We start from the raw sequence: 111,114 nt of genomic DNA on the forward strand, positions 1-111,114 counted from the left end.
CACCCCATTTTATTATTGCTGGAGCCCCCATTCCCTGCACCCCATCTCTGCCCCAGCCCTAAGCCCCTCCTGCACCCCAAACCCCTCATCCCTGGGACCAACCCAGGGCCTCACCCCAGAGCCTTCATCATCCCCAGCCAGAGCCCTCACCACCACCCCCTCACCCCAACTCTCTGCCCCAGCCCTGAGCCCCCTCCCACACTCCGAATCCTTCTGCCCCACCCCCACGACACATCACCTCCATATTAGTGCACATAACAAAATTCATTCCGCACATGGACGTAAAACATAAGAGGGAACACTGCTGCACACCTCTTGCGGCAGCATATAAGGTAGGTGTAGCCACATGCCACAATGAAAAACAGGCTGCGTCCACACTGTGGTATGTAGCTACATGTATCAGTGAAAGGCTCTGCGGCGGGTGGCAGTGGGGAGCACTGTATTTCTTTGCTGCCTCTCAGCTGCTGTAGCCTTTGCCCCCAGTGAGGAAAGACTCCAACAGCAGGACACTACACTGCTAAATATAGCAGTGTAGATGGGAAGGTCGTGCTGAGGTGAGTATAGAGAGTACATACCCAGAGTCCAGGAGTGTCTTTACTTGCCTAAGCCATGCCTCATCATGTACACTGCTATTTATACCTATGCTGGGGGTGGGATGCCAAAAGCAGTGTGCAGTGTAGACATACCAAAGTTTAGATAATTAAGAAACCATGTATTTAAAACTTAGGAAGGAAGGATGGTCCGTCCTCAGTGCGTGGCACTGGCCTTCTAGTTATGAAACTAAAAGCCTCTTCTGTAAATGTGACCCTGCTGAAGGGATAGACCACCAGCTGCAGAGCTTAAACTTGTTCCCACGGGTAGTAAACTTTAAACATACCAAAGAAGCACAAATATGAGTCACATTTCAGCTTAAACGAGGACTGGCTTATCGGGGAAAACACTGTTGTTAAAAGCTACCTTGGATGCCCTAGTCAGACTTTATATTTTTGCCAGATAAGGGTTATCCCAGAGCTGAAGTGCACCATTTGACCAGAAACTTAATCAAATTCTAAATTTGACTTGATCGTCAATGCTTGTGTTTTTATTTTTTTGCAGCTAAAAGTTATATGTTCATGTATTCATTCTAATGAATAATCATTTCACGTGGATAGGGGGCCAGTGCTACATAATCATACCTCAGATGATTTACAGTTTTACTCAAAGTAAGAGTGAAAGCCAGGGGGGTTGTGTTATGTGCTCTCCTTCAAAGCATGCTGTAGGGAATGTTTATCACTTCACTGCTATGGCATCTAAATCTTCACTGAGAGAGAGTGAGGAGCTAATAGTTTAAATTAACTATCCAAAACCAAAAAATTATTATTTAAATCTATTTTCACAAAATACCTAGTAAAAACAAAGAATGCAGCATATGTGATTTTAAGTTCTAATTGTACAAAACTTGCAGAATTAGGATTAAAGGCTGTGGTAGGCCTAGTCAAGGCTACAGAAATAGGTCAATGAAAGTTCCCTTGCATCTATCTATTTGTGTGTGTGTTTACACTGAAATTTGTCTCCTGCCAATGTGAGCATCCCATTATGGCAACGTAGTAACACCACTTCCCCAAACAATGTTGAGCCATAGTTGACATACTGTCAGGAGACAGAGGGTGAGTGTAAACACTGTGTAACCTATGGCAACCCAAACGGTCCTCAAGTAGCAATTATACAATGCCTGAGGGTGACCGGTTTGGTCACAAAGGTGAACTCCACTGCCCAGGGGTCATGGAGACTGGAAGCCACCCCTTTTCCTGAGTGCCCAGTTTGGTGAGCACATCTAGCCGCTCTCCCTTGTGGTGTGCAACTGCTCAACTGCTCTAGATGTGCTCCTGCCTGGAGTAGCCAGGAGGTATTGGATCTCCTGGGCCTATGAGGAGAAGAAGCGGTGCAGGCACAGCTACGGCCCAGTCATAGAAATGTGGACATTTATGAAAAGATTGCCGGGGGAAGCAGGCAGGCAAAGGGATCAGCACCAGTGCTGCGTGAAAGTGAAGGAGCTGCAGCAGGCATAACACATGGCCAGAGGGTCCAACAGTCAGTCTGGTGCCAAGCTGCAGATCTGCTTTTACAATGAGCTGCAAGCCACATGTGGCTGAGATCCCACCAGCATCTTGCAGACCACCATGCGTACCTTCGAGGAACCCAAGACACAGATTTCGGCTCTGAATGGCAAGGAGGAGGGACCTGGGGCAGGGAGGGAGGAGGCGGTCCAGCTAATTTTGTGAGCCAGGATTTTTTTGAGCCTCCACCAGAGTCTAGCCAGTCCAGCCAAGCATGGATAAGCTCAATCCCTAGGAGCAAACTTGGGTAAGCATGTGCATGAAGTCTCCCTTACCATGTTTAAATGAAGAGATGGTGCCTGGCCCATCCCCAGGTTAGCAGGGACACCAGTATCTACTTTTCATCATTTTACTCGTACAAACGCTTCTACCTCTGTCTGTTTTTCATTTCTCTGTGGGATTAGGTGGGGGGACCGTGCGGAGCAATTTCCTTATGTACGTAGGGGTGTCCCTTGTATCCTCCTGAGTGAGCTTGATAAAACTTTCATGGAGATACTCTGCAGTGCTCTCCTAGAGGTTTCTAGGGATGGCTGCCTTATTTCTTCCTCTGGTGGAACGCTTTCTGATGCCACTCTGCAATGACTGCAGCAGGCACCATTGCAGTGAACAGGTCAGTGGCATACAGCCTGGGCACCTGTGTGCTTTGTGCCTTTGTGACCCTCAGAAGTGAGATACTCGCTAAAATCACCAACGCCTGTGGAAAATAGTGCCACTGCTCAGTGCCATTGCCCTGTACTCCTGCCCATGGAAACTAGAGGCCTACATTTTGTTTTAATCAAACAATTTCCTTCTCATTTCCCCAGCCCTCACCCGTGACAGGCTATACTCACCCTGCCTGTGGCTGGAGAGCAGTGCTGTGCAGAGCCTGTCTTAACTGTCGTTAACCGTTGTGACTGTAAATACGATGATACATCTGCCTGTTTTATCCGTAGCTGCTGCCATTGCAGCTTTGAGGGGTGCCCTCAAAAAAGCGGACTAGGGAAGACGTGTTCACCAAGGTCCTGCAAGCCAGTGCGGCATCAGATTGTGAACAGAGGGTCTAGAGAGTGAATATAGCAGACAGCCTGGAGAAGGAAAGCACGGACAGGAGAAAGACCCAGCAGGAAAAGCAGAGGAAGATGCACCATAGAATCATAGAATATCAGGGTTGGAAGGGACCTCAGGAGGTCATCTAGTCCAACCCCCTGCTCAAAGCGGGACCAATCCCCAACTAAATCATCCCAGCCAGAGCTCTGTCAAGTCTGACCTTAAAAACCTCTAAGGAAGGAGATTCTACCACCTCCCTAGGTAACGCATTCCAGTGTTTCACCACCCTCCTAGTGAAAAAGTTTTTCCTAATATCCAACCTAAACCTCCCCCACTGCAACTTGAGACCATTACTCCTTGTCCTGTCCTCTTCTACCACTGAGAATAGTTTAGAACCATCCTCTTTGGAACCACCTCTCAGGTAGTTGAAAGCAGCTATCAAATCCCCCCTCATTCTTCTCTTCTGCAGACTAAACAATCCCAGGTCCCAGGACATAATGGGGCTTCTCAGGCAGCAAACACAAATGCTGTAGGCTCTTGTTGACCTGCAGGTACAACAGTCATGTGCTTGCCTCCCTTTAAAATCAATGGAGAACTCCATTTCACCCCCCCCCCGCCACAACATTCCACATGGCATCACAAGCCACATCCCACCCAGGCCACCCCGGGGGATAGCAAAGAAAACCACAGCTTCACATACACGGACCTGTGAGAGCCATGGTTGCTGTATGTTTGGCAGAAAGGGACTGAAATGGCCACAATTCTCCCATTCTATTCTTAAGGCTCTGTTCTATAACTTTTTAAGTTTGCGCTATATTGTTTGTTTTTAATTGCATATTATTATTTTGCACTGTTTTTGCTATACAATAAGTTATTTGGAAATAAATTCATCTTTATTACTGGATAACATAGAGTGCAGATTACCTAGCGCTCCTCAAAGCACTCATTACTTGTAATATAACAAGACCACAGTGTCTCTGTTCAAGGCAAGTTCAACTGTATTTCATGAGAACCGTGCAGGGCTGCGCAGGATCCTTGCGTCTGTCAGAGATGGCAGCCAGTGAAAGGTGCTGCATGAGTTTATGGCTTTTTTTTAAAAAGTGAAAATTATGGTTTAAGAATGGCATTCTAGGACAGAGAAAGTTTTATGATTGGTACTTGGCCCTTTGCTCCTAGATCCTCCCATCCCTTCCCCCGCACGACTTGTGTGTCCTCCAAAATGTAGTGCGAAAATTCCCCAAAAGGCATTGCGCCAGAGGGTGGCATATGGCACACTGGGATACCTACCCATCATGCACCACACTCTGTGTCGACACAAGCAATCCTAGTGAGTGTCTGTGATAACTGAAGGGGGGGAAGGGGTAGCTTCCTTATGGACACCCAGCTAGACAGTTAGCTGAAAAATCCCTTTGGTGTCTGTTCTCTGCTTGCTTTACCTGTAAAGGGTTAACAAGCCCACAGGTAAAAGAAAAGGAGTGGGCACCTGACTAAAAGAGCCAATGAGAAGGTAGAATTTGTTAAAATTGGGAAATAAACTTTCCCTTTGTCTGTTGTTCTCTGGGCTGGAGGGATAGACCAGCAATGCTATAACCAGGAATGCTGTGTAAGGCTTGAACCAGGTATGAAAATTCATCAGATCATACCTAGAATTATTTATTTGAACTCCTCCCCTCTTCCCCCCCCCCATATGTAAGTAATTAGGAATGTTGGGCTCTGAATGGGCTCTGAGTGGTTTCACACATTGTTCTGACGCCATAGATAGCTAAGTAATTGTGACACTTTTCTTGTTCAGGTCTTAGTGATCCTACCATTGTTAAAATATTTGTAGCTTTTAGCACATCAAAACTTGTGCATGAAATTTATTAGGGTCCTCCACACTAAAGAGACCTTTCTACATTTAAATCAGTTCTTCAAATGATTGCTCATAGCTATTCCAATTAGGTGTGTGCATGCTGCATGCAGTCGTCGGAAAGTTTTTCCCTTAGCAGCTCCCGGTGGGTCAGCTGTGGAGCCCCCTGGAGTGGTGCCTTCATGGTGTTGAATATATGCCCCTGCCGACCTGGCGCCTCCTCAGTTCCTTCTTACCACCATTGACGGTTGTTGGAATTACGGTTGCTTGCAAAATAGCAAGTGCTTGCCTTAGCATATCTTCTAGTTTGTAGTTGTAGTTTCCAGTTCATAGTTATAGTTGTATATAGTTGATAGATAAGGTTTGGGAGTGGGGTTTCCCCAATCCCTGACCCCTCCCTTGCGTTCCGGGGCATGCCTCAGTCCCAAGGATTTAAGCCCTGCAGAAACTGCTTCAAGCCTATGACAACAGGCGACCCCCACAACTTGTGCCTGAAGTGTCTGGGGGAGGTGCTCCAGACAGGTACAAAATCTGCACAGCTTTCCACCCCAGGATGAAGAAAGAACATGATTTCCATCTAAAACAACTCTTGATGGACTCTGCTTTTCGCCTCCAGCCTGCTGCGGACCGTCAGGACCCAACACCAAATGCGTCCACGCGGAGAGCCCTGGTCTCCATACGCGACACAGTGCTGAGGAAGGACTCTGATCTAAGAGACCCTCAGCACCGGAGAGCAACAGGACTCAGTGGTCACCATGCCTCAACAGGTACTTGAGTCCCTCCGATGGTGGCTTCACCCTCGGGCAGTGTGCGAGGGAGTCCCCTTCAACAGCCCCCAGCCCTCCTTGTCCCTGGTAATGGACACATCAGCTCTGGGATGAGGAGCACACTTGGGAGGCCTCCAAATGCAGGGCCTGTGGTTGCAGGACAAACTCTCACTCCATATCAATATCAAGGAGCTGAAGGTGATGAAACTAGCATGTCAAACCTTTCAGGCCCCACTACAAGGACGGTGCGTGGCAGTTATGACAGACAACACCGCTGCCATTTTTTTACATCAACAAGCAGGGAAGAGCCCGTTCCTCTCCCCTCTGTCAGGAAGCCCTCCAGATGTGGGAGTTTTGCATAGCCCACTCCATTCATCTGTAGGCATCCTATCTCCTAGAGTGCAGAATGAGCTGGCGGACCACCTCAACAGATCTTTCTGCAATCATGAGTGGTCCATCCACATACCTAGCAAAGTAGAAAAGGTTCATATTCTGGTGTGCTCAGCATCACACACCTCCACGCCAGGCACCCATACCAATGATCCTGGAGTATCTGCTGCACCGTCATCCATCAAAGTACACCTTGCAGCCATTTTGGCCTTCCACCCTGGAGTGGCCAGACATTCAATCTTCGCCAACCCTATGGTTGCCCATTTCCTCAAGGACCTGAAGCAGTTATACCCACTAATTAGACAATCGCTCCCTGCTTGAGACCTCAACTTTGTCCTCTCCAGTCTAATGGGGAGGGCTTTTGAACCACTGGCGACTTGCTTTATTCTCTAACTGTCATGGAAGATTGCCTTTCTGGTTACCATTACCTCATGTGTCGGAATTAAAGGCCCTCACTTCCGACCCCCCACACATGGTTTTCCATAAGGACTAGTCTCACGCTAATGTCCTAGAACAGAGGCTCCATTCCTGGATGTTTGGCGGGCGCTAGCCTTTTACATCGAGCACACAAAGCCATTCAGGAAGTCGAACCAGCTGTTTGTGGCAGTTGTGGACCGGATGAAAGGGCTCCCAGTATCATCTCAGAGGATCTCATCATGGATTACGTCCTGCATTCAGACATGCTACAAGCTAGCCAAGGTTCCATCCCTGGCCCTTATGGCACACTCCACAAGGGCACAGGCTTCTTTGGCGGCATTCCTGGCCCAGGTTCCAATAGAGGAGATCTGGAAGGCAACAACGTGATCCTTGGTGCATACGTTCACCTCTCATTACACCATCATCCAGCATGCCAGAGATGATGCAGCATTCAGCGGAGCGGTGCTCCATTCAGCGATTCCATAACTCCAACCCCACCGCCTAGGTAGGGCTTGGGAGTCATCTAATTGGAATCAATATGAGCAATCACTCGAAGAATTCTAATAACTGTTGTTGTTCGAGATGTATTGCTCATATCCATTCCAATACCCACCCTCTTACCCCTGTCAGAGTAGCCGACAAGAAGGAACTGAGGAGGGGCTGGGTCAGCAGGGACATATATTCAGCACCATGAAGGTGCCACTCCAGGGAGCTCTACAGCTGACCTGATGGGAGCTGCTAAGGGAAAAACTTTCTGACGACCATGCACGTGGGTGCACACACACCTAATTGGAATGGACATGAGCAACACATCTCGAAGAACAACAGCTACGAGAAGGTGAATAACCGGTTTTTTTTCTGTTTAGTCAGAGACTATGCTAGTCTTTTAGCCATTATTTTTCAGTATGTCACAGATTAGCAACAGATTTTCATTTCCAAAATAGGAGGTGTTGCTTTATTTTCAGTGTGTGGAGGTCTGTTTCATGTTTTCTTGTATATATCTGGGCTTCTCTTTATCCTGATATGTTAGTATCTGGAGATGTGAATAAACTTTTAGCGGACACTACCCTAACATAAGTCTCTTTTCTTCTGAGTTTTTCAAATAGAGCCTTTTCTATTCGCATATGAAATGGGTCACTGAAAGACACAACGTCATAGATAATTATGATAGTTAATGCTAACATAAATTTTGGAATTAATATTAAATCTCATGCTTCAGGATTGTGATGGGGTGTACTTCCTACACTGCCCTCAAAGAGTTGAATTAGACCAGGTGGGCCCAATCAGCCAATTAATCATAAAAGGGGGAGATTTAGGCTATGTGGAGGGTACTAATTAGAAGGAAGCTCTTCTGTGAGGAGAAAAGGAGGACTTGTGTCACCTTCAAGACTAACAAATTTATTTGAGCATAAGCTTTCGTGAGCTACAGCTCAGTCGCTAAGGTGCCACAAGTACGCCTTTTCTTTTTGTGGATACAGACTAACACGGCTGCTACTCTGAAATCTGACATCTGTGAGGGGACAGGCAGGGCTTCTATAAAGCCAGGAGGCTGGCAACAGTGGTGGGGGCTGGAGGAAGCCTCCACTCTCCCTTTCTAAGGTAAGGGAGAAGGAGGTGGGATAGGAACCCAGGAGGTTTAGCTTATAGACCTAGGAGAGAGGGGGTTGACTAGGAAGGCTGGTGAAGGAGAAGCTTAACGAAGCTCAGAAGGAAGTACTCCAGGGAAGAGAACAGTGAGACTGGTGAATACTGAGACCTTAACTGCTCCCTGTAGGGCCCTGGACTGGAACTGAGAGTAGAGGGTGGGCTAGGGTTCCCAGGTGTCTGGTTTTCAACTGGAAAGTGTTATTCCTTTCTTATTCAGTGGTTTGCTATTTAATGCTATTTACCTTGGGGTGAGAGGCTCCCACTGGTATGGCCCTGCAGCTCCTAAGCAGCGGAGGGGCTGGGGGCAGGGCAGGGGGGGCTCTGCACCACACACTGCCTGCACCCAAAGACCCCAGCCCCGCAGATCCCATTGGCTGCGGTTCCCAGACACTGGGAGCTGTGGCAGCTGGCACTTGTGCCCCTCCGCCGTGTAGGAGCTACAGGGATGTGGAGCCGGGTAGGGAGCCCCTGCCAGCTCCGCCAACCCCCCCCCCTCAGCACCAGTGGGGGTCCTGGGCCATGTGCTGCGGCCCGGCCCTCTCCCCCCCAGCACCAGTGGGGTCCCGGGCACCTCCCCTAGCACCCCCGGACTGCCCTCCCCCCCCCAAAGAGCACCCATGGCCCCCCACCCAAGTTTTAGTCACAGGTATTTTTAGTAAAAGTCATGGACAGATCACAGGCCGTGAAATTTTGTTTACTGCCCATGACCTGTCCATGACTTTCATTAAAGATTCCCATGACTAAAACGTAGCCTTACTGACAATTGAGCTCTGGGAATGATTTTTCCAACCAGTTATGCACCCACCTTTATAGTAGCTCCATCTAGGTTGTATGTCGCTAGTTTTTCTGAGAAGTTCACGTGAGACCGTATCAAAAGCCTTACTAAAGTCAAGATATACCACAGCCCTCTATCCACAAGGCTTGTTACCCTGCCAAAGAATGCTACAGTAGAACCTCAAAGTTACAGACACCTTGGGAAGGAGGTTGTTCTTAACTCTGAACAAGACATTATGGACTTCAGCCACAGAGGGTTGGGTCTGCAGACGTGGGGGAGGGGAGGGTGTTAAGGCTCTGGGAAGGGGCGTGGGGGGCTTCTGGCCCCTGGGGAACCAGGGCTCTGGGTGGGAGGTTCAGGGCTTCTGCCCTGCGGGAGCACGAGGACTCAGGGCTTTATATCTGGGGGGAGCTCTGGGGCTTGGGGCTTTAGTTACAGGGGGAGCTCTGGCGTTCCCAGTTTCAGTCTCACAGGGGACGCTGGGGCTCAGGGCTTTAGCTACAGGGGGAGCACTGGCGCTGAAACCAATGCTCCCCTCATAACTAAAGCCCTGAGCCTCGGCACCCCCCACAGAGCTGAAGCTGGGAATGGAGCCAGGGGCTGAAGTCCTGAGCCCCAGGACTCCCCCCGGATCTAAAGCCCTGAGCCCTGGTACATACATGGGGCAGAAGCTCTGAGGGCCCCCCTACACACTGTAGCTGAAGCCTTGTGTCCCAGAGCTAAAGCCCCAAGGCAGTACAGTATTTGCTGGGGTTTTTTTTTTATCTCCACTGCTTCCTGATTGATTACTTCCGGTTCCACATGGTGTCCGATTGACCAATAAGTCTGTAACTCTGGTGTTCGTATCTTTGAGGTTCTACTGTATCAGGTTGGTTTAACCAGTTGTTTTGTTTTTTTGACAAATCCATGCTGACTGTTACTTATCACCTTATTATTTTCTAGGTGTTTGCAAATTAATTGCTTAATTATTTATGCCATTACCTTTCCAGGTACAGAAGTTAAGCTGACAGGTCTGTAATTCCCCAGGTTGCCCTTATTTCCCTTTTTATAGATGAGCACTATATTTGCCCTTTTCCAGTCCTCTGGAATCTCTCCCTATGCACATATCTCTCTATGCTCATTTAATCCCCCATTTGGAAGATAGATTCTTACGCTTATCCTTCTGCATAGCTTCAGCACCAGAAGTGTACCACAAAACCATACATATGATCTATGAACATATTAATGGTGTTGGTACCTCTTTGGATGACATCATCCTCTGGGGTTCAAGGAAAGAGGAGCATGATCAGACTTGGGGGCGTCCTGGATGCAACTAGAGCTGCAAATTCAGACTAAATAGGGAGGTATGTGATTTAGGGGTTACAGAACTGACTTCCATTGGGGACTTTTTTTCCAACAAAAGTGTAAAACCTGGTAAGAAAAAGATTTTAGCCATTGAAATGATGCCACATCCCCAGTCAATGGAAGATGTCCAGCCATTCCTGGGAATGGTTAATTATCTTGGAAAATTTATACCTAATCTGTCTACCAAAGCAGCAGCTTTGAGAACTCCTAGAGCAGGGGTGGGCAAACTTTTTGGCCGGAGAGCCACATCTGGGTGGGGAAATTGCATACAGGGCCATGAATGTAGGGCTGGAGCAGGGCGTTGGGGTGTGGGAGGGAGTGCGGGGTGGGGGAGGAGGTGTGATGTGCAGGAAGGGGCTCAGGGCAAGGGTTTGGGGCAGAGGAGGGGTGCGGGGTGCAGCAGAGGGCTCAGGGCAGGAGGTTGTGGTGCAGGAGGGGCACGGGGTACGGCGGGGGCTCAGGGCAGAGGGTTGGAGTGCAGGAGGGATGTGGGATGTGGGAGGGGCTCAGGGCAGGGGGTTGGGGTGCGGGGTGCAGGAGGAGTGCGGGGTGCAGCAGAGGGCTCAGGGCAGGAGGTTGTGGTGCAGGAGGGGCACGGGGTACGGCAGGGGGCTCAGGGCAAGGAGCTGGAGTGCAGGAGGGATGCGGGATGTGGGAGGGACTCAGGACAGGGGGTTGGGGTGCGGGGTGCAGGAGGGGTTCGGGGTGCTGGCTCCAGCCCGGCGCCGCTTACCTGGAGTGGCTCCGGGGTGGCAGCGGTGCACACCGGAGCCGGGGCAGACTCCCTGCCTGCCTGCTCTGGCCCCGCACCACTCCCGGAAGTGGCTGGCACCATGTCCCTTCAGCCCGTGGGGAGGGACGCAGAGGGCTCCATGCATTGCCCTCACCTGTGGGTACCTCCCCCAAAGCTCCCATTGGCCACAGTTCCCCGTTCCCAGCCAGTGCCTACAGGCAAGAGCAGCGTGCAGCACCCTCTGCACCCCCACTCCCTGGGGCCACAGGGATGTGGTGCCAGCTGCTTCTGGGAGCGGCATGCGGCCCATGGTACCATGGGGGTGGCAATCCCACAGGCCAGATCCAAAGCCCTGACGAGCTGGATCCGCCCTGCGGGTCGTAGTTTGCCCAACCCTGTCCTAGAGAATACAAATGAATGGTATTGGGATACAGAACAGGAGGAACCATGGGAAGGTTTAAAACAACAACTCATAAAAGAACCAGTGTTGAAGTTCTGTGCACCAGGAAGGCCTATTAAACTTTCAGCAGATGCTTCACAGTCAGGGCTGGGTGCAGTGATTTTACAGAAGCATGAGGATTGTTGGCAACCACTGGCATATGCATCCAAATCACTGACTGAGGCAGAAACCAGATATGCACAGATTGAGAAGGACCTTTTAGTAATATTGTTTGCCTGTGTGAGATTTAATCAGTATATTTATGGCCAGATTGTGGAAGTTGAAATGGATCCAAAAGCCCCTGAGAGCATTATTTAGCAAACTGCTAAATGACTGTATCTTAAGGATTTAAAGAATGATTATAATGCTGCAAAAGTATGATTTGGTTGTGACCTACATGCCTGGTAAATTCATATTCACTGCAGATGCACTTTCCAGAGCAGCGGCTCCCATGAAACTAGAGAAGACTTTAGAGACAGAGATGCAAGCCTATGTAGATTTGACTATGAAGTCAATTCCCATAGCTAACAGAAAACTGCAACAAATAAGAGAGGAAATGGAGAAAGATGAATTGTTGGGAATCCTTAAAGAAGTGGTCATTAAGGGGTTGAAGAAATAAGCAGTTGCTGTCCAAGAAAAAGACTATTGGGACTGCAGACATGAACCTACTGTAATAGATGGGGTGATTTTCAAGGGCAGTACAGTTGTAATTCCAACAAGCCTCAATAAAGAAATGCTAAGGAAGATCCATGAGAGTCATTTAGGAATTGAGAAGTGCAACCAGAGAGCATGAGAGCTACTGTATTGGCCACCACTCAATCATGACATACTAATGTGGTAAGAAACTGCTTTTCATGCTTGAAATACAAGCCATGCCAACAGGCAGAGCCATCCATGAATTTTGCCAGAAAGCCGGGAATGGGCAGCAAGGGATGGATCACTTGCTGATTACCTGTTCTGTTCTTTCTTTCTGGGACATCTGGCATTAGTCACTGTCGGAAGACAGGATACTGGGCTAGATGGACCGTTGGTCTGACCAAGTATGGCCGTCTTATGTTCTTACTCAGTTCCACAAAGGCCTTATGAGAAGGTAGGCAAAGAGTTATTTACCTGGAAATCAAAGGATTATTTAATAGTCACTGTGACATTCTATACCTTGGGAGAGCCCTGTAACCCCCATCTTACCTCACTCATTTATATATATAATTGTGATCTTACCTTATATGGCATGCTTCATATGCATCAGGGGAAAGTTTATGATCTGATGAAAGTCACTATTCTATCTAAATATGTAAATCATTAATGCATATGAAATTATAAGAATTGTGTTGTATGGCTTTCACTAAAATATGCTGTCGGTTTGGGAAGTGCCCAGATACCAGCTCTACAGAGACCATGACAAGGGAAGAGGTAACCACCCCCCGGATAGGTGCTGAACAGACATCACCAGCCATTGTCCATCAGAGGAGTTACAATTCAATGACTCACTCACAGGAGACACACCACGGTATTGCTTCACCTTGTGACTCAGCAATGCCCACCAGACATGCCTGGACTTGTGTTCTCAGTGCATATGAACTAAGGGTATAAAATACAACATGGGAACCCCATGCCTGGCCCATCTCCTTCCCCCACCTATGCTGCAAGCAACAAAGACACTGAGAAGACTGAAGACTCCCAACAGAGGAGACTGGCCCAGGTTTCAAGGGTGAGACCTGGGTACAATGTACTGCAATATGCAGTGGGGTAAGAAAAACTGCTTAATCTAGATGTTGCCCAGTCTAACAGGGTTGAGAGTTTAGACTGCGTGCTTATATTTTATTTTATTTTGGTAACCACTCTGACTTTTTGCCTATCACTTAAAATCACTTAATCTATCTTTTGTAATAAATAAATTTAACTGTTTATCTTTACCTTTATCAAGATGAGCAGTGCAAAATGGTATATTCCTGAGGTCCGAGGCTGGGGGGATTTGGCTGGTGCCTGTCTCTGTGTGATTCCTGAGTGGCTCTGGGAGCATTCATACATCTAGTCAGGTGTGGGGCTCCACATGCTGTTGTACTGAGTGATAACAGCACCTGGAGGGGTTTGCTGCTTGTCACTAGTAAAACATTGTGAGACAGCCCAGGCTGGAGATTTAAGGGGGCACAGCAGTCCCACAGTCCCAGGCTGCACCCCAGGATCCCATCACAGTCACAGATTATTATTCTCTGTACCCAGAAATGTGCACACTGCACAGTACTAATAGTAAGTCAGTGATAGCCAGCATGAAGGGAAACTTCTCCAGACATGGAATTCCAGATGAAATCTTTAGCGATAATGGGCCACAATTTTCCAGTGCGGATTTTAGGCAATTTGCCATCAATTGGGATTTTCATCACAAAATATCAAGTCCAAATTACCCCCAATCAAATGGACTTGTGGAAAGGTCTATACAGACAGTAAAGAACCTTATGAAAAAGACTTTTGACCGGGGTGTGTGTGTGTGTGATTTGTATAAAGCATTATTGATAGGGTTGCCAGGCGTCTGGTTTTCGACCAGAACGCCCAGTTGAAAAGGGACCCTGGCAGTTCTGGTCAGCACTGTTGACCAGGCCATTAAAAATCCAGTTGGCAGCACAGCAGGGGCCCGGGGCTAAGACAGGCTCCCTACCTGCCTTGGCTCCGCGCTGCTCCTGGAAGCAGTTGCCTGTTCCTGGCAGCCTCTAGGTGCTGGGGCAGCCAGGGACTGGCCTGGCTCCGCGTGCTGCCCCCTGCCCTGAGTGCCGGCTCTGCAGCTCCCATTGGCTGGGAACCATGACCAATAGGAGCTGCAGGGGGGAAAAGCCTGCGGGTACGAAGGCAGCAGGCACCGTACAGAGCTGCCTGACCACCCATGCGCCTAGAGGTCACAGGGACCTGGCAGCTACTTCCTCGGAGTCGCAGTAAACACTGCCAGGACCCCACACCCCCTCCTACACCACAACCCCCTGCCCCAGCCTGGAGTCCCCTCCCATGTCCCTCATCTCCAGCCCCACCCCAGAGCCCATACCGCAGCTAGAGCCCTCCCCCCTGCACTCGGAACACCTTACCCCCAGCCTGGAGCCCCCTCCTGCACCCCAAACCCCTCAGCCCCAGACCGGAGCCCATACCTCCTCCTGCACTCCAACCGCCTGCCCCAGCCCCGTGAACATCAGTGAAGGTGGGGAAGAGCAAGTGATGGAGGGAGGGGGGGGATGGAGTGAGTTGGGATGGGGCCTCAGAGAAGGAGCAGGGAGAAGGGTGTTCAGTTTTGTGTGATTAGAAAGTTGACACCTCTAGTTACTGGTTTGCTGAAGAACACCCCAGGAGAATGGCTTTTTTCCAGCTTACCTGTTAATGGGAAGAAGGATCAGATCTAATTTTCGAATCACTGATAACTTGCTGAAATCTTATAACAATGAAGATGAAAGAAACCAGAGGTGGAAGCAGAAATATTATTCTGACAAAAGGGCCCTTGATCTCCCATCTCTTAACCCAGAGGCTAGAGCGTGCCTGAGGAATCACACCTCTAATACTTGGGGCCAAGAGGGTACCATTAAAGAATTGCTGCATCCAAGGTCTTATGTAGTCCGGACAGACCAGGGGGACCATTTTGTAATCAAAGGGATCCACGACTAATCCAAGAAAGCTCCAACACATTGATAGTAGATGTGGAGTCTGGCATTTCCCATCTAACTGATGCTCTATCATCAGCGCACAAAGGAGAAAGCTGGTTTTATATATGTATATAATCGTTAATTTGTTTTTCTTTAAGAAGGAAGATGTGGAGACACGTTTGTAGGAGATTATAATTTAGAGACACTCCCTCGTAAGGACAGTATTGTGAACATAGGAATTTGGAGATGTGGCCTGGAGGCAGAGATTGGGAACATCGCATGACTGTGTGCAGCAGCTCACTACAGAAGCTCTCCAGCTTGTTTTATTTAAGTTGTATTCCTTTCTCATTGATTAACTGGCTTGTTATTTCATGAACCCTGAGATCATTACAATGACTACTCTCAAAGCCAGTTACCCAGACCATGGAACAGACAGCTTTTAATATTGAAGACATGGGATAGAGTAGACATGTAGGTACAATGACTAGAAATGCTGCAGAGAGCACGTCAGATCTTGTCTCAGTGAAAATGGCTGATTCAAACTAATTTAGGATTCACAGAGAGAGATAGAGAGTGTGCACCTAAATTTTGGATGTTGCTATTTCTCTAATAAGCCGGGCTATGCCATATAAAATTGTGAATTATGATCTGAGACTAAGTGCACTTATAAGGGTCATAGGATTCCTCATTTGGGGCTTGATCCTGCAAGATGCTGAGTACTCTGGCCCTTAGCTAGCAAAGCATTGAAGGATGGGCTTAACGTTAAGTACATAAATAGTCCAACCCTATTGACATGAAAGTTAAGTACGTGCTTAAGTGTTTTGCTGGATCAGAGTCTGGGTGTTCTGCATCCTGCAGGACTGAGGCTTTATTAAGTCATGGGTAGGCAAAAATAGAAAACAATGTTCAGAAAGGTTAATTTTTCTGCACATTTTCCAATTCAGTCTTGTTCTTTTGTCACTGATAAATTAGTCTTTTGGAGCAGAGAGTGGAGAGTGGGAAGCCAAGATATTTAGTGACTAAAGCTGCAAGTGCTGACCAAATTTCCTTCAAATACCAGTAAGTGAAAGAACTATCTGCTGTCCCCTTGTAAGGTTTCAGTGATTTTTCTACCTGGTAGGTGGAGAACAGAATGCACTCCCTCCTCCTGAGATCGCAGGTTCAGTTGAATGACCTAGAGACCATCCTAATTAACTTTTCACAATATCTGCTGATCTGTCTGCAGGGATAGTCAGTATCACCACTATTGAAGACAGACAGATAGCTAGCTAAGAATCTGCTGATTCTGTGAAAATATAGCTTGTGATGGAGGTGGTCCATGCAAAACACCAGTGCCCTGATCACATTAGTTAGAAATGATCTGTAGCTGTAGTAGCCCTCTTCTGGATCTGCTGTTCTGTTAGCAAAGAGCTGTTGCTTGCTCCTGGACAGATTATATTATTATTTATTATATGTTCTCCTTGCTTTTCTCCATAATTACCAGTTGTTCAACCCTAGTCAGATGATCAAGCAGGTTTTCAACATGAGAAAGGGCCAGACTGAGTTTTCCTTTGTTTTCTCAAGTCCTCCCTCCCCTATGCCCAAAAAACAAAACAAGAGCAACCAGACAAAAATCTGCTGAATGAGTGGAATAACCAATTCTCAGAATGCTATTTCAGCACTGATTTCTTAAGTGGCAATCACCCTTGAGTTCACGTAGAGATGTTCCATTATGATTCATTGGCCAAGTAGAAAATAATGCCTCTCCAATTACAACTCATTCAAGGAGGGGTGTTAATGGGCCACTTCACCTTGAATGGTCCCTTGAAATATGTGTTAACTACTTATGCTGAACAATCTGTTCCACTTTGTATTTAGCTGGGATATGGAGTAACATGGAGTTAGTTTCACAGACCTGAAGAAGAGCTCTGTATAAGCTTGAAAGCTTGTCTCTCTCACCAACAGAAGGACCTTGAGTTCATGTAGAGATGTCCCATTATGATTCATTACCCAAGTAGAAAATAATGCCCTCTCCAATTACAACTCATTCAAGGATTGCTATTTTGTTAAGAAAAATCTAGTGTGCCATATAGTACACATTTGGCTTCACTATTTTGAGTGAGAAGTTGCACTGGAAGGGTTTGATTATTCAACGATTCAGTGAGTCTTTCAGAGTAACAGCCATGTTAGTCTGTATTCGCAAAAAGAAAAGGAGTACTTGTGGCACCTTAGAGACTAACCAATTTATTTGAGCATAAGCTTTCGTGAGCTACAGCTCACTTCATTGGATGCATCCGATGAAGTGAGCTGTAGCTCACGAAAGCTTATGCTCAAATAAATTGGTTAGTCTCTAAGGTGCCACAAGTACTCCTTTTCTTTCAGTGAGTCTTGTGATTTTTCACTACCTGTGTGGAAAATATATATTCTATACAGATGAGGGTGTTTAGCCAGTTCTTCTAAATTTTGTAGAGGCAAAATCTATCATTTTGCCAGTGAGCACAGAAATCTTCCTAGCTACAGAAATCTAGATTTTCTGGAAATTCAGTTTTATCTAACCATTCATTGAGCATATTGCAATTTTGATTTCCTCTCCCTGTCTACCTCTTTCTTCCTCTAGGGGGAGTTCAACTCCTTTTAATGTCCATGAGTCATGACTAATCAGTGGTAAGCCTAAGGCTGGAGAATTTGCATAGGCAGAGATACTTCTGTGACTGCTGGCCAGCCCCCATTCCTAGGCTGTCTACTTTCCAGGTAGCCAGGCACTCAGATACCGCAGAATATGCTCCACAGAGAAAGTCTGGGATATACACTCAAAACTGCTTTCACCAAACAAGGACACTCCCCCAGAGAAGTAGTTCCCATTATGGAATGATACCCAAATATCCCAAAAGAACCTGCTTCAATGTAAAAATAAAACCCCTTCGGACCACAAACCCCTAGTTGTCACCTGCCACACTACACTGGAACCCATAAAGGCTCTCATCAAACAACTACAAGCCATTCTTGATGAGGACCTCATATGAAAGAAATCTTTCCTGAACCCCCTCCTCTGCTAATCAAACAACACCCCCCCCCAACTTCACCAAGCTTATCATCAGAAGCAAACTCCCCACAGACCAGGACATACCAACTCAAAGCAGCACCAGAATCTGCCAGAACAACAGAGGTAAAACCTGCGGACAGATCTCCACTGCTACAGTGATCAACACTGCCCCCACAACACACTTTTCAAGATGCATGGGCCCTACACATGCCTCTCACAATATATGATGTACCTCATCCAGTGCACTAAATGCCCCAATAACAACTATGTGGGTGAAACCAGACAATCACTACGCTCTCAAATGGAAAATGATAAAAGACGAAAACACCAGATCACCTGCGAGTGAACACTTTTCACAAAGGGATCACACTATATCTGACCTCTCAGTCCTCATCCTCAAAGGAAACACGTTCAAAAAATGAACCTGGAGTTTAAATTCATAACTTTGCTAGACACTAAAAAACATGGACTGGATAGAGACATTGGATGTATGGCTTATTACAACAATCTGTAACACTGACAACCCTTCCCTCCTCCCCTTGGCTGTCTTCCTTTCCTCCCTATGACTGGAGGGGTGTTAATGGGCCACTTCACCTTGAATGGTCCCTTGAAATATGTGCTAACTACTTATGCTAAACAATCTGTTCCACTTTGTATTTAGCTGGGACATGGAGTAACATGGAGTTAGTTTCACAGACCTGAAGAAGAGCTCTGTATAAGCTTGAAAGCTTGTCTCTCTCACCAACAGAAGTTGGTCCAATAAAAGATATTACCTCACCCATCTTGTCTCTCTACCTTCATGCTGCATGAAGGCTTTCTATGGCCTGGTCTAGCCTACAGACTAAGCAGCCTTACGTCGACCTAACTCTAAGCATCTGTGATGGGGTGGATCACAGAAACTCCCTTGGGAACTGCCAACACTATGTGCTGAGACTACCTCTAAGCCTGTCTTCCCTGCCAGCTTGGGACTCCAGAACCCTGCCTGGTTGTGCCAGAGATACTAGCCTGCTACAAACACAGACCCAGGTCTGAACCACGTCCCCCACAAGCTGCAGGCTTAACTGAAACAGCTTAAGAAGTGCTCCTGTCTCCAACACTCAGGTACCCAGCTCCCAGTGGGGTCCAATCCCCAAATAAATCCATTTTACCCTATATAAAGCTTATATATGGCAAACTCATAAATTGTTCACCCTCTATAACACTGATAGAGAGATATGTTTGCCCCTCCCCCAAGGTATTAATACATACTCTGGGTTAATTAATAAGTAAAAAGTGATTTTATTAAATGCAAAAAGTAGGATTTAAGTGGTTCCAAGTAATAAGAGACAGAACAAAGTGAATTACCAAGCAAAATAAAACAAAACATGCAAGTCTAAACCTAATAAAGTAAGAAAGTGATTACAGATGAAATATCACCCTCAGATGTTCCAGTAAGTTTCTTTTACAGACTAGCCTCCTAGTCTGGGTCGAGCAGTCACTCACACCCCCGTAGTTACTGTCCTTTGTTCCAGTTTCTTTCAGGTATCCTTTCGGGGGGGGGGGGGGAAGAGGCTATCTCTTGAGCCAGCTGAAGACAAAATGGAGGGGTCTCCCAGGGGCTTAAATAGACTTTCTCTTGTGGGTGGAGACCCCCTCCTCTCTCCTGTGCAGAATCCAGCTGCAAGCTGGAGTTTTGGAGTCACGTGGGCAAGTCACATGTCCATGCATGACTCAGACCTTTACAGGTGGCAGCCATTGTTCACATGCTACCTTGAATGTCCCCCGGTAGACTTCTTAGGTGGATTGGAGTCTTCCAAGGTTCCATTGTCCGTTAAGTGTTTCTTTATTGGGCACTTAACTTGCAAATTCCTTTCTCAAGAAGAAAAGGAGTACTTGTGGCACTAAGGTGCCACAAGTACTCCTTTTCTTTTTGCGAATACAGACTAACACGGCTGTTACTCTGAAATGTGGCACCTTAGAGACTAACCAGTTTATTTGAGCATAAGCTTTCATAAAGCTTATGCTCAAATAAATTGGTTAGTCTCTAAGGTGCCACAAGTCCTCCTTTTCTTTTTGCGAATACAGACTAACACGGCTGTTACTCTGAAATTTCTCAAGAAGCTGACCAAATGCCTTACTAAGGCTACTTAAAATCAAACAAGTACACAGCCAATATTCATAACTTCGAGTACAAAAATGATAAATGCATACAAATAGGATGAATATATTCAGTAGATCATAACCTTTACAGAGACATGTTACATAGCATATGTAGCATGAAATATATTCCAGTTATGTCATATATACATTCATAAGCATATTTCCATAAAGCATTATGGGGTGCAATGCCACAGCATCTACACTAAAATGTAGCTCCTGCAGATGTAAGTCACCCACTACACCAACTTAATAACGCCACTTCCACGAGAGGTGTAGCGGTTAGGGCAATGTCGTTAGGTCGACACAGTGTCAGGGTAGACATTGCGTTGCTTACATCAAGTGTTGCTGCCTTTCAGAAGCTGTCCCACAATGCCCCATACTGAGAGTTAAATCGGTGCAAGCGCTCCTGGTAAGGACGCACACCACTGACACAAGGAGCATAGTGTGGACGTGTAAAAGCAATTTAATTACTGCAATGGCTGTATGTCAACATAACTTATGTCAACAATTTGGTAGCGTAGACTTGCCCTAGTCTCCATCCCCTGGGGGCACGTACACACTACCACTTATGTCAGTATAACATATGTCGCTCAGGGGTGTGAATAAGCCATCCTCTTGAGCGATATAAGTTACACTGACCTACGCGCTGGTGTGGACAGCACTATGTTGGCAGGAGAGTTTCTCCCTCCAGCATAGCTACTGCCACTAGCGGGGATGGTTTTATTATGCTCATGGGAGAGCTCTTCACCAGACACACTATAGCAATGTAGCTGCATCAGTGTAGCTAGTCTAGTGTAGACTATCCCTGAGTTCCTTGTTTCCCTTTTGCTCTGCTCCCTTTCCAAACTGCTCCTGTTTCTGTATTTCTGGCCCTTTCCCACTTCTGCTCAGTGCTGTTTTCCTACCACTGTCTGAGTGCCATATCCCCTTATGCTCCATCTGCGCCACCATCCCCACCCCCTGACATCCTTGGTGCTTTGTGGCACACAGTCATTCTGAAGCAAATTGGAAATTAGGTGGCAGCCTGAAACATAGCGAGAAAACACCCTGTCGAGTGGCTTTTAATAGATTCAAAACACAAGCAATTCCGCTTTATAGAATTCAGTTTAAAAATCATTTTCTGTCTATTTTCCCTGTGCCACTTTCCCATAGAATTCTGGGCTACAGAATATATGGCCCCTGAGCTAATTTTGTGTTTATTATCTTCACAACATGAGTCCTGATACTGTAAACATGCAAGTGAATAAATAGGACTATTCCCATGAGTAAAATTAAACACGTGTAAGTGTGCTCAGGATTGGGACGACAGTTGAAGGCCCCCAAATTTGTGTCCAGAGTGCTGGTTGCTACTTTAGTTCAGTGTTTAGTGGGGAAGGAGATTCTTTATTAGAATTATAATAACTGTTTTCTTCAAATCTCACTAATGTTCTGGGTTCAGCTTCAGTAAATATATCTTATGAATGTTTGTTTCTTTAATATTTATTTTTGCAATGCAATGCTTTGCTAGGGTTATATGGAATTATTTATTAAATAATTGTTGTGTATGCATTTTATTTATTTAAGACACATTCTTAGAAAAAAGAACATGGCATCTGAGAGTAGTTCATTGTTAATATACAGTGTTTTGAGGGGTTTTTCTGGTGAGACAAACTATCAAATATCAACTTTGCCAGCAGACTGAAAGTAAACGTATACACTGAATTATTCATTAATCCTGTGGTGAAGCGAATGCAAATTCTGGGAGCCTCCTCGGCAATGCACACAATGATTTAACCAGTTATTCTAAAACAGTGTTTCTTGACCTTTCCAGACAACTATACCCCTTTCAGGAGTCTGATTTGTCTTGTGTACCCCCAAGTTTAATCTCACAAAACCTATTTGCTTGCAAAATCAGACATAAAAATACAAAAGTGTCACAGCACATTATTACTGAAAAATGCCAACTTTCTCTTTTTTACCATATAACTACAAAAAAATCAATTGGAATATAAATATTGTACTTACATTTCAGTGTAATACTTGAGCCTGCTTTTCACTTGTGAACCTTGTCTGAAGCCCAAGCCAGGCGGCAGGGCTGAAGCATGGAACTTAGCTTCACAGGACCCCTGTGACAAGGGGCCCTGGGCAATTGCCTTGCTTGCCAACTCCTAATCCCAGTCCTGCACTTGCAACCCCCCTAAACCCACCCCACAGCCCCCCTGGGGGTCACAACCACCAGGTTAAGGAACACTGATCTAGATGAGTTGAGTATGCCCTGGAAGACCTCTGCATACCCCTATGGGTACATGTACTCCGGTTGAGAACCACAACAGAAAAAAGTAAACACTGAAAATATCTGTTGCTCTGCAGTTCCTAACAGGAAAAAAAACCCTTTGCATTTCATTAGACACTTAACATTCATAGCTAATGACTTGGGTTCAGAACAGAGTTTTTTAGTCTGAAAAAAGTTAAAGGCACAGTAAAGTTTTTCTACAAATAAAGATTCAAACTAAACAAAAGTCCTGGGCTAGAACTGGTTCCCTGGCTCCCAACCCAGCAGGGCTGTAAGCATTGTTCCACTTCTGCAAAGACACATAGATGGTGGCAAAAGATTTTTCTAACTGGATAACACATAAAATAGAGTAGATGGACACACAGATTTCTGTGGAGCCATGCTCCTTTGGAAGCAAAGTCACTGCAATACAGGGCTTTGATGAACGTAGGAAAATGGAAGTGAGAGATCATCATGGACCTGATATATACAAACAAACAAAGAGTAGCATTTCCAGATGTTAGAAAAAGGAAAAATTGTGGCCTGAATTATTTCACCCTTACACTAATCTTGAAATTTTCACCTATCTGCTAACATACAACCTTGGGTCCTGATGCTACAAACAATTGCACACCTAATTGTATAGACACTAGTGGTTTCCTGGAACTTGCTGGGACTACCTGCATGTGTAAAAAGAAAAGGAGGACTTGTGGCACCTTAGAGACCTACCAATTTATTTGAGCATAAGCTTTTGTGAGCTACAGCTCACTTCATCGGATGCAAGTAAACAAGTGTTTGTGGGATTGGAGTCTAGATATGCATCTTCGAAGAAAGCTGGCTTTTATAGCAGCAATAAAAATGCTCTTAATGAAAGGCATAAGCCAACCTTTATAAAAGACATCACAAAAAAGTCACCTGAAGCATTCAAAAAGCAAATGTATTAACTAGAGCTAGTTTTTAAAAAAGCAGTTTCAAATAATGTCACTTTATTGGAATGTACCAGTGTATGGTGGAACTTAATGACAATTCCATTTTTATATTAACTCTGAGAATTATTTGATTTATTTCACTTGCATCTTAACTACATGTTCTTTGCAGCTGGTTTATAAAATAATATAAATGTGGTTGATATGGCTTTAAAAATGAACTTAAAGTGAAACTTAGTTACCCTTCCCCACACACACGATTAAACTAAAGAAAAACAGTTGAGTTTTCATTAAAAAATGACATATTTTAAAGGCTGAAAAGTTAATTAATTGTTCTGTTTAGTTATCTTCTTTCTCCCCATCCCTGTACCACGCACTGTTCTGTTTACTGTATCCTGGTACACTTTGTTTGGCCATAGAACTTCCAAATAATTAGCTTGTAGGGTAGTAAATCCCTACAGAAGCCTAGTGTTGTCTCCTCTCTAGTGAGACCCAAGTCCTGCAATTTGCTGAGGCCCAGATCCACAAAGGTATTTTGGCTCCTAACTTCCACTGAATACCGAAATACCTTTGTGCTTCTGGGCCTGTGTGACCAATGATTTCAGTGGAGCTCTGCAGTGATGCAGGAGTGCATGTGCATGCAGTCAATCACAGGATCAGGTCCTGGGATTGTTACGCTGTGGCTGCCAAATGTATTCAAGAATGTTTGGGTAGTACGGAGGTGGTAGCATTGCCCAAAGTAAATAAAATAATTGCAGCAGAAAAGGGCTTGCTTTTTTGTTCACTGTCTGTGTCATATAAATCTAGAGGTTGCTTAATCAGTAAATGGCAGTGGCAGTAAATGGCAGTGGTAGTCTGTTCATTAATTGGTGTATCTTACCTTGAGCAGGTGACATTAGTGCTCCAGTGTGCACAATGGCTACCTGTTGGCTTCCAGGTGGCATTCAACATGTTGAACTTACCACTGCCAAGTTATAAAGCAACTTCTGGGCTTGTTCTATTTGACAGAGAGAGTGAACAAATAAGCAAGCAGTTTTATGCTGCTAGCATTTTAAAGTCTTAAATATCAACTTTATTATCCATTAAAATTTATAAAAAATATTCACATTCTGCCAAGCCTCATTATGTCCTGTAAAACCATCAGATATTTGGTACATCCTTATCTGAGAAACTGCCTTTCTCCAGATGTGAGCCTGCCATGTTTGAGATGCATAGAGGTGCTAGAGTTGGACTTCCCTTAGCATACCACAGAGGGAGCTGCTGGCAGAGTATTTTCTGTGAGAACCCAGATTTGTTAACTTCTAGGATTTTGCAGAATGCTCATCTATTTGGGTCAGAGTTTAGCGAGTGTTGAGAAGTGGGGGTGTCAGGTGAGGGATTAGGGCTTTGCAGGAGCTGAGGATGGCAGATATTGGCTGTGTGGACCGGCTTCTTTTGTGCAGAGAAAAGTTGTTGGCTTGCTAATGCCATTTCTGCCTTAATTGGAAGGTACTTTAATTCTGTCAGGATGCCTAGAACCTGGGACAGGTTTTCCTTTCATGTTTCTACGTTGAACTAGAAATATAATTTTTTAAAACAAATATATTTTGGTGGGTTTATTTTTCTGCATTAATTTTATGACAGTAAACTTGCCCTTACTAGAGTCATAAATAAAACTTCAATCCTGCAGCTGTTACTCACATCAGTAATCCTTACTCATGCAAGTAGACCTATCAGCTTCAATGAGACTAGCTGTATGAATAAAGACTACTTGTGTGAGTACACATTGCAGGGTCAGGACCTTAGTAAGGATTTATAATCATAGGAATACACATGTAAGCATCAATAAATCAAAACCATTTCAGGGATATAAAGGTGGTAACCCAATACAGCGAGAAGTTTCATTAAGGTACACCACTTTCAAAGGAGACAGGAGAGACATTAAACCAGAATGACTCTGCTTAAAGATTTTTTGCTTGTTTGTTGTTTTACAAGACCTGTGGGCCCTCTAAAGTCTCCTTTCGGAGGGTGTGTTAGCAACTCTGCAAAATAACTTTAAAACTTAAAAAATAACTAAAATTTAATCAAAACATGCTTCTGATTTTCAGAGAACAAAATCAAAGGTCCTGCTTAATAAAAACCATGTGATCAGGAACAAAAAAGCATTGTTTCAGCTTCAATCACCAGGAAATGATGGAACAACCAGAAGAATGTGTATGTTGAGAAGTCCAAAGATAAACTCTGCAAACTGGTGTCGTCAAGACACAATGCATTTTATCATATAACTTCAGTCCTCTAACACAACTTGCATTTCAATAGCTTACTAATTGTGAGTGGCCACTACAGCCAATAAGAAAAAGAAATTAGTCCTAAATGGCATTGTTTAAAGAAACCTTCTCAACTCGGTATCTTGCCTATACTTTGTAGTTCTTATGAAGGGAAACTATTTTTAAAAGGTAAATTGTAGGATTATTTTTATTGTGGGGTAGGGGAAGCCTACAGACAATATCCTTCTCTAGGAAGGAAACTGCCGCAAAGCTCATTTACAGCTTTGCTCTGATGCTCAAACATAAATGGAGCGTTCTTGTGCACATCTTAAATTTTGGTCTTAAATAATGCTTGCTCTCACTGGTAGGGTTTCGTATGGTTCCCTCTTACTGCCATTCCCGATGAATGTTTCTTTGCAGTCACATGGAGAGATGGGGGCTCAATATTGTGTGTTCAGCTCTTGGAGGAACTGAGCATAGTTGCTCAATATTCCACAGAATGCCAAGCAAGACTTAGTACTATACCCAGCTAAACAGGATGGCTCACCATCCCACTAGACTGTGCTGGCAGTTGGAGCTAGAAGTCAGGTACTTAAGTGTGAATGCAGGTAAAGAAATAAGGTACTTTTAGCTGTTATCTCAGCCTAAAAAAGGAATGCCAGGTCCTGACTGTACTAGCTCCCTAGGCAAATACTCAGGAGCAGAATTTAGTCATGGCTGTACAGGACCCGTTCGAGACCTTACCCTTGGAAAACACGTGGAAATCCACCCAGCCACCTATCAGGCCCCTGTTTTATATTGTGATTTGTATCTTTAAAATATGTTGAGAAAGTTACAAAACACCAAATAGAAACTCAGGATTCCCAAGTGCTTTAGAAAGAGGGGGAGGCAGAGAACACATACAAATAGCAAATTTGATTAAATCTATAGATTTTTCTGCTTTGCAGCTCCTGAAAGCCACCCTGGACCATAAAAATGCAAATGATTAATAAGCAATGTGGGAGCATGGAGCCTTCTGTACTCATTCATTGTAAGGTGTATATTGTCTTCATCAAGCCAGAGACAATGGTGAATGTTCTCTACTATCTTCTATTCAAAGTAAAGCACCTTAGGCACAATAGGTTTGCTCTACCTGCAAGAAAAACTTCTTCCTCTTATCTGAAGGGAGGGGGTTTGGGAGCAATGGAAAATTACCAAATAGCACAACAAAAAAGACAGGTGACCCCAGCAGGGGTCTGTAAAGGGATTTACAGAGGGGAACTGGGAGAGAGTGCCATTTTGCACAGATTAAAATGAGGGAGTCTGTTCAAGGGCAGAAGAGCCTGCCTTCCAGAACAGCTGATATCCCAAGGGAAGGATGAGCTAGTGAGGGACATTGTGTTTAGGATGTTTTATTGTGTTGTATGATCTGTATTCTCCTGTGCTTTATCTGTTAAGTAAAGAACATAAAGTTGATAGATTGAACAAAATGTGTGTGTGTGTGTGTGGATGCATTGACTGCTTCACAACTGATGCATGCCCCTGAGAAAGTTGAACTGTGAACCAGAAGCATCATACCTTCTGGGGTGGGGCTTTGGGGAGTCTGAAGGGTCAGCACTGTGCCCAGAGGGGCTAGATAGCTGGGCAGTGGGTTCAATACTCAGAAGGGAGGGGTGCCAGTTAGAAGTTTTGTGCCCTGAGATTGTGCCTAGGAACCACAAGACTGGGGCAGTGGCTGGACTCAGTTCAGGCTCCAGGAGCTTAAAACACACTCAGGGATTCCAGAGCACAGTGTCTTAGATTCCCCTCACAGCTGTTCTAGTGGATGGCCAGGAATGGGCGCATGCTGGGATCTCTCACACATTACACAATAGAAGTGGAAATAGCAGGGAAAACAAAATCCTGCCACCACACAAAACAAGGCCAGGTAGCCCTAACAAATTACATAGCATGTAATGCCTGAGAGATAATATAGCTGTACATGTCCCTCACTTATAAATATAACCTAACTATATTATTTTACTGGGTCAACATCAGGCTGTTTTGTTAAATAGTGCCAGGTAAACAATATCTGTTTGGTGCCTGACAATTGGTGCCTGACAAACTCTGTTCACACACAGTTCTAAGTACATCAACAGCAGTCTCAGATCTGAAAAGCCACTGTAAAAATGCATGGTCCTTTCTGAACACAATTTTCTCCTCATACAAATATTGGTGAAAGTAGTATAGAGATGGAATTGCTGCCTAAAGTTTCTTTCCAATAGTGCAATAATTTTTCTCTTCAGAACTGACACTTTGGCTATAATGTGGCCACTACCTTTTCCAGCTAATCTCATTCTTTGGGGTTGCAGAGAAATTACTCTCAGTTTGAAAGCACTTACATCTGTTTCAGATATGGAAGGGGTTTTGAAAGAAGGGTAGCAGCTCTGAACTTTGCAAATGCCAAACTGCATCCATGCCCACTTAACGCGGTTTTTCATTTAACTTAGGAAATGGATTTGTGCTGTTAGCAAACCCAGAAAGAAATCTTTAATAGGAGCAGAGCCCTAGAAAATTCAATACATCTGAGCCAGTATTGCCTCAATTTTCTTTTTGTCAATCAAAATTCCTGCTTCGCTAATCAATTGGAAAATGTGATCTGGGCACTTGAAATAGCTCACATTTCTTTAGGTTCATTTTCAAATTGCCATTCTTGACCTTATCACAGACCATTTGTAAATGCATCTGTTCCTGTTCAAAAGACTTAGCACGTACCAGGATATCATCGGGTAATGACAAGATGAATGAAGCACGCTATGTAGTACCCTCTAGATGAGTGATTCAGATCATGGCCCCTTTTGGTGGGAAATCTCCAAACACAGACAATGCAGCTCTTTTAATTCAAGAATATTACACTCAAGACAAATTGTTCAATGATTACATAATGTTCTGCTGATAAAAAGAAAGGCCTTTTAACTAAATATTTTATTTTAATTAATCTATCTTAATTTGACTTAAGTAAATTGACGAAAAGTGGCTTATTACATTTACTACAATTGTTTGAATACATATACAGTATTTATTTGTAATACAAATAAACTGTGTAAGTATACAGGACCTTAATTTTTTTTTTTTTTTTTTTGAGGAACTTTTGCAAACCTGCTGCATTAAGAAGTAAATTTTATCAAAAATGTCAAATTTTACTGGGTAGGAAATGTGACTTCTTATGTTTGTATAGAACCTAGCACAAAGTGAGACTGCTGCAAACAAATAATCAAAAATAAGAGAGAAACTATTATAAAAATAAAGCCAAATAATTCAATACAAGTGTCCAGCAACTGCACTTAGTAGAGGACACAAACAAAACATAATTAGGCTTGGAAGGATTAGATTTTTATTGGCAGATGTTGGTAACTGTCAATTTCAGTGACCAACAACTGACAAATCTATTTCCATCAGTAATAATCAACATTTACAGACAGCCAAAGTTAAAAAAAAATGCTGCTTAAGAACTTAGTTTAAGACTATTTACTTTGTATATTTTGATATGTGGTGTTGATAACTTTTAACTGTTATAAACTATAATTTTTTAAATCTCAACATTTACTGTCATTAAATAATTACTCTCTGACTCCCCCCCATTGCTTGACTCATCCATAATTTCCTGCAACCGTGAAAAGTTAAATTGACAAAAAATGCTTAAAACCCATAATTTTGCACAACCGTGAACATTTAAATGCATAAAAATTAAAAATTAACATAGATACTATCCAACAAAATTATAATAAAAAAATAAAAATCACATCCTGCCAAGCCTAACCATAATTTAATCCAGCAATGTCTTTCAAATAAGCAGGTAATTTCTATGTGTGCTAATAACAGGAACAATGTCTATCTATCACTGCTTATTAATTTAAGAGACCATTTTGCAATAATAATAATTGACAAAATATCCATAAAATAATCAGACTCACAATCAGGGCCAGGGACCTAGCCTACCATATTTTTATGGATATTGATTTTAAAGGCCCAAACAATTAAAATTAAACTCTTTCGCTGTCCAACATTAAACAGTGATAGGTAGGTTGCAGGTCATTTAAAACAGAAACCTTGGGGTTTTACTCGGTTACTTGGGAAACACCCAAAAGCACTTGTTCACATTAAAAGTTTATTGAATAAACACCAAAAAAAACCCCAAGAAATTAAAACAGATATTTTTGTTGGGACTGGTGTTGAGTGATTATGCAAAGTAAACTTAGTCAAAACCTTTAAAGCCTTTCTCATTTTGGAAGCAAAATCAGTTTCTTATTTTCAGAATAACCCTTCTTCGATGAAAAGGAAAGGGTTCATTTCACTTTCTCTTCTGATGCATAGAGGGTATTTACTTATCCTGTTCTTAACAAACAGACAGACACAAACTGGAGAGGCAGGACAGAAAAGATGGGTAAAATACAGCTTTTGTGGATGTCTTTGAAATACTGAACCACTGATTAGTTACAAGGGGATGCTTTTTGGTTGGCAAGTCAACCCCAACACCTGCTGCTTGGATTCTGGTTTACGATCTGGTCAGGGAGGTCATCTGACTGGATCTTTTCTTCTCAGACAAGACAAGCTTGGATGAATACAGCATAGTTGACTTCAGGATTTCATGAAAAGCCAAGAGAGTGAGCGATAGGATAGAAGGAAAGAAAATAACACAAGGGAAGGGAAAACAATGCAGGGTCTTACGTGCCTCTGCAGTGCTGACAGTTAGATATCCTCACTGATGGGCTGAGGATTGGATGTCATGATGGTGTGGTGACTTTCAGTACTCACTGATGAAAACAAAATTCCTTGAACAAGACTAAGGCCAGCCAGTCTTCCTCTCAGGAAAAAAAGTCCGTTAGATGAGTTGACATGAATTGCAGTGCTGGGTAGGGGCGGGGGATGGGAATGACTGCGATACAAGGTGGGAGAGTTGATCTGAATTGAACTGATCATGTCTTTTTTCAAAGTCTCTTTTTAGCGAACCCAAAAAGGGGGGAAAGTGGCAGTCATAGTTCATTTCCCTCATTATTTTGTCCTCCAATTAGGCCTAATATCCATCACACCAACCTTGGTCTATTAATCTCTAGTTCCACATTTTCTGTTTTTATACAAACATAATTTTAACAGTCCTTGGATTATATCCAGGGGCACTTTTTGGTTTAGACTAATTCAGCTTCTTTTGTCCAGGTCTTTTGCACTTGTAACAGTATTCAACAGTGGTAAACAACTTGACTGGTTGTCATGGTTATTGTAACATCCTATGAACTTTCAATACTACTTAACATTTGCACTTACGATAGAGATACACCTGGTATGCCCAACAGTCACAACAGGTCCTACTGGACCAACGCAAAATAGGGCAGCTATGGATTCTCTCAGCATGGGGAATCTTTGCCTTTTTTAAAGCCAGAATAGCAAACGTTATCCCAGCTCATACTGCAGTGGGCACATTGGGGCCAGTTGGCAAAGAGAAGCGCAGAGCTCAACTGTGATATACTCTGCCAGTCCCTGGCTACCAATTTTTCTACATGTATAAAAACAATGTTTTGCAAACTTATTTTTTTTAGTTTTTGGTCAACTGAAATATTCTACTTTTTGGTGTAATCAAGTCTAGCATTTTTAAAAATAAAATTGAAATGGCAAATATTTACTCTTGAAAACTGCTTTTGATGCATGTATAGGTGGATCCTTTCAATGAGTCTCATGCTGCTTTTTACTGATCACGCTTAGTGTTGGTTGCAGCAGGTAAAAATACATATTGACTTGAGAAACCATCATGGGATTATCTTTAAAATTAAAAATCAAAAATATATTTTTCCACAATAACTGCTTCCATCAGCCCATTGGATAAAAAATGCCAGTGTATTACCATCCCTTCAAGGCAATCACTTGGCCCTAACTTAATCCACTTGTAGTTAAATTTCCTAAAGTTGAGGAACTGAATATCAATATTAATGGAATTACTTCAGATTTACACCAGTACATGTCCTACATCAAAATCTGGCTCTTTATCCTTAACCTCAACTATTATTACCCATAGAATGAAGTATATGCTGTATTGTAAAGTGCACAGACCCACAGTGCAATATGTAGCCAGTCAGGGTGAAAACCATTTCTCAAGGAGACTTTTTAAACCAAAATTCTATTTCTATGATTTTAGCTCTCAGTAGGACTCCTCAAATAGACATATCCAGTAATACAGCCTAAGATTGCGTAGAACTCAGCATGCTTTGATGACATAAAGTACGACGTTACTCTACTACAGATGACCTACAATAGTAAAAAAAAAATTACATCTGAATATTTTAATGAGAACATCAGCAAATTTAGGTGAGGCTATTGACAAACCAACTGCAGTTCTTTGTCTTCAAAGGAGAATACTGAAGTTTCTCTCATGCTTGCTACAACTTCCAAGCTCAGGAGGATGCTTTTGATTTCCACTGTTGGTCTAACTTAGTTTTAGAGGCATTACTTGACTTCACTATATTTAGTTTGTCTTTGATCTATACAACATACTTCTTGGGCACACAGAACACATAGTTGCTTGTTTGCCTTTGCCCAGGATAAAAAAGTACTGCATGCACAGTTATTATTCACCTTTGATTGTTTTTTAATTTTTTGGAACAACTATCGAGTGTGTGTGTGTGTGCGCATGTTAAGTTTGTCATCTGTGGCCATTATGTGACACAAGATTGTCCGGGCATACAGCACATGCCAATCAGGGAGCAGTGCCCCATCATTGTAGACATGGCACACAAATACAACAAAAAAGATGATCCCTGATACAAAGTGCTAGCCATCTATGTAGAGCTTACATTCTATATCTAGGTTTGTGTAAAGTCACCCATCACTAGTATCTGAGTGCCTTCCAGAAGAAATAATCACAAAAAAATTATTTTTCCAGTCCAGCAAGAACAAACCTAAATGTTTCTTTTAAAATAAAATCTATAAAATGAGTTGTGTCAATGTTCTTTGCTGGCACAAAGGGTGTGTGTTTGTTTTGTGCAGGGGAACTGTCATCTGAAGTTAAAAAAAACCCAGTGTAGTTAAGTGCTGACATACAGGAATTTAAGAGAGTTAAAAATGCACCTTTCAAAAAGCAAAAACTGTGCTCAGTAGCCATTGAGAGCAGAATACACCATATACCAGGATAGGTTTATACTGGAAATACACAGTGCAGAGAGATAAACATGAAGAACAGGTGGCTAAAGCTGATTTTTTAAAAAAGCTGATTTTTAAAAAAATCCCTAAAAAATAAATAAATAGTAGAAGCAATAAGGCCCTCCTCATTACAAAAGAGTGAAAGGACTAAAAGGGAAAAATTAGAGGATGATAAAATAGCAGAGAATGCAATTTTGTAGCAGTGTTTACCATAAATGGTGAGTCTATGTCCAAGGACATTTTTCATGTGAAATCAGAGCATGGTTTTAACGGAAACTGAAGTTATGAAGCGACTTAAACAGTTGAATCACTAGCACCGGATGAAACCCACTAAGGAGATCTAAAGGAAATGTAAAATAGAAAGAATGAGAGATTCTTTAAAAAACAGCAACTGTTTCTAAAGACATCTCTAGTGTGATGGTCATCTTCAGAAAAAGAAACCAGTGGAGATCCTAGGAATTATATCATGGAGTCTCACCTCAGTTGAGGGGAAATGACTGAATGTAATTAAGAATACAGCAGTACAACATTTGGATAGTTATAAGATTATTCTAATAATAGCCAGCATGACTTCAATAATGGAAAATTATGCCTGTTGGACTTTGGAAAAGACTAATAAAGATAAGCCACTGGGGACAGTACCTTTATTAAAAGATTTTTGATTATCTTTCTGTAGGACCATAAGGACAATGGTGAGTAAGGATCCAAGTCCTGTCATGTATTAAAATGTGTTTAAACATTAGGAAACAAACAGCTGTTTTAACCTGGATGATAGTATTGGGACTTCTAAAAACATTTCAATTAATCATTTAGAGAAAAAGTACAGGGACCAGATGAAATTTCACAATGTTAAAATGGAGGGGTTAGCCGTAATTGAGCATTGTGGAAAAATGCCATATGGATTTGGGCATCCCACACAACTAGATGAAATTTAACTGGAAACCATATAAATTGGCAAAAAACCACTACTCAGTAAACTGATGGTCTCTGCATATGAATGATCCTCTTAGGTCTTTTTCTTAAGAGTTATTGAAAATTTCTTAATAAAGCTGTGTGCTCAGTAATAGTGAAAAAATTAAATCTTGAATACATAATGCACAGAAATTTATACAAAAATGACCTTCAGTAAAATAAGTCTACTGTGTAAGTGCTAGGTGGAATTTTTACCAGCTTCAGCTTATAAAACAAAACCAAGATTGAAGTTTTATCTACATGCTATTGCTATTTCAGCTCTGATATATATGTTACACTTGCATAAACTAACCCTTGCTCCCAAGAACAGTTGTTTTAATTGAATCAGACAGTTCCATATGACTATGGGGAGAGAGAGCACTTAATATAATTTCCACCTTCTTTTGTGTCTTTACAAGATTCCCTTGGAGGACCACTAACAAGCACCAAGATCTCTGACCATTACTTGTGAACGTCAGAGACTCTGAAATCTGTTCCAGTCTTCACTGTACTATTTTTGTTTTTTCTACAGTACTTCAGCTATATATGGCACTTTACAAACTAATAAGAAATGGCAGATTCTTGCTTAAGGAGTTGACAATCCAGATTAGGCAGACAGTCCCACAAGGTAAAAAAAAAAATCATATGCTTGTGTTATGCACACGGTTAATATTGTGCATACAAATAGGGTTTTTTAATATAAAAATGTAAAGCTACTATAATGTTCACATATTAGCTAGAAGGAGCAGAGTTGTTCAAGCATGGAGATCAGTGCCCGAAGGTTAGTGGGGGGGGGGGGGGGGTGGGAAGCCATGAAGGGAAGTGAAGGAGGAAAAGTGAGGTTGCCTAACAGAGAATCAGAATATTAGACGTTGAGATGGCTTTAAAAGATTGCGTATAAGCTTATAAAAAGAACAGTAGGGAAGAAAGAGGCAAGATATAGGCAGCAGCAGAACCTCTAGGATGAGAAGTTTGAATTTGATCCAAAGGGAAATCAGGGATTCAAGGTAAAGAACGACAGCTGCAGTGGCAGGCAAGAACAATTGTTGTTGCAGTATATTTAACAGAGGCATCTAGTGGGGACATAATATAGAAACCAGAAGAACAGAAATGGCTGCAGTAGCAGAGACAAGAAAGCCAATATTTTAGCACATGGGATGGCATGGAAGGGCAGAATTTAGCATCAGCCTGACTGAAGGAGTATGGACAGGACAGACAATGAAAAAAGTAGAATTACTAAAAATTATGAAGACTGGAAGAGGAAAGATGTGGAATTCCATTTTAACTATATTCAGCTTCTGTTGACAACTTGATATCCAAGAAGGAATATCAAAGATAGCTACAGACTTGAGACTAAACAGAAGGGAAAAAGTCAGAGGTACAAAGAGATGTATTAATTATGAGGTCATGCAGAAATAAGAATGTAGAGAAGAGAGAGCCCAAGCTGCTGGTTCCCTATTATTCATTCAGCATTGTGAAGGTGGCCTATTCAGTTTTTATCTAGTCCTAATCAGTTACATACAATATCTTACCATAGGTTGATATTAATTTAAACAATATACAAAGCCTACAGTGGTGTTCTATGAAGGCTCATTCCTATAGAATAAAGAGCTTACTTGAAAATATTTTTAATTTTCCCTTCTGAAGAAGTTTGGTCATTTTGATTTTTACCAGTTTAAGAAAGTTATATTGCTATACATGCTGTAGTTTGGCACATTTGCTAAATTAATCATATCTCTCACAAACCATATACAATTTTAGATACACTAAACATTTGTCCACATTGAGGGGTTTTTAGATTTGACATTTTATCAATGTATGCACCACTTTCATTTCCAGTGTATGATCTTTGCATATCTGAGGACTTGCACTACAAGACATGGAAGCATATTTAAGGAGTTAATACTACAAGATAAAAGGGTGTTTTATTAGGACTTTGTTATTTTGTTGTGCAACAGCACCATCAGGCTATAAAACAAAATGGTGAAATATCTTAATATGAAGCACTTTCTAGACATGATTATAATTCTTCCATGTAAAAAGAGACTACAGTGAAGAACTACCTTGAGGCTGTAGTACTACAAATTCAAAACACATTTTTAGAACTTGTTGATACAGTTGAAAGCAGGGGCAAACATGCTATGGCCCTTTATTGCTGTGTTTAAAAAAAAACATCTAATCCATAGCTCTCAACACTATGGCCTACCTCACTTTATTAAAAAAATGGAATGTAAGCTTTGTGATGTAAGGAAAAGGCCAATATCCTTGGCTCACAAAGATAATCACACAATTAGTGGAAGAACTCGAACTGTTGCATACATAAGGTTGTTTCATGTTGATAATTCATTACTCTACTGCATTAAATATGAACACAGCAGCCCCTGGTGAAGAAATACATAATATCACAATTGAAAGTAAACTTATGGAGAACTATTGAAAGGCACAATAATGTAATGTAAAAGCATTTGATCTCTTCAAGGAATTTTCATATAAAAAAAGCTCGGCTGTTTCTTGACAATGACAACGCATTGAGGTGTCCTAGAAATATGATATATTTCTAGAAGTGATGACTGGCTATCTTCTACAAAGCCACTTGTACATATAGTCTCTACATTCAAATCTTACCTGTAGATCCAGTTTTGCCATGACACCTCCAAGAAGCTACAATGGTCCACAATGGATAGTTGATCGATAATTTGGATGTCTACAGTGATCCTTTTATTACCAAAAACAAACTGGCCACTTATGTCCTATCAGTTCCCATTACCCTGTGTCTTCCTTTTGTTTTATGAGCTCCTCAGGGCATTAACAGTGCATTCTTTTCTGTTTGGAAAGCACCTAGCACCCTGGTGTAATACTAGAAACAAATTTATTAGTGGAGTCCCAAAATAGCAAAGTAAACATTTAAACACCGGTTTCCTTGATATTGGAGAGAAAGAGGAAGATACTACTCCTGCCCAAATCACTTTAAAATGTAATATACAGCCCTTGGCCAAAAGAACAGTTTTACACTTGGTGTTTTAATTCAACAAACTACGAAGAATATTTTATTCAGTTTTGAAGAGCTATCTTAGGTCATGTCTCCAGTCATCCAAAAATTACAATTGCCAAGGGTTTCATGTTCAAGGGGGCCATCTGCTCTTAAGTTTGATTTAAAAAAAAAAAAAAAATCAGTTGTCAAGCTTTGTAGGCATGGCAGGACACAAATGGCTAGTGAAGATCCAAACTTTGAGACATGTTGTTGGTTTTTTTAAAAGTCAGGTAGTGGGTATTAAAGGCAACTATGAGAAAGCTGAACTTCACGCAAAAGGCAAGAAGAAATCAGTAATGGCATTGAAAGAAGAGTAAGATGGGAAGCAAGGTTTTGCATTAACTGAAGCAGGGTAGGCAGAAAAGAGATGACGAGATTATCACAATTTAGTGAAAGGGTTTTAAGCTATAGGAATGAAGAAAGTTGTGTGACATAGGTGAGAAAAATAATGCCATGATCTTTAAGGAAAGACTATGTTGACTATAAACTTTAGTAAAACATACAGCAGATGACAGTGAAGAAGCAGTTCAAAACACAAGACTGCACTGACTGGGAGAGGGAAGTGCAGAGTAGTAGTAGCTGAAGCCATAAGAGCAGATACATCTTGCCCAAAGACACAGAGTGGAGGAGCCATGACAAAATGCTAGTGGTCACACTGGAAGATGACTTAACATTGACACTGAAGAAATGGGTGAAGAGCTTAGTGGACCAGGACAACTCACATGACAAAGCCAAGAGGAGCAGTCAACTCTTTCAAAACTGTAGACAAACAGGAAGATTAGTACCAACCCAAGGCCCTTGCCTTATCAGACAGAAAGCTAATGCTAAGTGTGACTAGCAAAGGGAACAGAAACCAGCTCTCTAGTAAACCAAAAGGGGGAGAGGCAGTAAGTATTAAAGCATGTATGCCACATTCACAAGCACACTTGAGGCAAGACAGAAATGGTCCAACAATTAGAGAGGCCACATAGGCTGCCAGAAGTATGTCCTGTATCCTCTTTCCCTTAAATGGGCAGGAGAAAAGTGGAATGAGAGGACAGGAGGAGGTCAAAAGGCTAGAAGGTAGTCAGAATGAAAGTTGGTAACAAGCAGGGAAAAAGAAAAGTTTAGTAAGGGGCAAGGGTACTAAAATGTAGTTGGAGATGGTGATAGACTACATCTGGGAGAATTCTCTGGATAGGGTCAATTTTATCCTAAAAACTATTGTGAACAATGGTGAAGTTTGAGTCAGAGGTGGGGAAGAGATGCAGGAGTAGACTTGTTTAGAAAGGGGGCAGGAGTACCAAGTTAAAAAAAAGCAGCAAGCTTTAGGGCAGAAAGGCTGTAGGGGAGCCTGGATTCCCAGCAGAAATGCTCTTCAAGATAGCAACAGCAAACAACCAAAGCTGTGGATTTGGGATGCCAGGGAGAGAGGAGGAAACAAAGTGCAGCAGAGCATGCAATAACTAGCACTAAAAGGAAAGGCAGCGAGAAAGGTAGTAAGAGCTGCAGAGTAGTCAGTTCAATCACATCCATTAGTTCTCCATCCCCAGTCAGACAAATGCAGGGAAGCCAGCAGCAGCATCCAGGTACATGAAGTGGTGAAAAGGAAATACACAGTAAGAGCAATGCTTAGCAAAGACAAGGCCAAGGGTCACCAACACACTCATAAGGCACAAAAAAATGTGATATATCAGATGGGCACTAACCATGCAAACATGAAGAAAGCCAGGATGAAAAAGAGCTAGGCATCCAACAGAAGAGTAGTGAGAAAAACAGCAGACAATTGCAGGGAGAAACTGGAGACCATGAAGTGTTGCCAGTGTAGTCCATTACATTACAGACAAAAGCAACCATCCGATCAACTGGAACACACATGCAGCATGAGTGGAAGTCAGCCAAGATATTCTTGCTAAGTCCATTGCAACAGGAGCCTTAACGAACAGTTCCACATTGTAGAAGTTACTCCCTCTGGCAGCATGGGACGATGGCTCACACTTTAAAGCCAACACTGGGGATTTTCTTAATGTTGTAAGATAAGGTGGTTGATTAGGCAGCAACATGAACTGCAGCTCTCTGCCTTGTTTAATGCATGACAGGTCCAGTAATCTAGTGTCACTTTCAGAAAAAAAATGTCAAAGGTGCTTTATGTACTATACATGCTCAAATTAAATTTAAAAAAAGTGTGAAGCCATAAAGTACTTATGTTGCTGTTTGAAAGTTCCATAGAGAGGAGGAACTGGCTACACAGTGCTATTAAATGCCCAAAATAAGATTTTAAGATCTTATCTTACATTAATTGTAGGTTAAGCTTTTTCAGTTAACAGGTTTTTGTTAATATCCACTACTATTTACCTGCTGGCGATGGTATAAAAAAGTATGTCATTGAAGGTAAACAGGTAATCAGAAAGCAAGTTATTAAGAGCAATGGAGTTCAACTTTTTCCCCTCACAAGCCTTTCCCTAGACAAGCAGATGGCTACAAATCTGATTAAACTTTTTTTTAAAAAACTAGAAATTAGTTTCCATTGAAATCCATTTATGTATTTTCTTTCTAGTAGTAGCTTGTATTTTTTTTTAAGTTGTAACTTCAGTGATTGCACTGTTGTCAGATGCCTCCAATTAGAGCTGTGATAAGTGTGACTCATGTAAACATTGGTTTTTGTACATAAATATGAAAAATGCAGAATAGGGACCTGCTACTTTAACTATTACACAAAACAGTAGGGTAGTAGTTACCGGTTAAGTTGTACCAAACCAGTCTCAGTAGTTCCTCTTCCTCTGTAATTCTCGCTCTAAGCAGCTGCTCTGTCCCCCACCAGATATGCCTCTATGCCAAAAGCTGTTTTGAAGAAGTTGTCAAATATCAAGGCCAATTATGTGGTACTCAGCATTAAGTGAAAGATTAAGAATTATTTCCATAACTGCCTCAAGGTAATCTTTGTACATGTCTGTAGTGAACCTTTTAGGCACATAGTAATTACTATTTAGTTGCATCATGGTAGCACCTAGAAGCCCTACTCTGACCAGGATCCCATTGTGCTAGGAACTGTACAAACAGAAAAGCTGTCCCTGCCGCACTATGTCCCCTTGCCCCCCAAAGAGCTTTACAATCTAAGGTAATGTTCTTTTTCAGTTGGCAACATCTTATGATAAAATAAACGTAGAGGCAATGTTAAAAATTTTTAATGCCTAGCTGACAGAAATCTTCATATGTACATAACATATAATAGTAAACAATACAGATTGTGCAATCAGTATGGTGTCCCTCCTATTGACTTCAATATATTCTCTCTCTCTCCTGCTGTAGGCATATTTGGTTTCACACCATCTCTTCTCCTTTGTATCATAACAGCATGCTGTAAACAGAAGAAAGCGAGTATGAGAACACACTGATTTCTCAGAAGTCTCTGCCTCTAATTTAGCTCCCAGTGAATGTACTTCTTAGAAGTACTTTATAGCAGAAACTAGGTCCTTAACTTCAGTTAAATGCACTGGTATTAGTTAAGTAACATCAGATAATCCACTTTATCGTTTCAGTAGACAGTGAAAGCAAATACTTTTAAAGAACTACAGTATTCTCCTGGCAATATGTCAGATTAACTGCATAATTGTGCAACCCACCAAAAAAGCTGTTTGCAGACAAGAATTATTTAAAGTCATTAGCTAAAGGATGTTGCTAGTAGAGCACAGGAGTGATTTCTCTGCTGATATTCCCACTGCAGAATGTTTTGTCTGAACAAGAAAAAGCTGGAGTTAGAAAGAAACTTAAGTGGCAGCAGCAGAACACCCCATGAGGAAGCAAAATAAAGTGTAGGAGAACAATGTCAGGGAAGACAAAGTGAATAGAATGGTGAGGGAAGTTAACATAGGAAAGAAAACTCCCTGATTATATTGTTTAAAAATTTTGTTCTAATATATCCATGAGATTTGGGTCAGGATATAGTACCAGTACTAAATTATAAGATTCAGAAGGAGACAGGGGTATTTAACACTGCAAAAAACATTTGAGTAGACCCACTCAGATTTGTAAAAAAGGACAAATATAGCAGTTTAAGACTTGCACCTATGCATTACTTTAACTTCTGAAAATTAGTTAGTATAATCATTGTTCTTAAAATTACACTGTGGCAAAACTAAAATTACTTTTGTTCTAGTATTTTCATTTTAATAGTGCTAAAACAGTAATGAAAGAACTTCAATTCATGTCAGAATATTGACAGGATAAACTGGAATTATCTAGTGCAAAAGGTTTGATTAGTGTTAGGCCTTAGTTACCAGGATAAACTCAAAGGACTGTTTTGTTAAACCAAAATATTCTGTTTGAGAATTTTGCTCAAGACTACTTACCCAAAATTTTCTGCAGTTTTTGTACTTTAAAAAATAAGAGGCACACATATCCTTTCTGTAGTTATTGTCATCCATACATTGTCTAGAAGCATCTGTTTCCTTTAATATGGAAGACAGGTCACACTTAAGAGCTGGTGGGGATAAATATATTTACACGTTTTTAGTGTAATATTTCATTCTAAAAAATCCCCAGAGTATTTTATAAATTAAGATTAAGGGAGGCAGCCAACTTGTCTGAGTGCTACAAACAATAGTTGGGGAAGTAGGAGAAACTTTGCATCAAGGATACTAGGGCAAACTCCTGCTCTTACAAGAATCATAGAATATCTGGGTTGGAGGGGACCTCAGGAGGTCATCTAGTCCAACCCCCTGCTCAAAACAGGGCCAATCTCCAATTTTTGCCCCAGATCCCTAAATGGCCCCCTCAAGGATTGAACTCACAACCCTGGGTTTAGCAGGCCAATGCTCAAGCCACTGGGTTATCCCACCCCCCAAAGAAAGGCCAGGGAATCTGAAAGCAAAGACTTCAATTAGGAGTTGTGGCTGCTCAGCACCTGTGGGGGGAATAAAAAAATCAGGTCATCTGTCCTCAGAATGCAGACAGAAGTTCTGTTTGGTTCTTTCAAAAGGTATCCAATGCAGTAAACAGCAAAATACTTGGGGGGTGGGGTTTTTTTGGGTAATTAAAAAAAGAGGGGAACAAATCCAAGCTACAAGGATTTAAGTCTGTCCTTGAAACCACAATCAGAATTCCAAACCTGATAACTAGAAGCTTACCCCATCCATTCGTGCAAGAGCTATTAGTTTCTGAACTTAATATTTTCAACTTAAAAGGTCCAAATATTACTGATGTTTACACGAACACATACACCCCTTCAGAAGCAATATGAAGCAATATAAATGACTTGCTTTTAGAAGGAACTATCTGGGTAGTTTTCATACCCCTATAATAATGCATCTTCAGACTAAACCATAACCGACCAATCTTACCGCTAGACATGGATTTGTATCGTGGTCTCTAAGTCGCTGCACATTTCTGGACATCCTAAAATGTCTTACTGCAGCTAGAAGCAGGAAAGAAAAGAAGTTCTTTTGTATTTGACCTACAAGTGCCATTAATGTTAACAGTCTCAGTTTGAATTTCCATTTTAAGTGGTTTAACACAGAAACCTCTACCATAGTACATACACGCAAGATCTGGGAGAGATTTTTTTTAAACATATAATTTAGAAAAAAGGAACATAGAAACTTGTTTGGTTTTCTGCATACAAGAGGCCCAGTTTTCTACTATATGAGGATGGTTCATGCTCCTCTGATAGTACGAAGCAACTCAGACCAGTTTAACCAGTCCTAGCTATGCAGTAGCTCCTACGCCAACTACTGACTATTAGTGTAGGGATTTGACTGAGGAAAGGGGTATGTCTCACATATTCCTACACCTCCAAATTCGCCAGATACTACAAAAGGCCCTGTGGCTTTTAACAGCCACTGCATATTTAGAGAAAACTCAAATTGTTCTAATTTAAACTGGTGACCAGCCTAGTACCCAGATGGCACAACACAGAATTGAAAAGCAACAATGTGCACACGCAAAGCCCTCCTAGCTTGGGCCAAGTGCTCCTTGGCCAGTCCACAAGAATCAGGGCCATAGTGGAAACTAAGCTTTGAGTACAGAAACATCTAGACCTACTACTATATTACCAATTAGTGACATGTTTGACACACAAAAAATGGTTCCCTAGGGAAATATCCACTTAGATTCTACTTAACCCACATTTAAAAATCAGATTTTTAAACAATGCTTACCTACGAATATTGTAGCTAGTTTCCAATTGCTAAACCAGTGTAAAATAAAGTAGAAAACTAGTTTCAGTTTGACACTGAGCTTCCTACTTGATCTCATTATTTTTCTACAAAAAGCTGCTGTTAAAGACAAACTTAGAAATATAAATATAATTTAAGAGTATCTACAGTAAAAATAGCATCCTGTACTAACTCTGCTTACATCAGTAACAAATCTATTTAGTCCTTTTTACCACTGCAGAGCCAATACACAGGAGGTAGTGGGATTCTATTCCTTTTTGTAAATCAACTGAACTGTTAAGTTTCAGCTGTAGGCCATATTCTGCCCTTAGGTACACTTGGGGAGCCTCTCTGAAAACCAGGTTGCCCAGGAGCTACTAATGGCAGAATTTGGTTTCCTAGTTAGTTTGGGGGTTGTTTTATTTACACCACAGGTAATTGTGTACAAGGGAGAAACAGCTACTTCAGTTTCAGATCTAAGACCAGAGTATATAGTTAGAACATGTTTTTTAAACAGAGTTTGAAGTCACTGAAACAAACATGGAACTCCGTTGCCTTTTTAAATAAGCACTTTTCCACAGGAGAACCATACTTCAGAACAGTTTCTTTTGAGAAGTATTTGAACTCTCAGATTTTAATGCTGAGGGAAGACTGCATATAAGTTAAAAATGTTAACTCACCTACTGAAAGTTTTTTTAGCAACTGTTTTCACAGAGAGCTTGATATTTTAGTTGTATTTTAACTTTGGTATCCGGAGCTAAATATTCCGTTTCTTTGCTAGAGCAAGAGTGTTTTTGATCACACAGGGTTTAAAAATAAATGGATGTACACTAACTAGACAACCAAGGATTGCAGAAAAGGCCAAAAGAACTTACATCCCATCAATATCAATGCTGTTAACATGAAATTTCAGAAGTTTGCCCAAGTATTACTTATAACTAGTGTGTTGTGCTCATTTTAGAAAAGCATGATCAATAAGGGAACATTGCTGGTATGCTTTTAAGACTATCTTCATGAAAGTGACCATTCAATGAAAAGGCTGAAGGTAACTTACTGGAAGCAGATTTTGTCTACTGTTCACACTATTGTCAGTCAGTCCACAAATGACTAGTAGCTCATTTAAAGCTGAGGTATTTCCAGTGCTTGTCAATCGGTCTAGTCCAATTGACAATGAAATGTAGCAAGTGTACTGATTGTAAATTGACGTTTAAAAAGTAGGTTTTGTTCTTATAAAGTTGCTTAATGATTTGATTTAGAATGTGCAAAAGCTTAAATATGCTAGTCTATGTGCAAACATACTAGGCACAACTACAAAAAAATACTTCAGAGGTAAGGGCACAGGGAAAATAATCTGATGGCTCCTCAACTGATTTTTCTATGAAGTGCTTCAACAACATTAGGAGCACAACCTACTATCAAGCCTGACAGGCAGGTAGGTCACATGCAAATGCTACTACTATTTGATTTAAGTTAACAGGAAGTAATTGCTCCTCTCCCTCCCCTCGGTTTTTACACATCTACAGGCTGACCTTCCTGCTTTAGGAATACAGGGCCAACCCCGAACACATCAAGGGTTTGTTTATACTACAGTTTTTAATTATGTTTTACTAAATCAGTGAACAGTTGTAAACAGCACAGGCAGGAAAAATATTACTAGTACAGTTTAACCCTAGGGCAGACTTGCAGTTCAAGAGCCATCAAGCTATTTTCCAGGGCTCCCACTGCTGCCAAGTCTTTCAGCGGAGCCTAGCACCGTCAAGCCCCTAACACGGTCATTAACGAGGAGGGCTGAATTAACACCTCGATCTGTGAGGGCGGAGGAGTAGGTTACAATAGGTGGCTGAGAGCGGTTTAGGGGCGGCCCCTCGCCTGGCCTCTCCCTTCCCAAAGCGGGGTCAAGGTGGTGCCCCCAAACACCTGCTTACGGGCAAGTCGCTTTCGCTGGCGCTGCGCTCCGGGAGCCCGGCGGGTCTCGGGCGGCCCCCCAGGCTCCGTCCTTGAGCTGCCCCCCGGGGACACGCAGCACACGCCCGGGGGCCTGCCACACGCTTGCTCCCCCGTTTCGCCGGCAGAGGGTCGGCGCCGCGCCCCGAGGGGTGGGAGGGGGACGGGGCGCCCCCGCCGCTCGCAGAGGAGAGGGGCTGCGGCGAGGATCACTTGCTCCCGTGACAGCGAGGCCGGAACTCCGGGCCGGGCTCGCCCGCCTCTCCGCCCAGACCCCTCAACTGCCCGGGGCGCCCCCTGCCGCCCGGGCAGCCGGGGAAGGGAAGCGAACGGGCCCCGCTGCAGCTTCCTCCTCCCCTCCCCTCCGCCCCCAACCCTGTGGCGGGACGGCAAAGCCCCGCTCCTGGAGCGGCGGGTCCCCAGCCCCCGCCGCCGCCGCCCGGGCCGGACCGCAGGGGGAAGGCGGCGGGGGAAAACAGCCCGCCGCACCCCAGCCCCGCACTTACCTCACGGGCGGCTCAGTAGGCGCGCGAGCCCCGTCTCCAATTCGAAAGACGTCAGCGGGGGCTCAGGCGGCAGCAGTTATGTAGGGGCGCAGCCTAGCCCGCTCCCGGCCCCGCGGCTCCCCCCGGACTGACACCGCCGCCGCCCACTCCCGGCTCCTCGGCCGGCTTGAGTGACAGCGCCGGGCCCGCGGCCGGGCCGCCAATCCCCGCCCGGCCCCGCCCCCCCCTGGCCTGAGCGGCGCCTCCTTCCACCAACCAGACGGGCGGCGCGGGCCGCAGGCGCCTCCAGCGGGGCGCGGCCGGAGCCCTGAGTGACGGGGGGAGGCGGCCAACCCGCGGCGCGTGTGGGCGGCGGGCGGTGTGGGCGCGGCGTGTGCGGCAGGCTGGGCTGCACCGCAGCGCATACACTACAATGGCTGCTGGAAAGAGGGGAAAGCAAACAATTTCCAGGCCCGCCGCGTCCAGCCCGAAATATGGGAAAAAAATTACAGAAAAATCGGAGAACACTGTAAAGGGTGGAAACGGGGCGCAGAGGGGATGCTGAGGCTCCCGCGGTGAGTCTGCTGCGGGTTTGGGGGGCAGGCGCCGGGGTTTAGCAGGGAAATATCAGGGTTATTTAAATTATGAAGGGGGAGGAGGAGAAGGAGGAGGGGGGAGCGGAGAGCGGAGCAGCGGCAAGGAAAAGTTTGTGTTAATCGCGCCCCCTCCCATCTCTGAGCTGCCCCCACCATCCTTCTGGGGACCCCAGGGCAGAAAGTAGGGGAGAAAAATACATAGCCCGGAAAATGTATTTTATAAAAATATATCCTAGGAGTTTAGTCCACCCACCCCCCCCCTTCCCTCCTGCACCGTAGTAGTTAAAGAGGGAGAGAAGTTTGCCTGGGGAACTCAAGGAGGGAGAGGGGTTCTCCCCCCCACCCCTTAGCTTCGTTGGGGAGTTCTGAAAAGTTTTTTGCAGAAGTTTTTTCCCCCCCATCTTCTAGCACCCCCCCTCCTTCTCCAGGGTCTGTGCTGTGAATAGAGTGACAGCAGCGAGAGGGAGCGGAAGACATTAGAGACCGTGTTGCCCAAAAATGAGGGAAAAATTAATATAAATTCACCCGAAGTATCAAACCAGGCGCATTTTGCACAAAAATTTCCCGGGTGGACCCCAGTCTCCAGAGTGTGTCCTAGGAAGTAGGCAGCTCACTCTTTTGGGGGGATCTGGAGTCACTTTGGGGAACTCAGCCCCCCTTTCCTTCGTTTTATGTGTGTGGGGGGGAGGACTAAAGTTTTTCCCTTCATAATAAGGAAAAGAATGTATCTGCTCTCCCCCCTTCGAGTCGCCCAGGAGCCTTTTGCTTCCCTCATTCGAGTATGTTTAGAGGAAAGTGTGAATCCAAGTTAGTGCTGAGTGTTGTTGCATTGGGGAGAGGGGTTTGTTAACTGAAAGCAGGAGAGATCCGGAGAGAGAGAGAGCAGGGACAGCTTGTTGTCAGTATCATAAACAACCAAAATGGAGGGAGAACTGAGGCATATAACAAAATAAAAATTAGAAAAAAATTCCCAAAAATACTTAAAAATCGGGGCCGATCCCCCTTTTCTTCCTAAGGGTAGCAGAATAAACCCCGTGTCCTTGCATGCCCCTATTAACGTTTCAGGGAGCAAGGAGTTAATATTTATTATTTTTTTTGTTGATGAATTCTTTGGAAAGGCAAAAGCCTCTTATAACTCGCCACCGACAATAAGAAAACGTGAAAATCCCATTCAGATGAGAGTGGTGGGGGGAGATGATACTGCAGAAACTACATAATTTGGGGGTAATGTGGAGTGATTTTTAGATAAGATAAATGCTATAGTTGCTCCTTTATAACTTCCTTTTTAATGCTCTTTGTGTACAGTTGGTTTCTCTTTTTCTTGTTTTTGGCCGGAATGTAATGCCTTTGTAGTGACACTTTCTTGATCTAATTAGGATGTGTGAAGCAAAGAGTAAACCTTTCCGGTTTATAAAGTACATTTTCGTTGCATTTGAAATTCAAATTTTACTTGTGACTCCATCCTCTATTTAAACTGGATTCTTCAGTGTAGTGCTGGATTGGAACATTACCTCATAGAGAGAAAGTGAGGGCACCTCTTCTGGCGTAGAGGGCGCAGAGTAAGGGCACCTCTTCTGGGGATGCCTTGTGATTTCACTGGCATGCTTAGTTCACCTGTCTGTGTCCCATAAAGAATGTATTCAGCAGCCTTCTCGTTTTATTTATATAAAATGATGCCTCATCTTGCATCACATTGAAGTTAATGCGAAAGTGCTGCTGATGTTGGTTCCACGTGGGATCAGGGACAGAGCAGGGCATTTTAAAGAGACAGCTTCTCTTTTCTTATAGTTCTCACCTATGCAGAACCTCTGCCTAAAGCAAAGGGGTGGTTCTGTTTTTTTTTTAGATAAAGACATTAAATTGACCTTTGTATGATAAATTAATGCCACATAATAGGGATAAACTTGCAGATTCATTTGGATCCAAGCATTTCTTTTGTGCGTAGCAAGCCTTCAGGAGAGTTTTCTTAATGCATTAGTTAAAATGCTGTGTTTTGGAAACGATTTTGGAATGGATGTTGCAGAAATTAAAAAGTAACATTATTAATATAAAATATAGTATACTTCTACTAGTTCTCAATTTCTTGAAAGGAGACTAAAGGCTATTATGTAACAAAATTTCATAGCCATCTTGTAAAAAGTTATTAAGTGCATAATTTTCACTTTGAGTAATTTCAGCTTTATGGGGGACATGTAACTGTCTGTTGAAAAGCAGTGCAAAGCTTCTTCTGTATTTAAAACCTGTGAACAGTTCCAAAAGGTTTTGAAAATAGTGCAATAACTGTTTGCTTTTAATTGGCCAAACTAAGGGCTTTTTACATGTACACCTTAGCTGTGTAATTCTAACATCTCTTAAAAAATTACCTTCAGTTTTTTAAAGAATCTTAACTACACTCAAGCTCCATATATATACATTTAACATCAGTATGGTAACTGGTACAGATTCCTGCTGTATTTTTAATTTGTAAATATTTAACTACTATGATGTGAATTGTTCCACTTGTCTATATGTCTGTATCTTGCATGTATTTTAATTCTCAGTAAGACATCTAACTTTTAAAATTCTTAGCATAACTTCTTAATATACTAATTAGATATCTTTATCAGAAATTATTACATTTTTTCATTACAGTTGATTTGTTTGTGTAGCCTTTATATTTAATTCTAAATTAAAACTTAAATACAAGGAATCCACTTCCGTAGATAGAAGGAGGGCTGAACTTGTAGGGAAGCCTTTTCAGCAAATGGCTTCTTTTGCCCTATAGACATTAAATATGAGTTGTTATAGGCCACTGTGTTCAACAGGCTGTGCTTACAAGCAATCCGTACCTTTATTGTAAATGTGACTTGTTGACTGGGATAGGCTTGTGGTTACAGATTTGGAAGAAATCACACAGTTTTCCAGTGACTCAAGCTTTGAAAATTAAATCACATCAACTATTCTTAGGGAAAAAAAAAAGCTCATTAAGGGGGAAGGATTAATCTGTTAGTATGAAGGAATGAAATTGTACATTTTTACAGAACTGTCTTTCCATGTTTTAGAGATCTTTCATATATTTACAAAAGAATTCAAATTTAGAAGGGCCTCTCCAATTATTTTTCCATAAACCTTTTCTTTTTTTGTTGATTAAAGTTATACTTACCTAAAAAAACCCAGAAATTTGACAAAATTCTTGAAGTGTCATATGTTTATTTAGTGTAGTGCAATTTTTTAGTTCTTTAGTTATACAGAAGTAACTTTATTACACTAGTTAATGATACCGAAAATAAGTTTTTTTTTTTTTAAATTTAAACTAATGCTACATTGATGATTATCGGAAGTATTTAATGTAAGACATCTCATTTATTTGGAAACTTAAATTATCATTTACTTTTTGTAATCCTGAATATAGATATAGGCATTGTTCATAACATCAAGTGTGGTGTAACAGTTGCTGAGTATCTTTCTTGACTCACAACTGCTTATTGTGAAGTGAATCCAGTACACCCAAGTGTAGAACAAAATTCAGACGCTCTAATTTGGGTTTGATCTATATTCTATTTTTCTACTTGAGTATATGTTAAATGTTACTTGATAGTATTCTTTATACCCCTAGTTGCTCTCATTTTGTAGAATACGGAGTTATTCTTAGAGCGATGAGGTGATGTTTGGTAGAAATAAAATTAACATTTCAGGGAACTGAAGGTTTTAGAATTTAGATTTCCTTTTTCTAATATCTATAGCTCTGACTTGATACATGATAAATCATTTGAAAATTTGCCCTTTAAGTATCTAAGGAAATAAATGTTCATGGGCTGTTGTTGGTAAAGTTGTCCTAGTTTCTGTAGGTAAACTAGAATGTTCTAAATGCATTAAAAACTTTTGTAGGCATTTATCTGTCCTATCAGATAATGTTTGCGTAGGTTTTATTAGCTACAGTGATTCTAAAATTGTTCAACAAATGCAAGAATATAAATTCTCATACATTAAACTTTTCTTGCACACTTAATCTAAGTATGGTTCTTGGCATGCACACTTTATTTAGTAAATTAGCCTGAAAAATGAGTTTCCCCAAGCACAGATTTTTGAAATTTAAATTACAATTTTTTCAAGTTTTTCACTTTATTTAATGCAAAAATTCACTGCATCCAAAATGGAACTATTTTTAATGGTCATCCATCTGCAGAGCTATTGAGTCAAAATGGTGCCCTTAAGTCTCCTCCTTTCAGTGCAGTGCAGATGTTTTATAAAATGAATGGGATAAAGTGGGTGACTACTTATGTTCTGAATTAGCAAGTATTGTAATGGTTTTAAATGATTTTACTGAAAGACTTGTTTTATTTCAGAAACTAAAACTTAAGATTTTTTATCTGTTATCTATAACATGGCAGATCTTAAAAACTAGCTTTCATGATTAGAAAAATTTTGTTAGGAAGGTGTCCTAAACAAGTTAATTTGTTTACCAAAGGATAATATTTTGGAAAATGTAAAACATGTAACAGTGCTTAAACCATCCTCAGATGCATTGTAGTGTTAAAAGGAACTAGCAACCATCTCTACTGAGGTGACAGTATACTTTGTGAGAATATCCTCTTGAAATAGAATAGTGAGCTTTTAACTTTCTTTACTTTTGATATTGCATATTTCTATCTGCCCAGTGAACTGCTAACCATCTTTAACCAATTACCAAATGTTTAGGTAGCTTTAGGGAACTATTTCAAAATAATTCAAATATGAGAACAAAGTAACATTTTATATTGATCAGTTGTGAAATAAGTGTTTTGGAGTTCTAATGTATGGCAGAAGATTGCTGCATTTAGCTAGTAAAATATCTTGCTAATAAAATGTGTGTTTTTTCCTGTTAATCAAAAATCACATCTAGGACTTAGTCAAATGTTTATTGATTTTATAAATTATGCAGACTTGGGGTTTGAACTTAAAACATATTACTTATAACTCATTAGACTTGCTCAAGCAGGTTCCTATACTTTAAATTATTTTAATGTAATGGGGAACATAATTATCTATTATCTACAGTTGAATAGATTGCAATTAGTAATGGATTTTAAATGACCACTTGTCCACAGAACATCAAACATAACTACACCAAATATGAAAAGAGTTCTAATTGTTTTGTATTACAATAATTAGAAATCTTCTGCTATGAGAACCTAATAATGAATAGCTTTGATCATAATAATGCCATGTTAAGTTCTGCTTTCAAGTATATTAATCTGCTACTTGGATTCTTTTCTTCCCTCTACTCTCAAAGTGCACACCTGCCATTCTCATCTTTTTAGGGCATATGAGCAGAAACTCCAAGTACAATTTCATATTTTAAAAAAAAGTTGACAAGACATTCTGTAATACTGTAAAAACCCCAAAATTGTGATGTGATACTACTTACAAAGATGGGTCATTCTCACAGAATCTATTAAAATTGTTAATATTTAAATGGTCCATGGATAACTTGTAAACAGAGTTACTGCAGGATCGTGGTATTAAAACTGCACACAGTGACTGAGGGGAATCTGAGATGACTACATATGAAGTGTGTGTGTGCATACTTGAACATTGAGAAGTGAGAGAGCTTATGCAATTATACTCCTGTTAATAGGATAAATTAGCTTGTTTTGTAAGCTTTCCTAATATCTCTTATTACCTTTAAAATACACTTATTTGTTTAGAATTTGAATACATTTTGTCCAGTATATTTTAATAAAAAGTAAATGGATAAAATTCTGTTCTCAGATGCACCATCAAACCCTGCTGATTTCAGTGGAGTTGCATAGGTATAAATGAGGGTAGAGTATGGTCCAATGTTCATGATTTTTTTTTGGTCAAAATAATAAAGCATAAAAACAAAGACTAAAATAGGTAAAACAAGTGAATGTACCCAAGGTAGGCAATAATGCATAGAACAGTAATTTAAAACTATGAAGTAAAATAACTTTATTGAATTATAAGAAGTTAAGTGGGAACCAGAAGAGCAAAGTTTAATATGACCATAGAAAGAAATGAAGAAATACATATGTAAAGGAACTTGGAAAATACAAAAAGTGTCTATTCCAGTAAATTGAATTGTTATAATCTTCTTTTGCACTTGACATGCCAAATGCCTCTCTGAGGAGAATATCCCTAGAAATCAGATTAGAAAGTGTTTAATGGGAATTTTGTCATACTTGTTTTGAGTAACGTTAGGGTAACTAAAAATAATTTGGTGTTTCTGTAAAAGATAGGTCATCTAGTTGTGTAGTTTGCATGCTGATAGTGACCTAGAATTTTCAGTAAATGTCTTTTCAAATCTTTACTATCACATATACTACAATCAAACAATTTACTGTAAAGTTCTACTCTGCATATAGTGCGTACAGAGTCGTACATATTTTGATGTGGGGTCAAATTTAATATTTTTAGACTGTCAAAAACTCTAGATTTTTCATTAATACAATTTGCGTAGTAGAATCTTGCTTATTCACATTGATTAGGGATCCCATTCCCAATTACTGAATTGTGCAAATCATAAAGTAAGCAAATAAAAAGCAAGGATAATGCATCACAAAGCTCATCTTGTTTGTTGATTTGACAAGTGTATACTGTGGTGTATCTAATTTAGTAGTAAATGTTCTGTAACATATTTTGAGAAAGCATTCAAGTCTGAATTAATGAGACATCACTACAACATCATGCTGTTAAGCCTTTGAGAAGTGCAAAGACCAATTCCTATATACAAATTAATGAGATTTTACTAGACTACTTTTAATAAGCCAGTGCTTACTGTGGTATATGTATTCATCATGGCTGTTACCAATTTCTTTAAAAATGAGGCTTTTCTGATCTGTTAGGGAGGATGTTGCAGTCGTTGAATTCTGTATAATATAGAAAACTATTCCAGACTACTAAGACAGACCTTTTGAAAAGGACCATTTAAAAAAAGAAAAAAAATTCTATCCCAAAAGTAAAGGAGTTCTGGCAGTTTAATAATAATCTTCAAAACTGTATATTTAGTAATAAAATATATGTTAGACTTGGTAAATTTTTATTATTTTTTGAAACTCGTAATATAAATAAAAATTCCTAAAGTGATATTAATTGTACATTTAGTAAAATTGCTTCATCTCTAGCGATTACACTATTCATCACTTGTAAGTATGGATTTGCATTTTCATACTCAATATCTAAAATTGAAAAAATTAACCTCTACAGCTTGCAGTTATTCTTGTGTGTTTAGTCAAATGGCATACTACAAAGGGTTTCATATACATTACTTACTGAATATTATCAGATACTATTGTCCATTTCCTCCAAAAAGTATTTTAAACAAAATGAATGAAAAAGCCCTTAGAATTTAGCCACTTTGTCTGAAAGCCAAGTATAGATATTGTCAAAGCTGATTTTGTTCACTGGAAGATATTGTAGTTAATGCAGATTTAATTGATCTCATCCAGGAGACTTTAAGAAACTGTGAACCATGGAGCTTAAAAAACAGCTCAAACATGGCTGATCACAATAGGTGCCAGTTTAATTTGAATCTGGTGGACTTTTCTTAGTGACTTGACATAATTTTCTTTAGTGTCTTAATACTGGGATTATGTATAGACTAAACCATTCTAATTAAACCCAACCAAAATATATTATGGGCTACTTTTCAGTTTCAGAAAGAGTAATAAAAATATTGTTGCACATATGAGTGCATGATATTACTACATACTGCTTTAAATGGTGTTTAAATACAGGTATAAGCATACCAATACAATGAAATCGAGAGGACTGTTATTCCTAAGTGATAAAACTTCATGATTTGTTACTTAAGAAGTTATTGATAAGCATATTATGTTATATCTAGTTATTCAGATTGTTCTTGCTGATGTAAAGTTCATGACTGTAGCAACTATCATAAAGAGTTCATATAAAATAATTATCTAGTGTTACACTTTCGTTCTTTATGCTTTTCCAATGTAATTGCTTCCTTATAATAATTTTTGAAGATGTGTTGCTTCATGTAAAACGTTTGTGTATGTTTCTCTGTGGTCCAGAAATCAAAGTCAAAAAGTGGTCTTGACTTTTATTCTCTCAATTAGTTTCTTCCTATGGATGACATCACTCTTGCTGGTAGTATTACAAATATAGAAATTGGATTGTAAGCTAAAATGGAAGACTAACTACCACTGGTAGTTGGGTGATGGGAGAAAGCCCAAACTGGATGAATATTGATACTAGCCTCTGAGAAAGAGATGTGAGTTCTTGAGGACTTGGAGTACTCCTTGCAATCAAATATATGATGTATTATCATTTCCCATAGGAAATACTTGAGCATACTCGTTGCTACCAACTGCTGTAGAAAGCAAACAGAAAAATAGATTGTGGTTTTAAAAAAAGATGCACTGTGAAATACATTACTTGGTAAGTATCATTTGTATAGGTAACTCATTTCCCTGAAATGTAATCAATTTTTCTACCTTTGAAAACTGGACCACTCTACAGTATTTTTTTAAGAGAGCAAGTAAGCTAAATATATCTTTTTGATAGCAAGTAGATACAGATGGTACTAAAAAGTCAGTGTGTTCATGTAAATCTAACTTGATTCTCTTTGTTAAATTTATATGCTGAAAGAGAAGTTGATTTTTGAGTAATCTTTAACTGACGAGTTTACTAGTTCAGTTGTTTGCAAAAGAAGTAAGGGTAGTTTGGCATATGTATGAGTCTTTTCTATTTTTAAGATATTTTCATGGAAGTTTTTAAAATCTTGAATATAAAAAGAGGGTGTATTTTTCATGATACGTGGTGGGAGGGGCGCTCTAGCAATTTAATCTGGTGGGGATGGACATTTTGAGAAAAATGAGGCCCAGTAGTTTTTACTACTTCAATCACACTGTTAGTTACAGCCATGAAGCTCTCAATATATTCAGTTAGCTTGGGTCAAAGTCCACAAACCCTGCTTGGGAAAGTTGATGTCACTAAGAGTTTTGTCTCAGTAATGACTTTAGGATTGTATTCTTTGTTCTTCATAGGGGTGAGTGACAAGCAGATGGACACCTCTTCGTTGATATAGATTATACAGTATTAAGCTTTCCTCTGATATATGTGTACATGTTTTCTGAAGGAATTAACTCATTATGTTAGATAACCTATTTTAGTGATAAATCTCTTTATTCTCTGAATTAACAGAGGCTTCTTTTATGTCCAGAGTTTCATGTTAAGATCGTAGTTAAACTGTGCTTGAATATGATGAAATAATCATTTCTATCAAACTGTCCTTTTAGTGAAAGGGTTGATAATAACGTCATTTATGGTGTTTTAATAAAGAAAAAAGTCATCTCTTTGAGTAGGAGTGGAATACTCTAAAACTAGCTCCTTAAGTAGTACTTAAACTTAATTATATTCAGCTCTTATGACAGTTGTGGGAAATGTGCATTGCAGAATGTAGGGCTTAGCTGACTTGTGAATTCTTACCTCCCAACACATGGTAAATAGGTGTAGTCCCCTCCCTCCCAAAAAAAAGGAAAAAAGCTTTAAAGGCAGTTTATTTGCATGTATATCCAGCCTTTCTGAAGCAGAGGCCTTTGCAAGAAATTAAAGGAACTAACGACAAAAATAGGTTTGCATCTCTCTTAAATTTTTGATGTGCTGTACATATTTGTAAATGCATGCTGTGACTTCATATAAACTCAGATATTTAGATTGGAAGACAGAGAACAAAATATATGCACAGCCTGTTGTGTGCAGCCATGCAGTGTATGACAGTGCCCAATTCTTTAGCCCAGTTGTCCTGCCCTTTTGCCCAGGGAACTGAGGTTGCTGCCTTTAGATGCGAGTCTATTTCATATGTTTCTCTGCATTTGATAGGCTTGTTAGTAGCTTAAGCAGTTTGTTTCACGTGACTGCTTATAAGGTGCTCTTATGGGCAGTGTCAATAATAATATATGGTCTGATCTATAGAACTTTTAGACAAAAAATACGTAGTTTCCCTTTGTGCCCTCAAGCAGTAAAGCCATCAGCTGTTCTTCATTGCAAGCCAAAAAATACCCAACCACAATTAAATTCAGCCAGTACTCCCCTACCTCACAAGCCCTCTCCCCTTTTCATTCCCAAATTCTAAGTAAATTGATAGTCATTACAGTATGCCCTGCGGATCAAGAGTTTCATGCTGTTTCAGTCCAAGGACTAGATTCAAAATAGTGAGCACCTGCCAGAGAACAATCTAATGACAGCTCCCCTTCTCTTTATACCAAAGGGACTCCAGTTTGTGTGTCTTCTGATTGTTGGCATGAGAAGAGAAGCGTGTCTCAAGTAGGCAAGAACCAAGTCATTTAGGGCTTTGAGTCAATACCAGTACTTCAGACTCCATTGTGAACCTAATCATCAGCCAGGGCAAATCAAGGAACACTGGTGTCACGGGCTTCCAACAAGATAACACAGCGACTTGGTTAGTAAATAATTTAACAGATTACCTCTTTCCACACTGAAGGGCAAGGGACTCTTCTTTTTTCTTGCCACTTTCCTGTTCAGGAGTGGTGACTTTTTATAGCCTTTTTCCAAAACTCATAATTGTATGCCTGGCTACATGCAAACTGGTGTGTCTAAGGACTGTTGATATCCAGTCCATGTACTGAGTCTTTGGCCTCCCCCTTGGTTGTCTTCAGTCCACAGTCATTGTAAAGGCCATCTTACCAATATAACTTGGAGGTCTCCGCTGGACATGTCCATACCAATGTAGCCTCACCTTCCTCAACTTGTCCTCAGTTGGGGCAAGCCACAGTAGGCCCCTCCCAGTCTCATTTTGTTTTTTATATTGGAGTATCCAACCATTTGACCATCTGAACATCTTCATTTCTGTGGTAGAGGGCATACTGATTTCTTTCTTATGGCTGGCCATCTCTCTTTGCTCTATACGTTATGCTGGGTCAAATTACTGGCATCTTTTTATCAGAGAGAACTGGGGTCAACTCCTGCCATTTGCACCAAGCATCTTTGGTATAATGCCAGGCATAACTCAGGAGGGCACCAGTGATGGGTGGGGAGCTACTGTTAGGAATTTGGTTGTTTGTAAATAAGGAAAAGTATGAGAGTTTTCAGTAGGAAAACCATCACAATTAGTCCAAAACAGCATAACTCCACTAGCAAATATATCCCTGAAATTGTTTTATTTAAATAATTAATTAATTAATTAATTAAAAGTACTTGCTGAATTCTGAAGCTCCATGTTGCTACAGCAACATTGTCTAGCAATGTGTTAATGTTGTATTTAAGAATACTCAAGAAGTTTAATATTGATCTTGAAATCTAAAATGATTTCTTTTTCAAATTTCAGAATTAAAAGGAAATATTGAGTGTAATTGTTAAAGCTAGAAACACTTAACAAATTAAATACACTATATACTCTATTTGAGTCAAATATTTTTTCTAAACAAATTTTAATATATGTATTATGTAGCTTCAATTGATTGCACAATACTGTGGATTGGACATAGAATAAAAACTTCTGTTTGTTAAAATTACTGTACTCAGTGTATTTGCCTTCGTTGGAATGTTGTTCTGTGATTGCATCATTTTTAGTTTATACAGCTTTGTGCTAATGTCTTATTTCCCCAAATGAATTTAATTACATTGTCCTCCCTCTCTGATTATTGTATGTAGCATGACTGATTCAGTAGATCAAAAGTTATGGTTATTGGAAAACAGGATTAATATTTTATACTTTTGCTAACACCACCTTAAAAATAGCCACATCAAAGATTATGCTTTTAAGTCTAATGTTGTAATCTATTAAACCATACATCATTCTGCGTGGAATGTTTTTAAACTGAGGCAGTTGTCCCTTACAACGGTTTGTCTGAGTGGTTTCAAGTTATTACAGAAGTACACATACAACATTTGAACTGTATGGGGATAGAATTGTGCTACAAGGTCTCAATGGAGTGCAGTGAGTGGGTAGTGCCAATTTAACAGTATTTCCAGGAATTGCATGAAATGTATAGCTCATGTAGTTTGGCTTACATTAAGGCATTCTGGATATTGCAAACAAAATTGTTATTAAAACTAGTATTTTTTAAAAGCTAAATTTTTAAATAGCAGCTTGCTGCTAGTAGACACTCAAATTCTGCCCACTACTTGTACCTTCTGTCAGGTAAGCAGTGAAGTGTTTGTTTTATTTTAAATGAGTTATATTCCTGAAACCAAATATCTAATATTGTATATTAAAATTTTTCCAGAAATATTAGAGTTTTGGAGGCTCATCTGAAGTAGAAAACTCTGGGCAGGATCAGTAACATCTTCCATACTTTTGTTTCTTTCAATCACATATTCCTCTTTTTAATTTTTGTAAAAGTGTCTTCTGTTGCTGTAAAAAAGACCCTCAGCAAACATCATGGGAAACAGTGAAACGGACGATGCACAAAATTCTGAGAAATGCATAAAATACAAAAATAGATATTTTCCTTATCTTTTCACTTCAGTAATTTTAAGTGTTACTTGTAACAACAGTAGATTAAAAAACTGAGGTTGGTGTGCCTTTCTTTTTTAAGATGACTGTTCCTTTAAACATCAAAAACTAAAACCTGCAATATGTTAAACTGTTTAATACAAGGACATTTGCATGTACCTAAGTTAATTTAGATTGCGAAGTCTATTGAAGAAGCTTAGCAAGAACAGTTTTCATTCTAAATTATCATCTAACAGCAAAAGGTAGAATATCTGAGAAATATTCAATTAGTCATTACTACTTGACCGTAGTAGTAGGCTGTCTATAGGATTTAGTGATACCTAAATGGCAGGTTAAAGTACATAACTTTACTCCTGTGCCAAAAAATTAAAAATTCTGCACACAATGTTTTAAAATTCTGCATATTTTGTCAAAATAACACTACATAATCACGCCAATTTCAGTTATTTTGGTAATTTATTTCAGAATACTATCAGCAGCTATGTCTGTAACAATACAGACACAAAAAAAGTCCTCCAGGAGTAGTGTGTTAAGGAAACCCCTATGACAACCTAGTTCCTGTTTCTGTGCCCCCTCCCCCAGAGCCCAGCAGGAGGGCCAGACACCCACAGCTCCTCCGCACCAGAGCCCAGCTACGGCCTCCCCGCCCCCAGTTCAGACACTCACATGCACCTCTTATCCCCCACCACTCAGAGCCCAGCGGTGGGGCGCCCCCAGCCCAGATATCTGCACCCCTCCCCCTCATAGCCCTTCTGTGGGGCCCCCAGCCCAGATACTCGCACCCCCTCTCCCCGGAGCCCAGGGATCCAGAGGGAGAAACCGCCTAATGCTGGGTCCTGGGTTTGTATGGAGTTACCTGCATGGCGCTGCCCTCTCCTTCCTTGAGGACGTACTGGGAACTGCAACTGCCAGGAACCCTCCAGCTCCCTCCCACTTCTCCTGGCAGTGTCTTCTATTTGTGAGCTGGGCTCTGCTGGATCCAGTGCCCCCTAGTGGCGGTCAGGAGCTCTGCAGCCCATTTCAGGGGGGCAGAAATTCTGTGCAAAAAACATTAATTTCTGTGCCAATTCTGCATTGTGCAGTGACACAGAATTCCCCCAGAGTAAACTTAGAAGTCTTCCTGTTGCATGATTGATGAGCTGTCATATTATCCACAATGATGTGCTATTGCTAAGAGCTCTGAGGAGCATATAGAGCCAAACTCAGCCCTATTGTAACTTTACAGAAACCAGCAGAATCATACAAAGGATGAATGTGACATATATTGCTTACTAATGTACTTAACTCCTTTTAAGATAAGAGCAGTGCATTTTCAAACTGAAGAAAATTTCAAATATGCCTTACAAATTTTGCTAATAAGTAACAAACTAAACTACGTTTCATTATTGTTTTATTTCAGAGCTGCACCTACATCCACAATCATATGCCATTCAATTAGGAATCACAGAACAATGAGGGTTGGGGAAAAGGTGGGAGATGAGATAGAAGTATTGGTAAACATTTAAAGGTAAAGCCACATTGCCCATACTGAGAAAATAATGACAAGCTAAGAAATGTTATTCTAACACATTTTGCTGTAATCCTGTATCTGTTATCTGTGAAAATATTTATTAGATTAAATTGTGTTGAGAGGGATATAGATAATTTAAATATTTTTAACCTTAGTCATTTTATAAACCAGTATCATGGTGTTATAGCAGAAGAATAGCAAAAGACAAATTAACAACAAAACCTATGTAAAACAAATGTCTTTAAATAGACTGAAATAGGACTTGTCTACACGTACAGTGATGCAGCTGCGCAGCAGTCGTGCTTCGGTGAAGACAGTATTACACCAATGGGAGAGCGTAATCCATCTCCGCAAGAGGCAGTGAAGCCTTCCCGTTGACATAGCGCTATCTAAACTGAGAGTCGGGTCAGTATAACTACGTCGCTTGGGTGTGGCTTTTTCACACTCCTGAGTAACGTAGTTTTACCAATGTAAATTTCTAGGGTAGACCTGGCCTGAGACTATTCCCAATACACATTCTGAACATTTACAATATAAAGCCTTGGTGGGAAAGCTGTTGCATTAAGCTGTCTGTTTCAAAGCTGTGCAGCGAACCTTTCTAGCAGGTAGGATGTTTGGTTCTTCTAAGATTATATCTTAACTCAAGCTAATTCTGCAGTAATTTACGCTCCAATTAAATCCTTTCTAGTTAGGTTAGCTAAAATGGCATACTGCATTTTATGCCATACTGCAAAATAACACTCAAGCAGCACAGTGTAATTGGATTAACAGTGGAGAGTAACTATGTCCCAACTGCATTACTAGCTTCAGTGTCATCAACACTTAAACTTCAGCCTATGCTCCTTTATGGTCCAGCTAGCTTGAGTTAGAGATTTTTGTGTGCGTACAGGATTGGGTTAAGGGCAACACTTGAGTTATACCGTGAACTAACTGCACTGAAGACAAGCCCTAATATCAGCAACTGGTATATGTAGCTCCCTAAAACAGCAAGTGAACAGTGGAGCTATCTCAATCAGCAGCTCTGCAGCAAGATTACAGAGAACTACTGTCTGCACATTCCCTTACTAAGTTGATAAGATAAATGCTAAATCAAAGCTTTCCCCCCAAAATAACTAAAGTGCATTTACTCAATAAAAGAATAATATTGTATAAACTTAGAATGGTAGTTGAGGGTTGTATATCTGTCTGGTTGGGCTTGTTGGTTTCTTTGTTTTGGTTGAGGGGCAGGAGGTGTTAGGAGACTTAAAACTAACTCACTTCTCTCAGGAGATTCTTTAGTACTTTTGTTCTCTCTCAGACACACTCAGTAATCTTATATAAAATTAAAGGAGACCATTGCTTATTTGCAGACTCTAATTCTTCCAACCAGGAAAGACTTACGACCGCTGTAGTGAATGAGATTTCTTAATAATAAGAATTGTTTTCAAAAAATACTTTACAGCATGTTTAAATCGTGAAGTATTATTAAAATGATCCAAAAAATGGCAAAATAATAAACACAGATTCTTTTTACTTGTTCACTTGCTAATTTGCAGAAGTATTGTTCATGATGGGTTTCCCAATCACTATGAGCTTAAGAGGTTACTGTGTCCTCCAAGTTTCCTGACATACTAGCCTGGCTTAATGCAGGAATTGGCAACCTTTGGCATGCAGACCGCCAGTGGCCGGTCCAGTTTGTTTACTTGCTGTGTCCGCAGATTTGGCCGATCACGGCTCCCACTGACCGCGGTTTGCAGCTCCAGGCCATTGGGGGCTGCGGGAAGCGGCGGTCAGCACATCCCTTGCATCAGCCAGTGGGATCTGCTATTGACCGAACCTGAAGACATGGCAAGTAAAGAAACTGCCCGGCCCGCCAGGGGGCTTACCCTGGTGGGCTGCATGTGAAAGGTTGGCAATCCTTGGATTAATGTAACATGTATTATCATTACAGAGATTCCTCAACTTTTCCTTACCTTAAAAATATCCTAGTTTAAATTATTTTTATTAAGTAACTTGTTTCTTAGGAAACTGTTAAATACTTCCAAATACCTTGCCCTTTATATCTAATATTTTTGCAACTAAGTATAGATTTTTACTTTAGTATTTGTGGCTGTATTCTCAAATTGCCACATTATTACATACATCTATTCAAGTAATATAGGCCTTAATCCATTGCTGTACACCTCACCAGAACCAATTTCAGTCAAAGGACATAGCTTGATTGTCACAGTCCAGTGAGTTTGCAGTTAAAAAACAGCACAACAAATGAAAAAAGAAAGCTAGCAGCTCAGGGGAAAAACCCATAATTTTACTTGTTAATTTACTAAATTTGAGACAGAAAACAGGACATGAATGGGAGTCTTCAATGCTATTTTTAGTCTCAATTTTCAGAGCAGAACTGTGCTTTAAAGACAAGAATGTACTTACTGAAACAGTTTATATTTAAACAAGACATGACAGGCAACAGGTCAAGCCTCTAACAAACTCATTGCAATGAGGAAACGCCAGGAGGACAGTTAGTTGTTCGTTTTTTTTTTAATGTGGCTTGAACAGGTTGCTTTTCTTTCTTTGCTACTTAATCACTGCTGCTGTGAGGTTTCTCCTTTTTTTCTCTTCCTTACTTAGTAACAACTTCTTTTCCATACCTTATTATTCTTTCTTGCTTTATTCCAGGACCCATTAACTTTTTTCCTCCTTGACTGTTGCATACATACCTTTAATATACTAAACAGGGAAAAGGATAAAATAGGGTAAAACTGTCCAACAACTTTGTCAGTGTCTAAACTTCCCTTTCAAAACATAATCCATTGATTTTTCATTTTTGTTTTTTAAAAAACTCTCCTTGATCTTTCTTTTTACATCCTTTTACATAGATATAATCATTAAGAAACAATGTCTTCAATATTTCTCTGAAATATTTGATTTAATAACTTTCCATTTATTCCTCAATTCATCCTTTATTGTAGTTTTTTTTATTATTCACCATTTCCATTGATTTTTTTTTTAATTTTTCCTTTGTATTTAGTGTATATCTTTTTCCTGTGCGTGTTTTGCTGATCTCATTTTTTCTCTTTCCTCTGCTCGGATAGTTATACTCTGTCTCCTCCTCCTCCCTCTCAAAAGAAAAACATTAGGGCCCTGATTTCTATTCTGCTTAGCTCCACGTGCTACCTGTCATAGGAGTGCTATGTAAAAGAGAGAGGTAGGGGTGTGTGTGTGTGTGTGTGTGTGTATAGTTAGTGCTAAACACTATGTAGTAGTGTTTCGGGGTTTTTTAGGACCAGTACAGTTGCTTTTGTTTCACTCTAGTGGCATTACTAGGGCTGTCAAGCGAGTAAAAGAAATTAATTGCAATTAATCACATGATTAAAAAATAGAATACCACTTCAGATTCTTAAACCTTGGGTTGAGTGCTGTATCTGTCCTTAGAAATCCCACATTGGTACCTTCTTTGCATTTTGTCAAATCTGCTGCGAAAGTGTTCTTAAAATGAACATGTGCTAGATCATTATCCGAGACTACTATAACATGAAAAATATGGCAGAATATGGGTAAAACAGAACAGGAGACATACCCCAAAGGGTTCAGTCACAAAAAAATGTGTTAATTAAATTTAACGAGCATCATCCGTATGGGAGCATGTCCTCTGGAACAGTGGCTGAAGCATGAAGGGGCATATGAACGTTTAGCATATCTGGCATGTAAATACCTTGCAACGCCAGATACAAAAGTACCATGCGAAAGCCTCTTCTCACTTTCAGGAGACATTGTAAATAAGAAGCAGGCAGCAGTATCTCCCATCAATGTAAACAAACTTGTTTGTCTTAGCAATTGGCTGAACAAGTGGTAGTACTGTGTGGACTTGTAGGCTCTAAAGTTTTACATTGTTTTGGTTTTGAGTGCAGTTATGTAACCAAAAAACCCTACATTTATAAGTTACACTTTCACGATAAAGAGATTGCTCCGCAGTACTTGTATGAGGTGAATTGAAAAATGCTATTTCTTTTATCATTTTTACAGTGCAAATATTTGTAATAATAATATCAAGTGAGCACTGTACACCTTGTATTCTGTGTTGAAATAGAAATCAATATATTTGAAAATGTAGAAAAACATCCAAAAATCTTTAATAAATTTCAGTTGGTATTCTATTGTTTAACAGTGCGATTAATCGTGATTAACCCAAAAAAATTAACTGTGATTAAAAAAATCAATCACGTGAGTTAACTGCGATGAATTGACAGTCCTAGGTGTAACACATCCCTTTGTTCTTGTTTGAAAATTTAACAAATGGGTGGTGGAGACTAGAATCATGGGCCGATGAGAGGGGGAGTAGATATCTTGATAGTGAATGATAGGTCACAAAATGGCCCTGAAAGTGAGGACAAGCAACTTATATTTGATGCAATAGAGAAGAGAGAGCCACTGGAGGAATGCAGAGAGAGGGGTGACATGTTCAGAGTGATGTGCTCGGAAAATGATATCTGCAGTAGCTTTCTGAATGGAGATGAACTGGGAAAGATTGCATTTGTCAAGACCAGAGAAAAGGATGTTGCAATAATCTAGATATGAGATGAGAGCCTGGGAAAGAGTTTTAGCTATGTGGAGAGGAAAGGCAATATTTTAGCAATTCTATGCATAAAGAATCCATAGCCTGGGTGTGAGAACTAGGTCAGAGTCCAAGATGATGCTGAGGTTATGGGCCAGAGTGATAGGTAGAATGATGAGGTTCACAGTGATCGAGGAATGGCTAGCTGGGGAGATTAAGAGCTCTGTTTTAGTCATGCTGAGCTTGAGCTGACAGCTAGACCTCCATAAGGAGATGTCAGAGAGACAGGCTAAGACTTTAGTATGGGTAGGAGGAGGTAGGATAGGAATAGCGGAGATACCAGCCCTGTCAAATTTTCTGTAATCTTCCCAATTTGTACATGTAATTATGAAATTATGAATTCAGGCCTTAAATCTATGACTTTTGCATCATTCCCCACGACTCGGGTCCAATGAACACCGCAAATAGTGCTGCAGGGGGCATTCTTCACCACCCCCCCCATGGCAGATGCACAGACTGCGCAGTGACAGGTCTGACAGGAGGCAAGCAGTGGCAGTTTTGAATGGGGTTTGAGGCCCCAGATCCATCACCTAAGCAACGGGCTGTGTGTTGCACTTTAGCTGCTAGATTGCTGGATTATGTTAATATGCTCTAGATATCTTGTAGAGCATGCCGGCAGGGTCCAGACGGGGCAGTTAGAGCACAACATACCAACCTGTGACTTGGGTGGTGAATCCCATGCCCCAAACTCCATTCAGAATGGTTGTGGCTTGCCTACTACCAGATCTGTTGCTGCACAGTCTGTGGGGGAGGAGAAACCAGCAGGGCAGAAGGAGGAGGCGGTGGCGGCGGTGGTGGTGGTGGTGGAGGAGGAGGAGAGGAGGATCATCCTGGGAAGCAGGTCTGGGTCTGGGCCTGGGGCTGGCCAAGGTAATTAAGAACCTAGGTAGCATAGCAGAGCAGCTTTCCTAGGACCGATCCTCCCTTTCTTTCAGTTTGGGGTGCAGTGAGGGGGCTTGGTCTTAGACAGGAAGGGTGGGGGCCCCATACACACACACATGTCTCTCAGGCTCCCTCCTTAGAATCATAGATGTGTAGGACTATAAGGGACCTCAGTAGGTCATCTAGTCCAGGGTTTCTCAACCTTTTTCTCCCCGAACCCCCCCCCCCCCCCACATGCTATAAAAACTGCACAACCCACTTTTGCCACTCCACTGTTTTTCTGCATATAAAAGCCAGGGCCAGCATTGGGGGGAGCAAGCAGATCCCGTGCCACATAGGGTCCCGCGAAGCTACATTGCTCAGGCTTTAGCTTCAGACCCATGCAGTGGGGCTTCTGCGTTCTGTCCTGGGCCCCAGCAAATCTAATGATGGCCCTGTTTAACAGCCCCCCTGAAACCTGCTCACAGCCCCCCAGGTTGAGAACCACTGATCTAGTCCAGTCCCTGCACTCAAGGCAGGATAAGTAATAACTAGACCATCCCTGACAGGTGTTTGTCTAACCTGTTCTTAAAAACCTCACAGATAGAGATTCCACAGTCTCCATAGACGTCATAGCAATGCAAGTTTCCTGGGAGCGAACTTCCCCTTCACCATGTTTGGGGTGAGGCGTGTAATGGGGAAAATTCGGATTGAATCCCTGGAGAGAGTAGTGCCATGGGGGCAAGTAGGGTGCAGAAAGAAAATCGTGCCTACTTGCCCCAAAGCTTAACCACCACTGTTTATCAAAACGACTGGTGCAGGTGATAAACATGAGCCAAATATGCCAAAAAAAAACACTCAAAAAGGTTTCAGAAATTCAAAAATGAACTATACAACCAAATCTGATTAAGCTGTCAAGAAAGGACGATGGTTATGTGTGGTTTGACGTTTTGATGACGGCAAATGTAAAGTGATCACCTGGTTGCTATTGGTCCCAGCATGTCCAGAGAGTGCCACTGGATAGAATATTTTTCAGCTTCCTGTGGGCTGCACGTGTCACCTTGTGTACATCATGGCTGAGAAAAGTGTGAAGCACCTGTACATCCGTGTTAATTTTTAGCCTTGCGTGTGCTTCATCATTTGTGCCTGGAGGGAATAAGCATTTTTATTTTATTTGCTCGCTGTCTGGACTTTTTACTGCCATTTCTTGTAAGTGTGGGCCATAGAATCATTACACTTAGTTCCAAGTCCTGTGAGCCTTCTGAGCTAATATTCTACCCAATTTACTGTGTAGGGTAATCGCCAAGAATACCATTCAAACAATCAAATAAATAGTGTGTAGTGATCCCTGTTGCACTTTGATATAGAAATTCCCACTAAAATTGGGAAAAATAACTTCCTAACTCATTGTTTACTCTCGAATGACTAATATTTTTGAAACTTCAGGTTTCTTAATCAGAAGGAGGTATCCTCCTTTTTGGATTAAATAGTCTCAGATGGTGTTCTCCAGTGTAAATGACACTCTGATACCACATTGGTGGGGGTGTAGTGAATATGGATACACCTATTCTCCTTTGATTTATGGCTTGAATCCTTTATTATTTGTAATGCGGTAGGGCCTGCGGGCCCCCATCAGGATCCATTGTGCTAGAGGCCGTACAAAAACGCACACACGTCACATTACAGTGTAATTGTGAGACTAGATGCAACAAACAGGGAATGGGGAAGAAAGATAAGAGTAATAAAATAAAGTACTTGCAGTACTTTTGTAGTAATTGCACTGCTTGACAATTACTGAAGCTACCAAATATTTAGTAAATAAATAAATAAAATCAGCTATCCCTGACTAATACACAGCTAAATCATTATTCCTCCCATCTGACTCCAAGACAGGATTCTGAACAAAATTTTCTCCGGAGGGAAACTTTGTGAAGAATTAGAATGGTCTGCTGAGACAAGCAACATCAGAAGTGAGAGTTAAGTCACTTATAGAAAACCGATAACCTCCAAGTTTTCAAACCCCAGGCTATGAGGGAAGATGTACAGAAGGGTGTGAGCAGATGATTCTTGAAGCAACCTGAACCCCAACTAGGGTGTGCTGAGATCGGAGCTTGTGCAGTAGTTGGCTGGGGACTTCACTGTGCCCATTAGGCAACAGAACATATTTCCCTGAAGCTTTGGTGCACCAAATAACTTGATTGTCTGTCCTTTTCCCTGGGCTCTCTGCATCCTACCCTCTAATAAAACATCCTAGTGCACATGCATTGTGCAGGACAAGACTGAGCCCGAAGGTTCAAGAGAAATTTCTATTACATTTTGACAGGAATCTTTTAATTAAGGGACGTGATCATTCCATCAGTTATGCTTTAACAACAACTGTTGAGGTCAACTGAGAGGATGACTGGGCCCATAAGTTCAACGAATCTAGGAGCATTTTGAAGAAAAAATTTTTTTTCCTATGTAGCACATTCTCAAAAATGTCATGTCTTCAAGAGTACTTATCAGCTGGAAGAGAGTGAAGTGAAACAAACAGGTAGTTGCAAAAAGGCTGGTTTAAAGCTGCAGCTATGCCTTCTAAATTTAAAGGGCTATCCCCAGAAAGGCATGCTAGGAATATCTTTCTATCAGAAGGCAACTCAGTTTTATGGAGGGTCAAGAAGAAATCCCCAGAGAAGGTGTCCTCAAGGAAGGAGCTGTTTTTGTGTTGTATGCAAATCCACTGCATTATGATTTTACTTTTTAAATTATAATTTTTTGCAGCATATAACTCTGTGCATGATATGTTATACCTCACCTCTCACATGTTTGGTGCATATTAGATTCATAGATACTAAGGTCAGAAGGGACCATTATGATCATCTAGTCTGACCTCCTACACAACGCAGGCCACAGAATCTCACCCACCCACTCCTGCGAAAAACCTCAACTATGTGTGAGCTATTGAAGTCCTCAAATCGTGGTTTAAAGACTTCAAGGAGCAGAGAATCCTCCAGTAAGTGACCTGTGCCCCATGCTACATAGGAAGGTGAAAAAGCTCCAGGGCCTCTTCCAATCTGCCCTGGAGGAAAATTCCTTCCCGACCCCAAATATGGCGATCAGCTAAACCCTGAGCATATGGGCAAGATTCACCAGCCAGATACTACAGAAAATTCTTTCCTGGGTAACTCAGATCCCACCCCATCTAACATCCCATTACATTAGAAAAAAACAGGGACTGAAATATTCAGTCAGCCAAGCTGCTTCCAAGAATCTAGTGTTTTCCAAATGTGTTGAAAGCTGAGCCTCTCTTCAGGAAAATGAAACAAATCCCACACACAATCCTCCCCTCATCCCCCCAACTGTGCCATGTGTTGTTAAAAGCCTACCTGTCTTATTTATATGTCTTCCGGATACCCCAGCTAATCTTTTGTACACCATTGGGGGTGGGGTGGGGAGTACATCTAGCACTTAGGGAAATGCTGAGGTAATCTAACCAGTAGCATCTCCCCCTCTTCTATCCTGCTTCTCACCCCCAAAAAGTGAGAGACCAGCAATCTGTTCCATTCAAAAGCAGACTGACTAGCTTGGATATGTCTGAGCTAAAAGTGCCACCGGTGGGTAAAATATGGTCTGTCTACAGAGACCTTCAGTGGCCTACAATAATGCCTTCTCTAAGTGCGCGATGAAGGCAAAGCAGATCACCTGCAGGCTTTATTGTTATTGAATTCAAACATTTTCAGTTCCTCTATCATGGAAAAGCAAATACTGTTTTGAGACTTTTATTTTTTATTTTTTAAAATGTACATTTGCATTAAAATTAGTTTTAGCACTTAAGTTCATGGCAAATTTATCTGTTAACTCTTACTTTCTATAGTCTCCATCATCAAAGCATGTAGAAGGTTTAGGCCTTAAAATATTTTTTTTAATTGCACTTGTGGAACTACATAATTGACTGCCAAATTAAATTGTGATGGTATATGCCCCCTTCTGTGCAAGAGCAGCCCATCTGCATTAAGAGTTTGCACTGATGGAACTCTCCCAGTGCTGTAAAAAACCCACCCCCATGAGGGGGGTAACTGTCAGTGCTGGGAGCACAGTCTACACTGCCACTTTACAGCACTGAAACTTGCATCGCTTAGGGGGGTGTTTTTTTCACACCCCTGAGCAAGAAGTTTTCAGCGCTGTAAAGTGGCAGTGTAGACAAGGCCTTCGAGAATTCTTAAGTAGCTGCCAATATCAATTATCTTGTGGCTGTCAATTGTTGAGATGGAAGTAGTGTGCAGATCAAGGCATATCTTACATAAATTGGTGAACAACCAGTTTGTTCACATTTGACCACCCTTGTGTACTTTTAACTTCCTTTAATAATCTAAAGTTATTAAATATATGTTGTATATGACAACCATTACCATTAATGGATTATGAATGCAGAGCTCCTATTGCATCTCCTGCTATCAGATGTTTACCTGTTGAAAGTTTTGACTTATTGACGGTGCACTTCATTTCAGTGTTGGACAAATTTATTATTAAAGGTAGTCTAAAGAAAACTGGTGAACTTGATTCATTTCATAAATAAACTAGTCAATATTATTCAGTACTTATCTCAGAGAAGATGCACTGGGACTATTCTGTGGCATCCCAACTAAAGAGCCCTGATGGAATATGTAGCAGGTGAGCGGCTTTTTAATTATGTGGTGTATTTGTCAAAGTAACGTTTTTTTCATAGCTCAAGGGCTATAAAATTATATTTTTTTAAAAAAGTTTTGAAAACTGCTGTATAACTTTTAAAAAGCCAATTCCATAGAACATGCTACGCTCTAACAGGGTTTTCATTATACTGTACTGTGAAATCATAGAGTGACACATTCAGGGGTGTTGCAGTGGAGTCAGCCCAAAGTCAGGAGGAACCCAAACATGAAAAAAGTAGTTATGCACTGAATGCCAAACCTAACCTGGTTACTGGGGAGATATATTTCTGCAATTGATCACATTTTTTAATAGTAGAGGTTGATTATCTTTCAAAAGAAGGCTTAATTCTTTTTTCTTACAATAGTCTGAAAGTTCTCAAGATACAAAATTTCTTCATGTATGTAATAAAAATGTGTAATTATACATACACCAATACTACAGACACAGAATATGTTAAAAGAACAAGATTAGGGTTGCAAAGTCAAGCACTCAAGAGTTAGGAAATGCCGAAATTAAGATTGCCCATGCAACCTCAGTTCAACCCCCTGTGCATATGCATTAGGATAATCTTTAACTGCATGATCACAAACTTTTTTTTTCGACAGGTCCCCTGCCTCATTCAGTGCACAGAATGGAGAGTGCTCAGTTAATGAACAGCCATTCAATATTTTGTTTTTTCTTGTTCAGTGTGTAGCGCTATGTCTTATTTGCTTATTTACATTTATTATTCAAACCTTGCTTTGAAATCAGAATTATTGGTATCCTCATGGGGTTTCTTTGGTGCTCATCACTGAGGCTGCTAGTTTGTCACAGAGGTTACGGAAGTCACAGATTCCATGACTTCTGGTGCGGCTGGCTCTGGAGCTGCGCGAGCAGCTCAGGCAGCCCCTGAGCGAGTTGTACTGGCTGCTGTTGGGGCAATCTTGGGCCACTGTGGCCCACCCCCCCACCTTCCCCAGCACCAGGAGGAGGAGTTTGGGTGGGGTGCTCAGGGTTGGGGGTGTGGGAGAGGCAGCACTTACCACTTGGGGGGACTCCCCGAAAGTGGCAACATGTCCCTCCCGCAGTTAGTGACCACCTGTGAAAAGCTTGGTTTAAATTACTTGACCAGCGTCTCATAAGAACTATGTGACAGAGGCAGGGATAGAATCAAGTTCTTCTGGGCAGCATTCAACTGCCTTAACTGCAAGATCTTCCTTTCTCTTCCTACATCCCCTACTTTATTCACTGCACACCTTCCAACTTCTGCAACAAATGAGGCAAGGTTCCCAAAGACAACTCAAAATAGTCTCTCACGATGCAATCCTCATTTATCCCCCAAGCAGCTCCATCCTGTGCACTGAATGAGGCAGGTGGGCCTGTGGGGGAAAAATAGTACATGATCATGTAATTAAAGACAGCATCATAATGCATATGCAAAGGAAACCTTTAATTCTGGCATTTTCTTAACTTTTGAGTGTTTGAATTTGCAGCCTTAATGTTCCTTTAACATAGATTTTTTTTTTGTCTGTAATTTCCTCGGTTTTTAAAAAAAAATAAATTGAAAAAACAGATTCCATCATGTGGCATTACATTGATATCCACGTGGGTTAGTAGCAGAGTTGGAACCTTTAGATCAGTGTTTCCCAAACTTGGGACACCGCTTGTTCAGGGAAAGCCCCTGGTGGGCCAGGCCGGTTTGTTTACCTGCTGCATCCGCAGGTTCAGCCGATCGCGGCTCCAGCTGGCCGCGGTTCGCCGCTGCAGGCCAATGGGGGCTGCGGGAAGTGGCGCGGGCCTGCAGCGGCGAACCGCTATTTGAGCTGAGTAACTTATGGCTATAGTATGCTGTCCCCTTCTGTGTGAACCAGCACTAGGGCGGGGAAGGATACTTTGCCAGAGGGTTTCACAGATACTTGCTGACAGCAGAAGAATGGGTTCCATTTCATGCTCCTGAGGGGAGTTTACTTTGTTGTGTACAGACTCTTCTGCACATTTCCCTCAAGCTTGACCCCTTCTGCTTTGACCTCTCCAACTTGTCCTTCCACTACCTCTGTCTTGTCCCCACTCCAGCTGTTTGTCCCAGTTGCCAATCTTTGGATATCTTATTCTAGACCCAAACCAGCAATTGCTAATCTCACCCCTCTACATTCCCCATCCCTGTCCCAGTTTCCCTCACTCTTGGTTTTCAGACCTAGTCTCTGTGCCCAGCCAGTCCTGGTCTCCCACACATCCCAACTTGCAGTCCTAGTTTCCTTCTTCCCCACTGTGAACATCTAATCCCAGTCTCCCTTCCCCTCTCAAGGCTCCTTGTCCCAATCTATTCCTTCAGTCTATCTGCAGGTCTGGTTCTTCTTGTGCATTTGAATCTGTCAGCTTCCTCTTTCAGGCTGTCTGGCCCCAATAGGGGGTCATTTTAAAAGCGCAGGAGAGTGTGTTCCAGCTCTCATTTTGTGAGCTCAGGCTTGGCATGGCCCATAGCTCGTCATCATCACTCCCATAAATGCATTGGTCGTTGGGGCACCATCATTGAGGAGCAATCGACGATTGTGTGTCAGTGCTTGGGTCTCCGCGAAGTCCATTCCTGTCCACTCTTATGTTGTCAATCCATCTCTTCTTCTGTCTACCTCTTCTTCTCTTCCCCTGTACTGTCCCTTGGAGGATGATCTTGGATACGCAAGATGATCTTGTTGCATGGTTGTACCACTTCAGCTTGCGCTTCTTCACGGTTGTCAGGAGGTCTTCATATGACCCAGCACATTGGGTGATGATGTTGCGGACCTATTCATTAGTGACGTGGTCGAAGTAGGAGATGGCCAGGATTTTACGAAAGTATCTCATCTGTACTACCTGTATTTTCCATTCAAGTTCTGTTGTAAGAGTCCATGTCTCTCATGCATACAGAAAAATGGAGATGAACGATGTGTGCAGCAGTTTCAGTTTGGATTCCAGGGAGATGGTCTTATTCCTCCAAACTGGCTTTAGCTTTGCCGCTGCTGCTGCTGTTTTTTGCGCAGTTCTTTCCCAAATTTCTGCATTGGATCTTTCATCAGTGATGATTGCCCCCAAGTACTTGAACTGTTTCACTGTCTCCAGCTCTTGTTCACTGACAGTGATATGTGAGCTGATCCCATCATGATTGTTTGTCATCAGCTTGGTTTTCTCTGCACTGATCTCCATGCCATATTTTTGCGGAGGTTTCGTCCAATCGTTTCACAAGATTGGCAAGTTCATCTTCATTGCCTGCCCAGGCCATCAATGTTATTAGCAAACTGAAGATTTGAGATTGTTCGCCCCCCAACGCTGATTGTGCACATGTGATCTTCTAGGGCATCAGTCATTATGTGCTCCAAGTAGATGTTGAACAGTGTGGGGGAAAAAGAAGGCAGCCTTGCTGGACTCCAACAGTGGTGCAAAACCACTCTCCTATTGTGCCATTGATGAGAACTGCACTGCTGGCCTTGGCATACAGTTGTTTAATGGTAAGAATAAGCTTACGACCAACATTTACTTCTTCACGGTTGCCCAGAGAGGTTTGCGCCATACTCTGTCGAATGCCTTCTTGAAGTCAACAAAGACGTGGTAGATGTCGTGCTGGTGTTGTAAGTACTTCTCACATAGAACACGAAGGTTGAAAATCTGTTCTGTGGTACTTCTTCCAATATGAAAGCCAGTGTGTTCTTCAGCAATGATAGTCTCTGCTTGTGGCTTCAGTCTGTTCAATATGACTTTCAATATCACTTTGCTGGGATGGCTAATTAAGCTTATGGTCCGGTAATTTTGACATAATTGCAGATTGCCTTTCTTTGGCAGAGTGATGATGAGTGACTGTGGCCACGTGAAGGGCCACTCACCAGTCCGCCAGATCTTGTTGCAGATTTTGGTGAGTACATCTATTACCATTTCTCCTCCAAATTTCATCAGTTCTGCTGGGATGTTGTCAGTACCTGTAGCCTTTCCGTTCTTGAGTGATTTCACAACTGTCTCCACTTCTTCATGTAGTATTGGAAAGTCATTCTCCTTTGTTGAATCTGGGCTAAGACACTAGGATCTCCATTTGTTTGGTGGTTGTACAGATCAGAGGAGTAGTTTGTCCACCTATTGATGATGTCCCTTTCTTCTGTAAGACTGTTTCCTTCTTTGTCTTGAATTGAATTAGCTTTGGTCCATCTTTCCTTCGTCAGATATTTTACAGTCTGGAAGGCTTGTTTGCTATTTTTATTATTAATACACTCTCCAATTTTAGAGCATGGTTTTTCAATCCATATCTCCTTGGCCGCCTTCATTCCTTTCTTGATCTTTCTGCCAATCGCTCTGTATTTATCAGCTCCCTCAGTGCTGTTCTTGTCTCAAGTTCTCTTCTAATGTCACACGTTTGTAGTATTTCATTTGTGACCCATGGTTTCGTCGTCTTACGATGTTTTCCAACTATGTCCATTGCTGCCTCCTTTATTACAGTGTTGAAATTGTTGGTCATTTTTTCTACGTCTTCCTCTAGAGCAAGCAGCGGGGCAAATTTTCTCCTGATCATTGCTTGGAATGACTCTGCAATGTTTCGGTCTCTGAGTCTTTCTAAGTCCAACTTGGTTCCGGTGAACTTTGGCCTGACAGTTTGCCTTAGCCGCAGCCAAAACTTTAGCATCACAAGGTCGTGATCACTTCCAATATCAGCACTGGGAAAGCTCCTTGTTTTAGCTCTGTTAATCCCAGAATGAAATCATTAGGTGTATGCCATGTTGATTGTCTGGATGCTTTATATGCTCCTAATGTGTTTGCAAGAACCAGATTGTTATAGCTGTTAAACTCAAAGTCTCAATGCTCTCTCATTGGTTACCGTATTACAGAAAGGGCCACAATAATCTCACCAGTCTGCCTATGCATCAGTACCCACGTTAGCATTCCAATCTCCTTGTACAATTAGGGTATCTTGTGTACCTTATTGATGATGTCTTGGAGCTGATTGTAAAAATCTTTCAATTTGCTCATCGTCACAGTCTGTTGTAGGGGCGTAGACTTGTACCACTGTGATATTAAATGGTACTGCCTTTAGATGGATGGAAATAAACCTGCTGGACATTGGGCGGCATCTTAATACTGAATTCTTGATATCTTTATGCACAAGAAATCCTACACCGTTGACATGTTTGTCCTTTTCACTGTAATAGAGGAAAGGTACTTCCATTGGTACCTCTCCAGAGTTCTTCCATCTGACCTCAGAGATTCCTAGGGGTGCCAGTTGTATTGTTCCATTTCGTACATGAGTTCTTTCAACCTCTCTATTTGTCTCAATGTCCTTACGTTCCATGTGGCTATGGTGATGTTGTCTCTTCCATGGATCCTCTTTGTTGGGGTTACACCAGTAGTATACTTGTAGCATCTACCCTGGCGGGAGATGGATGGCGGGGTCATTATTAACCTGGGCTGCGATCAATCCAGTAGGAACATCGTTGACTTGCTCGTCATATGGTATGTCTTGGGCAAATTTCTAACCTGGCAGAGCCCATCCCTGTTAGTCTCCTCTTATGACATGCAGGAGGAGCAGTGGGCCTATTCTGTCCCCAGACCCACAGGGAGGGCCCATAGCTAGGGCCTACCAAATTCACGGCCATGAAAAACATGTCACAAACCATGAAATCTGGTGTCCCCCTCCCCCCCTTGAAATCTGGCCATGTGTGCTTTTACCTTATATTATACAGATTTCACGGGGGAGGCCAGCTTTTCTCAAATTGGGGGTATTGACCCAAAAGGGAGTTGCAGGGGGGGTCACCAGGTAATTTTGGCGGCGGGGGGTTGTGGTATTGCCACCCTTACTTCTGCACTACCTTCAGAGCTGGGTGGCTGGAGAGCGGTGGCTGTTGGCCTGGCACCCAGCTCTGAAGGCAGTGGCCCTCCAGCAGCAGTGCAGAAGTAAGGGTGGCAATACCATACTATGCCATCCTTACTTCTGCGCTGCTGCTGGCAGTGGCTCTGCCTTCAGAGCTGGGTTCCCAGCCAGCATCCACCACTTTCTAGCTGTCCAGCTCTGAAGGCATAGCCGTCGCCAACAGCAGCACAGAAGTAAGGGTAGCAGTACCGCCAAGCCCCCCCCACCCCCCCAAAAACCTTAGCACCTCCCCACAACTCCTTTTTGGGTCAGGTCCCCTCCAATTACAACACCATGAAATCTCAGATTTAAATAGCTGAAATCTTGAAATTAATGATCTTCTAAATCCTATGACCATGAAATTGACCAAAATGCGCCGTGAATTTGGTAGGACCCTACCTATAGCAGACACCTGCAATTGCAGAGAAAGCCCTGCTCATCCCCAGGCTGGAACATACTGAGGGCAGACAGAATCTTCAGGGAATTCAGATCTTAAAATCTAAGGAGTCTCTACTGAGCGTCAGTGAACTGTAACTTTTGAAAGGCTTATAACTAGATCAAATTGGGCACATTTCCAGGGGGTGGTATCACATTACATTACTGGTGCAAAGACCACGCCCTGTCAAATTTCAAGTTCCTACACCAAAGTATAGGTACGCTAAGAGCATTTCAAAGAAAAGGCACCAGAATTTTTTAACATTTTTTCCATAGCCTTGTTCTTGGAAATGGCTGAACTGTTTTGGCTGAAATTGGCCATGCTGGGTGTATGCCTCAGGCTTAATTTTTTGGAAGATTTCAACCATATAGTTTCCCAATTATAAGAAACTGAAAATAGGGTCTTACAGTGGGAAGTGCCAGGCAACCTTAATAAGCTTATAATAGAATGGGTTAATATTTCTGAGCCTGTGGTAGGTGGAATCAATATTACTGAGTGAAATCCTGTGTAAGACAGGAAAGAATTATTGTCCTGCTTTTAGTTAAGGTTTGTTAACAAGCCATTTTGTTAGGGCTTATCAGTCTGCTTAGGAGCCAAATGAAGTACAGTGCATTTCACACCACTGTTCATTATTGGATTGATTAAAGACTGGGTTTCTTATAATAGGAAATTTTTAAAAATCAAAACCATTTTCTTTGAATTTTGGGACCTAACATGGTTTGATAATATTGGTGTCTGAGATGGCCACATGTTGAATCCCTTTGCCATCCATTTCATGCACCTCAGGCTGGCTACTGTTAGTCCACTTCACTTGGGAAGACTGCCAACTACCCATTCCCATCTCCTGCAGCCCTAATATGTGTGGAGACCACCAGTGGAGTGCATTCTTCTCATCACACCCACTGGCATGAGAAAAGCTTCCAATGACAGTCGTCCACACCCCTGCAGAGCACCTTCACTTTTTCGCTATCACAAAGCTTGTGAGGAGGTTACCAGCAGATTTCTTCCCAATATGGCACATCAGTTTGCATGAGGATGCTGTTAGTGGATTGCTTCCATTTGGTAGTGAAATGTCCAGTGAGATCAAGGTGTTAAATGAACCATTCTGAGTGTTGCATTTGACACCGTGTCCCTTTCATTTTAGAAGCATAAGGTTAAAATGTTAATATATTGATTCTCAAAGGCGTATTAAGATAGATAAAAGTTTTCAGTTGATGTTCATTTCAAATGGTGTTTCTTCAGAAAAACTGTCTGCAGCCTATCGGCACAAATAGGACATAAAACATTTTCCAGGCATAACTAAATTACATATTCTCAGTGTAAAAAATCTTTCATTGCTTAAGTCAGGAATTTGTGTCTTTTGGCTGTAAAGCTTCAGTTTTATTTCCAGCTTTAGGCTAATTTTAAAAACAATAGTACTGTTTTTTTTTTTTTAAATTATCATGCAAAAATGTTTGTCTTGAATCAGAGACAATGCAAATAGATTTGTAATTATGGATAAAGGCTCTGTTCTACAACAAAGTGGGTCTTTACAAGATTTTTGTGGTAGGTAACTTTTTTGTTAACCTTTTGGGTTTTTTAACTAAAAATATTTCTTTTTCAGATTGTTCATTATGCCTTTTCTCGTGTTGGATATTGTTTGAGTGTTATAAATAAGCAGTTCTAAATGTCTTAATTTCTGAATTTTTTGTATTTATTTCAGTGAGACTTTGTCAGTTTGAGAAAGATGGGTACTGATTAGCAGATTACCATCATCAGGCTGAGACTTTAGTAACGTTTAGCCTTGAGGTGTTTATTTTTGAGAACTTAGCTTTTTTGTATTTAGAGTCCTAATCATCTGTTGATTATGGAGTATAATTTTACTTGGTTGATGTCATAACTATGAATATGATAAACTAGAAGTTTGAAAAATATTTTTCTTTTAAGTAGATAGAAAAGATAGGGAGTATTAGGTGGTGGTTTTCAGGATCAGTGAAGTTCAGGAATTATAACTGGTGAGCTCCCTGACTCCCTTTTCTGCTACCATGTTTTTTGTGAATGGAGAAAGTGCTGGCTTTTTAACAATGTGCTGTCCCTGGTTCTTGCCTGGGAGCTCCGTCTCTTCTATCACTCTGGTTACTAGATATTTGACCAACTCCAAACATCACCCATCCCTTTGGCTCCTGGAAGGAGCAAGGACCTTTCTCTCTCTTTTTCTCCACTTGTTGTACACTTTTAGCTGCTATAGGGAATTCTTCCTCTTCCCCAGCCTCTGTTTTTGGGTCTTCTTACTCTATGAATAACTCTAGTACATCTGCTGTGGTTTGCAGAAGCAACATGAAATTGAAGTGACTGATAGTTTCACTAACACCTAGGCTTTCTGTAACAGCTGTGAAACTGACCAGAGTTGTTAATTTCATCCATTGCTGCTACTTGGCTAGACTTTGAGCAGCAGTAAAGGCACTGACCTAATTCGTCTGCAGACTGAAGAAGATACTACTGCATCTTTTTACATTTGGTTCATGTTTTGGAAAGTTTTCTTCAACTAGATATTTTTTTTAAATGAAAGCGTAATGCCTTTGAGAATTCCCTTTATTGAGATCCATGCTCTGTAGTTGCCTGCCTTTGGTGTAGAAGCTTGGAAGTTTTTGGTCCTTTCTTACAGCCTTAGGAGCAGCAAGCTGGAACCGAGAACTGTCCATTGCTTTATCTCTTAGGCATCTCTTAGGTTTTCTAGGCATAGCATTTGATGTAGGTGGTTTGTGGTTTTGTTGTTTTTTATTTTAGACAACATACACTTTTTGTGCGGATGTGGACTTAGTTTGGCCCTGTTGGTTAGCTCTCAGCAGCTGGGATGTCCACTGCTAAGATCAGTGCATCATATGAAGCTATAATGTTGGTGACGGTGAACCAATCCAGTGCTTGATCTGTTGTGGTGAGGGATATAATCCCTATAGGTCAGGGATCTCAAACTCAATTTGCCTTAGGGCCAGTGCCAGTCCTCAAATCCTCCCATCAGGCCAATAATGTCACTGAAGATGGTGTTCACACCATCTCCCAGCCCGGTTTGTTTCCCACCCTTTTCCCTCACTCCCTTGGCTTCATGACGCCACAGCTGACTCTGCCCAGTGACTAGTGACGCTGCCTCCATGGCTGACTCTGCCCAGCAACTAATGATGGTACCTCTGTCCCTCTCTCCCAGCCAATGGGAGCTGTGCGGGGCAGCGCCTGCAGCAGGCACCGTGGCTGCATGGTTTCAGAGTAACAGCCGTGTTAGTCTGTATTCGCAAAAAGAAAAGGAGGACTTGTGGCACCTTAGAGACTAACCAATTTATTTGAGCATGAGCTTTCGTGAGCTACAGCTCACTTCATCCGGCAACAGGAGGGATAGGGAACTGCTTACAGGGAGCTGAGCTGCCTGAGGTGAATGACACGTTGCCAAGTACAACCCCTGGGAGTGTCCCAGGAGCAGCAGGATGGAGCAACATTGGGGGGAGGGGCACGTGAATCTCTCCTGCCCGCTCCCCTCCCACCCCCACTTTGGCTGGCAACCTCGAGGGCCGGATGAAAAAACTTTTTAAAAGTTTCCGCAGGCTGCAGTGGAGAGGTTCTCTGGCCGCAGGTGGCCCGGGACTTTGAGACCCCTGCTATAGGTCCTTACAACTCCCCAAATATAGGTGCCTCAAAAGCCCTTGTTTGAGGAAACTTTAAAGACTCCTTCATTCCAGTCCAGTGCTAAGCCCTTGATGTGATCAACATAAAGGGATTCTGAAGAGTCTAAGGGTAGGTTTACACTTAAAATGCTGCTTAAAACGCAGTACAGCTGCAGCACTTCAATGAAGATGCTGTTATGCCAGCGGGAGAGGTTCTCCCATCGGCATACTTTAATCCACCTCCCCGAGAGGCCGTAGCTATGTTGATGGGAGACGCCCTCCCGTCAACAGGGCGCTGTTTACCCCAGGGGTTAGATTGGTATAACTGCATTGTTCAGAGGTGTGGATTTTTCACACTCCTGAGAGACGTCGTTATACCGATGTAAGTTTGTAGTGTAGATGTGGCCTAAGTCCTAGTTGGCTAGCTGTAGTGCTGATTGGCGAAGTCAGTGCAAAGGGATTTCTTGATGTCTAGGTAGCAGTTGAGGTGGAAAGGTGAGTTGATGATGAGCAGCTTCGTGCTGAAGTCCAATACTGGTGATCAGGAGGTCTGTACTGAGGCTGCCTCAGCATGGACTTTTGCACTGAGAGCTATAACATAGGATGTAGAATCAGCCTCTTTGGCTTTGTTGCCATTCTGAGAACAGGGGATCCAGTGATCATCTGTGCCATATCTGTCAGTGCTGGATTGTTCCACAGCATAAAAAACGCAAACCAATCCATTAGTGTGGGAGATGTCACGGTATTGCTCTCCTTGGCCTCAACCATTTTTGAGGCCTAGGTGTCAGCCTTCAGTATTGGCTTCTTTGGCATTGATATTTCCTTCTGGTCTTGTCCCAGAGACGGTGGAGCAACACTCTCCTTAATATAATGTATCTGGCTCTTATCTTCCTCATCTTCTGTTACTCTGAACACGGAACCTTCTGCAGTCCAAACTTTGACTGTGGACCGTCTTCTGAAGGAAGACTAGATTTTGTGTCAAGAATGGCCTGGGTGATAGACACTGAAGATCTTTCTAGGGCAGTGGTTCCCCAACTTGTTCCGCCGCTTATGCAGGGAAAGCCCCTGGCGGGCCGGGCCAGTTTGTTTACATGCCACGTCCGCAGATTTGGCCAATTGCAGCTCCCAGTGGCCGCAATTCGCTGCTCCAGGTCAGTGGAAGCAGCTGCCAGTACGTCCCTCAGCCTGCGCCACTTCCAGCAGCTTCCTATTGGCCTGGAGCAGTGAACTGCAGCCACTGAGTGCCGCAATCGGCCGAACCTGCGGACATGGCAGATAAACAGACTGGCCCAGCCCGCCAGGGGCTTTCCCTGCACAAGTGGCAGAACAAGTTTGGGAACCACTGTTCTAGTGTCCTTTACTACCTGGAGATGCCAGGTGTAGCTTATGCCTCCTGACTTGCTCTCTCTGGTCAGGATGATGGTCTGTATTCTGGCCTTGCAACAGACCCACGTAACTGCCTAGCAATCTTCTGACCCAGGGGTGGAGGGGTCTCTGTTTTTCATCTCCCTTATCAACAGGGAATGCTGTCCATACTGGTCAATGTGAGCACAATAATCCTGAGGTCAAAAGCTAAGACAATGGCCTCCTGAGAAATCACAAAAGAGACTTCAGCCAGTTTCTTATCACTGAAAGAGGTGCCTTCCACCAGATGTCTTTCCAGGTGTTTTTTCTTCCCTAGGCTCTGATCAGATTTATGGGATTCTGAAGATGAGAGTGGTGCAATGCAAGAGACTTCGGAGGGTTCACCACCTTTACCATCCAGGATGAGGTGTAACTTCTCCACCTGAGGCTATCAGAAGCTTCCAGAAGGAGATCTTGGGACAGCTTTCAAAGGTGCTTGATCTAGAGTCTCACAGTAACCTAGGACAATTTAGGCAGGTGGCCATTCCAAATAACGGAAGCATCTTAGAACCTGCAGAGTATTTTTGGCTAAATTTTGCTGAAGTCATATCTACTTCCAAGAGGACAGACCTTATCTATTCTATCCCTGAGTGGGGCTTTGAATATGCCATTCACATCCTATACTTGGATCCCCGGTTGTGCCTGGTGCATCAGTTTGCCATGAACTTTCATTGGCATCCCTGCCTCTTAAGAACAGATATGCCATATACTTTGATTTTCTGGGATGGAAAAAAGGCTTGATTTGTTCTATTCCTCTCCTCATGTAACTAATTAGCAGGGGTAATTGGCCAAATATAACTTATTGCCCTGGGATAAATTCCTGTAATTGGTGGAGCACCTTTCTAAAGAGGCCAGGAGAGAGGCAATGACTAAAGTTGCTGAAGGCTGATAAGTCACAAAATATGCACTGTAAGGGCTTTACAATGTGTTGGATGCAGCTCCTAGATTTTTAGTGACCGCTACTATAACCATGGGACTATATTTGTGACTGATGGGTTCTGGGGTCCCATTTAAGAGAGAGGCCTCTCTGAAGGACCTTCCATTTGAGGGCCCATATGTACAATGAGAAGACAAAGCATTCAGAAAGGCAACCTTGAGATCGTCAGACCTGTTTCTTTTCCTTCTATAAACACTGAACTTTTTATTCCATTTCCTTCTGATAACAAGAATGAGGAGTACTTGTGGCACCTTAGAGACTAACAAATTTATTTGGGCATAAGCTTTTGTGGGCTAAAACCCACTTCATCGGATGCATGCAGTGGAAAATACAGTAGGAAGATAGATAGATAGATAGATAGATATATACACACACACACAGAGAACATGAAAAAATGGATGTTGTCATACCAACTATAATGAGACTAATCAATTAAGATGGGCTAGTATCAGCAGGAGAAAGAAACCTTTTGTAGTGATAATCAGGGTGGCCCATTTCCAACAGTTGACAAAAAGGTGCGAGTAACAGTAGGGGAAAAATTAGCATGGGGAAATAGTTTTACTTTATAATGACCCATCCACTCCCACTCTTTATTCAAGCCTAATTTAATGGTGTCCAGTTTGCAAATTAATTCCAATTCTGCAGTTTTTCGTTGGAGTCTGTTTCTGAAGTTTTTTTGTTGGAGTATTTTGACTTTTAGGTCTGTAATTGAGTGACCAGAGAGATTGAAGTGTTCTCCGACTGGTTTTTGAATGTTATAATTCTTGACGTCTGATTTGTGTCCATTTATTCTTTTGCATAGAGACTGACCGGTTTGGCCAATGTACATGGCAGAGGGGCATTGCTGGCACATGATGGCATATATCACATTGGTGATGTGCAGGTGAAAAAGCCTCTGATGGTGTGGCTGATGTGATTAGGTCCTATGATGGTGTCCCTTGAATAGATATGTGGACAGAGTTGGCAACAGGCTTTGTTGCAACGTTGTCTCTGCCTCTCTTTCGCATGCAGCCCTTTATAAGATTGTTTTTTTCCACAATAGTTATGGATGTTTGGTGTGGTAATTGGTTGTGTTCGTGAAAGGAACTTAACTGGATTAAAGATTGGTATCTGTAGGGGACAGAATTAAGTTTGCAATGTGTGGTCTGTAACGTGTGTATGATAGTTGTGGTAATGGTACCGTATCTATGGTTGAAGGAGAAGAGGGCATGTACTTCTAGGCTTAAATTTTTTCTTTGATTCAGAGCAAAAGTATTTTGTATTAATTTTCTAGGTGGTTTTATTAGCTAGGTAGACCTGTGTGGGGCAGAAATGCAGTGCTGATGGAGAATATTTTATCCAGAAATCTGTGTATTCTTCTGTCATTGCTTGTTTCTGGACCTCTTCTATTTCTGATGTTTCTTTTTGAGATGGAGTAACCGTAACTGGATAGTATTACAAGCAAGGCTGCATTTATAGATTTCTGTATAGACTCATTTTGTTCACAGTCTTCGTACCTTTTAACATTAATTGTTCTTCTAGCTGCCACTGAATATTGAGCATATGTTTTAACTGAGCTGTCCACAATGGCACCCTGGAGTTTTTTCCTCTGACTGGCTAAAGTTAATACAGAACTCCTCAATGGGTATGAGAATAGTTCAGATTATTTCTTTCCTTGCATTTTATCAACACTGAATTTCATCTGCCATCTTGCCACCTATTCAGTTAATTTTGTTAAGTCCCTCTGCATTTCTTCACAGTATTCTCTAATCTTAATCAATTTTATTATCTGCAAAAACATTATCACTTCATTATGTATTGCCCCACAGTTGTCCACTCAAGAATTTCTTATGCCTTCCTTTCCTGGTACTGGTCACTGTTGGCCAGGATATGGGTCTAAGTGGACCACTAGTCTAATTCAGTTTGCCATTTCCTATATTCATTTCATTACAGTTGCTTAAAAAAGGCTGCATTCTTGATAGTTCTCACATAAGCATGAAGGGTGTGCATGATCCAAGCTCTCATGCCCTCCCCTTCACCCCCCACCCCCCGACTGTTCCATAAGGATAAGATGGTTCTGTGCAACTCCAAGTGTTTTTAGTAAGTAATTTATCTATATTTTCACCAATCTTCATTCCGTTTTGGAAGAAGGTAGTTTGCATTGTTCAGATGCTAGAAGAGTTCTCAGTTATTACTTGGACAGGAGTAAGTCTTCTGTAAAACATGTGCGTTGTTCATAGCCTACAGGGATACATCTAGAGGGCAGAGAGTTTCCACTGAAAGATTAAATAGATGAGATTATGTATACATCTTTGTTGTCATCTGGCAGGTATCCCAGTGCCTGAGGTCTTAAAACATATTCAACTATATCCAAGGCAGATTCAACTGCATGTCTCAAAAGAGACTCCAGGGAGATACGAGGCTGCTACTTGGAGTTCCATGCATACATTTACATGGTATTACTCCATCGATTTGGCTTGTAGATATATGACCCAGGAATTCAGACTGGTGTTTCATCTAGTCCAGCATCCTGTCTTGATAGTGGCCAGTCCCAGATGCTTCAGAGGAAGATACAAGAAACCCTACAATAGGCTGTTACAGGATAACCTTCCCAAGGGAAAGTTCCCTCCCTACCCGCATTTATTTGGTTTATGCCCTGAAGCATGAGAGTTTATTGCCCTTCTGAAAAACTTGTTTTTAAAACAATCCTTGCTGTTATAATTCTGGAGAGTCTAGTTATCTATGTAAATGTCCAATCTTTTTTTAATCCTGCTAAGCTTTTGATCTTAATGATATCTTGTGGTAATAAAACTCACAGGCTAATTTTGTTTCGTGTGAACAAGTTTTTATTTTAAATTTGCTGAATTTAAATTTCATTGAGTGACTCTTTGGTTTTGGCATGAGAGAGGGTGATGTGAGTACCCTCTCTGTACCATTAATTATTTTGTAAACTATTACCATGTCTCCTAGCTAATATAAACAGTCCCAATCTTTTCAGTTTCTTAACATGAACGTTTTTCCATGCATCACCTCATTCTCATTGCTTGGCTTTCAGTCTCTATTTCTGCTAGAGCCTGTTGGAGATAGGGTGACTATAAATGCACGCTGTATTTCAGGTGAAGGCACACCTTTGATTTATATAAAAGCGTTAAAATTTCAGTGTTCATCGCAGTGTTATAAAAGCTAATAGCAAAATAAACCAAAACAAAACAAATAGTAGTGGATGTACAAGTGGATTCTAGCATTGGAAATAGGCTTTTGCAACTCAAGATTGGGGGATATTGCATTGACTCGCCATTAAAGTGGTGGGAAACTTTGAGGTGGGTACCGGTGCCATGGCTACTGATGAACAGTGAAGATTTTGTAATAGCTGAAATAGGTAGCAGTGTCACATTAGGAGCCCATGGTTCCTGGTTCAGGCTTCAGCAGGAATGGATTCCTAACAAGGATGCAGACTGGATGCAACTCCTCAGGAAAGGGCAGGGAGCCAGAATCTACTGTGTGCCATGCAGCACATCTTAGTGATGGCTCCCTGTGCTCAATCATGGAGGGATTTAGGAGGTGGGGCTGTGGCAGGGACTAGTGGATCTGTTAATATATGTGGATTCCTCCACCAGCCCCCTTCCCAACTTGGTGGAACAGAGGAAGCACAGCAGGGAGTTGTGGCTACTATAGCCCTCAGTCTGCAACAGTAGTCATGAAGTGGATCCAAAAGTCTGGGAGTGATTCTACTTCCTTCACCTCCTACATACCTTTTCCATAGCACAATTCATTTATTCAGGTTGCATGCTGGGATGAAGGCTTTTCTCAAAGAAAGAAATGCTGCATGAAAAATATCCCTCATTTGTCTTTTTTTAAACTCACATTTGTTTTTTCTTCTGAATACAGCAGTGCAGTATCTTAAGTATTCCCACGCACATCAGATGCACTAGGGCAACTGGTAGCTTGTGCTTTGTTTCTTCACAAACTTCAAAATGGGTGTACAGGTGATATAACTAGCAGCTAAAGAGGGTAGTGGTTGCTTGAAAATAGGGATGGTGGTTTCCTTATGTGTTTGACTGAATTGAGCCAAAATTTGACTGTGTTCTGAGTTGTTTCAAGTCCAGAAAGGCTTGCTGATACCAGCTTTGTGGTTTGTTCACCTTTTAAAAGGCAGTTTTTGCATGCAACAGAAACCTGATCCTCTTTACAAACCCCACCTTTTTTATCCCCATTCAAACCACGAAAGTTTTAATAGAAAAAATAATTAAACTATTAATTGACTATTACTTGAGATTTAAAGCAACGAAAGCCATGAGAACTCTTTCAGAATGGGGGGTGGGGGAGGTGGAGGGGGGTTTGTCCTAAGTGTGCTGCATCTTTAGTTATGCTCTCCTAAGGCTTCTGTATTTTAGCTCATAGGGTCACTTGATATACTCAGCCAGCATCAGAGCTCCAGCAGTAGTAGCAATGGCCATCTTGAATAAATGTAAGTGAACAATTTTCTTTAATATAAATCATCAATTTTCTATAAAGTTATTTCCTTTTCGGGTAGAATAGCAGGTTCTTGGAGAGTGGAGTGTTTTTAGGACATTTGCTGCTGCATAGCAACTGAAAAACTTAGGCACGCACGCACCCTTTCTACCCCAGTGTTCTACCAGGAATAGCTTCAGTGAGAAAACAAATTTAAATACAAGGCTAGAATAGGTTATTCTCCAAATCCTGCCCCAGTTTGCACCCCATGCAGTCATAGGCCATATCTGCACTATGGGGGCACAGCTTCGGCGCCATAGCTATGCTGCCATAGTCCCATAGGGTTTATGCAGACTACAGCAATGGAAGGGGTTTTTCGCTTGCTGTAGAAACTCCACTTTCCAAAGTTCCAGTAGCTAGGTCAGCAGAACCATTCTTCCATCAGCCTAGCTGTGTCTACACCAGGCTGTGTGTTGGCATACCTACCACACTCCGGGGTGTGGATTTTTCACACCTCTGCACATTGTAGCTGCGTCAGCGTAAGTTTTAAGTGTACACCAAGCCTTAGTGAAGTCAGAGAGGTACTCAGTTGCCATCTGACATAGGGCAGAACTGGGCCCTTAGTACACTTTTTTTACTGTTGTATTTATATGTATCATGTACATTCAATACAGGTGATGTAAAACTAATTTCTGTTTGATAGCGTTATTTCGGTCACTTGTGAGTTGTACAGTTGTCTCAAATCTATGGGAACTTTTTCTGTAGCAATCTGTCTAACCCTCCCATGTAGGGCATTGTACTGTGCTTGCCCTGTTCAATACTACTAGTTAGCATTTATATTAAATAGCTAATCCTCACAATGTCCCTGTTAGGCAGGAAGATAAATATTATCCCCATTTTACAGCTGGAGAAATTGAGACAGAAAGATGACGTGACTTGCCCACATGGTGAATCATAGGCAGAGTTGCAATTAGAATTCAAGACTTTCTCATTCCAAGTCCCATGCTTGATTTTTCAGACCATGCTACTTAAAAACTGGCCCTGCCTTTTGGCATCCTGCTAGCTTTTCCAGCACAGCCAATTCCTTTGTGCTGCCTGCATAGCAGACTTTCAAAGTGAAACTGCTAAACTCGTTGGTATGTTCTACTTTTCAGCACATGGTATGAATGCAGCTCAAATGAACAGAGAGAAGTGATGTGACTGGGAGCTGCATTTTCCATGCAATTCCAACTCTGGGTGCCTCTAGAACAGACATGTCAGTTGTGCTAAATTATTTAATAAAAACAAAACAAAGCAAAAAAAAAAAAAAAACAACACTGTTGCCATATGCCATAAAGTGTATGAATGAAAGATTAGCATGAATTCATCAATTTCATTTTCACTTTCTACCAATGGAGTAGAACCTGACAACTAAAATGTCAGTTGACTTTACTGATTACTGAAAGCATTCAGCACCAGGTCAGGAGTATAGAATCCCCTTCACAAGAAGTGAAAATGTATTACTAACCTATTATACCACTTTGCCTTGCTCTGCAACCTAATTATAATTGTTAAACAGTAAACTTCAAAGATACAGTTACATAAAACTTCTTTTGAAATTAATAGCTTATGGCTATTAGAATCTGAAGAGATTTTGAGAAGATTGTATTATACTTTGTGCAAGATAAATGGAAAATGATATTATCAATTGCATAAATGAATTTGATTCTGATATTACTACTGTGCACTCTGGTTATGTTAATTCATGCATGTACAAAATTCATCATTGCCTATCATTTGTTCTCTATGTAAAGTGACATTTTCCTACCTGTAAATAACATTTTGCTACTGCAGTAGCTAAGAGTTTCTTTGCCTTTGTTAGAGAATTTCACCATATTAAACATGAATTTGTGCAAATTATTTTTATTTTGAGTTTGAAATATAAAAATCTACCTGTATACAGGCTTTAGGCACATTGACAGTAGTTCAGTTTACAGCTCTAAAATCGTTTTCACCATGGTCTGCAGAGTTCTCAGAAAAGCATCCATGTGGTGCCAGAGAAATCCTAGAAACAAAAAAACAAAATCACACAACACGCTGCAGGGATCAGATTGGTTTACCCTAATCAACTCATTTTTTTAAATTCCGTATATAATTTGGGCTATCTAGTAACCCAAACTGAGCTCTGAAGATTTCAAATTATCTAGGTCCATTTTAAACATTGAAAGCACACACAGAGATTTCAATATTATGGCTTTTTAAATAATAACATATTAGATCATGGTAAAGTTTGGTAAGTTCATTTCTTACATGTCCACAGACTAACTAAGATATACATAGCAAAATGTTTCTGTTCTTTGTGTTCAGAAAAGGTGATGTGCACCATTGTGCTAGTATTCATAGTTATGTTGCTATAACATAGTGTAAAAATGAGTTATTTTCTAATATGCAGAAAATGGTGCTCTGTAGTTTAACAAGCTTAATATCTTTTTTTAAACTTGCCAATACTTTTATGGCTAGGATAGAAAACTTTAAGATTTTGGAGGCAAAGAAGCCCATGCAAATAAGTCCTTTCTTATATATTGGCTGATGTACCACAGCAGTATTGTGCTTTTTCTCCCAAATGCTTGCTTAACTACTAGTTGTAAGATTATTTCTGTTCTAACTTTGGAAGCCCAAGCTACATGTTACCAACGCTGTGGACAAAAAACATTCTACTTGACACTTTTAATCCTGCTTTTTCTTAGCTTAGAGAGGTGCTTTCTTGCTACTTGTGTTTGTCACTAGCTTGAAAGAGACCCAGCTCCTATTCTTTCTAAATTTTGTGCACTTCAACCTATTTCTGTCTACTGTGAATCTCTATCTTGCCAAGTAATAAAGGCTTAAATTCTGTAGTTATGAATTAATGAAATCCTAAAATCCCTGTGTTTTGTACTTTCTCTGACTTTATATTATACCAACACCAGCACAACCATAATTATGCATCCAGTAATGTGCTTGCTAACATGCTCTCGCTCCTTCCTGATACAATTCTAGAATGATTTTCTCTGTTTTACTTTGATACCTTTGTTTATCTATTCCCTAACTGGAAGAGGAATATGTTATCTATTAAGTAGTTTGCCGGAGGCATAAATTTGATCTCTCGCTATCTACAGGTCATTCTCCTGTTTTTGTTTCTTAGGATCATTGAATATATTTTCATTCTTCTCTCAGATCTTTTCATTGCTCTACAATGAATTTCATAAACCACTCACCTCCCCATGTGCTTGGATTTTGTTTTCTTTTCTCCAACCCATATGTATGTTGCCATTTTACCGCAGTTTCACCTATCTTTTTTTTAAACTAGTATTTAATCCACAAAAGCAGGGTTCTTTTGTACTGTAGTTTATAGCATATCTAGGAATCCCGACATTCAAGTAAAATATGTCAACCTCTTTAACGGTTCCTTTTGTTCCTCAAACCATTAAAAATATTTCAAATATGGCTTGTCTCTATAATTTCATTATTTGTATCATTAATTACATCCTTATGCCTCTGATTAATGTTTGCTGGATCTTTCCCCTGCTGAAGTCTAGTTTACAAACTGATAGTTCCTTTCATCTCCTTTAGATCCCTTCATAAATTCAGGAGACCTAACTCTCACTAATTATATTAAAATAAATACATATTTTTAAAAAGTGGTGAAACTAATTATTTGTTGTAACATAATTGAAATTCCTATGGAAGTAAAAATTTTAGGCAGCAAGCCCTACTGAGGAATCTTGTCTGTTTCTTCAGCCAAATAATTCAGTTGTCTTGGGCTAGATTTTTGGAGTTCAAGTCATTTTAAAATGTTTTTAAAATGCAGTTAGTTTTCAAATTAACAGTTACCTGTAAAGGGCAAACAGAGATTTGTACCCCCTTTTTTATATATATATATACAAATATTAGAAATTCAAGTCTTGTCTGCCTGAGAAGATTCTCTGGGATAATTGGAGAACTAGTAGAATTATAGCATCACAGTGCCAAGAAAGTAAAATCTGATAAATTTGAGAAAAGTTAATTTTATTATCGGGTTTTTGTTTAACACCCTGAGAAAGCCCTTACTTCAATGTGTCTCTGCAACTATTCAGATTTAGCATAATTGTTCTTCTCCATGAACTTGCCTGTGATCTAGAATCAAAGCTTTCATGATAAAGAGATTGCACTATGGTACTTGAATGAGGTGAATTGAAAAATACTATTTCTTTTGTTATTTTTACAGTGCAAATATTTGTAATAAAAATAATATAAAGTGAGTACTCTACTCTTTGTATTCTGTGTTGTAATTGAAATCAATATATTTGAAAATGTAGAAAAATATCCAAAATATTTAATAAATTTCAATTGGTATTCTATTGTTTAACAGTGCGATTAAAACTGAGATTAAACGCGATCAAGTTTTTTGAGTTAATCACATGAGTTAACTGCAATTAATCTACAGCCCTAGTTTAAAAATATTCCTCTTGTTGGAGGAACATTGCCTTGTTCTTGTTCTTTAGAGAGTGGGTATATAAGCACACCTGACTTATACTATTCACTACTTTAAATACATCAGTCATGTCCTCATTTATTAATCATAGAATCTTAGGGTTGGAAGGGACCTCAGGAGGTCATCTAGTCCAACCCCCTGCTCAAAGCAGGACCAAGCCCCAATTTTTGCCCCAAATCCCTAAATGGCCCCCTTGAGGATTGAATTTACAACCCTGGGTTTAGCAGGCCAACGCTCAAACCACTGAGCTATCCCAGTTATAGTCTTCTCACTTTCTCCTGGGGTGGTAGTCCTTCCAATGCCTCTGATAATTTTTGTCTATCCCTGTCCATTATCTGAACCCTATCTATTTCTGCTGGGACTCTTTTAGATGGGTAACCAGAATTGAGCACAATATTTAAGGTGAGGGTGTACCAACAACTTTCATAAGAGTATTGTATTTTCTCTGTAAATCTATGCAATTATATCTGCTTTTATCTTCAGACAGCTTGAAATAATAGCTCTGATAGCAGGGAGCTGTCCCGTTCACTTCAGTGAGGAAGCTATCTTAAATGTTATCTATTTCACTGCTGATCATTTTAATAGAAATATCCATTTAATGTACTCTCTTCCTGATTGGTGGTTAGTATCAGATGCTGAGACAGGGTAGAGTAGTACTAAAGTTAGAGTAGCTGGTTTTAAAGGTCTTCATGGATTGGAAATGAGGAATTTAAATCCTGTTCCCCACGTTTAAAGTTACCTATGCCTGAAAGAGTGGGAAAGAAGATCTGTATTCCCTCCCTAGTACTGAAAGTTTCAGCTGCCCTTTTCAGTTCCAAAATGCTTCTCCCGCCTCCCTGGGTATGAAAAGCCTCCAATACTCCTTTCCAGGTGTCAGCAACCTTCCAGTCTTCCCCCAAGTACTTTTTAATGCAGTTATGCATTTTCCGTACAAAAATCTGCAGCACAGTGGAAGTTGGGGTTGCGTGAAGCTGAATTGGATACCAAAATAAAGAACACTATACTGGAGTGGACAAGGTAGTAAAGAGGAAGAAGGTTTGGTATGAGACACTGCTACATAATTCTGGGGTTCCTGTCACAGAATTTTCAGGGCCAGTGTGCCACAGAAAACATGGGGCTTTATACCTACGTAACTAAAATAGATGGAGAGATTCAAACCTCGTCCTTACAGTTAGGGACTGAGTACGCTTGTAATAAGTCATCATTCAGGAAGCCTTGCAGTAAGAAACGGGAAGAGAGATTTGATATTTATAAGGAAAAAACTAGGGCTGTCGATTAATCTCAGTTAATTCATGCAATTAACTAAAAAAATTAATCTCAATTAAAAAAATTAAGCTCACTGTTAAACAATAGAATACCAATAGAAATTTATTAAATATTTTTGAATGTTTTTCTACATTTTCAAATATATCTATTTCAATCCTCTGGAATGGAAGCATCAAGGGGCATGAATCTTTAGCGCATCTGGCATGTAAATATCTTGCGACGCCGGCTACAACAGTGCCATGCAAATGCCTGTTCTCACTTTCAGGTGACATTGTAAAAAGAAGCAGGCAGCATTATCTTCTGCAAATGTAAACAAACTTGTTTGATTGTCTGAACAAGAAGTAGAAATGATTGGACTTGTAGGTGCTAAAGTTTTACGTTGTTTTATTTTTGAATGCAGTTTTTTTGGTACATAATTCTACATTTGTAAGTTCAGCTTTCATGATAAAGAGAGTGCACTACAATACTTGTATTAGATGAATTGAAAAATACTATTTCTTTTGTTTTTTACAGTGCAAATATTTGTAATAAAAATAAATATAAAGTGAGCACTGTACACTTTATATTCTGTGCTGTAATTGAAATAAATATCTTTGAAAATGTAGAAAACATCCAAAATATTTAATAGAATTGTATTCTATTATTGTTTAACAGTGCATTTAATTGCACATTTAATCGCCATTAACTTTTTTTAATCACTTGACATCCCTAGGAAAAAAATTTCATGGATTATTTATATACACCATAAAGAAGCAAAAAAGAGGAATGAGTTAATTTTTTTCCCCCCTTTGCAGATCAACTTCTAAGCAGATGATATTCCCTGTATAATTTAAGCAGGATCAAAGAGTTATGTTCTTGCAATGTTGGGCCCATTCAGAAGTCCTTTCTTGGATAGTTGGTTTTGTTTTGTTTTTTTTAAAGATTAGTACTGTGTGAGGACTTTAAGGCTGGGCCCAATATTTGAGGGATTTATTCAATTTCCAAATCATTCATACATAGTCGTTTTTTACTTTTTAGAGAAATCCTTTGCTGATATGTAACCTTTTCTTTTTATGTGTTACTACCAAATGCAGAACTAACTGAAGTTCTATAAGTGGACTAACGTAAGTTTTAGTCATTAATTGATACTTCTTACGCAATAAATCCATTCAGTTTTAATCCGCATTAGATCATTCTATACCTGGGCTATTTCTCTACCTCTTTAATTTTCCCTTCCTGTACCACCTGCTCCCCTTTCATCCCTCTTCCGTCCCCTCAACCTTTCTGAATATTTTGATTTCACTAAAGTCTAGTTCATTCTTTCTTCCTTGTTTTTCAGACCAGCAAAAATGGGAAGTACTGGATTCTGGTTTCCTCCAAGAAGAGTCAGCGGAACTGGTTAAGACCAAAATCTGAGGACTTTACTGGGCTACCATCAGGTGTGCATTAAAACAAAGGCTACCATAATTCATTTTTAAGTATGCACTTCTTTTAAAATGGTATAAAATGTATAATGTATGTAGTGCAGTAGATTTTTATAGTGTATATCATCATTCATCCTACAGTTGTGAAAGCACCAATGAGAGTGAGAATTTTAAGTGATATGTTGAGTCACAAACAGGCGTTTTTACTCATATAAAATTCGTTCAGCTGGTCTTCAGAAAATGTAATATTTGAGCATCAGTGTTTTTAAGCTTTGTCTTCATTGCTCAGTCTATACATCCACAAGTGAAAAGTGGAATTTTTTTTTTATATTGAAAAATAATTCTGAAGTTCTTCATTAACTATTGAAAATACCCTAGGAATAGCAATCAGAACAACATTTTTAAACGAATCACTATCATAATTATAGGGTCAAATCCACTCTTAATTTGTTTTAACAATGCACATTTGAGTACGTTTTTGGGCACAAGGAATTCAAAATCATCTTAATTCATTTGGATCATAGGGAAATTAAACATTATTAACTCTGCTTAATATGCTTGATCCTTTTCAGCATTCTGTGTTTTATTTTTGATACAGAGATCAGAGAACTGGAGGCTTTGAAGGGGGGGAGAAATATAGTACATGTAGAAGATCAGTGACTTGAATTGCAGTGAAGTTAGTTTAATTTTATTTCTCAAATTCTGATTAAAAGAGACTTTGGTAAATCTTTTTGTCCACAAATTTAACTTAACTTTAAAGTTGCTGGGCCAGATCCTCCTCTCATATCAGTATAAATCAGAAATAACTCAGTTAAGTCATGGAAAAATTGGTCTGGGCTTTTACCCTTATGTAAGTAAAGAAGAATTTGGCCTCAGGTTTCCAATTGACTGATTCATTTTATCACTTGATAGGGGAGGAGGGTTGAAACTAAGCTGCTTCTTTGATGACCTATATACATTCACACTTAGGAATTGGTTCCCAATGCTCCCATCTCATGAGTGTGAATGTATGGAGGCAACTCTTGAAGAATCACCATTCCTGAAGAAACCTCTCTTCCATCACTGGTTAACTTAAAAAAAATGCTGTAGTTAACCACTGATACAGCTTTATAATAAACTTTCAGTCTGATGGTTTAAGGTTGCAGTGTTGCTAATCCTTCAAATTAAAAAAGCATAACAGCAAAAATATCATGAGATTTAAAAAATAGAATAATATCTTCTTGGTCTGTCAATTCATGTTTTTACCCTTTAAGAGAAGAGGCATATGCAGACACACTCAGTGCATTTTTGGTTTAAAATTCAATCTGAAGTATACATAAAATGAACACACATTTTAAGGATGACCCTTTCTCTCTTTTCCTCCTGACCAACAGGAGAGAGACTTTCCTTCACACTCTCTCCAGCTCTAAGTGGTATGTCTTGGACACTTTTGCAAGGTCCTTCTGCTTTTCTCTTCAAGCTGAAGCCCCATTTCACTTGGGGATTGTTCTCAAGTCCCTTTTCCGAGCAATGTTTGCTACCTCACTGTGCCCTAAACAGAAGCCCAGCGGCAATGGGGAGGAGAGGACAGCTGATCCAGGGGACAGGCTGCCTTGGAAGTTAGCTATCCTTCCTTCACTGCCAGCTAGGGACAGTTCATTTTGTTCACTAGGGGAGGTGGCATTAGCTGGGAGCAGCTGTTGCCTGGTGCTCTTTGCCTGACTCCTGGCTGCTCTTCCCCACCTGTCCCAACAGCTGCTTCTTTTAAGCTACAAGCATGCAGAAGCACACAGCAGGGAGCTGAGATATTGAAGGAGGCAGCAAGCTTGGGAATAGTGCCCTCCAATGCCAACCGAGAGCTGCACTTCAAAGCCATCCGCTCCAGGCTACTGACATCGACCTCTGGTGTCTGTGGCAAAACTGCATCTAGAACAGTGGCGTAGCCAGACTTCCTGAGCTGATGGTACTTGTGCATTGGGTTTTCAAAGACTGGAAATTACTCATTGCGATAGAAATGCCAAATTCAACTCCTTCAAATCCTGCCTACCTTTTATATTGAACTCTGACATTCATTTTGTTTCTCTCATACTGCCTTTCACCATGCTGTTGTAGATCTAGCTTCTGATCTATGTCACATTAGATCCTTTGGTATTTCAAATTGCAGTTGAGTTGTGATGTTTAAAATAGTGCTGTAGTATTTTTGGCAATAAAAGATTGTAAAGTACTGTGCGATCACCAAAGATCAGTTACTACCATGTACTACCAGATTAAGAATTCAGAACTACTCTTTCCAACAGACAATTTAAATGGGATAGGCCTCCTCCTGAGTGGGTTTCTCATGTATTTCACAGATCTTAATACCTCAAGATAGATTGTGATCCTTCTAGAATGAATGAATAAGTGTTTCCATCTTGATCTAATCTAACTTTCAACATTTTCTCTATTTTATGATGTAGGAATTGTTTGGGGAGGATGGCTGTTTCCAGTGTTGAGCTGAAAAAAACCTAATTTATAGATATCTTTATCCATATCAATTTTGACTTAGTACAGTATACAGTTACAGGAAAATTTCACTAGGCATTAACTGGAACATTGTGTATACTTTATTTATATATACACAAGTACAGTTTAATCCCTTGCGAAATCTGCAGCTGCCAAAAGTCAGCTTTATCCGTATAGTTTTGAGTAAAGTTATTTTTGATGCCTTCTGTAATCTTTCTGAAATACTGCTATTCTCCATCAGTGCCCTAAGGAAAAGTTACAAGGTGTAGTGTCAGGGCACATGTGGATCTGTTCATCCTGAGCAATGCATTTTAAGAATTGTGACAAATAGCATAAAGAAGCCAACAGGTATTACATTAGACCAGCTGAACCTAATTTTATTAAGTTTTATTCAGAAGCATCACATAGCAAGTAAACTTCAAAATTAAGTTTAGTTACAAACTAGTTGTTTCTTATTTTTTTTTCCAGTCCCCTTTTGCTTTCTTTTACGACCACATGAAACTTGAGAAGCCATCTAAAGCTAAATCATTTAGTGGAGTTGGGCAATTCCCAAGTGTCCAACAAGAAGGCCTGGTTTAGGCTGCGATGGCCACTGTCATTCCTGGTGATTTGTCAGAAGTAAGAGATACCCAGAAAGTCCCTTCAGGGAAACGTAAGCGTGGTGAAACCAAACCAAGAAAAAACTTTCCTTGCCAACTGTGTGACAAGGCCTTTAACAGTGTTGAGAAATTAAAAGTTCATTCATACTCTCACACAGGAGAGAGGCCCTACAAGTGCACACAACAAGACTGCACCAAGGCCTTTGTTTCTAAGTACAAATTACTAAGGTATTAAACTCTATTTATCTTTCAGATTATATTATCTATTTTATGTTGGCCATTTTAAGCCTTGTAAAAGTATATGTTTGTGTACACATTCTTCAGCTGATTTGCAGAGAGGAAATGTTAATTAAAGTAGACATTGGTTTGTTTCTAGAATTCTAAGTTACAGTAAGTTTACCAGCTAATGTCTTTGAGTTTGTTTTTATAAATGAGACTAGAATTTTCATTTGTATAAAGAGTTGCCACAAGAAAAGTGTATGGACTGAGAAAATTTTGGCTATGGACATTTACACAAGTACTTTTATACTTGCCCATATCCCTGTTCCAGTAGCTAAAAACCACCAGAAACTAAAGTGTCAATTTAAATGTAATGTTCATGTTTTGCTATATTTAAATTTGTCAAACTATCTTTGTAGTGTCCTGCTGTCAGCTAAAAAAGATTCTGTTGTGAAGAAACGTTAGTGTAGTATTTAGCTGCCATTAAAAAAATGAACACTTGTACTTTTTGATCAAAATAATTACTTACAGAATATATCTGTGTTTAAAGGCATATGGCTACTCATTCTCCTGAGAAAACCCACAAGTGTAATTATTGTGAGAAAATGTTTCACCGAAAAGATCACCTAAAGAATCACCTACATACACACAATCCCAACAAAGAGGCCTTTAAGTGTGAAGAATGTGGAAAGAACTACAATACCAAGCTTGGGTTTAAGCGTCATCTGGCTTTGCATGCTGCAACAAGTGGTGACCTCACCTGTAAGGTATGTTTGCAGACATTTGAAAGCACGGGAGTGCTGCTGGAGCACCTAAAAACTCATGCAGGCAAGTCATCGGGTGGAGTAAAGGAGAAAAGGCACCAGTGTGAACACTGTGATCGTCGGTTCTACACCCGAAAGGATGTCCGTAGACACATGGTAGTGCACACTGGAAGAAAGGACTTCCTCTGTCAGTATTGTGCACAGAGATTCGGGCGGAAAGATCACCTAACACGCCATATGAAGAAAAGTCACAACCAAGAACTTTTGAAGGTCAAACAAGAGCCAATGGACCTTCTAGATCCCTTTACCTGCAATGTTTCTGTGCCTATAAAGGATGAGCTGCTTCCAGTGATGTCTTTACCTTCCAGTGAGCTGACATCAAAGCCATTTACAAACACTTTGCAATTGAATCTCTACAATACTCAAATTCAGTCCATGCAGAGTTCTGCATCTGCACACCAAATGGTCACCACATCATTACCCTTGGGAATGCCTTGTCCAATAGATATGGAGTCTGTTCACCCGTCTCACCAGCTATCTTTGAAATATCCACTCAGTTCTACCTCATATGCAATTTCTATGCCTGAAAAAGAACAGCCATTGAAAGGGGAAATTGAAAGTTACTTAATGGAGTTGCAAAGTGGTATACCGTCTTCATCCCAGGATTCTCAAGCATCTTCATCTAAATTAGGGTTGGATCCTCAAGTAGGGCCACTAGATGATGGAGCTGGGGAGGTTTCCCTTTCCAAAAGCTCTGTTTCCATTAGTGAACCTCTAAATCCCCAACCGTTGGACTTTTCTCAGTTGTTCGGCTTCATACCAGTAAATGGCCCTCCCTATAACCCTTCTGTTTCAGTGGGAAACCTTGGAATGAGTTATACACAGGAGGAGGCGCATTCTTCAATGGCTCAACTTCCACCACAAACACAGGATCCTCACGATCCTAGCAATAGTATAGGTCTTGGGTCCCTGCATTCACTGTCAGCAGCTTTCGCAAGCAGTCTAAGCACAACCACCACCCTACCACGTTTTCATCAAGCTTTCCAGTAGGATGTACAAAGCTGGCTTATTACTGTCTATTTGTAGAAATGCCTTAGGTAATCATTTTTAATTTAGTGCCTACTATGAGACATTACAAATTCTCTGCTTTTGTACAGTACCAATCTCATGAAGCCAGTAAGAAATTTAAATTAACTTTTACATGTTTTGAAAGTGTTTTATTCTCAACTGTGTTTACTTTGGTTTTTAAAAAGTCTCATTGATTTGTTTGAATTTTCACTGCCAATTGACACACTGACAAAAAAAAATCAATAGAAAGCAATTCCTGCTAAACTTTGACACACACCCCTTGTTTATAACTTTTCTGAAACTTTTCAGTCATTCTGTTTTGTCAAGTAAATGGTAGCTTGACCGTTTTACATTTTGTGCATTTTGTAATAGAATCCTAGTTTTTAATTTTACACACAGCTTCCTGAAGATCTTCAAATGAACTAAATGGTGGTATCTTATGTGGTCCATAATCTGAAATCAGTTTTTTTTTAAAATTAGTATAGAATTCAAACGTCCTTGTTGGAAATATGTACCTACTTTTCATTTTGACTTAGTCATTATGAAAGGTATTTTCTGGCTTAACTTGTTGCTGCCTGTATCAAGATTGGATAAGAAGCAATTTAACTTAAATATTCATCGTAATGCGACAAAATTAAAAAAACATTTATTCTTGTTTAATTGGCTAATGTGTCAAGTTAAAATTGGAACCGTTTTGTGCTTTTGTGACTCTGGTGAAGGGAAAAGAGGCAAAATTAATGGCTGACCCTGAAATATAAAAGTGTTGTAATTTAGTAGTGCGGAATATTTTGTCACAATTTTTGATTTAATTCTTAACTTGCTGTCTTTCTTTTTAGTAACATAGAAGGAGCACTGCATAGGAGTCTTCAGATTGTATGTATATTCACGTCTGTAGGCATCAGTCTTTCCCAGCTGCCACAGCCAAAGTGTGGGTCAAGTCCAGCCTGAAGTTTTATACCTAGTGTCCGTTCAATGTGAGCCTGCAGTCAGAGAGTGAATGTAAATTTGCAGATATCCATTTTAATTTTTTTTTAAGCGGAGTGGGTCTTTTCAGTTGTGTGACGTGATGTGTTATGTCCTCCTAAGCAACAAGTTAAATGTTAATCACACTTACTACACCTGGGTACTTGGCTAGGGACTTTTTTCCCATTGCCAAGGTTTAAAGACAGGACTCTTAGGAGTGAAGTAAAAGCATATTGCTTACACCACTTTTACCTAACCTGATATACTCACGTCTCCTACCCCTAATAACCAAAAGAGAAATAACTGTGATGTGTAAAAGCAAGCTAGATTTGCTTTAACTCAATACTAATATTCATTTTCCTTGTCATTTTTTGGATAAGGAATTAAAAAATAAAAATGAAATACAGTCGTATCACTCAGTCAGTAGTGAGGACGCATACAAGGTTTTAAGTGGTTAAAATAAATGTACTTCACAGAAACAGAAGTTGCTCCCATTGAAGGAGCTTTTGCTCCCAATATTTTATCATTAGCTCCTCCTTTTTTTCCCTCTAGGAGCAATATGCAGGTGTAGTTTTACTATTTTATACTTATATGTATTTAAATTTTATTACTGAAAGATAATGTTTTTATAAATGTGTTTGTGTTCCAAAGGCATTAAAATAAGGATGTATTAATAAGGATAATACCTTTTCAAATTCTGGGTTTAGGAGCATATGATCTCAAAGTGGACTTTAGCTCTGCTTCATGACTGCTTCCTTTAGTTTCTATGAAACAGATTGCTTACCTACATCTTTAGTTGAATGATGTGTTCAGTATTGCTTCCCCCTCCCTCCACCCCAAGCATTTTAAGGAAAGAAAACATTGTGTGAAAAGAGCACAAAATAAACAGAACAGAAACACTTTAATACTAGTTTAAACCAGCAAGCATAAGACAAAAAGCAAGTGGAAAGAAGTTACTTTATTCTGGATCTAGTTTAACCAGTTTGAGCGGAAGATAAATGGATTCCATTTCCTTAATGGGCCATATTGTATGTGGAACTGAGCATCTTTAACTTCTGAAAAGTTTTGGGTGCACAGAATCATACCCTTCGTAAGCCACATTTGTCACCCAGAAAAGGCAAGTGGAGACAGACCATTCCATTAGGTTGTGTTTGTCAATATATGCAGCTGTTGGAAAATGAATATGCATATCACCAATTTCAGAACTACAGTGAATTGTTAGTCTGGCAGCAGGGAAGGCCACTTGTTAGTGTTGCAAATTAGTTTAATCTTAACTGCCAACACAGAACATTCTGACAGACCTATCCCATTGCTTAAGGGGATGGAAGTGGTGTGTATTTAGCATTTAGAAAAAGTGCCATTTGTTTATCAGTTTTAGTTCTGATTAGACTTGATTGAAATTTTTTTTGCCAGCATCCATTTTCCTAGTATATAACCAGAATCTTTACTACTAATGGTAGTGCCTTAGCTTTGTAAAAAGGGATTGACTTTTCACTTCAGAAATAGGGACCTCAGACAAGATATTGAACCTCATTCAGTCAGGGCTTCAGTTGGTGGCTACATGATGTATGTTTGCTACTGAACTAGGATGTATGAATATGTGGAAGCAGATTGACACTGTTAGCAATATTAACACATTAGTGCTTTAGAGTATATTTAGGCAGAATTATTATTGGCCACTATTAAAATGTCAGTTTTTAAACCCTACTTTCTTGTTACCGAGTTGATTTTTATTTTTTCAGGGGGGGGGAGGGGGAGGGAGGCTGGCTGATCATGCACCACTCTTTGTGCAACTTTTAAACTTCTAGTATGTTTTTTAAATATATATATTTTTGTGTACTTGTTGCTTGTGCTTTATTTAGTAGTAAATTGTGGAATAGAGTGATTTATTGTTAATTTCACAGTAGCGGTTTTTAAAAACCATATACTGACTGAAACATGAGCCAGAGCTGATTGCTTATTAAGCTAATAATGAATGTTAAGAGTACATATTTTCAGGATCATTTGCCTAGTGAGCTATACATGTATTATAGGCCAATATTTTTTAAAATAAAGCTTGTTCAACCTCTATGTTACACATATTACAAGATATAGCACTTTCAAAAAGAAAACCTAAACCTTTTAAGAAAATTTCTTACAGGTTATGCTTTTTATTATAAAAACTTTTATTATAACTTGTTTCAAGTGCCATTAGATTACATATATGTAGGACTTTGGTATAATGCTTTGTGTACAAAATGGTAGACGTAATTTTAAACAGGTACATTTTTACAGTGTTTTCTTATCAATTTGCTATATTGCACAAAACCAGTGTGTCTTTCTTAAGGCTTTTACAATGGTTTTTTACTAGGTTTACATGTTTCAAACTACACTGTCTTCTACTGCCATTTTTAACACCAATACAAAAGTCATGCGTTCCTCACCAATTATAAACTGTGCACTCTGGAGTTTTGGATGGTAAATGGTCATAGAATTTTAAAATACCCTATGTTAGCTATGCTGCTGTCTGAAGTCAACATGGGGCCCGATCTTACCCCATTAAATTAAAGGGAAGCAGGACTGCACCCTTAGTTATGTCTGTTTGTCTCATACACTGGTTTAGCAGCTCATTCTACATACTTGTCAGTCTCTAGAAGGCCTATGAAATGTACTTTTGCTATAAACTATGTAGACACTCAGCTACCCATCCTGCAATCCTCCCAGTGTACAATGAAAACCACCACCTATTTAACATTACCTGGGGAGTCAAAATAAAGTAATGCCATTATAGTTCAAAAGTGTATCTGGAAAGTCCCAAAGCCCTTATACAATAAGGGTGTCTTATTTTGTTGGAAGGCAGTGTCTTTTGATAACAGTTATCTAGCCCTGGAAGTGACACAGAACTATTGCTAATCATATGTAAACACTTTTCAGTATAAGCTTCAGTGGTACAGTTGAACCAGAATGAATGTTTATCTTCTCAGAAACACTCCTGCAATATTGTTATATTGGATCATGCTGCTAATGTAACTTGGGATACAACTCCTCTCATGGTGCTACAAACCTTTCTGTCTCATTCAGATGTATTTTTACCCTTAGAAAAAAGGACTATACTAGACCTGTAGGTATACGATATATTTTTATACTGTGACTTAATTTGTCATTAATGAACTTTGTACACCACCACAATGTATTCATATGCACTTGCAAAAGGAAAATCTTGGACATGCAAATGTATACCCAAACAAGCCTGACTTTTGTTCACAAAACTAGAGGATGACAGTTAGTTAAAATGAAATGTGGGCTTTTTCTATGGTGTGGAGTGAAGAACATACTGTATGTTGCTAAGAGCCCTTTGAATTTAGACAAAAACTATATTGGGGAATGGATGACGCACCTGAACCTGACTTGGATTGCTGAAATTATATTTTTGGCTAGTGGGGAAAAAATGTTTGGACTTGTATGTTAAAATGTTTTAATGATAAAGATTGAGTCAAAAATAGAAAGGAAAAACAAACAAACAAACAAAAAAAAACCCACCCCTGCATTCCAGACTGAATTTGTATATGTTTCTTGCATTTAAAATTGCTATCCTGTGATATGGGAAATTGAGTTGCTTATCATGTATATGTACTTTAAAATGTATTCACAAACTACTGTTGTATTTGTATAAAATATAGACAAAAAGATTGCATATATATTTTTGTGTATAAGCTCTGTAAAATAGCAATCCCAGTATGAAGCTGCAGCAGAACTTCATTTTAAACATTCACATCCAAAGAAACAGACTATTTATTGTCCACATACCCAGATTATAAAATATACCTTGCTGCTATCAAACAATAGTGCTGCAGCTACAGTGTTATGTTTGCTGTACAAAAATATGTGAACTCCACAAAATATATCAATAAAGTTACAGAATGGTTTTAGTTAATGTATAACGTATGGCTGGCATTTTAATAGACAAACGTGGTTGCGTGTGTGGGGTTTTAGAAAATGATCATAAATTACAACTGACACATTAGACACATTTATTTTCATTCTGCAAAGATTTAACAACTTGCGTGATTTAAAACTGGGAGGATGGCAGTTATTCAGAGGCTCGTAAAACAAAACATAGGCATCTGCAGTCCATGATTTAACCATGTGACCAATTGGAAGATCCTACTTTCACTGTAGTGTACTAGTGGCATCTCTACATTGAAAATAAGGATTGAGGAAGCTGCCGCGTTATGTGTTTGGAGCCCGCCATGAGAAACTGGCAGGTGAGTTTGAGACTTATTAGCGCACAGGAGATTGTGATGTTTTGCGTGATCACTTCAGACAGAAATATGGGCAATTCGTGTTGACTTTACACTTGCTATTTGTAATGACTGGAAATTATGCTTTAAACAAGACTGTTGGGACATTTCCATGAAAAACCATCCTGGGAAGCTCTGTGAGGCCAAAACACTACATATGCATGAGTCACTACAATCAGTGCCTCAGCATGCAGATGGTAGTATTATGAATCTAGTCAAAATCCTGTTCTTGCCGTGCTGTGTATAGTTTGTCGCCCCTTGCTCCCATTCCAAGTAGATACTTCCACTAACTTATGACGACCTACTAGGAAGCTAAGAGACTAGCAGCCGCCTGACAGTAGGTTTACATTCATATTCCATCCATTCTCTACAGTGTATTTGGGTTTGTGTCTCTGGGAGTATAGAGCTTAACCCTCACCACTGACTACATTTCCTGCCTTTGCTTTCTCTTCCCATATTAAGGGGGGAAAAGAAGAAAAGGCAGAAAGGAATTGAAAAGAGATTCTGCTCCTGCGAACTATGGACCTAGATGTTTCACCTACTGTGAGAGAGATTTTTACCTTATTGTCTCAAATTTCTCTCTCTCCCCTGCACTGGCTAGTGCCAATAAAAAAATCACTTCTCTACCATGTGCTCCTCATTTGCTTTATATTGCAGTAGTGCCAAAAGACACTCATGAGAATCTGAGCCTGGCTCTATATACATGGAGAGATATGTTCCCTACTCTGAAAAGCTTACCGTCTGAATTAAACAGGCAACATAGAAACAAAGTGTCACATTAGCTACATTTTTTTTTAATATTTCCCCCTAAAGCACCCTTCCCCCATTTTAAAAGAAAAAAAAATCCTTTGTCCAGGTGCCTCACCCAGTATTCTCTACACTTGCTGGCCTAACATGTCCTCCTTTCCAGCCTGACAGTGCTGGAGAAATAGGGCAAGTTCTATAAATGGTTGGACAGGTGGGGCACAGCCAGTTGACTCGTATTGTAAAATGGATGATAGAAAAATATTTTCTAAAGGCCCTGTGGCATGGTCCCTTCTCCTCCTGTGGGTGGGAGCTCCAGCTGCCTTCTCCAAAGGTAGGGGACAGGTACAGAGGGTTCTACTTCCTCCTGGGACTACTGTTTAGAGTAACCAGATGCTGGAGCCCTTTTAAACCTCCTGTGAGCCTGGCCCTATTGCTAAAGACCTCTCAGCTGGGGAGGGTATTGTTTGTCACCTGCCTTTCAGCATGTCCTCATTATTTTAGCGTGGGGAGTGCAGGAGTAAATACTAACTTGCTGTATTGTACCCAACGGGCACTAGATTCAGCCACCATCTCAGTTCCTGCAGAGCATGAGCACTGCCAGCTTCTGTGATCTGGGATATATTTTATTTTTTGAGTCCCTCAGCTCTGTCTTCTTTCTTCCCCACATACAGAGAAGGGATTACTGAGTGACCTCTGTGGAAAGTTCAGAGATGTTATCACTTCAGCTGTATTAAACTAAAAGGTAGTTTGGACCTCCCTACTATTTAGCAGGCAATATCTATGGTAAATGAGAGAGGAGAGGAGATGAGGGCTCAATATCTTCCTTAGCAATACATCTAGTGACTTCCTTATCTTCCTTGTGACTAGAGGGGAAAGCCCACTTGGGTTCTCTTTTTTTTTTTTTTTTTCCCCCCTCCCTCCGGTGGATTCCCAAGTATGAAGAAAATAGCTTTGTCGGGAGAGAGAATTTAGAATAGGTTTCCAAAACTATGGTCTGTGATCCACTGATGGTCTGAGAGAGAGCTGATTGATCACATGGTGGTGGCTTCTCCATTTTCAGTTGCTGTATTATATTTTCAGGTGTAAGTGTGCTTTTAATTTTCCATGTTGCCAATTGTAATTGCCAGAGGAATGTTATGTTGTCATAAATGGGCAGGAGGCCCACAAGATACTCTGTAATAAAGTACACTCCATGCGATGTAAAAGTTTGAGAAGGCATGCTAGATGATTTAACCCTTGACTATGGTGATTGAGCAGAACCTTTAGGCAAAGAACCAGTGATGCCTCATCCCCAGATTTATAACTGCATTGGGGATGGAGATGTTGAGGCTATAAGCATGCAAGAAAGTGGTAGAAGTTCTAGCCAATCCTCTCTGGCATTCTCTCTTCATACTTCTACTTTGATCGTTGTCACTCAGAAGTTAGCGCAAGCGTGGCAACTGTCTCCAAGTCCTAGAGCATAAATACCTAGGTTCCTCAGAGAAGGCAGTGCAATTTTCTTCATAGATCTGAAGTAGATGCGACAGTGTTATCTTCACTGCTCATATCTTCCTCACTGAAACCATGACTTGTGAAAGGCCTGGGTGCATTTTGTGTGGTATCAGCTTCCATCCTAGCTTTTGACTTCCTCTGACTGATGCGTTTCTTGTGTAATTATCTTGTGATACATTTTAAGCCTTTGGGGGGGGGGGGCGCGGAGAGGGGAATTAATGTCTTTGGAGTAGTATATGCTACAGCGTAGTGGTGACCTGTATAGTTCATAGGCCTCTAGTAGGCAACTGAGATGCTGCTTGCATGTACCTTCCACCACCCCGCCCACTGCTTTCTTGAAATATCAAACAGCCATGGGTTTGTTTGCTTTTTAATAAGGTGCTAATAAAACTGTGGTCATGTAAAAGACACATGATGCATCTCTACATGACAGTGTCTTTGGCTCACGTCTGCTCTGTCTGGAAATGGAACACCAATAGGAGTGAGAACTTTCTGAAGAAGCAGAATGCTCCAAGAACAGCAAGGATCGCAGGCTTCCTCCTCCCCCACCCACCTGCCCCAAGCTAACCCCTGTAGGCACGCAAAGCAACTGAGAAAACCCATTTTACTTACTCAGGAGTGAATGTGCTGTGAGGAGTAATCTTTCTCTTCTCTCTCACCAGGAATACAGAGAGGTCATTCACTCCACATGCATGCCTCTTCCCTTCACTGCACTACACTGAACCTTGAGACAATTAGCAGTGGAGAGGTGAAAAGACTGGACACCGTGGGAGGATTAGTACTAGGGAAATGGACCTGGGGTGGTGGAGTGTCATAGAGATAGATAGGGTGGTTTGGGACTATGGAGAGTTAGTGGGTTTTGGGATGTGGGGACTTAGAGAAGATGAGGGGAAAGGAAAGAAAGGAGGAAGAGATTGAGATGAGAAGCTAAGGGAAAGAAATTGAAAGTAAGTATAAGAAGGAAGAAAAAATATTCTTTGGATGGGGACAATGGAAAAGGTAGAAAAGCAGAGGGATGGACACCAGGATATATAACAGAAGAAAAGGAAAAGTGTGAAGGATGATAAAAGGAAAGAATGATAAAAGCAAGGGAAACCTAGTAAGTTTTAAGTATTTAATATTTTGATTCCAAAATAAAATAGTTCTGCCTAGTTAGGGTTACCAGATAGCAACTGTGAAAAAACGGGACAGGGAGTGGGGACTAATAGGCACTTATATAAGAAAAAGTCCCCTAAAATGGGACTGTCCCTTTAAAAATGGGACATCTGGTCACCCTGTGCTTCTTGGGCATGTTCTGTAATAAAACAGAATAATCAGGATGTACAATTATATATTCAAGAAGTAACAATGGCAAGGTTGCCCCCTTGTGCATGTGCATTACAATCCAGTCTCTTCATGATTTTTAGCCTGTATCAGGTAAAGCAATATCAGATGTTCCCTATAGCTTTAGAGAGATTTTTTAGCATCTTCTAAATGTTTAATTTGTGCATAATTCTATTAATTCATTGGCATAATGGTTCACTACGTCTTCAAGGATTTAAATTGGGGAGATGAATTCTGTGATTCATATTTTTAAAATGTAATCAACAGCCAGTCACTCTTCAATTTCTTTTCAACCTGCAGCCGAGCCTTCTTTTGATGCAGCCCATGTTATAAGACAGTTAATTGTGAAAATACTTACATTTTTAATTAAGTGGTTTCTGGTGGTTAACATAGATTGAAACATGTTGGGGAGACCACACGACATTGTTGCATTACCCCTGGGTGGGGTATATACGCCACTAACTTTCACTATTACTTTAAACCAGTGATACTCGGACCTCAGTGGTTCAGGAGCTAAATTAGGGGTTAATATTACCCAAAAGAGCTATAGTAGTGTGAATTCATTTTCTGTGTGTGTCTGTGTGTATATATAAATTCTCACACGAAATGACTGACCAAATATTTTATCAACTACAATTGGTTAATACCATAGTAAAAGTATCCTGATTGGTTAATAATGAAATCACACAGTGTTTTAATATTGTGCTGCAAGGAGTCGCAGGAGACTCATTAAAGAGCCAGTTGCAGCTCAAGAGCTTCAGGCTCAGTATCACTGCTCTAAACTGTTATACTTAATCTATACTATGTTGTGTAAAAATCATATTAGTGTGTCCTTTTCATATAAATCACTTCTGTGGACTCTGATATACACCGAGTTGTACGGGGTACTAGAAGATGTTATACACACCATTGTCATAGTATATATATAAATTTAGAACTGTTTGCACAAACTTTTAAAAAATTCACCATGCATACAGACCAACCCTGGAAAAGTAATTTATCACCAGCTATGTTGTTGAGGTTTTTTTGTTTTGTTTTTTTAATTAAAAATATAAATGGTGGTTGCTTTTTGTTTTTTACAAGTCCAAGCTGGGTGAGACAGCCAAAGATTCATACGGATTAAGACTCTACATATGGTTTCCAAGCAGGCTGAAGAGTTTCCCACAAATATTTGATTTGTCTAAGAGAGATGGCAACTACTTGTAGAGCGTACTGAGGCCTGACAAGAAGGTACCTGTCAGACCCTTACATGTTTTGACGGATACAATTTCAGCATGAAAGTTCTTCAGGCAGTGACTTTGAACATAAGCCCACCTTCTGGCTTATTGCTTTTTTAACTAAATTAAGAATAAGGGACATTACATGATATTGTTATAGGTAAGATCATCTCTCTCCCTTTTCTCATAGAATCAGTGTTCAATTTTAAAGTGGGAACAGACCAGCAAAATATGCCAGGGCAGAGGACTGTACTTCAGTTGAACACTAATGTAATGGACACTAAAGACAAGTAGCCATGGAATAAAACCCCAAACTCACTGAATTCCTAGGCTGGGCACATTTACCTACCTCTGACAGATGCCTAAAAGCTCTTTCTTTTTTTTTTTACACTTCAGTGGAATGCTTGTCATGCCAGTAATGTATTATAGGATTAGCCAGTGTTCCTACCTCCCCATCTCTTTGCAAGAGGACATCCCAAAATATTTTTTACCATTTATTAAAGGAAGCTATCCTGCTCATTGTCTGCGATATAGACACAGTGCTGGAACTGAAGCAGGAGATGGACCTGTGTTCATGGTTGTTCATAGACCTATGGAAGATGGTAGGCCTGGGTGACTGTTCATTAGTACCCAAATCCTCTCACATGCAATACGTTATTCAGATCCCAATCACCACCATTATTACTGTTGTATTAGGACAAGGAGCAGTCAGTAAGTGATGGAAGCCTGTTGACATCATTCCCAAGCCCATTGTACTGTGTGCGCCATGTTTACTCAGCTCTGTGGAAAACCATGATCCTACCCCTAAACTGCAAACTTCAAAATCCAGCATTACCCTTTATTCCTCAGTTGCCCTATTGGAAAAGTAGGGGACCCATGGGCTATTAATTAGCTTTCCAAGGTATTTAGGTGTCTCACTGACATTGATTACAGTGAGAGGTAGGTGCCTAAATACCTTGGAGGATCTGGGCCATAAATTCTAAGGCCAGAAGGGATCATCTAGTGTGACTTGTGTATCACAGACCTTAGAACTGTCTGAACTAGAGCAGATCTTTTAGAAAAACATCCAATCTCTATTTTAAAATTTCCAATGATGTTGAATCCACCATAAGCAAAGGGTTAATTACCTTCACCGCTAAACATTTACATGTTCTTTCTGGTCTGAATTTGTCCAGTTTTGACTTGCACCCATTAGATCTAGTTATACCTTTGTCTGCTACACTGAGGAGTCAATTATCAAATATTTGCATTGGGCTAGCAATTAAATCTTCCAGTACAGTTACCTGAATTTGTCTGCCATACAATGCCCTTATTTCACATCATACCATCTTCATACCGTTAACAGGCTTTGACGCTATTGTGGCTTGTCTCCACAGAATCTGACCAGTGTGCAATCCATGGCAGGGTGGCACATAAATTATTTAGAAATGTAGAAAAGCAAAGGGCTAGCTAAATGTATGTCAAGGTCACCTATGAGATAGTTACAACACAAAAGAGCTAGTAATTTTTTCTTGCAGTGTCTGCAAAATATTCTATGTTGTAGTCATCTTTTGAACATTAATAATAGTGTTCTTATGTTTTTCCATTCTCAGGCTTGGAGGAGATGATGACTAAAAAGGGTCATCAGCTCCCAAGAATAACCTGGGTTGGATCAGCCTTTTGTGAGCACAGTGTTCATTTAGTGCCACAAAGAGAGAGAAAGCCAAACAGACATCTATTAGGCAACAGGACTGAAAGTCAGACCCAATAAATATGACTCACGAATTGTAAGCCCAGTTGGGATCATCTAGTCTGACCTAATGTACAAGACAGGTCATAGGACATCCCTGTATTAATTTCTGTTTGAACAAGAGCATGAGTTTTTGAAAAACATCCACTTTGGATTTTAAAAAACCAAGTAGCGTTGTTAAAAAATAAAGTAGTGACAGCTGTAGCAGATGTGCTTATTGAGCGCATTCAGATTTACATGCAACTACTTGAAATGTTTGACTATTTGCTTTTCCATCCCATCTGTCCTGCAGAAGCACCCAAGCTCTGGAATACTGAACTGGCTCATGTTCATCATCGGAATTTGATAACAATTATAATTGTTCAAATTGCAAGACA

General features: G+C 40.7%; 2 protein-coding genes across 6 annotated transcripts; one reads left to right on the forward strand and one right to left on the reverse strand.

Moving 5' to 3' along the window:
• Window positions 1-39,960: 39,960 nt before the first annotated feature.
• CHCHD7 (coiled-coil-helix-coiled-coil-helix domain containing 7) lies at window positions 39,961-45,547 on the reverse strand. 2 transcript variants are annotated; one of them, XM_077810248.1, is made up of 4 exons: window positions 45,394-45,547; window positions 42,131-42,204; window positions 41,141-41,239; window positions 39,961-40,149 (listed from the first exon to the last, which is right to left on the reverse strand). In XM_077810248.1, exons 2-4 carry the CDS (start codon window positions 42,182-42,184, stop codon window positions 40,045-40,047), a joined length of 258 nt encoding a protein of 85 aa, XP_077666374.1. In that variant the 5' UTR covers window positions 42,185-42,204; window positions 45,394-45,547; the 3' UTR covers window positions 39,961-40,044. The 2 variants fall into 2 exon arrangements, 1 of the variants encoding a protein (XP_077666374.1); XR_013345150.1 differs by having other exon boundaries at window positions 40,100-40,149; window positions 41,141-41,271.
• Window positions 45,548-45,794: 247 nt separating this feature from the next.
• Window positions 45,795-103,864, forward strand: PLAG1 (PLAG1 zinc finger). Of its 4 annotated transcripts, XM_077810251.1 has the most exons (5): window positions 81,251-81,762; window positions 86,641-86,714; window positions 93,772-93,871; window positions 96,806-97,164; window positions 97,706-103,864. In XM_077810251.1, exons 4-5 carry the CDS (start codon window positions 96,923-96,925, stop codon window positions 98,967-98,969), a joined length of 1,506 nt encoding a protein of 501 aa, XP_077666377.1. In that variant the 5' UTR covers window positions 81,251-81,762; window positions 86,641-86,714; window positions 93,772-93,871; window positions 96,806-96,922; the 3' UTR covers window positions 98,970-103,864. The 4 variants fall into 4 exon arrangements, with proteins under 4 accessions (XP_077666375.1, XP_077666378.1, XP_077666377.1 ...); XM_077810249.1 differs by lacking the exons at window positions 81,251-81,762; window positions 86,641-86,714 and adding an exon at window positions 45,795-45,947; XM_077810250.1 differs by lacking the exon at window positions 86,641-86,714.
• The last annotated feature ends 7,250 nt before the right edge of the window (window positions 103,865-111,114 follow it).

This window comes from Eretmochelys imbricata, chromosome 2 (assembly GCF_965152235.1).
Source record: "Eretmochelys imbricata isolate rEreImb1 chromosome 2, rEreImb1.hap1, whole genome shotgun sequence".
Lineage (NCBI taxonomy): Eukaryota > Metazoa > Chordata > Testudines > Cheloniidae > Eretmochelys > Eretmochelys imbricata.

Excerpts from the sequence above, each read along its gene's own strand:
- PLAG1 (XM_077810249.1), top strand. The coding sequence starts at position 96,923 with ATGGCCACTGTCATTCCTGGTGATTTGTCAGAAGTAAGAGATACCCAG. Across the intron at positions 97,165-97,705 it reads TCTAAGTACAAATTACTAAG|GCATATGGCTACTCATTCTC; the intron begins GTATTAAACTCT and ends CTGTGTTTAAAG.
- CHCHD7 (XM_077810248.1), bottom strand. The coding sequence starts at position 42,184 with ATGTCCAGAAATGTGCAGCGACTTAGAGACCACGATACAAATCCATGT. Across the intron at positions 41,240-42,130 it reads ATACAAATCCATGTCTAGCG|GAAACAGATGCTTCTAGACA; the intron begins GTAAGATTGGTC and ends TCCATATTAAAG. Across the intron at positions 40,150-41,140 it reads AAAACTGCAGAAAATTTTGG|CATGCTGTTATGATACAAAG; the intron begins GTAAGTAGTCTT and ends TTCTGTTTACAG.